This window comes from Armigeres subalbatus, chromosome 1 (genome assembly GCF_024139115.2).
Source record: "Armigeres subalbatus isolate Guangzhou_Male chromosome 1, GZ_Asu_2, whole genome shotgun sequence".
NCBI lineage: Eukaryota > Metazoa > Arthropoda > Insecta > Diptera > Culicidae > Armigeres > Armigeres subalbatus.
In genome coordinates, this window is record NC_085139.1 from 233,676,958 (window position 1) to 233,821,136 (window position 144,179).

General features: G+C 41.5%; 4 protein-coding genes across 31 annotated transcripts in view; 2 read left to right on the plus strand and 2 right to left on the minus strand.

Annotated features, from left to right (window-relative positions):
* Positions 1-235: 235 nt before the first annotated feature.
* LOC134205888 (inositol hexakisphosphate and diphosphoinositol-pentakisphosphate kinase 2) lies at positions 236-96,169 on the plus strand. 28 transcript variants are annotated; one of them, XM_062681573.1, is made up of 16 exons: positions 237-784; positions 1,052-1,296; positions 60,390-60,719; positions 60,815-60,905; positions 60,970-61,124; positions 61,187-61,950; positions 63,800-63,900; positions 64,120-65,426; positions 65,491-65,586; positions 65,651-65,897; positions 66,601-66,648; positions 77,322-78,665; positions 79,326-79,544; positions 90,638-90,776; positions 90,846-91,119; positions 94,989-96,169. In XM_062681573.1, exons 2-16 carry the CDS (start codon positions 1,120-1,122, stop codon positions 96,045-96,047), a joined length of 6,351 nt encoding a protein of 2,116 aa, XP_062537557.1. In that variant the 5' UTR covers positions 237-784; positions 1,052-1,119; the 3' UTR covers positions 96,048-96,169. The 28 variants fall into 28 exon arrangements, with proteins under 28 accessions (XP_062537560.1, XP_062537557.1, XP_062537558.1 ...); XM_062681574.1 differs by having other exon boundaries at positions 237-697; XM_062681554.1 differs by lacking the exons at positions 237-784; positions 1,052-1,296 and adding exons at positions 22,686-23,079; positions 35,220-35,690.
* A 20,186-nt stretch (positions 96,170-116,355) lies between these two features.
* Positions 116,356-119,714, minus strand: LOC134205887 (polymerase delta-interacting protein 3-like). The gene is made up of 4 exons (XM_062681553.1): positions 119,019-119,714; positions 118,362-118,954; positions 117,234-117,439; positions 116,356-117,114 (listed from the first exon to the last, which is right to left on the minus strand). Exons 1-4 carry the CDS (start codon positions 119,440-119,442, stop codon positions 116,997-116,999), a joined length of 1,341 nt encoding a protein of 446 aa, XP_062537537.1. The 5' UTR covers positions 119,443-119,714; the 3' UTR covers positions 116,356-116,996.
* A 15,502-nt stretch (positions 119,715-135,216) lies between these two features.
* LOC134205894 (chaoptin) overlaps positions 135,217-144,179 on the minus strand; it is a 554,999-nt gene continuing 546,036 nt past the window's right edge. Inside the window, exons 3-9 of the mRNA XM_062681584.1 lie at positions 143,946-144,179; positions 138,231-138,305; positions 137,157-137,816; positions 136,743-137,101; positions 136,569-136,683; positions 135,959-136,506; positions 135,217-135,898 (exon numbers count right to left, since the gene is read on the minus strand). The exon at positions 143,946-144,179 is cut by the window's right edge and continues 568 nt beyond it. Of these exons, the coding sequence (XP_062537568.1) occupies positions 135,595-135,898; positions 135,959-136,506; positions 136,569-136,683; positions 136,743-137,101; positions 137,157-137,816; positions 138,231-138,305; positions 143,946-144,179 (2,295 nt within the window). The 3' untranslated portion in view covers positions 135,217-135,594. The remainder of the gene's footprint in view (positions 135,899-135,958; positions 136,507-136,568; positions 136,684-136,742; positions 137,102-137,156; positions 137,817-138,230; positions 138,306-143,945) is intronic.
* Positions 142,464-143,681, plus strand: LOC134205895 (probable rRNA-processing protein EBP2 homolog). The gene is made up of 2 exons (XM_062681585.1): positions 142,464-142,682; positions 142,741-143,681. The coding sequence occupies exons 1-2, from the start codon at positions 142,614-142,616 to the stop codon at positions 143,626-143,628; spliced, it is 957 nt and encodes a 318-aa protein (XP_062537569.1). The 5' UTR covers positions 142,464-142,613; the 3' UTR covers positions 143,629-143,681.

The window sequence follows — 144,179 nt, forward strand, 5'->3', positions numbered from 1 at the left end:
TTCCTCTTACGGACATGTTTCAGAAAAAACTTCTTGAATATTTTTTTTTGAATCGATCGATGAACATAAATATTCAAATAGATCATCACAGTTACGTCTTTTTGAGACTAAAGGCGAAAAATGCGTTACAACCCTGAAATCATGCGATGTTTTTCGTTTTATTTATGCCTCCTATTTCGCGTGGTTTTTCCTCTCTGGCCATCAACGGAGCCGGCTTGTTTGTTTCGTCTTTTATTTTTAACTTGCTTCGCCACCCACGCATCGGCAGAGGTGTCCTTTTTTGTTGTTTCTCGGTGGTTCTCGCGGGTCGCGGAAGAGCGCACTCAACACTGTGAAACGTTTGAGATTTTTTTTGTTTATCGGCGCATTCGCGACGCGATTGTATCTATTTATTTACGTTTACGGTGTGTTTTGTTGTTTGAGGTTGTTTGGTTTCATTGACAGCCATCTTCGTTGTCAAGCTGTCATTAATCGGCTTGCGCCGACCCGGTGACAAGCGCGGTGTCATCATCATCAATAGACATAGACCGCTGTCATCATTGAAACGCAGTATGAAAAAAAATATAGCCCAGGACATCCTGGCTACGATCTGGCGATGGGCTAAACAATAGGATGTGCGCCGAAAGAGGAGTGCGGAAGCAAAAAAACCTCTGATGGAACGAATGTCATCCTTCCTGATGGGAATCGCAAGGAAAAGGTAAACGACGACGACGACAGAGTGGAGTGTAAAACAAAGATGTCGGAATTTTTCTTCGAAGATTTTGACGAACTGTTGTTGATTTATGTAAGTGAAAAATGTGCCGTCGATTTGTAGCTTAAAAGTCGAATTAATTTGAATGCGTGAATGTTTGCTCTAATAATTGATGTAAAAATTGGTGCTGTACAGTTGCGATTTGATGGGGAAATCAGTGTTTTGTGAAAGTAAAGAAATCGGTCGCGTTGTCAAGTGTGGGTCGTAGTATCATAATTTTTAATACCTGGCTTTCATTGGGCGATGATAATGATTACTAAAATCCCATTTAATGGCATGTGTCTTGCTCAATTCCATTAGAAGTAATAGTTGTGAATGCAGACTCAATTTCCTAGTAATAATTGCAAAAAGTTGAGTGTGACTGAATAATGTCCTACACGGAGCTGGAGTCGGGTTATCAGGGCCTGAAGCAGGACATAAACAGCAGTTGCGGATTGGGCGGTAGTAGCAATGGCAGCGAGGGCAACGGTAGTGCCAATCAGACCCCATCCGGACGGCCCGGATTCTACGTTGGGGATGATGGTGCCATTATAACCATCGGAAGGGTAAGTATTGAAGCAATAAGCCTTTTGAACTGAGTCATTCATTAGTATAGGTATCTGATATCGATTATGAAGAGGTAGGCTTCAGCAAGTCAAGCGGAAGTTACATAACACAAGGGGAAGGATTCAGTGTGCTGCATGTAGGTCTCCATGGTGGGCCGCTAGGGTTTCTATCTGTTTGTGATAATTTTGCGTGGGTAAGGACCGTTGTAATAGTTTTACTTCATACCTTCATTATTGATGGGTTGTTGAGCATTGGATTTGCATGAAGGCATCAAGCAGCGACGAATAGATTGATATCAGGGATGCCATGTGATTTTTGTATATTGTATTATTGTGCACCACTATTCCGATTACTAACTTACTATACCTAGGGTTTGGTTTAAATGACCTTTCCAAATCGGCTGCACATTGCAGTTAAATGACCTAATTTAAAACTATTCAATTATTTTAAAATAAGTGTGAAAGCAATGAATACCAGTCATTATACTGTGTGCTTTGGTAAATTTGTTCTTATATCTCATATCATATCATATCTGGCATCACCGGCTGCTATAAATAAATTCGGTACAGATCTTGAACCAGATGTGCGGCTCCTGCTGCTCAAAGTAAAATGCATACTCATTCAGTTTTGCGAATAAGGTTATTAGGTCAAGGACTTCGGTGCAAGCGCATCCAATTAGGAAGGACACATTTCTCCTGGGATGAATAAGTTTTGAATCCTTCATACACAACCAAAAAATCATCGCTTGGATTCATCTTTTTGGAACAATGTACGCAAATAACAATATCATTACAATATACTGCCGTGAATCGCATATTTGCCCCATATGAATAGGAAACCCAGCAAAGATGGGACAGATATGCGATTCACGGCAGTATATCACTTGCAAATCAAAGATAGATAGCAACCATTCCCCACAATAATATATACTTCTTAGTCTTCTTCTTCTTCACTGGCATTACATCCCCCACTGGGACATTGCCGCCTCGCTGCTTAGTGTTCATTAAGCACTTCCACAGTTATTCTGCAAGGTTTCTAAGCCAAGGTACCATTTTTACATTCGCATATCATAAGGCTAACACGATGATACTTTAATGCCCAGGGAAATCGAGACAATTTCCAATCCAAAAATTGCCTAGACCGACACCTGGAATCGAACACAGCCACCTTCAGCATGGTCTTGTTTTGTAGCCGTGCATCTTACCGCAAGGCTAAGGAGGGTCCCTTAGTTTAAAGAAATATATCGATACCCATAATTCATCCCAGAAAAACATTCCCTAAAATGTATCATTACTGCCGTCATGCGCATATTTGTCCCATGTTTGCTGAGATTCTCATGTATATGGGACAGTTATGAGTATAACAGCAGTATAGACATTCATTTGTTTTCTTATGAAACATCATTGCCAGACCCTGGGGCATACAATTGTAGGGGTGGTGGGGGTAAATCTGACACCCTAAGAACGATTCTATAACATTTCCCAGAATGCATTTTTTTTATACCTTTAAAAAGATTCCTGCAGTGAAGAAATAAGATTTAGGCAACTTAAAAATTGGAATAAAAAGAACGGCTCGGGAAAAAAACTACAAAGAAGTACAGTTCAATCTGATATAATATATTATGGTTATACAAAGAGATGCCCTTAGTTAGATAATGGATATTAGCATATTAGGGTCTCGCAAAGATATTTTAGTTACTAGATAAAGATTGTCGCTTCGGTTCCCTTTGTTCTGCTGTCCGAAACATGTGTGGTATCAAACTGTCAAATCGTATGTATTTTTTCTTCATTGACATTTAGATCCCACGCTTAATATGTTCGACCGTGTACTTTTCCCATGGTCAAAACCGAATGAGTGAATTTCTTCTTTTTTTTAACCGTTGTGTGGCCGGAAAAAACACCCTTAACAGGCCGGCAGGGTACCCACAAAACTAAACTGCTTATATCGCAGGCAATTTTCAATCTTCAAACTTCTTCTATCAAGTTGTTATAGGGATGGACCGATCCGGCCACTCTGATGTCCGGAGAATCTGATTTCCAGGGACAAGGCTTACTTAGATGATATTGGTCGTTGATTTCGGTAGGTAATCCGCAATCTGAGTATCAAACTTCTTGGAATTTTATCAGCAGATTGATCTTTATTGTTTTTGGTCCATCAGAAGTGCAAACCTTCGATTGGCGATTCCAGAACAGGTTCCTCGAGGGGTCATAGGTGGCCTAAAACATTTTTCAATGGAACATTATCAATATAGATATCAAACTTCTTGAAATTCCCTCCCCTCGGATATGTTATCTTGCCACGATGGGTGGGCTTACGTCATTAGCACTGATATGGCAATCAGAGACATATCCTGTCGTGGTGATATCACATGTTGACTATTTTTTGTTTAATGCCGCGTCACATATAATCCGGCATTGATGCACTGATTTTACGCATGTGCATGTGATTCAACGGACATCGTATCTTGGAGCCTTGAATGGTGGTGCAGACAGGTAGAGGTCCTTTTCATCAGTGATAATGATCTCTGCTATGCGGCAATACTTTTCTGAGGCGTTCCCTGATGATGATGAGTCGTAGCCACGCTTAAACATAGCTAGGTAGGAATTAACCAGTAGAAAATATCATCAAGACATTAATAGGGAATTGACTCTTGGATTCACTGAGTAGAAGTTTTATCAAAACTAGGAACGTGGCACCTTTTTATTTTGTTATGTCTTACTTTAAAGAGCCATAATTAAAAATACCACAAATTATAACGATGGTATGCAAACAATCTTTGTTTTACATTGTTTTCATTCTCGATATTTTTTGACGTAAACTACGTCTAAGGGGAAGACTCGGATACAGGAATGAAAATTTCCAAATTCGAGACCGTCACGAAATCATGTAAGATTTCAAACGTTAATAGCTCCTTTATTTCTTAATGGATTTTCGAGATTTTATTATCAATCGAATCGGAAACTCTCCAGCATTTTTTTAAGTCCATTGGAAATATTGATTATAAATGTAAAAACATTGAAAATTTCAATTCTTTACCAACCCAGTAAAATTTCAGAGTTTCGTTACGACCGCCGTCTGGTGCCGTTGGTTCTTGCGCTCTACTTTTGTGCGGTGATTCGCACAAAAAGTGCAACAATAGAACCAGAGCAATGACCGCGGTCGGAGCAAAAAAGGAGTGTTTATGAAATAAAGTGCTACAGATGCTGGACATGTTGATGTAAGCATTAAAATTGATTATCAACTATAAACAAATTTGGACTACTATTCAGGCAGCACCCCTTTATAATAACACTTCAAAAGTCACACAACAGTCGGAGAAAGTAAAGGCATCATCACCACTGCGGAATAATAAATTTGGGGTTTTTAAATTAAAATTTTAAATTGTCATATCCAACCATTTTCATATATTGAGTTACGCTAATTTTGTTCGTAACACAAATGAATTGGTGTGAGATCGAAGATGATTTGCGGAAAACTACACATTACACGTGGCAAAACGTTTACCAAAACGAACCTCGCCACCTCCCGGCCCCGACCCCATATATCTAATATCCCAATGGTTACTCGTGGAAGTGCAGATGACTCGTCGGCCTCTATTAATAAAAGTATCACGTCAAATATCATGTTGGTTCTCTTTGTATAGAAAAATATATTAAGCTCTTATTAGTGGAATGTATTAAACCGTCTAAGACGAATTAAGTACTGTCCATTTAATTCCACCAGTTAATTAACTGGTGGAATTAAATGGACAGTACTTAATTCGTCTTAGACGGTTCTCTTTGTAATTACATCTGGCCTGGCAGAAACAGAGTAACAACCGTGGAAGTCAATCATGCTCATAAGAGTGGTTCAAATTTTGACTTTTTCGCTCCCCTATGCTTAAACGGTGGCATCAGTTGTCTTTCTAGAACTTCCCTAATTTTTAGCAGAATTGGTTGTTATTTGACTTAGCACGCGCGATTTGAAGTTTGAGAATTACTATGAAAACAGTAACTTTTTTGGAAAACCGTTTTGCAATGTTGCTCATTAATATATAAAAATTTATGAGTACGTTGGCAACATAGGAAATTTAGCGAGCGAATAAATCGTTTTTGTTGCGAAACAATTTGCTGCTTGCAAGATTTTTTTTAAGGAAATACTAAATCGTGGGAAATTCAATTGAGCACGTAAAAGAATAACATATCAATAATGAGCATTTTTGCTTTCATTATAACTTTGCTTACGAAATCGATCGGTTCGCAACAACAACCGTCTTACAGATTAGGAAATATTCTTCGAAGTCTTCGGGTCAGTGACGGGAAATGTCATATCGATGTCATGGGACTAATTTGTTAATAACTTTTTTCTCAAGTAATTTACAATCGTATGTTTTATATAAACATAAAGCACTCAAAGGATGCTTAAAATTTGTCTAATAGGTCATTGCTCTAAAACTAAAATTTGCGGCGTGAGAGCCGCATTAGTGTCAAATGACATTAATGTCATGACATTCCGTGACATTTTTTTAAATTCGTTATCATGCCTCACACTGTATATTTAGAACAATGACCTGTTTGGCAAAGTTGTAGGATCCTTTAAGCATTACATGTTAATAAAAAATCCGAATTGTAAACAACTTTTGAAAAAAGTTATTAGCAAATTAGTAATAGCAACCCCATGACATTTTTTGACATTTCCCATCACTGCTTCGGGTTGATTATATTTAGGGAGAGATCCTCCAGTGCCGGACACATAATTCATTTGACAAAAAAAACTCTAACTATCCAAATTGTGTTTCCTTTTAAACCTTATACATAAAATATGGCCACTGATGATTCATACAAGCTATATTTGACAATTTGAACACGTTTTACGACGATGAATTTTGGAGAAAAATTTCACGGTTCAGAAAAATGTCTCCTTGTACCGGACACTATTGCATCAAATGTTCAAATATTGTTCAAATGTGACTAAGTTCCTGTTACATGAGTAAAGACATCATTCAGTATAATCATATTTGTCACGTGCTTCAAGCTGTAAATATTAAAAATTGTTAGTAGAGCTTATTTGACTCTTAAGCTAAATTTTTTTACATCTTCCAAATTCTCACCTTTTTGAATGTCCTCTTCAATTTTTGTTGTTGCTAATTTCTGTGGCTTCCTCAGGAAGAAGAAACAATTGAATTGAAATAAGTGTAGCAAAACAGGTGTAAAAATGGCTATGAAAAATCTCATTGTCCGAACACCACAATTACATGGTACATCTAACAAATCGTCATCATTATTTAAAATATGGCTAATATAGACCATCTTCACATAATCACCACATAATCACATTTAGATTGATTTTAATATTGTTGGTTCAAACCTTCTAAAATAAAGCGAAACATGAAAATTTTAAGCATTTTTATTCAATTTCAAATTTTGTACAAAGCTTACCACATGAAGATCTGATACCCATGCCGTTGGAAATTTAGGAGGTTCATCGAAACAGCAAATGTTATCATTCAAGCATAGGGGAGTCAAACTTTCAATCACTCTAAGCTCTAAGCAAATTAATTATTATCTTATGATTTACTTTACGTAGTTTACGTCGGGCGGTCGTATCTTGCATATAACCCTTCTGATTTTCTCGGAAAAAGTCACTATTTTCAACTATTTAGTTTAGACTAGATTTCGCTAAGAGTATCGTCGCCGAATGAAAAAAAAAGTTATGAAAAATTTTAACATTCATGTTGGACATGGAATGACGGATTTAGAAAAAATGACAACTTAGTACTTTTTGGCCCGAAAGCTGTTAGCTTCCTAGTGACTTCAAATTCACTCTGAATCTCGGTGTTCTTATTATGTCGTTTTCGGTTTTAAACCTGGGTCAGGTCCGACCCCGACTCTATGTCGTTTTCGGTTATTGCTGGGTCGAACCTAGTTCTGCCCCGGATCCGCTCTAACAGCTGTCAAAACGTTCGGTTATTCGTTCAGGTTGGATCGTGATCCGCACCAGATCCGACCCAAAACGAACGAGGTTCGCTCTGCCGATTTATCGAGATCGAACCTAGGTTCACCAATACATTCGAACACAAACTGTCAAACAGGTGTTTATGTTTACGCTAAAGGAAAATGAAAACATGAAAGACACGGAAGGGTGCGGATGGGTATTTGACTTTTAATCGTTTTTGTTTCTTTTGTTGAATTTATCAATTTTGTTGCTATCTTGCACGTAAAAATGGATTATTTTAATTGTGTGTTGTCTTCAAGTTTCTCTGATGGTGAAATGGGTTCAGATACCGACATATTTTTTGCAGATTACTTCAGACGGTAGCTCCGTTATAAACAAAATGATGGTTAAAAATTTTGATGATTTTTATTCACTATTACGTTGTGTATTCGATTATATGCTTTAGGTATAATTGTTCTCTCAATGGGAAAATAGCGTACCGGAGTATCGGATTATTATTTATACCAAAATGTTCATACCATTATTTTATTCGTTATTGCAGCTCTGTGAATAATTGGTTTAAGGTTAAGGATTTGAAGAATATAAACATAATGTATTAACCCTTTATATGGCAGTGATAACTATATTGCCATCAACTAATGATACGTTTTTCTGATTATTTACAATAGTTTTATTAATTATTCGCCTTGCAGAGGGTATATTTGCTACCTAGTAACACTCCAGATGATACTTGGCCAGAAAATAAATTCAAATATAAATTTAGGAACAGTTTTATATGAATTGAGCATAATTTGAGTGAGGAAGGAGGATTTTTAGATGTGATTCGTAAAAGAACCGACAAAAACATATTTTACCCGGTTGATGTTTATTATGTTGAATCTTCGTTATGTAGTGGAAAATTATGTAGAGAAAAATTATTTGCCTTTCTTGTATATTTGGTTTTTGCAGTTTTGGCGAAATCGCGGTTTATCCCAAAGGATCCCCTCTTGGGAGGAAAATACAAAAATGTTAGTCAACTCTTGTGCGATTTGATTCTTTGTTTTAAAATAAAAGGCCCCAAATCTCAATAAATTGTCTATTGAATTTTTTACAAAGTGTTTCCATATTTTCTTGTTCTATTACATTTGAATGGCATAATTGATAATTCAAATGTAACACAATCACTGTTATCCAGAACGCCACTTAGAACCAGTATAACAGTTTATCGGGAAACACGGATTGGCATAATTACCGGAAATGTTCCAGAGCGCCAAAATTCCTTCACGGCAATCTACATTGCCGTCGCAATTCATCACAAGCTTCTAATCACATAAATTTATTGATGGATTAACTGTCATTGTTAAAATAAACAATTAACAGAAGAAAAATCTGACTTCCCCATTCAATTTATATAATAAGAAACAAAATAACACTAATAACAAAATTCAAAAGATAAAATCTGTATAAAATCTGATAAAATATTTATATTTCTGCCTATCAGCTGGCAGTGCGAATTGAAAAGAAAACAGATGATAGGGCTTAGGATCTCACTAACACCATCATAGTGACTCGATCCCGATTCGTTTTTCGTTCGGTTATTCAGAGTCTGGGTCGGACCTGACCCAGGTCTAAAACCGAAAACGACATGAATAACCGAACGAAAAACGAATCGGGATCGAGTCAGTATGATGGTATTAGTGATAACTCAAGCCCTATCATCTGTTTTGTTTTAAATTCGCAGTTTTATCAACTGGCAGAAACAGACATATTTTATCTATTGAATTTTGTTATTAGTGTTATTTTTTTCTTGTTTTATGAATTATGGGGGAAATCAGACGTTTCTTCTGTTAATTGTTTAATGACTAAAATTACTATTAATCCATCAATAAATTAATGTGATTAGGAGCTTGTGATGAATGACGACGGCAATGTGGATTGCCGTGAAAGAGTTTATGCCAATCCGTGTTTCCCGATAAATTATTATGCTGATTCAATATGGCTTTTTGGGTAGTGATTGTGTTACAATAGATTTGAATTATCAATTATGTCATTGAAATGGAACAGAACAAGAAAATATGCAATACAAAATTTATTTAGATTTGGTGCCTTTTATTTTAAAACAAAGAATCAAATCGTACAAGAGTTGAACAGCATTCTTTTTTGCTATTTGCATTCTTTCTGCTATTTTTCTCCCCAGAGGGGACCCTTTGGGATAAATTGCGATTTCGTCAGAACTGCAAAAACCAAATATACAAAAGAGGCAAATAATTTTTCACTACAAAATCTAAACAGGAGATTCAACATAATAAATATCAATGGGAATAAATATATCTTTGTCGGTTTAATTACAATTAAAAACCTTTATTCCACTCAAAAATTATACACAATTCGTATGAAAACTGTTCCTAAATTTGTTGAAGGCAACATAAATGCTAAAGCCTTATAAATGGTTAATGCCAGGATTAATACATTATGTGTATATTATTCAAATCCGTAACCTTAAACAAATTATGCACAGAACTGCAATAATGAATAAAATAATGGTAAGAACATTTTAGTATAAAAAACTTTATAGCGGCAGATACTCTGGTACGCTATTTTCCCATTGATAGAGCAATTATATCTAAAGTATATGTACGAATACACAACGTAATAGTGAATAAATAGCAGCTACCTTCTCGTCACTGCATTTTATAAATCACATTTTCAACAAAATGTTCAACCCTCATTTTGTTTATAATGGAGCTACCATCTGAGGTAATCAGTCGATATCTGAATCCGATTCACCATCAGAGAAACTTCAAGACAGCACAACATTAAAATAATAAATTTTTGCGTGGAAGACAGCAACAAAATTGATAAATTTAACAAATGAAACAAACAAAATCAAATACCTACCCATCCGTGTCTTTTACGTTTTCATTTTCCTTTAGCGTAAACATAAACACCAGCTTGACAGTTTGTGTTCGAATGTATTGGTGAATCTAGGATCTCGATAAATCGGCAGAGCAAACCTCATTCATTTTTGGTCGGATCTAGTGCGGATCGCGATCCAACCTGAACGAATAACCGAACATTTTGACAGCTGTTAGAGCGGATGCTGTGCAGAACTAGGTTCGACCCAGCAATAACCGAAAACGACATTACAAGCATAATTTTTCATAACGTATGTAACAATTATGAGGATTCGAGAAATCCTTTGCAGAAAGTTGGCAAAACTTTTTCTAAAACTGTTTTAAAACTAAATCTTTTTTCAATACTTTTTTCCGCTGGCATGCGTCATTACATGACACGTAATAAGCGTGCTTCACATCAAATCTCAGTTCATTCAAATTCACTTTGAAAAACGATAAAATTATACATACACCGGTATGCTGCACGCACGTCGGTGTACATTGGTCGGTTTTCCATAGTGCACGATTGACGCAACTGCAGTTTTGTTTTGTTTTGCTTTTTTTGGTACATAGGTCGCTCTTAGTTCCCATATGTTAAAGCGACGTATGTAACAGTGACACTTCAAAAATTGATTTTTGACATACGTCGATTCGTAAAAAGATTGAATTAAAGAATTTGAAGATCTGAAATCAGTAAAATCGATGTGAACCCTTCTTCAAAAGCAGGTGCTTGCTGGGATTAAGGCAACGGTGGTTTGAACCCTTCTTTAAAAATAAGCGATTGTCAGGATTAAAACAATGGTGGATATGATCCCTTCTTCAAAAGAAAGCGCTTTTCGGGGTAAGGGTAATTGTGCATGTAATTCATTCTTTAAAAGAAGGCGCTTGCTCGGATTAAGGCAATGGTGGATGTGGTCCCTTCTTTAAAAGTAGGCGTTTGCCACAAATGAAGCAATGGTGGATGTGATTCCTTCTTTAGAAGTAGGCGTTTGTCCGAATTAAGGCAAAGGTGGATGTGTTTCCTCTTTGCAAATAGGCGTTTGTCAGAAATGAAGCAATGGTGGATATGATCTCTTTTTCAAAAGAAGGCGCTTGTCCGAATAAAGGCAATGGTGAATGTGATACCTTCTTTGAAATTAGGCGCTTGCCCGGATTAAGGCAATGGTCGATGTGAACCCTTCTTTAAAAATAGGTGTTTGCCAGGATGAAGGCAATGGTCGATATGATCCCTTCTTCAAAAGAAGGCGCTTTTCGGGGTAAGGATAATTGTGCATGTAATTCATTCTTTAAACGAAGGCGCTTGCTCGGATTAAGGCAATGGTGGATGTGGTCCCTTCTTTGAAAGTAGGCGTTTGCCACAAATGAAGCAATGGTGGATGTGATTCCTTCTTTAGAAGTAGGCGCTTGTCCGAATTAAGGCAAAGGTGGATGTGATCCCTTCTTTGCAAATAGGCGTTTGTCAGAAATGAAGCAATGGTTGATATGATACATTTCTTAAGAAAAAAGGTGCTTGCTCCGATTAAGGCAAGGATAGATGTTATCCCGGTGTCCTCCTTAGCCTATCGGTAAGATGCGTGGCTTTAAAGCAAGACCATGCTGAGGGTGACTGGGTTCGATTCCCGGTGCCGGTCTAGGCAATTTTCGGTTTGGAAATTGTCTTGACTTCTCTGGGCATAACAGTATCATCGTGTTAGCCTCATGATATACGATATTTTTGATAAATAGTATCCACCTTTCTGAAAATTGTCTAATATGTTGAATAATCCCTTTTATGAAAATAATTATACCGCAAATCCCTTTGTTACTAAATAATGCCAAATCCACGTTATGCAAAATTACCTTCTTTATATATTCTTTAGCCATCAGTAATAATTGGAATTTCCAGTTTTACTATTTCTGGGGAATGGTATATTCGGGCAAATTACATTCTGGCAAATGGCTTTCTGGCATATGGTCCATTCTGGCAAATGGGTTTCTGGCAAAAACCATTCTGGCAAATTGATTCTGGCAAATGGTTTTCTGGCAAATGTCATACAATCAACTATCTATCTATCTCTATATAAAACTCAATGTTTGTATGTTGGTATATATGTTTGTTTGTATGTTCCAGCATAACTTCTGAACGCATTGACCGATTTTAACCAAATTTGGAACATACATTCTTTATCTTAAGGAGACGACGATAGGGGGGCTATGAATGCTGTTTGGAAAAGGGGGAGGGTGTGGGGAGAGGGGTATTGCTTAGTTATCCATCAACTCAGTGTACTTTCTGAACATCTTGGCCGGTCTCAACCAAATTTGGGACACACATTCTTTATCTTAAGGAGACGACGGTAGGGGGGTTATGGATGCTGTTCGGTAAAGGGGGAGGGTGTGGGGGGAGGGGTATTGCTTAGTCATCGATCAACTCAGTGTACCTTCTGAACCCCTTGGCCGATCTCAATCAAATTTGGGACACACATTCTTTATCTTAAGGAGACGACGATAGGGGGGTTATGCATGCTGTTTGGAAAAGGGGGAGGGTATGGGGGGAGGGTATTGCTGGGTCATCCATCAACTCAGTATACTTTCTGAATCCCTTGGCCGATCTCAACCAAATTTGGGACACACATTCTTTATTTTAAGAAGACGACGATAGGGGGGTTACGGATGCTGTTTGGGAAAGGGGGAGGGTGTGGGGGGAAGGGTATTGCTTAGTCATCGATCAACTCAGTTTACCTTCTGAACCCCTTGGCCGATGTCAACCAAATTAGGAACACACATTATTTATATTAAGGATACGACGATAGGGGGTTATAGATGCTGTTTTGAAAAGAGGGAGAGTGTGGGGGAGGGGTATTGCTTAGCCATCGATCAACTCAGTGTACCTTCTGAATCCCTTGGCCGATATCAACCAAATTTGGAACACACATTCTTTATCTTAAGGAGACGACGATAGGGGTGTTATGGATGCTGTTCGGAAAAGGGGGAGGGTGTGGAGGGAGGGGTATTGCTTAGTCGTCGATCAACTCAGTGTACCTTCTGAACCCCTTGGCCGATCTCAACCAAATTTGGAACAAACATTCTTTATCTCAAGGAGACGACGATATGGAGGTTAAGCATGCTCTTTGGAAATAAGAGATGATATGTGGGGAGGGGTATTGTTCAGCAATCGATCAACTCAATGTAAGTCTTGAGCTTCATGAACGATTTGAACCAAATTTGTATCAAATATTGTCTGTCGTAAGGAAACGATTTTAGTGGATATTGGTAGGTCCTTTTAAAATGGGGAGGTTATGAGAGAGGGGTATTGTTTATTCAATTCAGCATAACTTCTGAACCCATTTACCGATATCCACCAAATTTGGAACCCATATTCTCTGTCTAGGACTGTCATAGCTGAACGAGAGCGGGTATATTTGTTAAACGAACATTTTAGTATACCTTTTTATCGCATGGGTGAATTCAAACCAAATATATGAACATGTATTGTTAACCCAAGGGAAACTATTTTAGGGAGGCTGGGAGGAGTTTTTGAAATGCGGGAGGATGTTGTGGTTGGGTATTGTTTAGATAACGACTTAATTTAAAATCCCTCTTATTTAGTTCATCCGAGGTTTTTTTGACATTGTACAATGATCCGAAAACAATTCCTCAAAAATAGCAAATCCTCGACAATAACATTTCCCTGAAAATGACATATCCCTGAATGAAGCAGGCCATTAACATAACACTGTTTGGCCTAAGGTCATTCAACATGAAGTGAATTTGGGATAATACTGAACAGAATCAGAAAAATCTTTCATAGAAAGCATGCATTTGCTTGGTATAAAGCAATGATAATTGTTACCCTTCATCGGAATCATAGTTTGCCCAGTGAAAAGCAATGAATAATGTGTTTCCTTCTGGATGGTGGATGTGATTGCTCCTTTAAAAGTAGGCATTTTCCCGGAATAAGGCAATGGTGGGTGTGATCCCTTCTTTAAAAATATGCGTTTGCCCGGAATAAGACATCGGTGGATGTTTTCCCTTCTTTAGAAATAGACGTTTGCCCGGAATAAGGCTATTCAAACCCACAATCCCTTCTTCAAAATCAGTCAATATTTCCAAAAGCCTTCATCAAATGATGAAGTATCAACAAGTAAACACAATTACACTGTTAACCAATTGGTTTTATGATTTTCCGATTATGAAAAAAAAACTGCGAACCAAACTGGCAACTCCGAGCAAGGCCGGGTACATAAAGCTAGTAAACTATAAAAACTCTACACCTTATCAATTGAACTGTTGAGTATTCTGATTCAACTTTTCAATAAAATTCTGATGTTGCCACTTCAATCCTACACAATTTTAGATACATTTCCTGTTGTTTCGAGGAAATCATTAGTGAGCGATTTATTAATCTAGTGATCATTAGTTCATAGCCAAAACTAACAAGCTTTTCATTTTTTTTTACAACAAATATGTTTTACTCACAAACATGTACATATATTTTGAAACATAAGAGTTTTTTTTAAATCAAAATGAAAAAAAAAAAAAATAATCATTGCTTGATACTGCACAGCACTTTGGGAGTAGAACATTTATTACGTAAGGGATCCCTCATAGAAAGATTAATTCATATTTTGTTTCGTAAGGAGCAAAATTACTGGTGTCTCGACATCTGCTCCGATAAATACTTAAAAAAATTCCAAAATATATTCTGATGACAATTTAGACATTCGAGATTGCATAAACTTTGGATATTCCATAAAGAAAATTCGTGAATTTTTAATTTTTTTCATTTTATGACTTTCCTGAATGTGTTTTTCCAGCGGTGAAAGGGGCGGAAAATGCAAAATAAATATATAGAAGAAGGAAATAAAGCAAACTCATCAGATTTCACTTGTCATAAAACGAACTATTCCATCACTTTGTAAACATTGATCAGTGTTTCATACTAGACTCGACTTGAGAGACTAAAGACGTCAGTACCGTCATTACTGTTGAGGTCAAAATACGTATACTTGTAAAGAATGTAAAGTAATGGAATCAAATAAATCATTACAAGTGAAGACATTCCACTAAATAAGCACACAATTTTCTTTCATCGGATTTGTTGAATAATGTTTTGGCAATTCATAATTCTTGCAGAATTTATTGCCCCTTCAAATTGGATTTTTTGGCCAAAAGATATAGGGGTCGTTCAATGATCACGTCACATGATTTAGGGGGGTCTAAGGACATTTACTAGATATACAGAAAAGCGTGTTCTAGAAATCTCAAAAAGTAGGGGACGTCATATTTGAATCGCCCAATAAGAAGGAGACATAATTTTTTTTTATTATTTGTATGGGCCTTATTAACTTTATATAAAAGTCAATATTTGTCACTGCAAATGAAATTCAAAGTCACTATTTTATCACTTTGTCTGGAGCTGAAAGTCACTATTTGGTTTGGTTCCTTTTTTCGCCAGTGTTGGTCACTAAAGTCATTATTTTAAACAGCATTGGCCAGCCCTGGGATGTTCCGGAGTTCCTGGACAACCACTTAGTGGCTTTGGCTTTCACGTTACTAGAGTAAATGATGTAAGTCACAGCAGTCGAGGACGATTACCGATTTGGTCACTACTCCTGGTGCTCCGGAACTTCCATAGTACCACTTGGTGTCCATTCGGGTTCAATTTGTTGTCCTTGCAATGATATTGCTCTCACAATGCTACAATAAGGGATCTCTAAGGTCATGGTTTTCTAGGACGGAATTCCAGAATTGTTCACCTCTTTGGATGTGTGCTGAAACTTCCAGAGGGCCACTTATTGGCCAAATCGCAGCTTCAAACGACGAAATTGTTCAACTGATCATTTCTCCGGATGTTTCTAAATTTTTGAAGAATCCATCCAAAATGTATGAGTCATTGTATTGATTTTGCACGCTCATGGCTACAACACTAAATTTTGAGAAAAGTCGCAGCTTTGTAACACAAATTATTGGAATCGGCTTTGGATGATTCGGAACTTCCGGAGGACCACTTGCTGGTGTTACTGGTCTACTTGAACATTATTTTGCCCTCATATTGCTATTTAAAAAAATGAACACTGCTCCGGATGTTCCGGATGTCCTCCTGGAGGACCTGTTAGTGGCCTCCTGGAGTTAATGACTGAGTGATTAGCAATAGTCGCATCTTACTGGGGAAAATGGGAAGAATCGACCATTTCTCCGGGTGTTCCAGAACTTCTTCCACTGGGGTCACAGAGATCAATGAGAGGTAAGATAGATAAAAAAAATGAAATGAGAAACCAGGCCTTTAGATTATTCAAAGAAGATTGATACCCATATTGTTGGGGTTTCATTGAAAAATGCTTATGACCTCTCCCGACCCCTCTGGGAACCTATTCTGAAAAGGCCACTCGAATGTTCACACGTCTGATGGGCCCGAGATAATCATAACATCAACCTGCTGCGGAAATTGATCCAAGGTCAGTGTTACCAAATCAGGACATGTCCCTGGAAATCTCGATTTCCTGGACATCAGCGTGACTGGGCTGATCCAACCCAACAACATCACAATGAAGAAGAAAATTCAGAATCAAATGACCCCAAAACTGTTGGAATCGGTTGAAAATGTTGGAATCGGTTGAAAATTGCATAAGATACAAGAATTTCAGTTTCGTGGGTACCCGTGTACCCTGGTGGCCATTTAAAGGGTAAATAACAGTCGTTACCCTTTCCTCCACCCCTCCTAGATCAAAACTTCCGTTAACCCATACAATCGATTTTAATCGTCATTATTGCGGATCTGACAGAGTTTCAACGTCCTGCTATGAAAATCATTCAGATATCGTGAACATAAGGGTTAAGCACGCCTTGATTGAGGAAAAATAGCACCCACTACGACCCACGCATTTGCCCGGAATAAGGCAAATAGGTTGATGATTCCTCCTTTTAAAAGCGCATTTTCAGGGCGGTCACAACAGTCGCGGGTTTCGCGTTTTTCACGAATTTCGCGGATTTGTCTCGGAATGTGTCTTCCAGTAGCGAAAATCGCGGTTCCTTGAAAAATTGCAATTTTAGAATTGTCTGTAATTAATTAGATAAATTTAAAATGCTTCCCAGTTTGGTTCCACCAATACTTCGGAGTCGCTAACTGTTCTTATCATACTAGAATCAAAATGAATTTGAAAGTCAGTTCTGCTTAAACGTATAATAGCCTAATCACGAGTTTTATCATATGATAAAGTAATGTATCTTGATATGAATCGACATGTATTTTATTTTCAGTGAAATTCAAATTTTCAAAGTTTGGCATCGAAGCACTATTTAACCCTTTTCTTCCATGATAGCTGTAGAGCTCCTTCATATTCTGCACCTTCCAACTTTCATCGAATTGTTTCAAAAACAACAAAAAGCAATATTTGGCACATGTTTATAGTTTCATTAGACTACTTTTATATTCAATTTTGTGTAAAAATTGTGAAACTATTGAAAACAATCAAGTAACTATTGATTTTTTTTAGTTTTCCATCATTTTTTTTAGTTTTCCATTATTTTTTGTCATGCCAAATAACTTTTGTTCTAGCATTTTTCTCAAAGGTGATTCCTTCCTATTGAAATCTTTCAAAAAAAGTCGTAGGAAGGAAAGGGTTAACAAGCGATATAGCCTGGAGTTTGATTAGGCTATTAGTAATGCAAGGATTCATTCATTTATAATCCATAAAATTATTTCTGCTATATACCATTCAAAACATTATACGGCATAAATTCTTTCATTTTCTCTATTGATCAAAGTTTAGATAGATCAAAAGCAAACGAATTGAAATTTTGCATTGAAATATGTTTCTATGTTATTTTTGTTTGTCGCGGTTTTGATTTTGCAGTCGCGGATTTCATTTCATTTCGGATTTCGCGAATTGGAATTTAATTAGTTTGTAACAGCCCTAAATGGACACAAGATCATGCTTGCATAGCACGATCATGCTTACATGCTTACGTCGAACTGAATAAATGTCTGTCAGTCCGTCTGTATATGTGTGTGTGGGCCTATGTGTGTGCGTGTGCACACGAAAACCGAAAAACTTTAGTCACTTTTTCATACAGTAATTTTTAACCAACAAGTTGCATTCGACGGGGGATGAACCCTAGTCTATCACTATTGAATATAATAACGATCGGTCATTGCGTTCAAAAGTTTTGATGAAAATGGTGTGTTGAACCACATAAGCTTGGTTGGCTTGCAGAGATCCACTGCTACGTTGTCTCGATCCCTCGGCGGTCGTGCCGCAAACTTCCTCACTCGAATTCTCCTGACTTCCCCCGGCGTCGAGGGATCCGGTGAAGGAAACTTCCGCACTGATGGTGCCCCGACTACCGGCGGTTATCGCAGGGAACGCATTCGCGCATTGCGCCGACAGCTCCGGTGGTCGATGACGTCCGCACTGGCGGTGCCCTACACTTCCTTCTTCTTTCTTCAGCAGGTTGACTGATCGAGTGCCGAGGTCGATCCGATGATTCCGGTTGTCAGAAGACTTCCGGTTCACCGGCGCCCCGACGACCCGAGGCCAAACACTGCTCACTATGCTGGATTTTCCTCCGAGCCGACGCTTATTTGCTGGTCCCTTCTCCATCTACGCTGCAGCTCTGACACTATTTGCCTCACGACTCTGCTTACCGCATTCCACGTATCTTCATCGTGACACATTCGCTCTGCGATGTTGTCCACGCTTAGGGCAGGCATTCCTCTACGTTCTTCCGCAAACCTCGGACAATCGAATAACACGTGCTCTGGAGTCTCCTCTACGTTGATACACGCCGGGCAGAATGGCGATGACGCGTGGCCACATCGGTGCAGATATTGGCGGAAACAACCGTGTCCGGATAGGAACTAAGTGAGGTGAAAGTTCACCTCTCCATGCTCCCTGTTCACCCACGTCGACACATTAAGGATGAGCCGGTGGGTCCACCTTCCACTGTCTGCATTGCCCACTCCTGCTGCTACTTCACCATAGAGTCCAATCTCACTGTCTCCCTCACATTTCTGGTACCTCTCCGTTGGTAGCACAAGATATCCTCTGCTAGGGTTATGCAGATTGGAAACATCCCTGCGATAACGCAAACTGCCTGTGACGAAATGGTTCGGTACGCACTCGCCAGTTGAATGGCCATTAGACGAAACACGCTGTTCAAGTTCCTGCGATTACGTTTCGTCTTGAGCGCAGCTCCCCAGGCTGGAACGCCGTACCTAAGTATTGAGGATGATACGGTCGCCAGAAGACGCCTACAGCTGCCTCTCGGTCCGCCAACGTTCGGCATGATTTTTGCAAGCGCAGTGACTATCTTAGCCGCCTTCTCGCAGGAATAGTCAATATGGGTGTTGAAATTCAAACGGTTGTCGATCATCACTCCTAGATGTCTCAAAGCCCGCACGGACGGTATGTCGTGCTCTCCGACGATAATCTGCATTCGCTGTATGATTCGGCAGTTGCTGACCAGCATCACTTCTGTTTTGTGGTGAGCAAGCTGCAGCTTGACTCCATTCATCCAGTTTTCAACTGCCTCGGTCGTCTCCGCCACCAGCATATCTACCTCTTCCAGCGACTCTCCGGTTATCGTTAAAACGACATCATCCGCGAATCCGAAGATCTGCACCCCTTTGGGCAACTTCAGCTTTAGCACTCCGTTGTACATAACGTTCCACAGCATTGGGCCAAGTATGGAGCCTTGGGGAACACCCGCCGTAACCTTAATCGACTTCTGCCCCGAATTCGTATCGTAGACCAGAATCCGGTTTTGGAAGTAGCTCTTAAGGGTTCTACACAAATAGCCAGGAACCCGCATTCCATGCAGCGCTCCGGCGATGGCCTCCCAGCTGGCACTGTTAAATGAGTTTTTGACGTCAATCGTTACTGCGGCGCAGCACCGATTGCCGCACCTCTTTTCTTGGATGCTTTCTCTGCAACTTCAACGACCGCCTTAATTGCATCCACCGTCGATCTGCCTTTTTGGAATCCAAACTGCTTCTCCGACAAGCCGATCTCGCCCTCCGTGAACTGCGTCAGCCTATTAAGGATAATCCTTTCCAGAAGCTTCCCCAGTGTATCCAGCAGGCATATGGGCCTATACGAAGCTGAACTCCCCAACGGTTTTCCTGGTTTCGGCAGTAACACCAGTATCTGAATCTTCCACTTATTCGGACAGTAGCCATCTGGATCTGCTAGGTATTTCTGCAGCACCATCCTGAACAAATCTGGAAACGCCAGTATCGCAGTTTTTAAAGCCACGTTTGGAATTCCATCCGGACCCGGAGCTTTCTTCTTCTTCAGACCTTTCGCCACTGATGACAGCTCGTCGTTGGAGACTTGCATACCTGCAATGGTGACTCGGTCTTCATCTTCGTACGGTGCAGGCGGCCACATCGTAGAATCATGCTGCGGGAAAAGACCGTCCACGATGATCTTCAGCTTGTCCGGACACATCTCCGCTGGCGTCGCTGGACCCTTGATTTTCGTTATTGCCACCCGATAAGCATTGCCCCAAGGATCAGCGTCAGCTTCTTGGCACAACTGCTTGAAGCAGTTGGACTTGCTGACTTTGATCTCCCGTTTGAAAGCCGCTCTAGCTTCCCGGAAAACTATCTTACGCTCTTTTCTTACCGTTTCAGACCTTGCCCTCTGAAAACGTCTCCTGGCCCTGAGACAGGCATCACGAAGATTGGCAAGCGACTCATTCAACCAATAATTTGGGCGTCGGCTGTCCAATGGCTCCAGTTTCCTTGGCATCGACGCATCGCAAGCCCTCGCTAACGTTTCTGTCAGTTCATCTGCTTCCAGATTTGTTGCGCCGCTGTCAACTCGAAGTGCTTCGATGAAAAGCTCCTTGTCAAAGTCCTTCGTTTTCCATCTTCGCCCGGTAGTCCTTATCCCTCTCCGCGTAGTCGGTAGCCGTGTTCCAACACTATACCGGATAGCTTGGTGATCACTATTAGTGTAGTACTCACAAACTCTCCAGTTCATATTTCTCACCAGCGACGGGCTGCAAAACGTCACGTCAATGATGGACTCCCTGCTGTCTCTGCGAAATGTACTAACGGTACCTTCGTTGCACAGTCTGACTTCCAGCTTTGCAAGCGCCTCCAGCAAACTGTAACCTCTGGCGTTGGTCAGCCTGCTTCACCAATCCACTGCCCAAGCATTGAAGTCGCCTCCGATGATTGCGGGTTTAAGGCCGATCAGCTTCTCCGTGAGTGCATCCAGCATCCGATTATACTGCTCTAAAGTCCAAATTTTGGCGACAACAAAACTTTCGTTAGAGCTGTCTACCACCTCTTGGATAGGGAATCTGCCCATCACTTGGATAACCGCAATCCTCGTAGCATCCGCCACCCAGTTGCCGTTGTTAGAAGGGATCCGGTACGGCTCAGCAATAATTGCCACGTCGCACATTGCTTCTGTTGTCGACTGCCACAACAGTTGCTGTGCGGTGTCGCAATGATTGAGATTCAACTGGATGATCTCCATTAATCCCGCCCCACCATCGCCTTCTTGTATGCAGGGCATTGGAAGCCACCCGTCGTATGGGGTTCCTCCGGTTTGCAGAGCAGGCATCTCGGTTGTATGTATGTGTGTGCACAAAAGCTATAAAAAACATTAGACAACTTTTCGTATAGTAATACTTAACCGATTTTCTCGCAACAAGTTTCATTCGACAGGGGACAAAGCCTTGTTGATTACTATTGAATTTTATAACGATCGGTCTTTGCGTTTAAAAGTTATGAAGAAAATGGTACATCGGACCATATAAACCCCATATAAGGTTGGTGTCTCAACTAAATGCTAGAAAGGCACCACCAACGCTAGGTGGATTAATCTGTTTTTTTTTTTTATATATTATAGTATTTAGTATTTAGTTTTAATACGAATTGCAGTCTATCAAGTTGTACTTACTGTTATCATTTTTTATATCTAGCGCCTTCACCGGCGCCTCCGAATATAAATAGGTCTGCTACTAATTCATAAATGGTCATCAATAATTTGTTCACATCTGCATTATGCTATATCTGATAAGAGTTTCCGCATAGGAGGAAATTGAAAACAGACCTGTCGACTTTCCGACGCCATCAATGCCGCTATTTTTGTCTATGAACTTGCATCCGTCCGTACCCTTATAACCCCACCATTTTCACACCAAACTAGACCAGTGTAGGTCTCCAGAATTCCAGCCTGCAAAATCAATAAGTGTAATAAAGCACGTTTCGCACATTTTCCAACGGCATCGCGTCGCGTCGTAGAAATCACTTATAGCGGGCTCGAGAGTGGCGACCGGCCGCGAATGATGATGATGATATGCGCGTTCGTATTCGGTTGGGTGTCTTCTGCCCTCGCTGTGATGATTTAGAAAGAGAAAAGTAGTCAATAATTGGATATTGCATTTATCTAAATAGGAAATATTGACAAGAAAATTTCTTTCTTCCTATTGAATATTGAATTGAATGCTCCCTAAAAAGAGGTCAGTAGTATCGATGTTTTTGTTTTAATGTGTCAAGTGTTCCAGTTTGAACCACTCTCCCCTATATTTCGCCAGTAGTAGCTGAAAGTCTCTTAGACTCGAAGTAGTATGTTAACGGCCGCCGCGTCGGTAAGACGACATCTCGATCTAGCTCGATGCGATTGAACGTTTGGACCTTTTTTTTAGTGCCTGATGAAATCATCCGTTTGTTGTTGACTAAGATGATTTGGTCGCGAGCAATGAAGCAAAGATCGGAACGCGTTTGGCGATAAGGAAATCCAAAATAAGCGCAGGGATTCGTGGTTCTCCAGTGAGGTGTCGTGCGCCGTAGTACTTCCGTGAAATTGTGAATTTCGGTTTACTGTGCTTGAATTGGGTTGCCCAAATTGAAACCATTGAATGTCACGTGAGAGTGGGCACGAACCCATGTGTTGATTTTTTTTCGCCGTTCAAAATTGCAAGAAGATTGTTAACACGTTCGAAGGAATGTCTCATAAGTGATGGTGCTGATATACATATGTTCGTGTCAACAAACCGAAACGATTATTATTGACTTCGCAGTGGATTTGAATGAGATGTCGTGACAGAGAACTTTTGGAATTTCGGATCACCTTGACGGGTTGACTTCATGGTCACCGTCACATCCAGATCGATTACCGCGATGTGCTCAATTGATTGAACCAATTTGCAAATTGCCTTCGAAAGCCGTCACGAAGTTCATTATTTCGCCCCGTTATCAATAGAAATGTCCATCTGTTCCTTATCAAACGTCGTTTGTATAACGAAGATAAACGGATGACGCTCGGACGGACTTGACTTCTATCATCACGTTGTTGATTTCGGTTCCCTGTTGTCTTACTCTCATTGCAAGATGGCTTTATTAGACGGTAATATATACTGCCGTCCTGTGCCGTTGACTCAGTCGGTAGCGGGCGGTAATTTGTTACTATCAACGCCTCGGAACCAGTGATTTCCAACCGATTCCAGCTCACGATCAAGTTTGTGTGTTTGAGTTCATGGAGTATTATTGTACCGGCATATGTATAATGAAAAGTTGAGACCTTCAATTCTAAGGTTTCATTGCGGATCCGATAAAGCCGATAAAATTCCAAAAGTATTTTATCTATCGTTTTGAATGATTCCATTACCTAATTAATTTTTCAAAGTGTGTCGTTATTATTTCATTCCGGTGTTTATGCCCATTCGTAAAGTATAACTACGTAACTCAGTACAAGAAGGAATTTGTTGTCTTTGAAAACTTGTTCAATTCAGCAAAACATATAAGAAAAGTACAATATTGGAGATTCATGCGTTAAGATTACTGCGCAAATCATAAAAAAAGAACGGTCAAGCAAGATTTGCTTCAGTTACTAATTTTGAAAGCTGTTGAATTGTCTGTTTCTCTATTTTTTTGCTTAGTACTTTCAAGTGTCATGGCAAAAAAGTAAATTATGTTTCAATTGACCCAAATTATTTGCTCATTTATCTAATGAGCAACATTACAATCATATCTCGTCTTTTTATTTAATGAGTGTTTTCAAATTTCACATAGAAAATGCAATTTTCAAATCAGTAAATTCAACGGCTTTAATCTCAGTATTCATTCATTTATTTAGCTTTATTCTAAATGGATAACACTGAATCAACAATTTGACTTTCCATCCTCGAATGCGCCACACGCTCGCCATGTCGTTCTGTACCTGGTCAGCCCACCTTGCTCGCACTGCTCCACGCCTTCTTGTACCTGCCGGATTGGAAACGAACACCATCTTTTCAAGATTGCTCTCCGGCATTCTTGCAACATACCCTGCCCATCGTACTCTTCCAGCTTTTGCCACCTTCTGAATACTGAGTGGCACGTCCAAAATAAAACTCGAAAAAACTTGCACTAATTGTTTCATTTTCATAATAATTTACTCGCCCGCATAGCAAAACCGGACATTTCGTTAAACGCGCGATCGTTCTGCGTCCAATAAAAGCACGAAAAAACATGCGCTGCAATGTATTCTTGCCAAGATAATTATACCACAAAAAATTTAAAGCTTTCTATGGATAATAAACATCATTGCTAATATTTGCGTAGTATAATACAACCTAAGACTACATTCGGGATGACTACAGTTAGCTGCAACGGCATATTATAGCGTTGTAAAGCATTCATGCAAATTCAACTATGTGTTTTGTAGCATGTTAGTCTTAAGATCCCGTATCACGGTAGATAACTTCATAATCCAGAAGCAATATAGCAAGAAGCAAGACAAGGATGTGGCTAGGGCTCCGTTGCATGGCCAAAACAGTATTACTGTTCTATTTTCTCAAGAAAGGATTGATTTCCTATTGATAAGGGGCGCGCCTTCAATGGAATTGCTCTCTGTGAAGGGTCTAAATAGTGGGACCTTGTCATGGTGCTCTTGAGAAAGCAAAACAACAACTGTATCGAAACCGATACTGCATTGCTTCTCAATAGTAATGGAGTAATTCGACATGCACTTAAACACCAATGATACGGGTAACGCTACAATAGATCTAATAACTGATCGCAGTAGCACACCCGAACAGGGGAAAAAATGCTTACACAATACTCTGAAATGAGTTAATGAAACATTATTAGTAATAAAATGAAATATCATCTGCATATTACCCCTGCATACGATGGCGCATTAGAGGGGAGGTTCAGAAAGTTTCGTTGTAATTCCGAGATATTTGTCAGTGTCTGATTGATTATTTCTTTTACGATGAATCTTCACTTCTGAACACTTCTCAAAACGACACTTGCAAAGGTACCTTCATCCACCATCTAATGTAGTGCAATAAAAGTTTAGGCTATTGAAAAGTTTTCTACCTGCATGGAATATCAGATCCTCGTGTTGTGAACTTTGTACAAAATTTGAAATTGAACAAAAATACAAAAAAATCATTTTTCGCCTAGCTTTAGACGGTTTAAATCAACAATATTAAAATCAATGCATTCTGATTATGACGTGATGGTTGATATTAGCTATATTCCAAATAACGATACTGATTTGTTAAATATATAATGCAACTGTGGTGGAAAATCAATTTCTGTATCCGTTTGCTGTCCCCCGGGTCCGGACAGTGAGATTTTTCGAGTGATCAAATAGCCATTCTTTACACCAGTTTTGTTAAACTTACTTTAATTCAATTGTTTGTTCATATTATGGCATCAGAAAGCCACAGAACTAAGAAGAAACAAAAAATGAAGATGTCATTAAAAATGGTGGAAATTTGGAGTAGAATGTAAGAAATTTATCTAGAGAGTTAAATAAGCTCTACTTACACATTAAGGTACACTGGGGGAAGTAGAAAAGGAAAAATCGATAGTGCATGTTTGAATTAGTGTAAAACCGGTTTGAATGATTTAAATGCGTTCAATCAAAATGGGCTATCAAAAACAGTCAATTTTGCACCAACTGTGCGGTAATTCATACCATTTTGGTCGCTTTAAATTTATTGAAATAGATTTTAAAAATAGGAGTTGTTTTTCCACTTACCCTAGTGGGAGGGGGTAAGTGGAAAACCCATTATGCCTTGACCTTCAATAGTGATCAGTAGTTACGTATAACTAAAATCAATACGATTGTTCTGAGTATCTTTGGTGGAATAATTTCATTACCTTAACGGAATAGATCCTCAAGGAATTCTCGTAATAGCTAGGGGAGGGCTGGTTTTGCCTTCTCGAACGCTAAGTGTACGTAAAGTCTATATGTTCGCCCCAAAGATGAACTTTTTAAAGGAAAAATGGGACTTACAGGGTTATAAACTAATCAACTCAGTTTAACGAATTGAGATGATGTCTGTATGTGCGTATTTGTGTGTATGTGTGTGCGCAAAGCACGTACAAAATTATCAGCTATTCTTAAGCACTTGTCCTTAACCGTTCGCAAAAAAATTGTGAATTATACAATATATTTACCTATCAGTGCTATTTTTAACTTTCTTATATATATTTTTTCATATGTAAAACATGTGAAAGGCATCAGTACCGATAGGTGGATTAATCAGGAATTTTCTCATTTATATGAGTCCAATCACCACTGGAATCACAATGATAACAAAGAAGGAACATATTAGGATTCACAGCTATCGAAATAAACCCTGGAGGGAAGAAACAAATTGCGTAATAAGAACATTATCCACTTCCCCCGCAGTGTTTGATACCTGGGGTAAGTGTAAAATCTTTGAATTATTTGCTTTCTTGGTACAAACCACTACCAATTGAATGGGATTAGTTCAATTGTAATATAATGGTCTCCTGTGATATAAATTCACTTGAAAAAAGAACATTTGGTGCAAATAAGAATTAATTTTATGAATGCAAATATCAATTTTTCGCGAAACCTAAAATTACGGTTCAAGTGTTAACCGTGTTAGTGTATTTGTTATACAAATTTCAACATAGTATTAGTGTGAGCATCAAAGTATAACAATGCATAATGCTATGATGTGTTAAAAACTGTAAAGTATGTACAATTCCAATTTTTCGAGTCGATTTTTACACTTACCCCCTTTTTCCACTTCCCCCAGTGTACCTTACTGCCGCTGCATCGGTAAAATATTTTTAGCCTGTATTGATATATTGAACGATAAGTTATCCTTATTGGTTATGGTCTTAGCTATGTTGCACGTACGGCTTCACCCCAGTACCCCTAATCCCAGTACCCCGAATGCCATTACCCCGAAGGCCACTACCCCGAATGGGACAGTGCCCCGAAAGTCATTACCCCGAATGGGACACTACCCCGAAAGGCAATTACCCCGAAAACATTTAGAATCTATAGTATTCTATTATTATGTTTAACACCAACAGATATCGATGAATCGCAACAGTTTTTAACCAACCAGTTTAACCAACGGTTTTGATTTTTCTTCGAATTAGCTTTAACTGTCATTCCTGTCATTATGACCTGGAAAAGTACTATTCTACGAAATTGAGTAAGAGATCCTTTTTTCCAACAGAACGCGTTTTTCCGGTAAAAGGCGAACAGAGGAGATGATGCCTTGTTTTAATGAACGAGTTTGCCCGGTATAAGGCATAAAGGGTAAATATGATCTTTTTTTAATAAACGCGTTTGCCCGGTATAAGGCAGAAAGGGGACATGATGACTTCTATAAATGGACGGGTTTGCACGGTATAAGGTAGACAGAGGAGATGATACCACCTTTTAATGAACGTGCTTATACCTCGATAAGGGACACAGAGGAAATACTACCTTTTTAAAAGGAACGTCTGCACGATAGAAGGGGAACCGAGATGATGCCTTCTTTAAGTCAACGCAACTTCCCGAAGACAAACAAGATCTCCCTCTCTCTCACTCTCATACACAAACTCTCACTCACTCACTTCCTCTGTCTCACTAATTATTACTCATTCACCCACTGAAATTTGAATAAACTTTTAGTGAGTAAAATTTTTTTCATTGAAATGAAGTATTAACTTGAAATAATGATTAATTCGGGGTACTGGCTCATTCGGGGTAGTGTCCCATTAGGGGTAATGGCATTCGGGGTAGTGACTCATTCGGGGTTGTGGCGTTCGGGGTAGTGGCCTTCGGGGTAATGGCATTATGGGTAATGGCATTATGGGTAATGGAATTATGGGTAGTGTCGTAGAGTCTGCACGTACTTATATTAGGTCGTATGAGGTTGTATTGTTGAACGGCGTGTCATTTTACGAAAAAAGTCGGGGTGGTCCGAAACCGGCCAACAAGCAGTGGTCCGAAACCGACCCCCCATTTTATTGCACTCTACTTTTTACTGCATGATTTGAAAGGGAGAAAGAGAGTGGACGAAATTCTAAATGATTTCGTGATATATTAGGGAACACCCACAAATTACGTAACGTTTAGAGGGGGGAGGGGGTTCCGTGTGATATCCCATACAAAATTTTCAAATGTTTTATACAAAAAGTGTGACTAGAAGGGATGGGGTGTTGAAAATTATCGATTTTTACGTTACGTAGCTCATGGATCTTCCCTTATTTGCTGAGATGAAACAAAACGGAGAAAGAAATGGTAAGACGGTATAACATGCCCCCCCCCTAAGGCAATACTTAAATGACTTATTACTTTTCAACACAATTTCATATTGTGTTTATTTCATATAGGGGAACTGTTCCGATTTCCATCTCACTGAACATATATTCATCTCATCGTCAAACAAAGAAATACGGCACCAATTTCATCGCTTCTTTTGATAAACATGCGTGCTAACTGCTGAATAAAATCACAAAAATGAGAATTAAATCAAGTACCTTTTCATTGCTTTGTTTTTGATGGGATGCACATCGGAGCCATGAGATGAAATCCAGGAGAAGTTCCCTGCCTATTTTGTGGGCTTCGTGGTCGTGCGGTTAGCGACGTCAGTCATCTAGATGCATGTGCTGTGGAGCGTGGGTTCGACTTTTCGTAAAGCGAAAAGTTCTCCACTGGTCCACTGGGTGTTGTGTAAATGTCCTGTCCGTTGTCTCATGCTAGATGCGACCTCTGGTCGAAGACGGTGACCCTGTCTTTTTTATATCATATTCACCACTCAGGAAAATTCCTTTGTTGCTCAACTGAGCACTTCAGTGCAAGTTTAGCAGACAGTATACAAGCGTCGCTTAATAATATTGTCAAACAAACATTGAAAGTTATATCAAATTTGTAACTTTTTGAATTTTGCAATTATTTTCATCATGTACCTAACTGAAAAATACTTCCACATTCACGTAGTATGATGGTCTTACAAATATTTAAAGGTACCAACTGATTTTAGACTTTAATAAGTTCTAGTTTTCTAGAAATCTTACAGGGGCGTCTTGGCCAGGAGGCATCGTCAATTATACCGTCTTACCCTACATCACCTCTGCGAACGTAATCGTCATACGTGCAAATCACTCTTGAGTAGGGGATAATGCTGGTCCCATGCACTAACCCCACAGTTATGGAATGCTTAACGACTTTCTCAACATTCAATTACTTCTAACACGCCACAAAACAACCAGTAGTAGATATTAATACATGAAAACCAACGTTAGAATCTAAGCTTTCGGTCAGCTATGTGATATTCAATATAAAATAGATTTTTTAGAACAAAATTACTGAACTTCCAATCGATTGCAAATAACTCTATTATGGAACACTTCGTGTCCAAGATGGCGGCGAATGTAAACAATGCCGTTTTAATGCAAATATTAGCCACAAATTCGTTCATATCGCAAATGTGATTGCTACAATGTAACAGTAACCTACAATTATTGATTTTGAGGGTGGATGTCGGCACAATAAATTATTATGAAGCGATTTATACAGGAAACACTAAACTGTTCGTTGTCACAATATTATGGAACACTGATCAATTTAATTTATCTTGAATAAATCAAATTTAAAGCTATTTAAGCATTTGAAGCAGTCAAAATTATGATGGGTTGCTAGTTAGATATCTAATATTGCTGATAGAAATTCATTTTCAATTGAAAATAGTGAATTTGATTGTGGAATTATTATTTTTTGGCAAAAGTGCTCCATAATTGTGAGGGGAGTGTTCCGATTCTCTAGTGTTTCTCGCAGATGGCGCTGTTGGCTGATATGTCTGCACTCTCGTTTTTCGTTATTCAAAATATTTGGATCGGCGGTTTCGGACCACAATTTTTGAGAATGGAGAAAACGTATACTTCCACTTTACCCTCTGTATCTCCTAACTTTCCACTTCTGCACCCACAATAAAGCATCAGAAATACAGAATAATGTCCCCGCTACAATATAGTCTAAACTTGGCCAAAAAATCATTTTTCGCAATTTCATGGCCTCTGCCATTTAGGGGGTCGGTTTGGGAACATTCTCCCCTACTATTCTAAACGATGTCTTTACTCATATTCCAGGAACTTGGTCATATTTGAACATGATGCAATAGTGTTCGGTACTTGAAGACAACTTTTCTGAACCGTCAAATTTTTCATCAAAAATCATCATCTAAATACATCGTCGAAAAACGTGTTCGAAAGATGAAATAAAGTTTGTATGAATTATCAATGATTATATTTTGTGTATGTGGTATGCAAGTAAACATATTCCGGATAATTAGAGAGTTTTTCGTGATATGGCTTATGTGTCCGGCACTGGGTGATCTCCCCCTATAACATATCAGTTTTCAGAAGTCTTATCACAACAATTGAAAACACAGAAATGTTCTTTTATTTGATGCAGATGCCTCATTTTAAAAAGGGCTTCCGCAGAGAGTTGTTCAAAAATTAGAAGATAATTCTCTAAAGTTATTTCAGGAGGTGTTTTGATTCTTTCTTTGGAAGAGTCTATAATTTCACTTTGCATGCGTTACGCAGGCGTGTTACGTATTAAGCTATCAATAAATCTCTTAAATTATGAAATAAAATACTTGGTAGAAACAATTGATCTTAATTGAGGAACAAATAGAAGCATGTACCAAAAAATTCTCAGAAAAGCAAAATCGTAAAAATTTAAAGGGATTTCAAAAATTACATCAGTGGAAGCTAGAGAGCAAATATGAGCATGTTTTGAGACACTAATAGACCACTTATATGCATGTATATGTGCGTATGTGTGCAAATTCTGAAATTTAATACCACATAAATCTCACTCATTTTTAAGGTATTAAACAAGATTAGTTTTACTAAATTAGGCATCCATAAGACAAAATACATGTTATTATTAAACGCTATTAAGTTTCGTTCAGATAAATGACTGATTTAGTTATTTCTAGATTAATTAAAATCTAGGTCTTTGGAAATTACGAGTATACACATGATACCAGCGTTACGATAGTTACTAGCCATGTTACAATAGTTATTCAATCCGACGAGCGCCTGATAGATAGGCAGCTTGACGTACAGTGCGTTATCATTCGTTTTGTTGTAACTCAACCCATGAAATCCGCCTTTCGGTAGGCAATAATTTGGACATTTTACTTGTTCAATCGCCGTGGGAAGTTGAGTAGTTTTATCTCGTTTAAAATACTGGTGTCTGAAAATATTTCCTTATAATTAAGGAAGGGTCAAAATCTCACTGTAGGTGGATTAATCTGGGTTTTTGTGATATTTTTGGATAACACCGATGATATAATATGTATATAATATATACAGAAAACAAAGATACCTCCTAGAGTAATTTTCACGAGGATCCTACGAGGATTCTTTTTATGAATTCCTTAAAAAATAAATTCCAAAGCCTAAAGAGGATTTGTGCAGCATTTAAAATCCGTGCAGCAATTTTTTGGAGTGGTGACTGCAGGAACGACTGTTAAGAATCCGCCAGAATTCCGCCTTGAATTTTCAAAAGCATTTTTGGAAGGTTATCCGATTATAGCGATGATCATAGGAATTTCTGTAAAAAGTTCTCAAAATTGCACCGGGAGTTTTTCCGCCAATTCCGAAGTCGCCAATCAATTTCTACAATAATTTCTAAAGCGTTGAAACGATTTCTTTAAGAAGGCTCTGAAGATTTTCCGCAAGTTGTTTTTGAAGAATTTACTTGAACTTACGACAAAATTTCCAAATGAATTTCCGCAAAATTTCACAGGGGAACTTTTGAAAGAATACCCGGAGAAATAACGGACTAATTTTTGCTAAAGTTGACGCAAACTATTCTGCCAAATTCTTAAAGAAATTTTTGTCGAAATTTCTGAAAACATCCTCTGGAATTTTCGAAGGATTCTGACTGGCAAATCAACGGAGCTTGAGCAATTATGTTAGATTTTGTATTATTTATTTTTTGACACAAATTCAAATAATTGTTTTACAGAAGTTTTGTCTGAAACTCGATTTGTGCAATTGCACAACATGTGAACGGGGATTGCAGAAATCGCTCTCAAAAGATAAAGAACAACGCTAAAAGAAAGGCAAAAACTGTTCCGAATCATAACAAGCCATGATAACAAATTTATCAAACTTGAATACAAGGGCGAAAATAACAGAATTGGATAGGCAGCCTTTGATTGTACAGAAGTTTTGAAGACCGCACAGCTGTCTAGAACGAGTTGAAATGCATCATCAGAACCAGGGTTCCCAGCGTTTGGAGCTTTTTAAAAGAAATTTATCATGGGGTATAGGCCTCTGAATCAGTGCTTTATCATGACAGCTGGCGAAAAAAGTCTATCACTGTATGCTACATATCGTATATGTATACGGAGATGATAGGTGAGAGATTTTTCCATTCTCTTTTGAATTCAATCCCTGCATGTGAAAGATTTAGTTTGAAAAATGTATTGGAGGGTAATCACTTCCTTCGATGGGGTTTGATCCCACGAAACCAGTACGCTAGACAGGTACTTTGAAGGCTACTGATGGCATCAAATTTCCAACACCAGCACGACGGAGGTCCTTCGTAGCTTAGTAGGGAAAGCACCTGTCTAGAGTACTAGTACTGGAGACCCCACGATCCACGATCCTCTTAGTTTTGAACATTCCCCTAACATTCTTGAAATAAAAATGTACTCCTATTGAACGCCATTTATCGACAGGTTGGTGGAGAACTGCTGATTCTACTAGTAGATACCAGTTATAGTTGTTTTGTGCTGGAACACTCATCACTTACCGATGCGGTGTCACCAAGAGAGGCTCAATTAGCCCTCGTTTGCACGAAAGAACGACCGACCGATGCTTTCTATTTGTCATTGTCGTTTGGTTCGTTAGCGCCCTTGACATCTACGGGTAACCTTCCCGCTCCGGTGATGGGACGCTATCTGTGCCATCTGTACCGATAACACGCAAGTGCAACATACAAATTTGTTTATGACCCCCCTTATTTGCTACTGAGCTATTAGTAACTCAATGTCGCTCTAAAGCAATTGAACGACACCACCAGTGTAAACAAAATATGTACAACTTTTTATTTTGGTCCATTAACCGCCAATTGTGACTTACAAAATATCCATAACTGTGAGTCTTAAGCATCCGAACCGATATTTGCTGACGTCCAAAACTGATCGACGGCGTATTTATGGAAAAACAGTTTCAAGCGAACGGCTAGAAGAGGGTGTTGTCACTGGCTTGTCAATCACACATGTTTACTGCTACCCGTCGTCCGTCCGTCACCGTTTGGATTGGCACGGTCGTTGGCGGAGAAGCATCCGCCTCCCGGGTGACTTTGTCACGCGATGGCGCATCTGTGTGGTCTGTCACGGTTCCGACCGAAGGCGGCATTGCGACTCAGGCAGCGGCGCTGTAATTGGACTGGAAGTTTGAGCTATATTTAGCCACTCATAACAATTAGTTGATAATCGTGTAATTATGAATTTTAGCTCGATTTGGGATTTACAAAATGAAGAAGAGAATCAAATTGAAAATAATTTTGGAAATCTAAATTGAGCTCGCAATATGATCCGAATGCAGACGAATCGATTGCTTCCTGTACTACAACATTCCGCTCAATCTATGTACGGTATTTTTTTTCGAGCACAAATTGTTACTTATTTCCTTAAAATCTGAGAATTCCATATTTTTTCCTCATTTTTTAATTTTCAATGAAGTGAACTTAAGAGGAAGGATATTTATTATCTACACCTATCTTGGCAGATCCATGAACAGAGAAACTCAGGCGAAATCCACGGTATAAAAATTAAATCGCCCACCTTATTACCGTAACATCATCATAACAAAGCTGATAGTTTCACATATTTACGGTTTCACTTTTTATATCCAATAACTTTCGACCGTGTGTCCTTGTGAAATGATAAATGCGAAAAATGAGACCTATCCAGATCCGTAGCGTGGTCCCTAGCGCTTTTGGCAAAATTTTTGTTGGGCGGTCCTATTTCACTAAGAAAAATAAAATAAATTAATTAAATTTATAAAACAATTCGAATCTTACCTAGCAAAGAAACTCGTTGAAAACAATTCAGAACGGGCTGAAAGCTCGTTAAAATTGTTGAAAATTCTTTACGGTCGTCTGTAAAGTACATCATTGAGGGAAGGGGTTTGAGAGCGTGACAAATCATTTAAAAAACTCTGATATTCATACCAAAAAGTATTACTAGGGAAAAGGGGTTCAAGATCATGATTTTTGCGTGATGCATCATAGTAATATTTCCTTTATGATTTCTATGAACATTATTATTGCAGTAAGAATTGCTAAATGCCCAAAAACGTTTTACCAAACTCCTTTTCTGGAAAAAGAAAACGATTCTCTGGAAGATGCTTAAAAACTTTTTACCAAGCTTTTACCAACAAACTGAAATACTTCGGAGGAGGCTTTATCCCAAAGATAATAAAAATAATATTCTCAGGCTCAGCATGCATTTATGGATTGTAAATGCGATTTAAAAAATTTCAAGTATCACTTCAACGTGATTCACTCGGTGAACGTGTAGACTGTAGTCCGTCCGACCGAACACCACTGGTTAGAACCGGATGTGTGTGTATGTCCCCTAATTAATTTGCATGCGTTCACATTGGTCAATATTGACCTAAAAATATTATAAACCAGTTTCACGACCGACGCGGCTAGCGATATGCTACCCGACACAGTGCAAGATACTTGATAAGTAATAATCGATGTAATAAGATGCTTATAGTTAGCACCGTCTCCGAAAATTCTCCAACTTCACCGGCATGTGCATCTCATTCATTTCCACTGACAACCGACACCGGCGGCAATCTCAAGTGATGACGTCAAATCAATTAACTATAGTGTGGGACGAGAAAATCAACAAAGGAATCGATCCTAATGAAAGTGTGCTCATCTAAGATGTCTCCACTACTGTGATTAATTATTGTTCGTTCGTGTGTCACGTGACTCAATCAGCTGTGAAGAACAAAGTGGTTAAAGTGACTCAATAGATCCGGTTTTAATTAAAGAAGAAAACAAAACAGCAAACTCAAATAAAAGAAGATGGAATGGTCGTGGCTGAGAGATTGGTGGCGATTGAAACGGCCTAGACGTAAACATCATCGCAGCAGGCCACTCACCGGATGTAACGGTGAAATGGGTGAGGGTGGACGGGAAGGATCTCCCGGCGAAGATTATCGTGGCGACCAGAATACGGATGCCGATTTAGAATTTTCCCATGGTCACGGGGAAAATGGGGGAGCCGAAGGCCACTACTACGGCGAAGGAGACGACGATGAGGACTACATCTGCTACTGTGACGAATGTATGAATGTACGGCTATTTATGGTGGTATACTTTGAATTATATTTTAGTTAAGTAATTGCTTTCATCGACCGGTTATATAGGATTATTGGACAATAGTGCATAGAAAGAATACTTCGTAGTTGAGCAAATATATGTGGGGCTACGGAGCAGATGACTAGGTTCGAATCCCCGTTCGATCCAGGAATGTTGCAGATGGGAAATTTTCTCATTTTTTCAGTTATTTTTTTAACAATGTGCATGCGTTCCGTGTGAAAGAGTTTTCATTTTAAAATTCTAGAATCTCTGTAAAAATTGTTTATGATTTTCCACCGAATTATGCAAAATAAGGATAATAAGTAAGAAATTGTAAGGATTTTTTGTCTCAAATATCGTATTACGGAGAATTTGATAGCTTCGTGGAAATAACGCGCACGAAATATCCGTATTTCCGCAATTTTGGAGATCAATTCTTGGAGAAATTCCAAAAGAAATACAAGAAGTTGAAGTGATTTCAAATGGAGTTTATGAGAAATTAAAAAAATCTTTTTGTGTTCCCAGATTATATTAATTGAAGTTTTTGATAAGATTCTGAAATAATTTCAGACTAAATCACCAAAGACACCAATTAGACCGATAAGACACCTCTCAAAAATAACTCAATGCCTGTCAAAAGTAATCTAGCTGTGTAAGCAGCGTTATTCGGAAATTATTCAACTAGGGGGAATGACGGCTTTGGCAGGTTTTGTTCTATTATTTGTTCTATTTTATGTCTGACTATGCTCAAATTTGGCCTAAACATTCTTTGAATATCAAAGAACATTGCGGCCAAATTTCATAAAATTTGGTCGACAAAAACCCCCCTGCCAATAATAGAACAAAACCTGCCAAAGCCGTCTTTCCCCCTATCACTTTTAAATTCAGGGTTGAATGGCGCAAGATGAGTCACCTAAGGCGAACATTGAATGCCGCAAAACAGAAACATTTTATATAATTCAACTTTTCAACGTGGATCTACAAAAATAGCTCATAATATGTAAGCCCAAAAAATCCACTTTTTATTTCATTTTGAATCATTAAAGTAGAAGTCTGTTTTTCTGTGAATCAAAAAAATGTCGGGGTAAGATGGGTCAAACAGCGGGGCAAGATGGGTCACCTAAGGTGACTCACCTTTCAATTCTGAAATTTATTGAATAAAATAGGATTTTGGATGTGGATAGCTTTGGATGCAGAAATAGCTCTGTTGGCGCGGAGCACTTTTTTTTTAAGTTATTTATTTATAAGGCTCATTTGTTTAATCAAAAACTTCACAGAGCCGCAGATCTCTAGAAATATTATAGTCTAATATTCAATTACAAATCAAAAATTCAATTTACGTCGAATTTTCTTCTTAGGACGGGAACTCGAAATGCCGCCGGAAGACGCAAACTGGGCTCTTCGTTGGTTCGCCTGTGGCTCCCTCATCACTTGAAAGTCGGCATCTGTCACATCTTCATAATTTTCCGAGTCAGTCAAGTAACCGACAGATGGCATCCGCTTTGCTTTATCCTCCACTTCATTCGTTTCTTCTTCCAGTGTGCCTTCGTTCTCAAGATCTTCTCTTCTGATCGGGTCCATTTGTTCCACTTCCACCAGATCTTCAATGATTTCATCCGCGCATTCTGAGTCTTGATCAGCAACAGCAATACCACATACAAGTCCAGCATATGTACTCGGATGGGATTGGTCTTTGAGCTTATCTTTCCTACGATTTCCAGGGGGTCGTTCTGGGCAAGAATCCTTCCGATGACCCGCAGCCCGACAAAGAAAACACACATCCTGAAGACCGTCGTAATATATTCGTCCTTTACGGGCTCCGAAATTTAGCGATAGTGGTATTTCTTCTTTCAGGTCGATATATACACCACGCACACCAGTGTACAAACATTCCACTTTCCCATATCGTTCGAGTGCCATCGATAAGCTTTTATTACTTGTCTCTGGCGGTGAGTCGAAGATACGGATGTATTTCATATTGCTACCTGCGATCCGTACCTCTACCGATTTTCCGCTAGAGTAATGAAATTTGTTTGGCTCCGCATTCTTCTTAAGCGACTGCTTCCAGAGAAATGAATTTAATAAAAACCGAACGTTCTTGTGCCGTTCTGTAGGCCGCTTCCATGTCCGTCAAGTTGATGTCCAACTGTTTTAGAAAATTCATAATCTCCGTCGATGACGGACGCTGACTAGTCGTTGGGAAATGGAATCGAACAGTATTCACAACGTTTTCATCCATAATATTTCCCATTCCTATTAAACGCACAAATCGTCACAATAGTATCACCGTCGTACGACTGAAACCGAACAACAATGCGCGCACTCGACTATGGCGCGGAGCACTTTGGCGGTTTCAGAGTTCGTAACACACTTCAACGCGGCGGGATTGGTAGAATAATGAACACTTTTATTATCGATTAATTTCGTTTAATTCGATACTCTTCTTGCTATTGCGATAGATGATGGTACGATCGACGTGTATGGATTGGTAGTTTTATTCTAACTAACTTGAACTGGTTCGTGTATGGCAATATATGAGAATTCAGAGTGAGTATCAAACTCAACCTCAACCATTGTGCGGCCGCCCAGCAGTTGCTGTGGCAGTCGGTAGCAGAAGCGAGCACAGACGTAGCTATCCTGGCGGACCCATACCGCATCCCCGCGGATAACGGGAACTGGGTAGCGGATGGATCCAGATCAGCGGCGATTTGTACGACGGGAAGATACCCGATCCAGGAAGTGCTGAATACAAGAGCAGAGGGCACAGTTATAGCAAAAATAAATGGAGTGTATTACTGCAGCTGCTATGCCCCACCTAGGTGGCCGATAGAACAATTCACCCAGATGGTCGATCGGCTGACATCAGACCTAGTGGGTAACAAGCCAGTAGTAATTGCAGGAGACTTCAATGCGTGGGCGACAGAGTGGGGAAGTCGCTTTACTAACCGGAGAGGGCAAACGCTGCTAGAGGCTTTAGCCAAGCTGGATGTCGTGCTGTGCAACGAAGGTTCGAGAAGTACCTTCCAGCGAAACGGAGTGGAATCGATAATAGACGTAACATTCTGCAGTCCAAGCTTGGTCGGTGATCTGCAGTGGAGGGTTGACGACGGTTACCCACATAGTGACCATTTGGCTATCCGGTACAGGATAAGCAACGAGGCAAGGAGAGACAGCCGGAGATCTACTCCTACAACCCGGGTGTGGAATGTCGCCCACTTCGACGATGGGACATTCCGTGAAGCTATGGGTCTGGAAGAAAATACAGGATGTTTGAGCGGCGATGAACTGGTTGCGGCCATAACACGAGCGTGTGACGCTACCATGCCGAGGAAGGCGCGACCACGGAACTGCAGGCCACAGGTATACTGGTGGAGCGAGCAAATTGCAGATCTTCGAGCAACCTGTCTCAGGGCTAGAAGAAGACTACAAAGGTCACGCTCGGCGGAAGTGAGGGAAGAACGCATCGAGATTTTCAAAGCGGCGAGGCTGGCCCTAAACAAGGCCATCAAAGAGAGCAAGAAAGACTGCTTCGACAGACTGTGCCAGAGCGCCAACTCGAACCCATGGGGAGACGCCTATCGGGTGGTGATGGCCAAAACAAGAGGAGCACTGGCTCCTCCCGAGCGATGTCCAACGAGACTGAAGATGATAATCGAAGTACTATTCCCGCACCACGGCCCAACCCATTGGCCGCCAGCAGCGAGGGTAGGAGCAGATGACGATGAGGTGGCGAGGGTGACGGTAGAGGAGCTAATGACGGTGGCAAAGTCCCTCGACCCAAGTAAAGCACCTGGTCCGGACGGGATCCCGAATATGGCGTTGAAGGCAGCCATAATGACCAATCCGGAAATGTTCAGGTTAGCCATGCAGAGGTGCCTGGACGAGCGGACATTCCCGGATATATGGAAGAGACAGCGCTTGGTCCTGCTACCGAAACCTGGCAAGCCACCAGGAGACCCCTCAGCGTACAGACCAATCTGTCTAATAGACACGGTAGGGAAGCTACTGGAGAAGTTGATCCTGAACAGGCTGTCACCGTACGTGGAGGAGGCTGGAGGATTATCGAGCGAACAATTTGGCTTTCGGAGAGGACGGTCTACTCTGGTGCCATTAAATCGGTGGTCAACACTGCAGAGGTCGCCATCGAATGTAAGCGGCGCGGTATACGCTACTGCGCAGTAATAACACTCGACGTGCGGAATGCATTCAACAGTGCGTGCTGGATGGAGATCGCGAACTCGTTGCTTCGGCTGAGAGTACCGGTAGGGCTGTACAAGATTCTGGGAAGCTACTTTCAGAATCGAGTATTGATCTACGAGACAGAAGAAGGTTGGCTAGCGCCCCCATCACGACAGGCGTCCCACAGTGATCAATTCTGAGTCCATTGCTGTGGAACGTGATGTATGATGGCGTACTGACGTTGAAGCTCCCGCCAGGAGTCAAGTTAGTGGGATTCGCCGATGACGTAACCATGACCGTGTACGGAGAATCCATCGAGGAGGTCGAATTGACTGCAGCCTATTCAATAAGTCTAGTGGAGGATTGGTTGCGCAGCAAGAAGCTACAGCTAGCGTATCATAAAACGGAGATGATAGTCGTTAACAACCGGAAGTCGGTGCAGGAGGCGACAATTAGAGTAGGCGGTTGCAACATCACCTCCAAGAGATCTCTGAAACAATTGGGGGTGATGCTCGACGATAAGTTAAGCTTTAAAAGTCATGTCGACTACATCTGCAAGCGTGCGGCGACGGCGATAGCGGCACTATCGAGGATGATGGCGAACAGCTCTAGAGTGTGCTCCAGCAAGCGCAGGCTGCTGGCAAGCGTGGCGGTTTCAATACTGCGATATGGAGGTCCAGTCTGGGTGTCGGCGCTGAGCGTAAACTGCAACGTGCGAAAGCTGGAGAGTACTCATAGGATAATGTGCTTGAGAGTCATCAGCGCATATCGCACCGTATCTCGCGAGGCGGCATGTGTACTCGCGGACATGATGCCTATCTATCTGGTGGTGGAGGAAGACGAGGAGTGCTACGCCCTCAGGGGCACACGTAATGCTCGAAGAAATATCAAGGAAGCAACGGTAGCCAAATGGCAGAGGGAATGGGACAACTCGGCTAAGGGAAGGTGGACCCATCGCCTAGTCCCAAGTGTGTCTGCATGGATTAGCAGACCTAATGGAGAGCTAAACTTTGGCTTGACCCAGTTCTTAACAGGCCACGGATGCAGGTGGTACCTGCACAGGTTCGGACATGCGGCTTCTCCCGCCTGCCCGCAATGCCCAGACGTGACAGAAACGGCTGAACACATCCTGTTTACGTGTCCCCGGTTCGAAACGGAGATGAGTGTGATATTGGAGGCATGTGGAATGGACACTACCACCGATAACATAGTCAGAAGAATGTGCTAGAACCCAGAACAGTGGAGAGCGGTCGCAAGGGTGACGTCCAGGATAGCCGACATACTACAACGAAGTTGGCAGATGGAGCAGCAGCAGGTCGCCATCGCGGAAAGCGGACCATGAGTACTCCGCCGCGGAAGTCGTGAACATATATATGTCAATGTTGAATGGGAACGTGGGAACTCTCCGCTGGAGTAGGATTGATCCACCGCCGGGGACTATCCGAGTAGTTCGCGGTTAAGGCGGGAGCTGAATGGCTCAACGGTTACGCAAAAAAAAAAGCTGAATAGCTCAGTGCATGGGAAATCGATGATTCGGAGTAGGCTAGGTCCATCGCCGGGGACCAGTTGAGTAGATCGTGGTGCGCGAATGCACCGAACCTGGGTCATCGGGGCACCAATGAACCGGAAGCTATCTCCACCCGGAATCTTTGGTCTGACCTCGGCACTCGTCCGGTCACCCGTTGACACTTCAGAAAGTGAGCAGAACTGATGCGGGTCGTCGATATCTGGGTAGCTTCTACCGCCGGTGGACTCCCCGTCGGAGTAGGATAGATCCGTCGCCGGGGACTATCTGAGTAGGTTGCGAGTACGTGGAGAGCTAAATGGCTCAGAAAATAATAATAAAAAAAAAGATGTGCTGAATGGCACAAGGAAAAGAGTGCTTTAAGGCTCAAAGCTATTGTGTGCTTACTGGCACAAACAAGGGAGCCAAAGGGCTCAGAAGTGTCGTTTTGGGAGGAGTACGTTTAGTACTGCCTATCCTCCAGAAGTAGTACAGGCGACTTTCCTCTTTGTTTGATTTGAGTCTTCTTCTAAACGTCAACGTCATCGTTAAGGCTCGAGTCAGGTCGCCAGGCTTGGTTGTGGGTTTGGCGGCTGCTGATAGGGTCATCCTTCCTCGTATGCTCAACCGGTGGAACACCAGTGGGACGTCGGGGTTGGGCGCACTCGAACCGGGATAGAGTCGCCGTCGATGGATTCAGGATACATGCCGGAGTACAAAACATTCCTTAATTTTTTGAAATTTCAATGAAAAACAATACTTACAGGGCTCGGAGGCCCGAAGGCCTCCGGTCGTTGCGCAGTATGACAATACCGCGATGGTAGACGTCAGTGTTAGAGGGCCTCTGAAACCTCCATGGTATGTGCAGGGCGCACCGGAAGCACCCAAATTTTTGATATGGCCCGTCGTTGATATGTTGCCGTCAGCTCCACGAATGACTTGGGTGACTCTTCCATATCGCCACTTTAGCGGAGGAAGATTGTTATCCTTGAGGAGCACCATTGTGTCCACTTCGACGTTATTCCGGACCTGAGTCCAGTTGGTGCGTGGATGGAGGCCAGAAAAATAATCCGTAGACCAGCGTTTCCATACTCGTCGAAGGATCTCCTGGTCCTCTTGCCAACGATCGAGGCGATTCCGAGGCCAGGCTCAGGGAAGGACGTCAAGGGTCGATGAATTTAAAAGTGATCCGGAGTCAAAACGTCCAGGTCGTTTGGGTCGGCGGAGATCGGCGTAAGTGGTCTGGAGTTCAGACAGGCTTCAATACGAACCAACAACGTGACGAACTCATCTTGCGACAGAACGGAATTGCCAACGGAAATGCTGCTTAAACGACTTTACCGCCGCCTCCCACAGCCCTCCGAAGTTCGGACTGCAAGGCGGAATGAATTTGAAGCGAATTCCGTCGTTGGCGGTTTGGTTCACAACCGCATTCTGGTGTTGTTGGGAGTGGAATTGTTTGGCTAGTTCTGCTAGTTCTCGAGCAGCTCCTCTAAAGTTTCGAGCATTGTCGCAGTGGATTTCCTCGGGTTTTCCTCTGCGACCGATGAATCACTAAAGTCACTATTTTTGTATTGCCTGTTGTAAAAAAGCACAAAAAAAAATCATTTGTACCTACGCATTATGATCAACCAAATCAAATGTGTTAACGGGCTTGGCGGTCAAGGTATGGCTACCACTTCTGCCTCTTACGCAAAAGGTCGTTAGTTCAATCCCAGGCCCTTTCTATTTCTATCTTCTACGTTACATCTTGACTAGTTCTGGCGGTTCGATATCTGAGCGACAAAGCTCGTTTCTTGCGTCCAATTTACATATACCACCTTTCCATCATTACCACATTAGCAACAACCCGTTAACCAAGGCGAACCTATGCCATGAAAACCCCTAGATTTCAATAAAATTCCGCATGAACTCGTGGCGAGTCCAGAGGCGTTCTCGGTTTACAGTGGGCGAGTGACTGCATCATCAATCCCTTCCCATCCTCGATAGACCGTGAGGACGAGACCAGCGCCGTTATCGACCATTTAAAATACAAGAGCTTTCGGACTGCGTACATTGAAGTTGGAGAGCAAATCCCATGCTTCCATCCATTGGTTCCCTGTGCAATTACGATTGTTCATCAATCAAATCAAATGTGGATCTGGTAGCAATATATTAAATTAAAGAAAAGTGTGTTGTTGAAATCGTGAGGTTATTTCCGATTCATGTCAACTATGATCTTTTTTTCACGAATTTTGTTAAAATGCGAAATGCGAACCTCAAGTATAGAATTATAGAATTTAGGAGTTTTGGTACCAGAACCATGTAGTCTGCGTAGAATAATGAGCAATACGGGCGTCGATGTTAAATGGTTGTTAAATCCGTTTATGATTGTTAAATCCGCCTTGCGATCCTTCGAGATAAGTCTCAAAAAAAAAATTGTAGAAGTGATTCTATTTAATAACAATTAAGAGTATCTTTTCTTCAAAAAACTAGTGTGGAGATGAATGAATTGGTCAGAGTTTTTAAATCTAAAACAAAACCAAAAAACTAATTAGATTTAAAAGATTTTTTAACTCGAGATTTTTTGGCCACATATTTTTAATTAACTTTAATACTAAACTCTGCCATTTAGAAATCAAGGTTATTAGAATTTTTGGATTGGTTTTATTGGATTCTCAAAATTTTCCTCAGAATGCCACGGTAAAAACTTCATTTAAATTTGTTATTAAACCATAGTTCAATAACAGGTAAAATCGTATTTTAAAAATTTCTTCATTATTTTAATTACTTTCAAACAAATGATCATACCAATTATTTATAAACTTTGTGAGTCCAAATAGTCTAGGAATCTATAAGATAAATTTATATAATTCTTTAGCTGTAACTTCGAGCTCATACTAAACAACAAATGTTGTTGTAATCATCCACATAATTTTGTGATACTCATGAGAGTGTCGCAGACGCTGGCCTCCTGCTTTCCTCCTCTCCCTTCTTACGATGAATATTGGCGTGGCCAGTAGCAGTAATCATCATGCTTTTGTTGTTTTTGCCTTTTCTTGATTTCTGATAGCATTCTACATAAGGATATCAAAAATAACACACTAGTTTGCAATCTACGAATTATACAGTCACTATGTGGTCACTTTTTCTGCAATTGGAAAGTTACTATTTGGTCACTTTTTTGTCATCGTTGTCATCGTCACTATTTTGAACGGCATTCATCGCTACCAGCTCTGCAAGGCAGATGAAGATGGCGATATAGCACTTAGTAGAAACTGCTTTGCGATTCTTCCGATAATTGAATGGTCCACATAGGTCAACGCCGGTGTTGAGGAAAGACAAAGAAGGCATTACACTTTCTGGGGGCAAATCTCCCATGAGTGGCAGTAGTAGGCTTACATCGAAAACAATTGATGCATGAATGAACCACACTCCGTGCCAAGTTACGAATGCGTAGCGGCCAGAACATTTCCAGGACACTTCGCCACACGCAATGGTGGTCCGGCGAGTAGATATATGCGATGATAGTACCCCATAGAAATTTCAGTTAGCGGGTGACGAGCCGGAAGGATCATTGGATGCTTTCTGTCTTCCGAAATCAACGCATTTTTAAGGCGCCCACCAACACGTAGAATGCCATCCATCAGAACAGGTGCAAGATTCTTCAAAGGAAAAGTCGACTTCACTCGTCCATCGGAAGCTACTGATGCGATCTCGTTTGGAAACACTTCTGTTTGTGCTAAACGCACCAATGATGAAATGGCTTGATTTAGTTCAGTGGTTTGTAGAAATCCTAATCTGCGACGAAAGTGGTTTTCTGGCTTGATATTGTAGACGAAACGTTGGATCAGGGCAATTAGACGAACTAGTGATGCAAAGGACGAACGTAGGTGAAATAACTGATTCGGTTCCTGGGTGCGAATCGGTAGCAACACGGATCGTTCTTCTAATGCTTCAGCTGGAAGCTCCTGTAATTCCGCTTGTAGGAGCGGAGGCCAGAAGCGTGATGGCTGCTTCAACCATGGCGGTCCTGTCCACCAAACCGTGGACTCCTTCAGCTGATTAGGTTCCATCCCGCGTGATATAATGTCCGCAGGGTTGTCCATGCCCGATACATGAGTCCATATATCATTCGCTGTTAGGTGTTGGACTTCTGAAACCCGATTCGTCACAAAAGTTCTCCACCTGGAGATAACCGAATTGAGCCAGTGAAGCGTTATCGTTGAGTCCGACCAGAAGAAGGATCGGGTGTTCAGAGCGATGCTGGAGTTGACCTTATGGTACAAATGACTCAGTAGTAGAGCCGCAGATAGCTCCAGCCTGGGTAGACTGACCCTTTTCTGCCTTTTCGAGTCTCCGAGTGGGACCACTTTGAATTTGGCAGTCATAAGACGCACGGAAATGCTACCGTCTTTAGAGAAGCCGACATTTACTGGAGCGTTGTCAAAGGCTACCCAACGTGGAACGGAAATTGATGGTATGGCATCCAGACTGTTGTGGAAAGCAAGCCGATACTGTTGTTGGTGTTCATCGAGAGGATCATCCCAAGAATGTGAGCTTCGCCAGAGGGTTTGAACGAATATTTTAGCCATCACTATCACCAGACCGACCAACACTAGAGGGTCAAACAGTTTTGCAGTATCCGATAATACCGTTCTTCTAGTAATATAGTTCGTGAGTGACCATTTAGGAATGGTATAGTGGAGGAGATCGGTTGCCGGTTTCCATATCAACCCCAGAGTTTTTATGGTAGACTGTGTGTCCAGAGCAAGCATCGAGCTCTCGTCGCGTAGTTCAGATGGTATGGCTGACAGTATGGCATTGGATTTGGATGCCCTTTTACGTAGGCTAAACCCAGCTGACTTCAGTAGGTTCCGAAGCTGGATACATAGTTGTGCTCCATCGTCCTCGTCTTCGACTCCGGTGAGCATGTCGCCTATATAGAAATCTTTGGCTAATATTCCCGTGCTTGAGGGAAATCGTTGGATCCTTGTTTAGACAAATCTAGAAGGCACCTGGTGGACAAATACGGCGCCGAAGCCGTACCATAGGTGACGGTGGTAAGTTCGAACGTTTTCAGTTGCTCCCGACTAGAACTCCGCCAACGGATACGTTGAAGAGGGAAGTCAGTTGGATGTACACGGATCTAACGATACAGTTTTTCAGCATCTGCGACAATGGCATACTGACGCATCCGAAAGCGAAGCGAAATTGTGTACAAGTCATGATGTGGAAAGAATTATCGTTGACGTCGTTGATTTCTCGCATGTGGTTGAGTTGCAAGTACTCCGTTATGAACGCAGATTTGGGTTGGCATCCAGTCGACGTTCCAGTGCATGGAATCTGTTAACCGCAATATTATTGGAGCGCCCGAGCTGGAACAGAACATCGGTGCGCTTGGGTAGTGTTACCACGAATGGTGATGAAATCCCACCTTTCCGGCTGCAACCCAGCCGAAAACGGTGTTTTGTAGAACAGGCTGCTCAGGGCCAAGCTTCCTAAAATCATCCAACAACAGGAATTCATAATAAAGCTCCATTCAAAACAGCAGATCTATCGGGCCTGGTTCATGGAACTTCGGATCGGCGAGGGTCCATCGAGAGGAATCAACTGCATTCGCTGGAAGCTCACAGGTGCTCTTCTTCAGGATGTGTCAGGGTTCAACGGCAGTATAATCCGAACAATGCGAGCCCATTCGTACGTCCACAGCTTGGTTGGAAACGATCAGGCTGTTTCCTACTCCACCAATTTCTTGACGACAGGGATAGCGATTAAGTTTCAGCTTCTGTTCCCGGTTATCAACGAAAGTTGCGATGCTAGATCCAACAGTGCTCTGGCCCACTGTGTGCTTCCGTCTGGACTGAAAATCTAGATGATGGCAGTTTGTAGCAGAACTGTAGCTGGGATATTTCGACTGTGACCAACGAGAGAGGTGGAAACGAGACTTGAGGCTTGGGTGGCGGCAGAGGGTGGATGTGCTTCTGAAGAAGAGGTTGATCGAGATGGCGAGGATACTGCTTCGAGGAGTATGATTGGTTTGAACCGGAACCAGCAACAAACGGTGTGCTTGGTTTGCGCTGGGAGGACGAGTGATTGCTAGGAGGTTGGTGTAGCATAGTATGGTGCTTCTGGTTGCAGACACGATATCCGCTGGACGGTGGTGAGGAAGAGAGACAATTGATGCAGAGATTCTTCCTTTTCACTTGCTCGAAGCGTTGGGATACGGCCATCTTCAGGAACACTTCGCATTTGAATGGTGAGTAATGGTTCTTCGAACAGAACAGACAGAAACCCGGCGTCGAATTAGTAATGGTGTGGACTGTATTGAGTTTCGATTATTTCAACGGCCGGTATGATTCCGATTTGGGATATTCAGATAAACGAGACCTCGCAGATACCAACGACTGTAGAACCATGAGATGCGTACGCAGGAATTCCATCAGATCATTGTATTGAGGAACTTCAGTAGACCTATGATGGGCTTCCCATTGCCTGAGGGTGAAGGGATCGAGGCGGCTGCAAACCATATGAGCTAGAAGCACGCTTCAGTCATCCGTTTGAATGCCCATTTTTTTAATTAGGCATAAGTTGCGCTCGAAATCGTCAATGAGACGCATTAGGGACTCATAGCATTCACTTTTTATTGGTTCAATGGAGAATAGTGAATCAAGATAGCTTTTGACCACCAACTTCTTGTTGTCGAACCTTTTCTCCAATAACTGCCACGCAACAGCATAATTTGCTTCAGTGAGTTCAATTGACTCAATAACCTTTCTAGCGTCCTTGACAAGTGATGCTACGAGATACGAAAATTTATCTATCGCCGATAATACTATGGGCAGACATACCGTTGTAAATGCGTTGTACGCCTCAAATTGTATGTCTGTCACCATTTACAACGCTAGAATCACGGAAGCAACGCGATACCTGCGTGGTTTCTGTACCATCATCGTACAGCGTTGTATGTCTCTCTCCATCCACAACGATGAAATCGAATAGGAATCATGCGCTACAACCGTTGTACCCGTACCAACCTCGATGTGCGTTGTAACAGCGTTGTTCTGATTGAATCTCGCATTTTCAGAAGAAAAAAAGGCTTTCTTTCTCATTTGATTACTGTTCGTTAGATTACAGATACAAATTTGTTTTATTGGATTTTAAAATATACAAGTTTCGTGGGCAGCAGGGACTATGTCCAAGGGCTTGACGATCCCTCCCCAGGCCATCTGCGAGTTGTGGTGCTTGCCTAGGATGTGGTGGGGTTTGACAGTGGGCCCTGTTAAACCTCTATAAAAAGCTGCATGTATCCGCAAGTAGGCCCCACCAAAGCGACCGTGTGCCGCTCAAAGCGCACAAGCCCAAGTCCTGGTGTTAGGTGGGACGCTAAACAGCCCTGACACGACGGCCCTCCGACGAGACAGGAGGTTTGCGCAGGCCCAATAAGCCGCCTAGAAAACCAATCATTACGAACAATATAAGAGATAATGCGACTCGATATAATCGGCAAAGACCTAGGCGACGAATACAGGATCACGATTGGAAGCTTGGAACATGGAATTGCAAGTCGCTAGGTTTCGCAGGTTGCGACAGGATGATCTACGATGAATTACATCCCCGCAACTTCGACGTCGTGGCGCTGCAGGAGATTTGCTGGACAGGACAGAAAGTGTGGAAAAGCGGGCATCGAGCGGCTACCTTCTACCAAAGCTGTGGCACCACCAACGAGCTGGGAACCGGCTTCATAGTGCTGGGTAAGATGCGCCAACGCGTGATTGGGTGGCAGCCAATCAACGCAAGGATGTGCAAGCTGAGGATTAAAGGCCGTTTCTTCAACTATAGCATCATCAACGTGCACTGCCCACACGAAGGGAGACCCGACGACGAGAAAGAAGCGTTCTACGCACAGCTGGAGCAGACATACGATGGATGCCCACTGCGGGACGTTAAAATCGTCATCGGTGACATGAACGCACAGGTAGGAAGGGAGGAAATGTATAGACCGGTCATCGGACCGAATAGTCTGCACACCGTATCGAATGACAACGGCCAACGATGCATAAACTTCGCAGCCTCCCGCGGAATGGTAGTCCGAAGCACCTTCTTTCCCCGCAAAAATATCCACAAGGCCACATGGAGATCACCTAACCAAGAAACGGAAAACCAAATCGATCACGTTCTAATCGACGGTAAATTCTTCTCCGACATCACGAATGTCCGCACTTACCGCAGTGCGAATATTGAATCCGACCACTACCTCGTTGCAGTATGCCTGCGCTCAAAACTCTCGACGGTGTACAACACGCGTCGAAGTCGGACGCCGCGGCTTAACATTGGGCGGCTACAAGACGGTAGACTAGCCCAAGAATACGCGCAGCAGCTGGAAGTGGCACTTCCAACGGAAGAGCAGCTAGGCGCAGCGTCTCTTGAAGATGGCTGGAGAGATATTCGATCCGCCATTGGTAGCACCGCAACCGCTGCACTAGGCACGGTGCCCCGGATCAGAGAAACGACTGGTATGACGGCGAATGTGAGCAGTTAGTGGAAGAGAAGAATGCAGCATGGGCGAGATTGCTGCAACACCGCACGAGGGCGAACGAGGCACGATATAAACAGGCGCGGAACAGACAAAACTCGATTTTCCGGAGGAAAAAGCGCCAGCAGGAAGATCGAGACCGTGAAGAAACGGAGCAACTGTACCGCGCTAATAACACACGAAAGTTCTATGAGAAGTTGAACCGTTCACGTAAGGGCCACGTGCCACAGCCTGATATGTGTAAGGACATAAACGGGAACCTTCTCACGAACGAGCGTGAGGTGATCCAAAGGTGGCGGCAGCACTACGAAGAACACCTGAATGGCGATGTGGCAGACGAAGATGGCGGCATGGTGATGGACCTGGGAGAACGCGCGCAGGACATAATTCTACCGGCTCCGGATCTCCAGGAAATCCAGGAGGAGATTGGCCGGCTCAAGAACAACAAAGCCCCTGGGGTTGACCAACTACCAGGAGAGCTATTTAAACACGGTGGTGAGGCACTGGCTAGAGCGCTGCACTGGGTCATTACCAAGATTTGGGAGGAGGAAGTTTTGCCGCAGGAGTGGATGGAAGGTGTCGTGTGTCCCATCTACAAAAAGGGCGATAAGCTGGATTGTAGCAACTACCGCGCAATCACATTGCTGAACGCCGCCTACAAGGTACTCTCCCAAATTTTATGCCGTCGACTAGCACCAACTGCAAGGGAGTTCGTGGGGCAGTACCAGGCGGGTTTTATGGGCGAACGCTCCACCACGGACCAGGTGTTCGCCATTCGCCAAGTACTGCAAAAATGCCGCGAATACAACGTGCCCACACATCATCTATTCATCGACTTCAAAGCCGCATATGATACAATCGATCGGGACCAGCTATGGCAGCTAATGCACGAACACGGTTTTCCGGATAAACTGACACGGTTGATCAAAGCGACGATGGATCGAGTGATGTGCGTAGTTCGAGTTTGGCATTCTCGAGTCCCTTCGAAACCCGCAGAGGGTTACGGCAAGGTGATGGTCTTTCGTGTTTGCTATTCAACATCGCTTTGGAAGGGGTAATACGAAGAGCAGGGATTAACACGAGTGGTACAATTTTCAATAAGTCCGTCCAGCTATTTGGTTTCGCCGACGACATAGATATTATGGCACGTAACTTTGAGAAGATGGCGGAAGCCTACATCAGACTGAAGAGGGAAGCTAAGCGGATCGGACTAGTCATCAACACGTCGAAGACGAAGTACATGATAGGCAGAGGTTCAAGAGAAGACAATGTGAGCCACCCACCGCGAGTTTGCATCGGTGGTGACGAAATCGAGGTGGTAGAAGAATTTGTGTACTTGGGCTCACTGGTGACTGCCGAAAATGACACCAGCAGAGAAATTCGGAGACGCATAGTGGCTGGAAATCGTACGTACTTTGACTCCGCAAGACGCTCCGATCGAATAGAGCTCGCCGCCGTACCAAACTGACAATCTACAAAACGCTAATTAGACCGGTAGTCCTCTACGGACACGAGACCTGGACGATGCTCGTGGAGGACCAACGCGCACTTGGAGTTTTCGAAAGGAAAGTGCTGCGTACCATCTATGGTGGGGTGCAGATGGCGGACGGTACGTGGAGGAGGTGAATGAACCACGAATTGCATCAGCTGTTGGGAGAACCATCCATCGTTCACACCGCGAAAATCGGACGACTGCGATGGGCCGGGCACGTAGCCAGAATGTCGGACAGTAACCCGGTGAAAATGGTTCTCGACAACGATCCGACGGGCATAAGAAGGCGAGGTGCGCAGCGGGCAAGGTGGATCGATCAGGTGGAAGATGACTTGCGGACCCTCCGTAGACTGCGTGGTTGGCGACGTGTAGCCATGGACCGAGCCGAATGGAGAAGACTCTTATATACCGCACAGGCCACTTCGGCCTTAGTCTGAATAAATAATAATAATAAGTTTATTTTGAAAATGTTCGATTCGCGTATATATTTATTTATATTTCAAACAAACTGGCATATATGTATTCATACACATATGTGCTAATGAGGAGTTTTGCACTCGTTTCAAAGATGAGCATGAGCATGAGCATGAGCATGATTGACCGCCCACGGTTGCTGCTCCATTATTGCCAGGTCGGCAGTAATTACACAGAGAACCAACAGATGATGTTTGGGACTAACATCATCCTCAATGTGTAAGAACTGGTGACCCAAATATTAAGCAATACCAGCGCCGGCCGTGTCCGAATGCAGGTCAATTAAGGAATGGGTAGGAGAATGTTGACGTGATACTCGCTTTGATGGAAGCCGACGAGTCATCTGCACTTCCACGAGAAATCACTGGGATGTTGGATACATGGGGTAGGTATTGAAGCAGGGTTCGTTTTGGTAAACTATATGCCGTGTATAGCGTGTAGTTTGATCAATTCAAAACATAATCGAACGAACACTAATTATTTTAATTACCGACCGCACTAAGCAGAACAAAATTGTCGATGACCAGCCGATCTCTCTGCTAACCGCACAAAGCAGAACAACATTTTCGATGACCAGCCGATCGTTCTGCTTACTGACGCGAACTGAATCTTCACTTTCTAATTATTTTACTCTCCCGCACAAAGCAGAACAACATTTCGATGATCGGGCGATCGTTCTGCTAACCGCACAAAGCAAAACAAATTATGTGATGACCGGCCGATCATTCTGCCTACTGAATAAATCACGACTGTACGTGACCTCTAAATGCTGAACATTTGTCTTTCAAGTAACAAACAAACATGATCTACTTTTTTTCACTCAATTCTGATAGAAAATTTGATACTCCTAAATAAACGTCTCTGAGGCATGTTTCAAGATTGCGATTAATTAAATCTATTCACATATCGACCGCACAAGCAGATCAAAAGCTTCTGATTCTCGCGAACAATCTGCATATCTAATAATACATGAAAGGCAAAAACGCACTCTGATCTTTTTTCTTTTACTTTTTTCCGCCATTACTTGCCTTCTGGAAAAAAATGAATGAATAAAGCGATGAAAAACAAGCGAAATCAGACCATCAAAATACACCATATTAGATACTTACTTTCACTGCTTCATATTTGTCTTACCTGCATTCGTTATCTAGATTAAACCCGTCAAAAATTATGAAAATCATGAAATATTATGAACATTCTTGTAACACGTACATTAACTACAACTTAAAGGGTTCATTCATGTTCGACCGTTTCAAGATTTGGACCTATCCACAAATAAAATCTTGTACAGCTAAAATATAATGGTACTGCGGCCGTGCACAAACTGGGGCAAACTCACAAAAAACTTTGCAGGAGCAAATTCAATCAATTCTACGCACTAATCTGCAATTAGGGATAGTGATTGACCACTATGTCAACGGCTATGGGCGTTCAGATCCGGAACCGTTTAAATGATCCGGATCTTTGAAGTGAGTGAATAATTCGAAGCTCACTTTTTGGAAGATCCGGTTCACCAGATCAGCAAATTATCTAACAAATTGTAAGGAAATGACAATATTATAAGTTTATTGTAGATTTTATATAAAAGTGTTGTACGTTTGAGAGCAAAAGAGGGTTGAAATTATTGTCTGTACGAGTCAAAAGTGTGGTTTTGAATGACAACATTTTATATTAAATTTCTTTCGACCTTCGTTCACCTTTCAGTAATTTAGTGGACTTGAGTAGAAAGAGCTTGCCTCAAAAGCAAAGGCATGTTTAGTTAGTAAATGCATTGATGCATGCACTTAGGAAACATCCATACATCACACTACGGGACGAGGAAAGATTAGAGGTGATGGGAAAAGTGACGATGCAATGAAAAAAAATTTAAATAAAAGAGCTTAATGGAGTTTCCCTTACTTCTGAATTAATAAGCGTATAGAAACCTCTATTTGAAGAAGACAATAAGAAAGACCTATCTAGCTATCCAGCTATCCTAAAGGTATTTGGGTTGATCTCACCAAAATCGAATTCCTCCCTCGACCAGCCATTCATCCTGATGATGTCCAATCTTCAATCTTTACGAGCGCGGCACACATAACAAAGCAAATCAGTTTGTCCTTTTAAACACCATGCTGATTTAAAGGTTTTTTAGATAGTCCTCTAATTCAAAATTAAAATTTTCTGTCATTTTGAAATGAAACAGAATAAATGACGGAAGCTGCAACGCAGAAAAAAAAACACGTTCACTCGCGACCACGGCACACTACGATCTCCTCGAGTTTTGCACTCGTTTCAAAGATAAACAAAAACTAGAAAACGTATATACCATATAATAAGTGGAAGATTTTTTATCTAAAATCCAAATTAATGACTATGTATATTCAAGCAGAGAAAAAGAAAAACACAAGAAATATGAACGATTTAAATACCCTGAGTTTTTCTGACTTTCCAGACCATTCCTAAGAAAGTTCCATGCATGAAAATATGATGAATCCAAAATATAGAAAGTATCATTGCTTACAGAAATATATTTCCAAATTTACATTTTCTTTTTGTAAAGCGGTCATAGAATCGAGACATATTTTTAACTCAAGCATGACTATAAGTACTCATGAACACTATTGGAACTCATGAAATTCCTGAATTTTCAAAATAATTCTTTGCATAATGGAAAATGAAATGTTTAAATAACTGGAACGAGACATAAACAAGATCCCAGTTAATACTCTCAAGCGTCCACAATGTAAGTTGGACTGAAAGTCAATAAAGATTTTGTATAGCCTAATATAACGATCCTTGCAAGTTTGAATCCTCGAAGTTATCCTGAGTTAAGGTAAGCTATATAGCAAGAAGAATTTGTAGAATGCCGGAAGTAATTCTGGACTTCCCTTGAAGGTTAATGTACATTAATCACATCCAATAATAAACACGATGATAAAGTTAAAAAAAATCATATGTTTAAACATTGTCTTCCTATACTGTTATGGACTTTTTAGAATTATTATCAATATTGGAATTTGAGAAACAGGAATATAAACATTTTTCAAAGAAATTCATGGAATTTCGTAAACAATATACTAGACAAATTCATAGAGAACTCCTGCAAAAAAAAACTATCGAGAGAGCACTCGTAAAGTTTTATGGGATCGTTGAAGACATTGAATAAGAAACTTTTGAATAAACTCCACAAACATTCCGTGAAGATTGTGTAAAAATCATTAAGGTGAAAAATTGTAAATTGAAATAAATTCTGCCAACACCTGCTCTATGATATAACAAATATTTTGTAGACTCTCTCTCCAGTACTTGGATATCTCGACCTAGAATACGTATAATTATAATATGACAAGCGCAATGCTTTAAAAAGAAAAAAATAATACATTGGACCAAACTCTGCGTCTTGGTGATTGATCCGTTGCAGGAATTCGTAAACTAAATTTTCTCCACATTTTTCTTAAAATTAAGATAGGTTTCTATACTTCCTGCTCCGCTTGATCAAAAATTGTTTTTTTTATGTTACTCTGAATTGCATTCGGCATTATTAAACCTTTCTTCGAACATTCACTAAAATAATTACCCATGTTCTTGTTTACGTACGCACGTGCTTTCGAACGAAAGTTGAAGCGCATTCTCGTTTACGCCAGCAAAATCAAATGGAGAAACCGTTCGAATGAATCACATTCGTTCGAAAGTATCGTTCGTCCGTAAACAAAAATAAGGGTGAATAATAGAACATCAAACCGAAATCAAATATCTTTTGAATTACTTGGAGGGGCTATACACGTATTACGTAAGCGATTTTTTGAGCTTTCTACTCGAGACGAGCCAACCCAGGGCTGAAAGTCTCGCTAATAAAGACAAAAAAAAGCTTTCTACAGTATTCCCTTTGGAAAAAATCATGTGTTCTATTTCATTTGGATCGTTGGAAAATGTTAGCTCTGACGTGGTTATTTTTGCGTAAAGTACTTTATAAACCTTCCCAAACACAATTGAGATTATTCAGCCCAGTGCTTAGAAATATCATTTCAGTGTCATAGGATTGGATTGGGATGGCATTCCAAAGGAATTTCAGGAGGAATTTCTTGAAAATTTGTTGAAACATTCTAGAGAAAATTCTTAAGGGTTTCATTAAGAAGGTATTTCTGAATGTATTGCTGGAGGAATTTTCCAAAGGAATTCTTGAAGGATATCCGGATAAACTCCTGGATTAGTTTTGGAAGAAGTCTCGGAGTTATTAACGGAAGAATTTCTGGAGATTTTTTGGAAGAAGTCCATAAACAAATTTACTAATTAATTACTTGACCAATTATCCCGAGAATATATTTATCAAATATTCTTTATATTAAATTCTTTTACAAAATACATTGCTTTGAGATTTAACTTCATCATAAATCAGAGACGGTTCATGAATGTATTAATATCGTTATCTCAATTAGTTGTAGATCGTATATCGTAACGTATATCAACGATTCATGGTGATTCATATCATTATTTTTTTTCAGAAATGATTTAGTGTAATTGAATATCGACTAAATTATTTCCTTTTGCATAAATAACTTTGATAGAGTTTGACGATGATTGGTAAATAATAATAAATAATAAGCTATAGGCCATTTTAGGAAGCAAATTCGGTTAGCTGATCAAAATTGTATTATTAACTGATAGGACGCCTAAATCTTTTGTTTCGCATTTTCTCAACTGTCTCTCATTTGACAAATAGAAAGTAATTTTGGTTTTACAAAAAAGGATTATATTCCATCAATGATCAGCTGATCAAAATGCGAACCAATTTTTTTCTTCGCTGCCCCTATCGAAGTACGGCACAGCCATAATTTATACCATGCTTTGATTTTTTTTAACAGTGAATTATATTTGCGGTACTTGAATGAAATTTACCCAGCATTTTTTATAACTTTCTTATATATAATTTTCACATCATTTGCAAAATCTTGATTTTCAGAACAGTATTTTCAGTATGCGTACTTCCCACAGCGATATATGGTTCACTCTTTTTGTGTATTTCTCTCTATTTTGTGTGGCCGAAATGAGAGCATGGTGGTGTTTGACAGTTTCTAATTGAATAGCGGGAGAGTTTCCAATCAGAAACAAAACCTATGTGAGCATAAGGATAGCAATGAAAAAACAACACAAATGAATGCCAACAACCATACTCGCATCAGCCGAAATCTACCCGTTCTGAAGGTTGTTCTCTCTTCGCTTTTCTTCCTATTCTCTCAGGTAAGAACAAAATGTATGTCTGTCACCATGCTCTGTACACTTACAGCGCTGTACGCTTACAGCGGGATCAGTACACAAGGCCGAATCACAAAAGGCCGAAAATGTTATAGCATACCACAAAAGGCCGAAAACCCAGAAGGCCGAACCACGAAAGGCCGAATGATACAAAAGGCCGAATAACACAAAAGGCCGAATCATTACAAAAGTTTCAATCTTCCAACCAAGATAACTTGGAATACTCAAAAATTAACGTTTACTTTTATTATGCTGCCAAATAGAGAAAAACTTGTCCACGTGTTTTGCAGCTACTAGCAGCGATGTAATTAATCTTATTCAGTTAAGGTATTTAACGTCAGTTCAACGTCGAAGTTCAATCTTTCAACTGAAATAAGTGGCGGTGTTTATAGAGTCAATTTGAATCCTTATATATTGCATAATAAATCAATCTTTATTGCAGTAATAAAAGGATGAACATAACTGAACACTGTATACATATAAATATTAGCACTTTAAAGTGCTGATGCAGTAAACTTATCATCATCAGTAGTATTGGGAAAAGTCAAATTCCCAAATCTAATGCAAGAGCCCGAGTTAAAATCCACCGGATTCAAGGCTCACAGAACCACATAATCGAATCTCCGATTTACATAAATGTAGGAGTTGTGCGCATCATGAAGCTACTCACGATCTAATTGCGACATCAGAAGCTAAACAAAATCAACTTTTCCAAATATAACATTTTTAACTAAAAGCTGTATAACTCACTGTAACTCACTGTTCTCAATTGTATTTCATTTTTTCCTAATTTAAGAGAAACTGACTTTTGGCAAGAAATCACAAAATAATCCGAATAATCTATATTAAGTAATTAAGTAATTAATATTAAGAAATTAGCCGTTCAACATTTGGCGCGCGCTTGCTCCGGTCCACTTTGTTGGTCTGCCGAGTTTATTCGGCCTTTCGTGATTCGGCCTTATGTGGTTTCGGCCTTTTGTGATTTGGCCTTTTGTGCATTTGACCTTTTTCGGTTTCGGCCTTTTGTGCATTCGGCCTTTTTTGCTTTCGGCCTTTTGTAATTCGGCCATTCGTGATTCGGCCTTTTGTGATTCGGCCTTTCGTAGTAGACCCCTTACAGCGCATTTACAACGGTATGTCTGCCCCTAGTATAACTGAGTGTTCGAATCGATCAGAGATTTGTAGGTGTCTGTGAAAGTGATCCATTCAGAAATGGATCCATCAAAAGTGGGAAGTTTCACTTCGGGGAGTTTGATGCGAGATTAAGGAACATTGCGCATTAACTACCGCTCGAGACTCAAACGGTTTGTCTGGAACTCTTTATATACCATTTCGATCCTTTGCTTCCATCCTTCGAGTTGGTGCCCATTGCGAACAGGGTCAAAACCTTCCATCAGCTCCCTTAGCTTAGACATCTTCTAACAATCAAACAACAAAAAACAGCGATACAAAGCAGTTGACCAACCTGAACAACCAGAGCACACTATGCACCTCAACTGGACAATCTTCCGAGATCAGTTGTAATTAAGGACCTTTTGCGCACTTATAGTTTTATAGTTTTTCACCCACTGCAGCTTTGGCTCACATGCTCTTATAAATTTGCAGCACTGTAGTCGCTAACTCGCGCCGATTGCGATGCACTTTCTTTCAAACTCCCCGAAATGCGTCGATCCACAGGCAGCTGTTCAATAGCAGCACTGTGAGCACTTTGGCGGTTGAACAACAGCCTTATACGTTCTACATGTAGCAGTACCTACTTGTTTTAAACATTAAAAAAAATCCATGATAATAACGGAGCAAATATTTACAAAACAATAAAAAAAATGATCACTGTTCCCCGGATTACGGTACTACACCCATGACTCCGGTACTAAACCTTTCAAGGTAGTATGACGCAGCCTCGACAATATGGAGGAGCAGGACCCAGGGTGGTGTTGTTTTCTTAACCTTTTAAATCTGAGTGGAGTTGGAAGCCATACACTGGTTCTTCCAATCTTGACTAACGATTCTGTTAATCCAAAATCTGAGATCAAAATGAAGTCAGTCAGGGGGAGAGAAGTGGTAAAAATCCGGCTTTAGTGACCGGGAAGGGATTGGAATGTTATAGCCATTGAAGAAGAAGAAATAAAAGAAGAAGCAGAAGTAGAAGAAGAAGAAATGGAAAATAAGCAGAAGTAGAAGAAGGTCCGTTTATCAGTTAGTGGTATTGATTGAAAATCGAATGCGGGCTTGGTAGTCATATGGCTACTGCTTCTGCCTCATACGCAGGAGGTCGTGGGTTCAATCCTAGGTCCGTTCCATTCTCCTACTCTGTATCTTTCTCTTTATTTCTCATGTTCTAGCAATCGCTAGAACTGGAAATGGACTTCCATACCGTTTCCATTACTATTCCTATACCTTTAACTTGAGTATTCTATCAGTAACCTGATAGAATTGGAAATGAACTATAGAGCTCGTTTCCTACATCCAATTAGAATTTCCATCAGTTACCTTCTCCTATCTATCACATTGGCAGCTCGTTAACCAAGACGGACCTCTGCCTCTCCAACCTAACCCAGAAATTCCACCAAATTCCGCATGAACTCGTGGCAAGTGCAGAGGTATATTCGGCTTGCAGTGGGCGAGTGATTGCATCATCATTTCCTCCCCCTTCCCTATATTGACTTGCATTCTGACGTGGCAGGCGCCAGTATGACCTAACAAATGAGATCACCAGTACTTGTACATTGAAGATGTGTGCTAGTCCCAAGCAAACATCTGTTGGTTCCCTGTGCAAGAACAGCTGATCTGGTCATAATGGAGTAGCAACTACGAGCAGTCAATCAAGCTCAAGCTCAAGCTCAAGCTAGTTGTGTTGATTGAAAATCGAAGTGTTGTTCTCATTAATTTGAACAATTTTTCGATCTATTCATATAAAAATGAACAACTGTCGGTCCTTCCCGTATCAATTATTTGTGACTATCATTATTATTATAATGTATCAATTATATGCGACCAATCATTAATCTATATCAATCTTTTTTCAAAAAATATGGTGAACTGATGATGAAAAGAATAGAAAATCCGTAAAATACAATATACGTTTACAAATTGCCTTGAATGTTTGATCAAAGTCAGATCAATATTATTCGAATACTTGTTAACTTTTGTAACGTCCATATATAAATAAAAATGTATAATATGTATTGTATATCCTTCATGTATCCTATTCAGTTTTATTAGACTAATTATTTCTCCTAAAATTGTGACCTGCTAATCATAGCATTCGTCGTTCTCGTTCTCCTCCCCTTACAGGGTGACCTTGAATCCACCGATGGGCTCGACTCGGATGACTCGTCCACCACGTACAAACAGGTGGTCGTGGCCGTTTGTGCCATGGCCAAAAAGTCCCAGTCCAAACCGATGAAGGAAATCCTTACCCGGCTGCAGGAGTTCGAGTACATCCGCATGATTGTGTTCAGCGAGGAGATCATTCTGAAAGAACCCGTCGACAAATGGCCCCTGTGCGACTGTCTGATTTCGTTCCACTCGAAGGGTTTCCCCCTGGAGAAGGCCATCCAGTACGCCCAGCTGCGGCAACCGTACGTGATCAACAACTTGCACATGCAGTTTGATATACAGGTAGTAAGGATCGGTTTAGTTTCGTTTTGTTCTGGGCAGAGGTATTGTTTGAAAGAGGAAATATTTTTGTGCTTGTGGTTTCTGGATTTCATTTACAGGATCGAAGACGGGTGTATTCCATTCTGGAGAAGGAGGGCATTGAAATACCGCGGTACGCGGTGTTGGATAGAGATTCACCAGATCCAAAACGTGAGATTAGTTTTAGATTAGTGGAGGGAAAATGTCTGCTCTAATGGTTGTACATTGTTTGCAGAGCACGAGCTCGTAGAATCAGAAGATCATGTTGAGGTGAATGGAATCATTTTCAACAAACCTTTTGTGGAGAAACCCGTATCGGCTGAGGACCACAATATTTACATATACTATCCGACGTCGGCAGGTGGTGGTAGCCAACGACTGTTCCGAAAGGTTGATGTCTTATTTAAGGCATGTGTAACAAAGTAGATCATTGAAAACTTGATTCGTTGTAGATCGGTAGTCGGAGTAGTGTGTATTCGCCGGAATCGCGGGTTCGTAAGACCGGATCTTTCATCTACGAAGACTTTATGCCAACGGATGGAACAGACGTCAAAGTGTACACGGTGGGACCTGATTATGCCCACGCCGAAGCGCGCAAGAGTCCGGCTCTCGATGGGAAGGTGGAACGGGATAGCGACGGCAAGGAAGTCCGCTATCCGGTCATCTTGAGCAACGCAGAAAAGTTGATTTCGCGCAAGGTTTGCCTGGCGTTCAAGCAAACCGTGTGCGGATTCGATCTGCTGCGTGCCAACGGAAAATCGTTCGTCTGTGATGTGAACGGGTTTAGCTTTGTGAAAAACTCGAACAAGTACTACGACGATAGTGCGAAGATACTGGGGAATATGATTCTTCGAGAGTTGGCTCCGACTTTGCACATACCGTGGTCGGTTCCGTTCCAGCTGGACGATCCGCCCATCGTGCCGACCACGTTCGGGAAGATGATGGAGTTGCGTTGCGTTACGGCCATCATCCGGCACGGTGATCGAACGCCCAAGCAGAAGATGAAGGTCGAGGTGAGGCATCAGAAGTTTTTCGAAATATTCGAAAAGTACGACGGCTACAAGTACGGACATATCAAGCTGAAGAGGCCCAAACAGCTGCAGGAGATTTTGGATATAGCAAGGTCGTTGCTAGCGGAGATTCAAACCAAAGCGGCTGACTCAGAGATTGAGGAGAAGCAGAGCAAGCTGGAACAGCTGAAGAGTGTACTGGAGATGTAAGTTTGGCTGGTGTGGGGTTATCCAGGAGTCACGCGATTGTTATGTATATACTTGTCTTTGATTGAAACAAGTTATTCTAAATGTTTTTCAACACGGCGCATTCTGTAAATAAATCATTCATTTTTGTTAATTGAAACTTAGTGATCAATCATTCATTAGAGGTGTGTACCGTCGGATCAAGCTGTCGACTGTTTTTTTTGCATCACGTCCGCCGACATGTTCGCATCGAGGTGCCACCGTTTTATGTCCGAGTGATCTATTCGGCCAAACGGCTTTTTTGGTCAAATAACCTGTTCGGCTAAACGATATTTTAGGACAAACGGTTTTTTCGGCCAAATGACCAGTTCGGCTGTATATTCTTTTTGGGCCGTATGTCGCTTTCAGCAACATATTTTTTTGGCGAAACCATTTTAGTCCGTTTCGATCGAATTGAATTTGAGCTAGATGACTTTCGGCTTACCGTGTCATTTGGTCAAGTGGCTTTCGAACAAATGGCTTTCTGCCGAAAGGATTTCGGTCAATTGACGGGAAGGATCGAAAACCATTTGTCTGAATTTATTTTGGCCGAACAAACCATTAGACCGAAACCCATATGTCTGAAATGGTCGTTTGACTAAAAAAAACTATTTGACCGAAATGACAAGCAGAGCCCCTAAGCCGAGAGCCCGAACAAAACATTAGACTGAATCTCATATGGCCGAAAATGTCATTTGCCCGAAATGGAAAACTGGTAATTTGGGCGAAGGTCCTTATGGTCAAAAGTTATCGAACGGGTCGATAAAAACTTAAAAAATGTAGGTAAAATAGTTTGTTGATATATTGCAAGTCTTTGTGTTCAGTTTTGCGGAAAAAAATTATAAAATAATTACGATTGCACTATTCCAACATTTATTGAAGCCTTTTTCATCAAACCACAAATCAACATAGAATTGCTAATTTGTTCTTTGTTTGGGTTTCTTCCTTTTCCCGGTAGATTAGTAAACGTGTAGTGTTTCCCGAGCTTGTTGATCATAGATTTTATAGTCAAAATACCGCTTGTCCAAATTATTCGTCGTGATACTTTCAAACTAATTTTTTATTCAGTCCTTATTACTATAGACACTATAGGTTCCATAGACGAGCTGAGGTGAAGGCGAGTGTAGCCAAACGAACTGCCAGTTAGTGTAGCCAAACGAGCGTGACGTCACTATTACAACCCAAGCAACGCAGCGTGTGACGTCAAATTTGCGTGGTACACTGTGAAAAAGTGAAAAAACACACTTAATCGAAATAACCCAACCGTGCCTGCGCTCGTCTATGGAACCTATAGTGTCTATACTTATTACCCGTTTTGCCAAATGACATTTTTAGCAAAATAGCCCTTTAGGTTAAACGACCATTTCGACCGAACGACTATTTCGGCTGGGCAAACAGCTTTTGGCCAAAGTACCACCGCCATATGTCGCTTTCGATCATATATCTAAATTTCGGTCAGATGGAATTTGGCAAGATGACTTTCAGCCAAATGCATTTCCGTCGAATGACTTTCGACCTAACGACTCTTCCCCGTTCAAACTTGCGTTGATTTTTTTTAAGATTTTTTTTGGACAATGCAAAGAGCTTCTCATAGACAGTACAGTTTTCCGTGAAATTCACAAGTTTCACGTAGAAATTCTGAATAATTTCAATGGAAATCTCTATCACTCTACAGGAATTAACATTAGTCCGCAATGGTAAGATAACTTTTTTACAAAAACGATTTAAACAAGTCACATGGGTATAACACAAAAGGAAGCTACACCAATCGCGTGATTCGTGGGACACCTGAATAAATGAAGGGAAAACTAATGCTTATCGATATTTAAGGTACGGCCACTTTTCCGGAATCAATCGTAAGGTGCAGATGAAATATCAACCAAAGGGACGGCCCCGTGGATCAAGTTCTGACGATGGTAAACATCATTCTAGTACGTTGTAATTTGCGTTTTGTTCATGTAGTACCTTAAATACCCTCTGTGTATGTCTGTCCCGTTTGGATTTACTCAAAATTGCGAAACGCGCCTTCTCTTCTTTCGCTTGTCGCTTGTCGATTCTTTGTGTTTCCCGCTCACCCGCTCGTCTCGAATAACTCTAAACCCTTTTTCTTCGGTTTTTCTTCTCATGCTTGTTCAACTCATGTGCAACAGTAGATGCCCCGAAGGAACCGTCTCTGGTTCTGATACTGAAATGGGGTGGAGAGCTTACCCCGGCCGGCCGAATCCAGGCTGAGGAACTGGGAAGGATTTTTCGCTGCATGTATCCCGGTGGGCAGAGTCGAGATGGCAAAGAAGCTCCCGGTGCGCAGGGTTTGGGTTTACTGCGATTACATTCCACTTTTCGTCACGATCTAAAAATCTACGCATCCGATGAAGGTCGTGTTCAGATGACGGCAGCCGCCTTTGCGAAAGGTTTGCTAGCCCTGGAAGGTGAACTGACACCGATTTTGGTGCAGATGGTGAAGAGCGCCAACACCAATGGGTTGTTGGATAACGACTGTGATTCAAGTAAATACCAGAATATGGCCAAGTCACGGCTGCATGAACTAATGCAAATCGATCGCGAGTTTACAATTGAGGATAGGGCTGCGATCAATCCGGGCAATGCAATCAGCATCAATTTGGCTATGGACTTTGTAAAGAACCCGGTGAAGTGTTGCGCACATGTTCATTCGTTGATCCAGTCGCTACTCGGGGTAGTCGCCGTTAAGCGGGACGATTTGAAAACGAGAGATGCAGTACTGTATCATGGAGAAACCTGGGAATTGATGGGTAGGCGATGGGGTAAAATCGAGAAGGACTTCTGCACGAAAAACAAAAATTTTGATATTTCCAAAATTCCGGACATTTACGATTGTATCAAGTACGATCTGCAGCATAATCAACATACGTTACAGTTCGATTTGGCAGAGGAGCTGTACATTTACGCCAAGTACTTGGCCGATATTGTAATACCACAAGAGTACGGTTTAACCGTACACGAGAAACTGACAATTGGACAAGGTATCTGTACGCCACTGTTGAAGAAGATTCGTGCAGATTTGCAACGAAACATTGAAGAAGCGGGTGATGAGAGCGTCAATCGACTGAATCCACGCTACAGTCACGGAGTATCTAGCCCGGGAAGACACGTCCGCACTCGTTTGTACTTCACTAGCGAAAGTCACGTGCACTCCCTTTTGACAGTTCTGCGCAACGGTGGACTGTTGAACATCCTGACCGACGAACAGTGGCGCCGAGCCATGGAGTACGTATCGATGGTATCCGAACTAAACTACATGTCGCAGATTGTGATAATGCTGTACGAAGATCCGACCAAAGATCCGTTCTCGGAAGAACGGTTCCACGTCGAATTGCATTTCAGTCCAGGGGTAAATTGTTGTGTACAGAAGAATCTGCCGCCGGGGCCTGGCTTTAGGCCGCACAGTCGTAACGATTCCGTCACTTCGAAGAATGCGGTGAGTGTTGATGACTGCGTCGTTTGTAATGTGTGCCTTCATGGTGTCTCCTGGTTTGTTTCAGAGTGGTGACGAGGAGAGTACATCTCGTATTGACGAAGAGAATGATACTGAGGAAGAAAGTTCCCTCAGTTCCAGTCAAACTATTTCCAAAGATATTGTAAGTGCTATGGTATTTGGTGCCCGATTTGTTCTCTCTCCTGTAACGGATTTTTTTTCAACAGTCTATTACAGACAATTTCTCTAAAAGTACTAAGGAACATACGAAAAAGATCCGAAAAATTAAGACATCGGAACCGATTCCAATCGGGTCGTGCCACACCGTATCCGGCCACGAGGCTATGGACTTAGCTAAGCGCTTAAGTGAGGAACTCGCCGCGCAACAGCAGGCTGGTAGTCAACGGCCAATCAGTCCAGATGAGCCTCGAACTTCGCGATCATTTGAACATGGCAAACACAGCCGAATCAAAGGTTAGTATCGGTTAGGATAGGGTATGGGATTAAAAAAAACCGTTAGGTTTGCTACGTGCTTGATACATACAAGAGGTGACTTAATGCTTCTTCGTGCTGAAGAATTGTTAAGTTGTATTCTCTGCTATGTCGAGGCGCTTCACAACACTACACGCTCGATGCCCTTTTTCAGCGAACTAGGTGGCACTGTCTCTTTTTTTCCTCGCGTGAAATAACTATCAACTTTTGTTTGAACACGTCTACCTTCTCATTTGTTGTGCGAGAAGCTGTTTGTTTCCACTGTCTTCTTTCGATTTCTAAATTTCAATAAATTAGAGCGTGCATCATTTAGTACCGATTCAAAATTCTACATCTACTTATACTCCTCTGTATAATATTTCCAAATTCTCGTTCCATATCATACCTGCTCTATTCACCGATTAATTGGTTGCCGTGGCTCCGCCCCTTCACCCGTCATCACGTACCGAAACGAAACATCGTCGCACAATCAACAAAAAAAAAACCAACACAAAAAATCGTACAACACTGACCATTGTCATCCATTGTGTTTGTATCTTCGTCACATGTGTGTGCGTGCGTGCGTGTGCGTTTGTGTCTGTGCACGTGGGCGTATGCGCTTGACGCGTTCTGGCACCGTTTCCCTGTGCAATCGTTTTCTCGACGACGGCGGCATTGATGGTCCTGACTGGGGGCGTCGGCATAGTAGATCATGCACGTTACTATCATAGCCAGCAGGCGGTTTACAATCAAGGTAATGTTGTTTTGTGTTTTTATATTAGATTATTTTTAGTGTAGAATATCAATTTTCTCTCTGTTTAATTGGTTAGTTGATCCCCTCAACCCTTTGTATAGTTTAGTTGGATCTAACTCATGCCGAATAATTGCTGTTGACCTTCTTTTGTGATATATTGAAAATAGTTGCATAGTTTCTTTGTTATTAGTTCACTTTTTCCCGGAGGGAGGTTTCCCGAGAATCTACACGTTTAATTTTATCATTTCCTTATTTCTGTATATTTCGTTTATTTTGGATTAGGCATATGTCAGTTACTTTTGTTAATAAAAATGTATAACATGATTAATATATATCGCAAAATCCCTTTGAAAGTACATTTCTCCTTCAGAAATTCAAGAAACTCCAGAGAATTTTAAAGAGACATTTGAATAAAATAAATATTCACACTCACTCTCATTTCGGGTTGATCGATTTTTGTTACTGAAACTTACCCAATTATAACCCATTACTTGTTAGTCACATGTAAGCGTGTACACTAAATCGATTCCCGCCATGATTTGACGTCTATTTGTTTTCAGATTGAGAACTCACACACAAACATTATACACGGAAAATCAAACTTTTATGAGTGTATTGAGTGTGAGAAAAAGATGACTGTGAGAAAAAAAATCTCGCAAAACTCTTATAAAGTGCAAAAAGCGCAATAAAAGCTTTGTTATTTTTCATAAGCAATAAATTACAATAAACAGAAATATTATGTTACTGCTACTTGCTGGTTAGAGCCATCCAATGGATTTTTCCTATAAACTTTGTAATATTCTGGGTAAGACAAACCATTCTGGAAATTATGTATTACAAGATACAATCGTAACTGACGTACCGCACGAACCATGTGTTGATATATTTGTAAATATGATCCTTAGCTCTTTTGTTGTCCGTGATGCAATTGATTCTAGAACTTTGTTCCTCGACGTTTCCTTTTTAGTATTAGGTAGTTGTAGTGATAACGAAAAGTAAAAATAAATTTTAGAAGAATAGCAATTTATCTGTTATATTTTACAAAATTCCCACGAAAGTAAGTAAGCAATGTTCCACCGAGACCGGATTTAGGGCGCCCTTAGAACACCCAATGTGGCCAGGTTTAGTCAAACCAATTCCTGGATGTAATTTTTCAACTCCTAATCGCAAAATAATGACAAATGATGTGTCACAAGCCATATATGATAAAACAAAAACTTACTCCAGTACAACCTGGAATTACTCCGTGCCCATTTTTTTTAAATCAAATTTTCTGCATATGTACTGTATTTATGGACATTGATTGTTTAAAACATTGCTTCTCCTTGTTCCGATTGAGCCCTTTGGCTTCTATTCGTGGATCACTTCTTGATCCACTTGACCGCTCACTTTGGGTTGTTCTACTCTGTTGAGCTATTCAGCTCCCGGCTCGATCGTGACTACTCGGACTAGCGGTGGATCAATCCTACTCCGAGAGGGACCCACCTCAATGGGTGACCGGACGAATGCCGAGGTGAATTAAAATAATCCGGGCGGAGAGAGCTTCGGATTAAATGGTGCCCCGACAACCCGGTGCCGGTGCGTTTTCATGCCACGATCTATCGATCGATCGCTTTGATCGTGGACTACTCCGATAGTCCCCAGCGGTGGATCCGACGGGGAGTTCCTACGACCTCAATGCGTCACCGGTTGAGTGACAAAGTCGATCCAGATACGAGTGGAGATAGCGTTCGGTTCAGTGATGCTCCGACGGGCAAAAACCGGTAAGTTCACGCACGACGAACTTCCCGGACTTGTCTACTTGATATTCTCCGATAACCGATTTTCAGTGCCCTGAGCCATTTAGCTCCAAACTTACTCCATGAGTCGTTGTAGGATGTCTACTACTATGTGTTCTGTTAAATTCTTCCGAGGGTGTTATCACTGTTACTGTCCATTCCGTACGCCTCCAACATCGCACTCATCTCCGATTCGAATCAGGAGCGTGTTAACAGAATGTGCTCAGCCGTTTCTGTCACGTCTGGATCGCGAACCGGTGGATGAAGCCCCCCGAACCTGTGCAGGTTAGGAACTGGTTCACATCAAAGTTTAGCTCTCAATGAGGTCTGTTAATCCACAGTGACACACTTGGGACTAGGTGGTGGATCTACCTGCCCTTAGTCAAATTGTCCTACTTCTTCGCCATTTTGTTGCCGGTGTTGCTTTGATATTCCGATGAGCATTACCGATGCCCCTGAGGGCGTAACACTTCTCATCTTCCTCAACCACCAGTTTTATGGGCATTATAACTCCGCTGATCAGCTTATGAGTACTCTCCAGCGTCGCGGCGTAGCAGTTTGCACTCAAGGCCAACATCCAGACTGGACCTCCGTACCGCAGTATTGATAAGGTCACGCTTGCCATTAGCCTGCGCTTGCTGGAGTACACCCTCGAAGGTGCTGTTATCGTCGAGCATCAACCCAATTGTTTGAAAGTTCCATCAATTAAAATTGGCGCCTCCTGAATTGATTTTCGGTTGTTAACGACTATTATCTCCGGTGTATGATGCGCCAGATGCAGCTTCTTGCTGCGCAACAATTCTTCGACAAGACTGATCAAATGGGTTGCAGATAACTCGACATCCTCGATGAACTCTCCATAGCATGCCATCGTACATCAGGTTCCTTTCCGTCGTACGAATCGCTGTTGATTTGGATCCTTCAGCTACCCTGTTCCCGTTATCAACGAAGATGCGATACGGGTCCAGTCCAGTTACTTGCACAGTTTCCTCGTATTTTTATTTATTTACTAGCAGACCCGACGAACTTCGTTTCGCTTAGATCTCGAGTTCGAAGAAATTTGTGTTTCATTTGTATGGGAGCCCCCTTTCCAAAACGGGGAAGGGTCTCAAATCATCTTAAGAACCTTCCCCAGCCCCGAAAACCTCTGCACACAAATTTTCACGCCGATTGGTTTAGTAATTTCTGAGTCTATAAGGTTCAGACAGACAGAAATTCATTTTTATGTATATAGATTTATTTATTCTCATTATACTTCATCTAAACACGTTGCTCCTGTCCGGCATTTTGTACTCCCCCCTTTTGTGTCTCGCTTCGAGGCAGCTGAAGCACTTGTTGACTATCGCTGGTTTATAGAGGCTGACTGAACATACAGACAAACCAACTTTCAGCGGTTTACATTGGAGGGTCACCTCATCGTGTAGAGTCCTTACTTCTACACCATTACCTAGGACTTCTTGGGCTAGCATTTCATATAAGGTATCGATGGACTGTTACCCCTCTTTACCGAGGTCCTTCAGCTTCTCAGCGCTGCGCATCGTTTTGAGATCTTCAGCGTAGCTCTATTTCCCCGTCTTCGCCAGCAGCGCTTCTTTCTTCGCCCCTTACCGCTATCGTTTGTCAGCGAGCGTACGACCGACTTGTTCTTTTGGTCGGGCTGGCGTTCCACCTCCCGTGGCCAACGTGCTTGTTTCGCCATTGTCTTTGCCTCTGTTCTACCGATCATCGCTCTTCCGAAGCCCAACAGAGACTTCCTGGAGCGCTTGTCTGTCCTCCTTGCTGTCTCTCTATCGCAGAATGAAAAATCCGCCGCCTCCTATCGTCCCACTTTCCGTCCCTGCTTTGCCGCAAGAACCAACTTGCAAAGTTTCGGTAGCTTCAAATCTCTCGCCATATAGTGCCGTCCATTGATGAAGTCGATAATACCGTCGAGTTGCACCATCACGACGGTCAACCTCGGAAAAACGCCGCTCAACCCTATCTCCATTGTATTATGCTCTTGCATGCCGGCGCACTGTTAGCGTTCTGTTCGACGATTGCTTCGCCTTTCCCTCGCACCCAACGCCTTGGGTGGAGAGCTCTCCAAAATCGGCCTAGTATACTCATTCGTGTTTGTTGGGAACCCCTACCCAACTGGAATAGTCGCCTTCTTGATTTCATGGTTATCTTCCATCCGTAGTGAGGCCATGAGAGGGTTAACACTTCGGTGTTCAGAGCCAGATCTGCGCAAGCCAGAATGGAATCAACTGGTTCTACTCCCGTCTGGGTGGAAAAGCCAGACGGCTGGATTGGGACAGCGTTCTCCAAGGCCTGATGGTTTTACGGGATGGAAGGCATGAGCCCACTCGCCATTTCAAGACGCTGTCACCAGGCTCTACTCAAGAAGTGAAATGACACAACTGTCATCTCTTGATTTATTGTGTACATCTCACCCCCCTGGCGTCCTATACTATCACAAGGGGTTTGACAATAGCCACCATGTCCACGGACGGTAGCTCATTACCGTCCGTTGTTATTGTACGAAAATAAACATCATGTGTTTTGTTTACTATTTGTTTTGGTTAAATCTAAAAATTGTTTTCAAAATAATTTGCAAGATTTACATCTTTGACCATGGGAATTATGTTATTTGATGATAAAATATAATAAACTTACGAATTGGAGGGAATCTACAGGTGAAATCAAGCGCTACACGAAATCATTTTTCGTAACTTGTTCTCCCGCTCCGAATCAAACAAAAGATATTATTATTGTTTATACTGTGTTGAGCATCACAGTTGAAATGGTCCCGGGATGCAAATCGAACAACATTCATTAGTGAAATTTAAATGAAATAAATGGTGTGCTGAAAGATGTTTTAGGATTATATTTTCATGCCCATAATAGCTGGTATTAATTTTGAACAAATTGAAAAAGTGTAGCCAACAATATTTTGGAAAAAATCCAGTTGCTTATAAATGCACGATTCGGGAGAAGTACTTTTCAAAATGTATGCTAGACATATTCATGAAGATGTTCGCTACGCTGAGAAGCATCTCTTGCCACGGGGCTGGTACATCTCGATTCCGTTGTTGAAGCTCATAGGTTAGGCTAGTATGCTTTATTAGGTTCAACAGAGCCCATTTTCAAGCCCCACCTTACCCTAGACAGGCCCCATGAGGTGGCTGGTTCCAATTTCCCGAAACGGTTGAGAAGATCCGTGCTGAAAATTTTCTCGACTTCTCTGGTATAAAATACCATTGTGATTACCAAACAAAAAAACATGCATTTGGTTGGCATCAATTGTGCAATCTTCTCCACTCAAGTTTTTTTTTCCTTTTTTCATTAGCATCTTAAAATCTCGATTTTGATGTCCGATCTCCAGACTGTGCGGCGCAGACTTAATCTCATTCCTTAAACCCATTACTATCCCCGATGGAAGCGTTGGTTCGGGCAATGGATTGCGAGTGCTTCTCATTCAGAAGTTGCTGAGATTTGCGCCTTGCGGGGACCAACAGAGATCCTTCGTAGCTCGTTTGGTTAAAGCACCAGTCGATCATACTGAGAGGTCGTGAGTTCCCTTCGAAGGATGAAGTGGTTACCTCTAATACATTTTTCGAACTTTATCTTTTACATACTGTGCGTATCCACATTCAGTTGTCAGATATGTACCCGAATAAAAAAGTCCAATAGACTTACAATAGAAATTATTGTAACAATACGATACATTTAATTGTAATTACAATAAACTCTTGTTGCTTACAATAGGATAACAATTAAGAATATTGTTTTCCACCATAAATCCTATTGTAAATGGCAATTTTACAATAGAAAATAGGGGTTGTTAGTTACCGTAACAATAAAAAAAATGTTTATTTCTCGAATACATTTTTTGCCAATACAATAGAATTTATTGTAATTCTATATTGTCAACATTTTTCTGTCAATAGATTTTATTGTACGTTTATTGGAATAACAATAAGGCAATTTAATTGGTACAATAGAAGAACAATAGAATTCATTGTTCATCAATAAAATGTATTGTAATTTTATGATATTTTAATGTAATGCTATTGTATTTTCTATTCGGGTATTGTAATGCTTACGTTGTATCTTTTATGGGAAATAGTTTCATGAAATTTAATAAGTAAATTGCTATTATTATAAAATTTATTCTTACTCCATGTTGTCACTACAACCATGTTTCAGAACCTTCAATCTTTCAGTTTGCACATACATTAAATATTTTTCTGTTCTCACATAGAAATGTTTATGTCTCGTATGAAAACTGTCTGTCCTTCTTTTTCTATTGTTTCTACTCTGTTCTGTCTATTGTGTGTTCGAGCTCAGTTCACTTTTCCAAAATTCCAAATTCCCCAACACAAATACACCGGTAGTGCCGTTTCAATTCCTTGTGTTTATAAAATGTATTTCGATAAACATTCCAAAACTTCACCGGTATCTCTTATATTTTCCAAGAGTAACAAATAATCCATATTTTTTGATTATTATATTTTCTGTCGTATAAGCAACAAAACAAATAAACAAAAAAAAACACCAACCAACAACAATAACAATGAAGCCTCGTCTGGCCGGCAATTGTTCCGTGTTTTTGATAACTTTTTTGGTTGTGTCCCCCCTCCCCCCTTGGTCTAGTGAGATCCGGTGTACTCTCCTAGAGCCTGATTCGGCGTATCTTTGGCAGCATGAAGCCCTCGGCACTTCCAGAGACCGTAACGGGTGACTGTCGGGTCGAAAGACACACTGTTGTTACTGTTCACTAATTGAACATTCGAAGGTTTGTTTCATTTGCCTTTTATTGTAATTATAAGCGATGCGAATGAATCTTCGAATGGAAAGTTCTTTCCTCGATAGTCCTCGTCTGGTCTCAGGAAGGGTGTAACTTTGAGCAATTTTGGTATACAAGAACGATATTCTTTGTTTTAAATTACGAACAACAATTCAGGTTTAATAATGGGTCTCACAAGCATGATTTACACTCCCAGATTGACTCTTTTGTAGAAGTTGTATGATGCCATTATAATTCCTGAAATGTTTCGAAATAATTTATATTATTCAATATGTCTTATTGAAGCTCTGAATGTTTCATAGCTGGTAGAAGTCTGATCACATGTCACGATTTTATGGGAAGTTTTTCATATGTTTGATTACTTTACGCATTAGGGAATGCAACACGCATAATTTAAAATGTGTGAAAATCGAATCAAAAAATATCGATCGCTGCAACCGATGATCGAACAAGTTAATATTAAATATTAGTGCTTTAATAGTAAATAAAAAACGGGCTTGGTGGTCATATGGCTACCACTTCTGCCTTATACGCAGGAGGTCATGAGATAAATCCCAGGCCGGTTCCATTCTTCCTACTTTGTATCTTTTCATATATTTCTCACGTTCTAGCAATCGCTAAAACTGGGAATGGGATTTCGTACCGTTTCCATCTTCTATCCATATACCTACATCTTGATTAGTTCTAGCAAGTAACTGTTAGAATACGAATTAAGCAAAAAAGCTCGTTTCGACATCCAATTAGAATATACTTCACCCTTTCATTACCATCACATTGGCCACCCGTTAACCAAGACGAACCTCTGCCTTAAAACCTAACCCCAGATTCCAATAAAATTCCGCAGGAACTCGTGGCGAGTGCAGATGTGTTCTCGACTTGCAGTGGGCGAGTGACTGCATCATCAATTCCTTCCCATCCCCGATGACCGTGAGGACGTGGCCAGCGCCGTTATCGACCATCCAAAATACTAGAGCTCTCGGACTGTGCACATTGAGGTTGGAGAGCAAATCCCCTGCTTCCATCCATTGGTTCCCTGTGCAATTGCAATTGTTCCGGTCGATCACGGAGTAGCAACTACGAAATGCACGGTCATCATGCTCATGCTCAATATTAGTGCTTTAATAGTAAATAGTGCTTTGAGAATAGGTCGTATGTGCAACAGAGAGTTTCTCTTTGCTTCCCCTTTCTTTCGATTACTACAACACTATACTACTAAAGTTTTCTTCGGATTTCTTGGTAGGTAGATATTCAAAGACAATAGCTTCGACTAGCGTTCTGAAGTGAAAAAGTAGCAAACAATCGATATCTAGCCCATCTATTAACGAAAGAGAGCGTGAACAAAGAGAGCCTCTCTTTTGCACATACGACCAATTCTCAAAGCCTTCTCAAATTTAGATTTATGCTAATCGAAGCAGAAATTACTCTTCCAGACCATGCGATTCTCCTCATTGAACTGGCGTGCTAAGCGAAAAGACGATTCACAACGTAATTATTATACATTTTCTACCAAATAATTGAAGAAGAAAATATTTGGCATTTTAATTCTCATTTTCTATATCTTGCCATGTCAAATTTCCATGATTCTACTTTTTCCAGGTGACAGCACTGATGAAGGAATCGCCCCTATTCGGCGTTGCACAAACGCAATGAGCTAGACTTTACTAAGGTGGCGCAGATCAGCGCTGCGTGCCACTAGTTATCTCTTTCACTCTCCCGCTGTTCTTATGTGACGTCACTATTTGCGTTGTGGGAGAGTAAAAGAGAGAACTAATGGCACGCAGCGCTGATCTGCGCCACCTTAGTAAAGTCTAGCTCCTTGGCACAAACGGTCGGGGTTCTGCCAAACCGCCCCGAGCTCAAGCCCGAGCTTCTTTTCGACTGACTCGTACACTGAGGAAACGGGTCGTATGAACATCATAAGATACTCTTTTGAAATTGCGACATAAGAAAATGTGTTGATTTTCATAAGTTTTTCTTATGGAATGAATTTCATAAGACGAGCTTATGAAATATTTTGAGTATATGTAAATTATGTAACCCGGATTCGAAAAGTGGACGTCGAGATTGGGAGGCGCGTGATTACATCACACGCCTATCAACGCCTCAAGAAAATATTTCGCTGGATAGCCAACATAAATCCAGAATTTGTCAAAACAATGTCTTATGATTTTAATAATTCCATTCTTATGAAATGTTCTCATAAGATTGGTCTTATGAAAATTGTAAGAGCCATTTTCCTGAGTGTACAATAAAATACAGCTATTCATTAACTTTTAAGCATTATTGTCGATTTGGCGAATTGTAGTGCTTATGGGGCCCTCCTTAGCCGTGGGGCCCTCCTTAGCCGCGCGGGCCCTCCTTAGCCTCATGATATACAAATGCAAAAATGGTAACCTGGCTTAGCAACCTCGCAGTTAATAACTTTGGAAGTGCCTAATGAACACTAAGCTGCGAGGCGGCTCTGTCCCAGTGTGGGGATGTGATGCCAATAAGAAGAAGAAGGAAGTGCTTATTGGTTACTTGATTATAAGATATTATAAATAACATTTCACTTCAAACCGGTTCGAATAATGATAAAACTGCTCTTACAATTCTAAGAACAATTTCAATCATAGTTCTTCGTAAGCCTCTTTGAGTTTTTTGTTTATACGCTTCCTTTTCTTGCCACGTGAAATTATCGTCAATAAGCAATTGCTCGAAGCAAATGATTACTTGATGAATGAAATCTTTAAAGTTCAGTTTAAAGACAATCCTTATATTATTATTATTAAATGGCAAACAATCCTCACGGAATCCAAAACTAGATGTACTCGCGTTTTCACTCAATACGGAATACGGAAGCAACGCACAATTGTCATTTTTATTATTTCAGCTTTGTTGCGTCACAGCATGCCTGAGATAATTGTGACAGTTGTGCCATGGTTCCGTATTTGGTGGTGTGCCCTTAAAAACGCGAGTGCATTTAATTTTGGATTCCGTGAGGATTGTCCTTAACTTCGTGTTTTCGTTGCGTTGCGGCCGAACAAAAATTTTGAATTTTCTGTATTCACATTTCAAGTTTTTGGTTTTTCTGAAATATTTTTCCTTTTTTTTGTTTCGCTCACACATTTATTAGCAAAAATTGATTTGTGGATTTCACCTCAATTTTTGTCTTGGATCTTATTTCTTTATTCTTGAGATTTTTAATATCTTTTTAATGAACTTGAAAATAAATTCATAATTAGTTCTACATATAGAGGTTCCCAAAGGCTATTTTTGAAACTATTGAATTTTCAGAACTTTGAATTGATTCTTACTCCAGCATGTGATCTGACTTCTGTAGAGCTGTGATCTCTTTACCCCTGTAGTAGTCTCTATTAATACCAACACATTTGACGGAGTGACTAGTTTGGATTTATACGATACCCTTGTTGCATTCTACAAACTGGAACTACACAGTACTACTACCATCACACAAAACTCTTCCACGATTGGGTCTTGAATATAGTTAGCTATAGGTTTGATTGGTTCTCGTTTTTCTTGGTTTTCTGGTTTTGATTCAGAGTTTTCATATTTTTCCTTATTTAGATTCTCGGATATACTAACACGAACGTTCGCATTTATGGTGCATATTTGGGGGTGGCTTTTGAATCTCTTCCGATTGCTCGCCTCGCTAGCTAACACCCGCTCACTCACATCTGCGCAATTTTGCAGCTCTTTGTCGTTGAACAGCTATTGCCCCTAATGTTCAATATCAGCATCGCTCACACAATTGTAACACACGTGGGATTCCGGTGCCGGTCTCTGCCATTTGTTATCATTATATTTTCTATTTATTTTCTCTCTTTCCATTTTACATCCCGAATATGTTGTTTTGACTAATGGTTCTGTTTTGTGTTTCCGGAAAACTGTGTTTCCTCTTCTGATGGGTATTGTATAAAACCGATGTTATGATTTGAATTCAATCAAACTTAATCAATGGTAACCGTTAATTTCTATTTCGATTGATGTTCTAACGATTCGCTGTAACATATATTTTTATTCAAATTACTTTGTGTTAACTCTAACCCGTAAATGTACTTTCGTTGTATTTGTGTGTATTATAACAATAATTATTCAACGGTCAGGCATAGCGGCATCTGTCAAGTTCAACGCAGAACCGGCTTTTGAATCGGCAACTAACGAGCTTCCGCTCTATTCAATCGATTTTTCCCAAATTCCCAAAACGCCGGAAAATAATATTCTTACTTCGAGAGTGTTCAACACGAACTCGGTTGCCTCGATCTCCGATGATCGATCGCGAATTTCAATCGCAGCAACCAATGAGCGACCACTCTCCTGCACCACATTGTTCATGCATGAATCTTATTCGTGCGACTCTATCAGCGAGTTCACTCCGAACCTAGCTGATCAAGAATTATACGTTTCTTCCTTTTCCGACTCGGATTCAGAAACGTCACGATACTACAGTGCTTGTCACGATTTGGATCCGTTCCACTATAGATACCCGCTGAGTAGTCGGGCCTTATCGTATACCTTTTCAAACGATCCGGAACGTGACAATCTGCTAATGCCGTTCAACGGCTACAGCTACAAATCGATGCTCTACGCATCAACGCCTCTCGTTAGCAAGAGCTTCAACGATCTAGACTACTTGACAGATGTCGATACGCCGCGTATTCTCGAGAACGGTTCCACAACCACCTTACTCTTCCACGTGAAACACTCAAGCCCTAGTACAAGGTCTCAATCCCAAACTATTGCGCTCTCCGTTCCCCGTCGACCGAGAGTCATTTTCCACCCCGACAATCTAACCCGGGTAGCTAGCGATCCGGGGCTCCCCATCCGCTCCTCCGTAACGCCCACCATGGATCAATCTGATTCAGGACCCACAGATCCGACTAACACAGACAACACGCAGGACACTGTAACGTTTGTATCGTTGACCACGCCCCCACCCGACGAGAGCCTGTCTGATCTCTCGGCCCTAGATCGCGATTTCCAATCCCTGCTCGATAGGGTTTTCCCGGTTTCGAAAAATCTCGAGATGTGTGTCCCCGTGAGTAGTGATAGTGATCCCGTTACCACACTGACGTTCCCCTACACAACTAACCTGAACAGTAGTAACCTTGCACCTAACCGTAAAACTCATTGTTCGAAACTCGCCAAATCGTACACCACAGACAGCAGCACGAACCCGCCCGGAGGCGGCAGTGTTGCCTGCGGGGGTGGTGTCGTTGGTGGTCCCGGTCCGTCCTCTCATGGTTCGTCCAATTCGTCCACCGGCGGCGCAACCGTGAGACGTCAACGACACAGCATTGCCGGCCAGATGAGCTACTTCAAAATGTTAGGGGGCTTCGGGAAAAAGATGGCTACCAGCACCAACAGCTTGTTCAGCACCGCGGTCATCAGTGGCAGCTCGTCGGCGCCCAATCTCCGGGACATGATTCCCAATACGGCGTCGCCGTCAGGTAATTATTATCCAGTCATGGTGTTATTCTTTTTTCTTTGCTCTTTTTTAATGCTGTTAGGTGTATTGAGAAAGGTGTTGAATCGAATAGCAAACGCTGTATGGTGTTCAAGCTTAAAAGTGATAGTTCAGTGGAATTGGTATTGGAATCTCATTATTTTAAAGTATAAACCTTTTACCATTTCACTCACGCTATGTTTTCTGCAATGTACTCACATTCGCAGTAAGCACGCCAAATTCGCCCCCTTTTGAAAATATGTTTAATACCATGTTACTCTATATCCACTGATATTGCTCATAGTCTGAATACCCTCTGCGTTATTGTAAATTTCAGAAAATTTTATAACATCGGTGCTATTCGTTTCGACTTCTTTTCCGAGCATTATTTTTTTTTCGATTCAGCAATGAATATTTCTAATTTAACCATTATTGATGAAATTTTTGATTTCCTTTTTCGCTTCCATCTCCTAACTAAAAACCCTGGCTTCTGGATGTATCCCTGCCAAAACATGTCCCTTCCCATTCCTTCGTTTCATTTTTAAATTGCTGTGGAAAAATTAAACACGAAATTTGCTGTCTGTTGAATCGCCAAAAACTCACACACAAACACATCGCCATCGCCATCTCTCTCTCCAACCTGTTCTGTTGTGTTCGGTTCAAGCACTTGAAGGATTCGGTGGGGTGCCTCCGATCCGCCCGCTGGAGACCCTGCACAACGCGCTGTCGCTGCGACAGCTGGACAACTTCCTGGACAAGATGACCACCGGGCCGCTGTTCAAGACGCCGGCTTCGTCGCCGCCGAAGTATCCGTCTACGCCGCTGCCGACGCCCGTCCCCAGCCCGGCGACCGTCCCGGATGCGTCGACCCTGCCGCAGGCGAGTAAGTGAACCTTGAACTTTGGGATCTTTTTCCCGGTTTCAATGTCTATTGTTGTTAAGATTCTTTCAAAATGTTTACATCTGTTATCAGATGCATATTTTTTTTTTAAATCCTCAAAGGTTACTTAATTCTATTGAAATTGTTTATATTATATCGACGTCTTCATCGTGCATGTTCCTGTGTTTCAAGATCCTCATAGGGTAAACTTTCACTTACTTGCGACTGATGAATCTATAAGATTCTTTTTGCTGCTCAATATTCTGTTAGAATTATATTTAGGGATATATCTGTTTGTAACAACTGTAGCGTCGCAGTATGCATACATGCATGGTTTATTATGTTTTAGATGCTTTTGTGTTCTACTTTTTCATATTTGCCCAGAAGAGTCAATTATAATGAAGCATTACAGCAGTTTTTACTTTGGTTTATTTTTGTTAATGAATTTGAAGATCTTCCCTGAGCTATAACTAGTTTTAATATGTCTGTTCAATTATAATGTATTTTTTTTTTCATTTCTACATTTAGTGCATCTCGCGCTTTATTCTCCTCTGTCGTGCTTTAGGTTTGTTTTGTCTATCTACTTATGTAGTACTTCTTTCCATGTTGTTAATGCTGGCTAAGTGGTAACAGCCTTAATTCTGCTCAAAAGGACTAATTCAAGTATCTGGTAAAAGGGGGAATGCCACAAGAGAGGATTCTTTCCATCGACTTCCCCTCTTTTAAATAAAAGCGACAGGCGAAGGATTTCTTTATTATGTACATCAGAAGGCAAGTTTTCATTATTTTCTATCGTTATTGGGTGGCGAAGTGCTAGCAAGTCCTCTGGCAGTACCTTTTATAAAAGAGGAAAAGTTAGTTAAGAGAACTCTCTCTAGCGACATTAGCCCCTATTCCAGATATAGCTTTAATTTACTCCTTTTACTCCTACTTCTGTGCGAGGATTTCGTGGTTTTTGCAGATTTACATAGATATGTAAAGCTTTCGCACGGATTTGGTGCAAATTTAATTTAGGCTTAAATTTAATAAATAAAATGTCTATCTAAACACATGAATCATTGTTTCGATAGTTAATGATGTTAAAAATACAATTGATTCACCTTTGAAATCTATGTTAATTGCTTACACAATTTTTACGGCATTTCTAATTCCAATCCCTCATTGAATGGCATGCATTATACTTGAGCAATAATTAAAAGTGTTTTAAGAGGAGGACAGGTTCTACAATAGTCACTTGTTTTGTCACATCTTGCATGTGCATATGCGCACTACAGTAGACGTTCGATAACTGCAAGTCATTAAACTGCAATGCTTTTTAACTGGAATTCGATAGTTGCAAAAGTTTTGCAGTTATTGGACCGCTAAACTTCAAACTGACGTTAAACTCAATGACAGCTGCATTGCGCTGCACATTTAGATGCACTTTTATTGCATCTGACGTCGATTGACAACCGTTTGACGTCTAAAATGCGTTGCAGTTATCGAACGGCATTCGTTAACTGAAGAGTAAACATGTTGCAGTTATCGAACGGCTACTGTACATGTTTCCGAAATCCACGTGTCCTGGTACGACTTGAACCCTCAACCTCCTACTTTCTAGACAGGAGTACACAGAAAAAAACATTCAAACATGCGTTTAAATGACCTTTTAATCTTGTTAAGTAGGAGTTATTACGATTTAGCAATGACATTTTGCTCGCAGCCTACCTGGTTGAACAATTGAAATTTATTTCAGAACAATTTGGAGGACCGAGAATAACTGATGTTTAATGACCCTAGAACATTTGCGTTGGACTTATTTGAATAGTGAAGCATTCACAATAGCTCTAAGGACTTATATGGACACGCTGGGTTGCTATCGGTTTGATGCCAGGCGTAGTTGACCTGGTAAATCAATTGAACTCAACTCCCGGACAATTTGGAGAACCTAAAACATCTGCGTTGAACTTATTTGAATGGTTGAGCTCTTGCAAGGGCTCTAGGGACTTTCATGGATACTTTGGGTTGCTATCAATTTGATACCAGGCGTAGTTGACCTGGTAGATCAATTGAACTCAACTTCCGGATAATTTTTAGACTCTAGAACATCTGCGTTGGACTTATTTAAATGGTGAAGCATTCACAAGGGTTCTAAGGACTTATATGGACACGATGCGTTGCTATCAGTTTGATACCCGGCGTAGTTGACCTACTAGTTCAATTGAACTCAACTCACGGACAATTCAGAGAACCTAGAACATCTGCATTGGACTTATTTGAATAGTAAAGCATTCATAGGTACTCTAGAGACTTGGACGGACACGCTGGGTTGCTATTGGTTTGATGCCCGGCGTAGTTGACCTGGTAGATCAACAATTAATTGCATATTATTCGGCAACTCGGCCGTACGAGTATGCCGTACGATACTGGTAGATCAATTAAACTCAACTCCCGGACAATTTGAAGACCCCAGAACATCTGAGTTGGACTTATTTGAATGGTGAAAAATTCACTGGGGTTCTAGGAACTATTATGAACACGTTGCGTTGCTATCGGTTTGATGCCCGGCGTAGTTGACCTGGTAGACCAATTGAACTCAACTCCCAGACAATTTAGAGAACCTATAACATCTGCGTTGGGCTTATTTGAATATTAAAGCATTCATAGGGACTCTAGAGACTTGTGCGGAAACGATGGGTTGGTATCGGTTTGATGTTCGGCGTAGTTAACCTAGTAGATCAATTGAACTCAACTCTTGGACAATTTGGAGACCCTAGAACATCTGCATTGGACTTTTTTGAATGATGAAGCATTCATAAGGGCTCTAAGGCTCTTATATGGACACGCTAAGTTGCTATCGGTTTGATACCAGGCGTAGTTGACCAACTGAACTCAACTCCTGAACAATTTAGAGACCCTAGAACATCTGCGTTGGACTTATTTGAATGCTGAAGCATTCACAAGGGCTCTAGGGACTTATATGGCCGTGCTGGGTTGCTATCGGTTCGACGCCAGGCGTAGTTTACTTGGTAGATCAATTGAACTCAACTCCCGGACAATTTGGAGAACCTAAAACATCTGCGTTGGACTTATTTGAATGTTTGAGCTCTTGCTCTAGGGACTTTCATGGACTCACTGGGTTGCTATCAATTTTATACCAGCCGTAGTTTACCTGGGAGATCAATTAAACTCAACTCCCTAGACCCTAAACCGTTGGACTTATTTGAATGGTGAAGCACTCAAAATAGCTCTAAGGACTTATATGGACACCCTGGGTTGCTATCGGTTTAATGCCAGGCGTAGTTGAACTCAATTCCCGGACAATTTGGAGACCCTAGAACATCTGCGTTGGACTTATTTTAATGGTGAAGCATTCACAAGGGCTCTAGAGACTTATATGGACACGTTGGGTTGCTATCGGTTTGATGCCAGGCCTAGTTAACCTGGTAGACTAATTGAACTCAACTCCCAGACAATTTGGAGACCCTAGTATATCTGCGTTCAACTTATTTGAATGGTGAAGCTTTCGTAAGGGCTCTAGGGACTTATATGGACATGTTGGATTACTGTAGGTTCATATAACATTTTCATTTATTCAGAGCAACTTCACCACAATCGTCCAGAGGTATAGGAGGTCTTAACTCATACAATTTAATTATAGAAGACGAGCTCGGTGTTCTAGTGGCTACCGCTTCTGCCTTATAAGCAGGAGGTCGTGGGTTCAATTCCAGGCTCGTCCCTTTTCTACTTTGTATTTCTATCTTAGTTCTTTCTGTGTGTCACGTTCTACCAAAACGATTCCTACTGTTATAACCAGAGATGCACCTGAACACTAGAACGCGTGTTCGTGTTCAAAAAGTTCTGAACACTGCACACTGTTCAAGAGCACTGACCTAACTTAGCAACTTGTATCTTAGGAAAACAAACTCAAGCGACGGCATGCTACTCATTTTTCGGCTAGTAATGGAACACATAGGCATCTAACGGATAGAAATCAGGCATGCTCGTATGTGTTTGCATAGTTCCAAATCTAAGGAATCTTAGTTACCATGATCGTTTTGCTTGCGTACCAACCCAGTGCACACTGAACTGTGTTCAGAGTTCAAAATTTAGAACACCAAGGCGCGCTCTTGGCACTAGTTCTGTTCAGGATGCATCTCTGGTTATAACCAGGTTTCGGATTTCTCACTCACTTACGCGACAACAGATTGCTCCACCATCCATTTTATCCGGATTTATTACAATGCGATAAACTCCGACACAAGTGATGGTGCGAAAAATTGTTATTCCTCTTTCCATGTTTCGCGAAAATTTAATGCTGCTCTCCAAACTGATTGAATCTGACGATGCGCCACGATAAGTAAAGGTTTAATACAGCAGTTTTTCTTTCTATTTTCAATCAGTTCATGTGGTGGCGTGGTTATAGTGGGCCCTATAAATATTTCAAAATTGTTTTGGGTTCGATTCCCGGGCCTTAATTTTTGTAAATATACTTGTAAAATTTATCTGTAGAAGCGACGAGAAGGAAAAATTTGTGGATCAAAATAAATTATCCGGTGAGCTGGCGCTCTTAAGTATGTGTCCAACTAACCATCCTTCCCCTTCCTCAGCATTCGCAAGGACGTGGCCAGGACAGATCTCGACTATTGGAGAGTGCATTGCTTCCATCTAAGAGATAGTGATTAGTCCCAAACTGTCTTGTAAAATGTCATCTGCATGTCATTTGACTAATTTGTTGATAACTTTCTTCAGAAGCCAAATTTACTTCAGTGTAGTGCTATATTTTTGTGCAAGGGTACATTGCTCTAAATATAACATTTGAAGCTAGAGAGTGAAATCTCTGCAAAATGTCGCGTGTCATTTGACATAATGTCATTTGAATGACATTTTGCCTCCCACGCCCCAGATTACATATTTACAGCAGTTTCTTGTTAGACAAAGTTGTAGCCACATTTAAGCGCTATAAGTTCGTCATACTTGATAGTTGATAGTTAACTACTGAAAAAAGTTCTGGAAAAATTATTCAAACGAATGCAAATGACATTTTAAAACACTGGTCCCAAATCAATATCTGTGGTGACGGATCAAAGTGATGCTACTCTCATACAATAGTCTTGACTTGTACCACCTACGAATTTATGCGAAATGCTCAATGCTAATGCTAATGCTAACTCTCATACAATTTAATTATATTGAAGAGAGTTCCTGTTCATACGGGCCGATAAATCGTCAAATAAGACCAGTTCTATATATAGGGTAAAATGCCCAATAGTGGACCCCCTAGTCGCGGAATTTTGCTTTTCCTGGAATAAGGAGTAAAAATTTTCAACATTTTAAGTCTGCTTGATATCTAATAACAAGTTCTGCATTTCCTCTTCACGATACGTACATCTTCTTCTTATTGGCATTACATCCCCACACTGGGACAGAGCCGCCTCGCAGCTTAGTATTCATTAAGCACTTCCACAGTTATTAACTGCGAGGTTTCTAAACCAAGTTACCATTTCTGCATTCGTATATCATGAGGCTAACACGATGATACTTTTATGCCCAGGGAAGTCGAGACAATTTCCAATCCGAAAATTGCCTAGACCGGCACCGGGAATCGAACCCAGCCACCCTCAGCATGGTCTTGCTTTGTAGCCGCGCATCTTATCGCACGGCTAAGGATACGTACATAAAACACTGAAATACACGACGTTATTAGTTGAAATTAACGAAATTGCTTTCCTATAGTCGACACTTCATTTGATTTTCATGTTCCATTTCGTGACGTTCTTCTTCCCTATTATGGACCCCCCAAAATATTCCTATAATGGACACTCTCGTGTTTATTTTTTATAGAATTGTAAAAAAATCATTTAATTTTACTTTCCATAGCATTTGCAATGCATGTAATCAAATCATAGTTCACATAGTTCACATTGTGCTGTAATAATGCAAAAATGCCTGGAGGGTCCACTATTGGTTGGGGGTCCACTATTAGGCACTTTACCCTAATTGCCTAAATTTGCACTTTTGGGCCATCTAGTTTTTAGAACCATAAAAAGAGGGAGGATGGGGAGGGAGGGAGGGTGCATGTTCATAAAAGCACCTTGATTTTAGTGAACATTCCAAGGGATGATTCAACAATGACGTCCACTACTTTTTTAGATTTTAGATTTAGATTTAGAACCACCTTCCCCCCTCTGTCACGCTTTTTTGTATACCTAGCATATGTACTGTCACAAAATCTTAGACTCCCTCCCCCTAAAACCTGTGACATCATTATTAAACGACCCCCAAGCAAAAACCTCTAAAACCCCGCGAGATACATGGTTTTCAATATTAAAAGCTCGTCCTGGTCTTTTACGGGTTAACCTCGGCAATATCGAGCACCATCGTAGCTCAGTAAATTTTAAAACTGAATTTCGGCTATTAATGCTGATGTTCAGCAAAATATTTTCATAACCTTAGCAAATGAAACGCCTATGAAATAAATGTTTTCAATGGTTTAAGAATAGGGGAAGTGCACCGGTTTTGGCCAAGTTAGTGCCTAATTTGGCCAACCCTGGAAAATACATATTTTTCCAAAATAATCGATCAGACGAAAGCAGCGTTGAACCGTGAGGGATATATCTTTTGTTGGAACTAATGAAACCCTCGCGAATTGCTTTATTTTTGGAGTTATTCGCAAATTTGGCCAAATTAGGAACATGGCCAAAACCGGTACAGTTCCCCTAGCATGTCTACTTTATTCATTACCATGTGTCTAACTAAGCTCAATCTCAGTCGGCGTCGTTAGTATTTTCTAAGACGAAATATTTTAAGATCATAATTTCCTTCGGATGGTAACAACAATGAATCAAAGTCATGTACCGTAGGTTGTGGCTACTTTTTATCCAAGGATTTCCATGGTGTTATACATTAATTTCGTGAGGGTTTTCTAGGGGTTTTTCAATCTCTACTTTTTGTAGAAATAAAAGAAAATAATATACCCAACCTCTTACGCAATTAGTGTACAGCCTTTATAAATTTCAGGGTACTAAGGACCTTCTAAAAACCATCATTTATGTGACCAAATGTGCCAATGAATGAACGCTTTGAGCGTGCTTAGCGGCACACTATATGTAATGCCTTGGGTATTAATGTTTAGTTTCCTCGATTTTACATTATTGGTTTGTAAAAAGTTTCTGCTTTTGACAAAATAGGTATTTATTTATAGATATTTTATATATTTCTGGCGGTTAGTTTCGTGCTACTTGACAACAAATATGCTCAACAGAATAAATTGCTTCCATTCTATCTGGAAGTAACGGCAAATATTCAGTATAGTAAAGAGTAACGTCAAATATTCAGTATAGTAAAGAGTATTAGTCGTTTCAAACTTATTATTATCTTTATTTAAGAGGCTTTCAGCCCTTGGCTGGCTCACCTCTGGCGGTTTCAAACTTCAAGATCATATACAATAAAACGAATAAAAAAAATCCAAAAATTTAAATATAAAATCCTCTATTACACATTTTTGACTCAGGTATCCCCTAAGAACAGTGAAGATACCCCCAGGGGTACATGTACCAGGTTGAGAACCGCTGCTCTCAATTAATTTCACTCAACATTATTATTGAAAATCAGTTATAGTCGTTTGAAAGTAATGCAATTTGGTTCGTCCCCCCTTTATCTTGTTTTCCACGCTCGGTAATGGCGGCTTGTCAGTGTGTAAAAATCAATCGGTCACTGTACCTTTTGACACTAGCTGGAGGAAAACTCACTGGCGAAAAGGCCTTTTTGCCTACCCCTCACACATGAACGCCAGTGAGCTTTTCTCTATAGTATCAATGAGAATAGTATTTATTTTCATTGAGCTAGTATCAAAAAGTACAGTGATCGATTGATTTTTACATACCGACAAGCCGCCATTACCGAGCGTAGAAAGCTGGATATCTATGGTTTGGTTGGGCTCATTTGACCGAATGTTGTTTGGTTTGAATGCATTTTGGCCAATGCATTGAAATTTGTTTCCTTATTAGTGTGTGAAGTAAGAAATGAGAAGTTTGAAGTTTTAAGTGTGAATAGTGAGATGTTCGACGTGAGAAGTGTTAAGTGAGTATTGAGAAATGAAAAGTGAGATGTTAGAAGTGAGTAGTGAAAGCTAACATGTTTGAAGAAAGTAGTGAACAGTGAAGTAGTAAAAGAAGTAGAAGAGATGTGAGTGGTGAGAAGTAAAATGTGCGAGATGATAATTGGGAAGTGTGAAGCGTTTCTTGAGAAGTGCGTGATGTGAAGTAAGACAGCAAGAAGAAGAAGGGAGAAGGAAGAATCAAGCTGAAAGAAGAAAAAAGCTAAAGTAAAAAAACACAATGAGAAAGGAGGATGAAGGAAATACTACGAATCGTCCGCGAGTCGATGATCTAAGGCGTAAGGCGTGGCCGACCCAGCCCCATTTCCGACTCCGAATTTCAGTTGCTATCAACCTCAGGAGCAGGGATTGAACTTATCATTTCATTATCATTTAGTATTCAGCTAATAACTCATTCCAGAGACGGAATTCCAAAAAGTGTTGTATGGCGGACTTCTAGTGCTGATTCCCCTCTACAATTTTGTGTAAGGGTACATTGCTGTATGTCTAATATTAACAGCGTGAAACGCTAGGATCACTCAATATACTAAATGATAATAAGTGTTATTATCATTTAATATATCAAATGATACTAGCGTTTCCCGCGGTGAATATTAGACATAGAGCAATGTATTCTTAGACAAAGTTATAGAGGGGAATCAGCACTAGAAGTTCGCCATACAACACTTTTCGGAATTCCGCCTCTGGAATGAGTTATTGGCTGAATACTAAATGATAATGAAATGATAAGTTCAATCCCTGCTCAGGAGACAACGACGATGGAGCTCGTTGTTTGAGATCCAGTTGTGAGGCCACGAACTATGTACCGCAAGAATCTTAGCTTAGCTTTGACTGACTACGTATATCTACTACCATCTACTACCAGAATCCTTGGAATTGCACAAAGAATCAACTGAATGATTGACTGGAATTGTTAAAGCATTCTCGGTGTGCAAGTTTCAGTGACTCAAATGTTGAAAAAATGATCAATAACGGCGCCGGCTACGTCTTTGTAGTCAGTTAGGAAGAGGGAAGGAATATTAGTAGATGGTTTTTGCTATTTGAAGACCGTATTTACCTCTGCGTCACCACAAAAACCACAGGAAGGATTATCCGTTAGTTGGTAGGCATCGTTGGATCTGGATTCACTATGATAAGCAATACGACCGTGCCATACTTTACACATAATGATTTTACCTACCCATGATTCGGCCGCACAAAGCAGAACAAACTTACTATCGCAAACCGAGCACAACGATACCAGATCGTTTGACGTGTCTATGAACCGAGCATGAAAACTACCTACCATGCATGCCCGGTCTGCATATGCAAACTGTTGAGGATCGCGTTTTAGACGACCGAACAGACATGCAGTATTCTGTACTTACTTGCCCGAAAGTTTCTACAAACTATGGAAGATTGCACTTGTCTCGACCGGAGCAAAACGCAATACAAGCGCATGATCCACCGAATATCAAATAGGTATTTTTTTCATCCGTTCGCGTCGAATAACAGACGAAATGTACTTACTTTCCCAATGGCTACTGCAAGCTATAGAAGATCGCACTTGTCTCGGCCTTAGCTCTCCTTAGCTAAACGCAATACAAGCGCATGATCTACCGAATATCAAATAGTAATTTTTTTCATCCGCTCGCATCGAATAACACACGCACTGTACTTACTTTCCCAATGGCTACTCTGCTGATCAGAGCTTTAAATATTCTATTATTTTTTATGAAGCCCATCGGCCTTCTTTGTCACTTCACTTCTAAACATTTTCATATTCGGCTCTGCACCGTCAATTCAGAATGAATATGGGTCAGTGAGTATTAATCTGAATATCACAAATTACTAAATAATCGTAAAACTGAACACATTGGTCTCTTCAATCAGTTTTTAAGGATTTTCTGTTGTGTCGACGGCACATCAATATTGGGAAAAACTCACATTAACAAATCTCATCAAGAGAATCCTTCATGATTCAACTCATGATTTGGATCATTGCATCAATCGTTTCATGATTTGAATCATTTAGATTTTGATTACTCAGGTCAATGAGAGCAAAGCGATAACTAATTTTAATATTGTTTCCCGATAAAAAAAATTAGAGGTATACAGCAAAATGAGATCCAAATATGTAATCTATCATGAAGAAAACATTTGAAAACAATTTATAATTACAATTTGATTTCAATATCAAAATAATGTTCTCTATTTGATCGCATCATGATGCTAGAACTGATCGAGTAGGGTATCGTCATGTATTCCCGACAGGTAATTGCGTTTCGGCACAACCCTGTAAAGCAGCAAATGCGTCTCAAAGCTCAATTTCAACTAGCTGCATCGTAATTTTCGAGTGAGTACACACGATTACGGAGGAGTTTTGGCAAAATAATGTTTTTGTTTTAGGTTTTTGAGCATATGCTGGAAAAGAGACCCTGCCGGGAATATAATCCGTAACCTTATATATTATATTGTTTACAATGTTTAGAAATTAAAGAGCAGATTCCTTTCTGAAAATAGTGTAGGACAACTATGATGACGAATAGCACAAGCTTCGCTTTTAAAAAAATGCGTAAATGAGGTACTTCACAAAAAACATCATCATTTGATTCAACCACAGTATATTGGACCGCCAATGAAGATTCTGCAAGTTTCTTGTGCGGTATTGTATGCGGCCTGAAGTCCTGAGATATAAGAAAATTAGCATGCCATCCTTTTTTAGGTGAATTCTATTTAAAATCTGCTACGACAAGAGGTTTTAACATGTCAGGACAAAATGACAGAATTAATTATATTGATTTTTACTAGGTATAATATATTTAATATATTCAGTGCAATTGCACCTAAAAAATACTTATTATAAATCTATGTAAAACCCATAATAATATTTGCGATTATTTCTACTTCTTTTGAAATTTTGTGGTTGTCCATTTTGCTATTCTTGATTTTTTTCTTTACTGTAACCTAATTGCAAACTTCGTCCCCTTTTCGTCGATATGACCATTCGTGCACCAAGGCTGGAGTGGTCATTCCAGTATGACCAGCAGCATCAGTGCCATGTCCAGTGGCGGGCCATCGTCGCCCAACTACAGCGATATGTTCTCCAGGGGTTGTCCCAGTAGCGACATGTCGGCCAGTATAGCCAGCAACGATGGGTAAGGACTCCGAAAAAGTAACACATAAATTTTATGTTTCGATATTTCAACGTCTTTGTATATATTCAGAAGTATTGCGTTGGGTGCGGGAGGTTGTAACCGTGACGAGTTACCACAAATTTTCCCGATAATCGACAATGATTTGAATGTGCTGGGATCGCACTTCAACTACGATCAACTAGCAGCCAGTATCAATTTGGAGAGTCCTGCAAAGATTCCACCGATTAGTAAGGACGCCACACTGGATATCAGCGGAGATCTGACGCCCATAAGCACCTGCTCGGATTGGGAGTTCAACACGAACGATGCTACCAAAGGATCGACAAATACGAACAATGACTTGGTAAGTTGATTGCTTTCTTATTCGAATATAAACATCCACAGATCTTACTTGAGTAGTCTTCAATTCAAGATCAGTATCTAATCTACTTTACTTACCGCCCATATTCACCATTTTATATGAATATATTCGACGACATGCTTTAGAATTTAACGACATTATACTGTTTGTTATTGCGGAGTATTCTGTATTCTGCTGCGCAGTATGCTTCAACTATTAGTTACATGTCCAAAATTCTCTCCGTCGTTTGTGAGATTCGCATTTTGGTTGCTGCCCTGGAACGATTCAAACAATCTGTCACTATATGCCGAGCAATGCCATTTATAAGGCTACGAATTGTCAGGTAAACGACAGGACTCCTCTTTATTTATGATGTAACGCAGTACAATGCACAGTAACATGACACCAGTTACCAGGTCTTACACACCTGTATGCAGAAAAGTTTATGCAATAATTGTGCGGATAGTCTGGGGTCAGTTTTAAGCATATCTACTAGCCATGCGATCTGACAAAAGGGAGACTTGAGCTTCGTGCTTCGGAAGGCTGCTTCAACCGTCTGCCGTGATTGGAAGTGAGCTGGTAGATTTCCTGATCCAGGTGTTTTAAGGAATGAGAAATTCCACATAATTCCTTTAATTATATAATATTTTTGGAAGAATTTTGGTAATGAAATTCCCACATAAATCCTTGGAGGAACATTAGATACAATTTCTTGTGGTTGTCCTGAAGGAATTCCCGGAGGGAATTATATGAGGAATTCTTGAACAAGATCCTTATACTATGTTCGCACTAGGGCCTTGTAACATGTTATTCGGCTATCTTGATGAGCTTTCTTTTGTCGATTATTTGAATAACATGTTATTCAGGTTGTAGTGCAAATATAGTATTAGAGATTTTTTTGGGAGAGTTCTGCAGAATTCTTGGAACAATAAGAAGGTTTCAAAGATTTTCAAAAAAGTCCTTTAAAAATTCTGGAAGTATCTTCCGCGACTTTCGGCTCCAAAATGTCTAGAAGAATTTTTTTTAAATTCTCTAAGGAGCTTTCCAAACCCATGTATAATCACTGAAAACTTCAATGGGATTTTCTGGAACAATCAACTTAAAAACTGCTAGGAAATCATTTTGAAATAAATGGAGTTGGCTCCTTCTCCGCCACACACCATTCTCTTGTACATCGTCAAAAATGGTATGTGTGTGTCCATTCTAAACCCCGTTGGCTGGCAGTGATGTTATAGAAAAAAGCTGACTGTATTACAGTCAGATTTAGTCCGGGAGTTAAAAGGTGCTAGCTCTACTGCAGCTCAGACTGCCTGGTATTTCATGACTAGCCCGAGGTCACTTTTGCGTACAATAAGCCCCGCCTATTTATGCCCGCCTGCCACCCAGCGGAAATCGCTGCGGTCTTGGTGATTTGTCGGCCTTGGATAGCAGGAGAATATTGCTGTTCCAGTGTTCCTGTTTGACATATTGTGTGACAACGTAGATTATCCGATGCTTTTGAACAGCATAAATCGGAACGTCCTCGCCGGAACTACTCGCCAAAACCGATTTTCTTCGATTGCCTATTCATTGCACAGAACAGAGTAATCCGTTAGATGTGTATTGCCGTCGTTTCAATGAAGTGTCTTCTAGTTTCGATTATAATTTGTCCAAATGTATGTTTAGAAATTACTGTACGACTGTACGACTTATAAATCGAAGAGTGGCAAAATAAAGAAAACTCCCATGTGTTGGTACAAGTATCAGGTCCGCATGGTCCAAGTATCATGTCCGTAGGGACCACCAGTCTTATGAGCGTTTTTGTACATGACTCATTTAACGCGGGTGAATCCTTTTTATGTAAAAAGTAGAGTTTCTTTTGAGGCCCACTTTCACAAATGACGCACCTTCGTTGTTTCCGATTTACGTTATTGTCAGCTTTTCAGCAAGAGGTGTCAGAAAAGTTACCACAGGGATAACTGATCCTTCGATGTCGGCTCTTCCTATCATTGTGAAGCAAAATTCACAAAGCACAAGGATCCAATCGCCTTTCGTTCCAGGCGGGTGTACAGATCGGCCCAGTGCCGTAAAATCTCAATTAAAATTATTGAGCTTTTTGACCCGAATGTGAATTTTCCATTTTTTTACGAACACCAGTCATTCCATCTCTCAATTTCCAAGACGCACTGCTCAATTGAGACGGCATGGAAACGGTGAAAAATTGCTGACCAGATTTACTTTTCAGCGTTCAAATGAATTAAACAAAATTTATCAGCACTGGATCGGCTACCTTTTCTAATGTTCGACCGCCAAACAAATTGGCTCAATCTGTTGAAAATTGTGCCCCAGTTGCTACACCCGGTTCTCCCAAAGACACCTTCTACCGCAATATTAAACAGCAAGTACGAAACGAACTGGAGTATATGCCACATGGATCTTGTACATGAGGCATACGACCGCTTCTTTCCACTCTTCTGGATCCATCTTGATGAGTTCAGTTTTAATACCATCCCATTACTAGCTAATTTATCGATCTTGAGCTGTTGGATCCTGGTTGGCTACAGCGTTGATACACCTATTCCTGGCGTATTGTAGAGCTCCATAATCGTCGGTCTTGTACGACCAATCTATCGTGCGCTGGACAGGTCATATTTTCCGCCGTCCTGAACCTCACTGCCTATGTTCCAAGTGCCATTTAGGTGGTTTTCAAAGTGCTGAACGTTCGTCCATCAAGATGTTTCCATCCTTATCCCTACGCATCTCGGCTATCGACACAAAGCCTTTGAGGTATCCGTTGAGCTTCCGATTAAAAATGCACGTTTCTTGCTCCGACTTCGCTTCTTCAAGGCGGTGCGGCGTCTCTAAAAAAGCGTATCTGTTGTCTCCGCTTCGGACTATAACATTCCAAGTTCTGTTGGGTCCCTTGCTATAACGAACGCCCGCGCTGCGTTCTTCTCTTGAAGAATCGTCTGCATTTCTCGTCGAATCAATATGCTGCTACATACGGGATGTTGCTGTCAGGTGCGTCGTTAATAGTTGCTTTGACTACAAGACGGCTTCCGTTGAGCTCATCCTCTTCCGCCAACGGTCCCTTAACGTGATGTGTAAGTAGTGGCGACATCCGATTGCCTCGACCACTCTTGGTCGTTTCGAGGTGGTCTTCAATATCGAACATTGTTGAAGACGGATAGTTTTGGGCGCGCTTTGTCCATTATCAGGTAGACGCTGTGAAGAAGGCCCATATTCCCGGAGGCGGAAAAATCAGTCTGTCACAGACCATTTTTGGTCGTCAGCCAGTGAGTGCTTGTTGATTTTTTCAATAGTCTGTCTTCTAAACAATACTCCTGATTAACCTGTGAAGTTCAAATATGTTATGTTCATTTTGACGTCATGGCTTGAGCAGCTGTTGTACTCAAGTTTGAGCTGCGCGAATAATGCGTCCATATCATCACCAGAGGTTTCAGAGTGGGGACTGTGGGCGTTGATGATGCCTACGTTGAAGTACTTTTGAACCTCAATCTGCACATTCTCTCATTGAACGAATCCGATCACGCGCCTATGTGTTGCCGCAGCTCTGGTAGTTGGTGTGTGTTGCGACAGCTCTGATAGATGGCATGATTACCTACGTTTGGTACGTTCACATCATTGATCCCTTCGAACGCACCACCTGCTATACCACCATTCAAACATAGGCAAATATGCGTGTGCTCTAATGAAGTAGAGGGATTTGCATTCCTCACGGTTGCTAAATGCTAGTATAACGGCCGGTCCACGGGGAGGTAGGGATAGGAGTTGTAATCTAAAGATTTGGAATGTTGTTTTCGAAGACTTATTTTTTTACTAACTTACTTGTTAACAATTCTATTGTATTACGAATTTAATCATTTTTTCAGATTACCGAAGAAGACGACGAAGATGCCACGATTTCAACGGACACATGCCTGAGTACCGGTGATTTGGCGATTGTCGGTCCAGGTGACGAAACTATCTCTAGTCAGAACTTCAGTCTAGCACCAGGCGGCAGCGGTAACATAAGCAGCGTCAAACAACTTCAAAAAGACTTACTCCACGATTCGAAAAATGTTCACCACGAGGTTAGCAACTTGCGAACAGATCTACCAGCGCCGCCGGCTTCATCCGCACCGATCACGGCAGGAGCAACTCCCAAAATCGAAAATCGATTCCGCACCACTCGGATTCAGAAGCAGATCAGTCTGTACGAGAAGGACTCGCGGACCGAGGCGAAGAATCTGGCGCATGAAGTGGAAAAATTCAGAGGTGAACGATTGTCACTGGCTACTACGAGGCGAGCCACTTCCTGTAGTAGCGGCGATCCACCCGGTGTTCGTTTGCACATGTCGTTCGATGAACTCCAGAAGGACATTCCGAATATCGATAAAAATTTAACCAGCATGCTGGAGCACGAATATGAGAAATGCTCCAAAACGAGTAAGGCCATGTCGACACGATTAAATAATAATAATCCAACGCCGGGGGCGTTGGTAATACGAGAAGGATTTATAGAACCGCCCCGGATCACCCGAGTGACGAAAAGTTTCCACGGTAAAACAGATTACCATCAGGTACAGGTGAATGACATCGCACGACGAGCCAGTGATATTGCGAGACCTTCATCGTCGACTGCTACGGTGATTGCACCCGGAAGTGCAGCTGGTGGAACTCGGGATTCCGCCAATCGGTACAATAAGAATCAAATTAGGCAGAACATTAACAGCAACGCAATTGGTACCAGAATGGACGGTGGTAATCACCTAACAGGAGCGGCTGCTGGATCAGCTGGTGTAAGTAGTAGGTTTACGACATTAATTGTTTCGGAAGCGGATCGCAATGTTACCCAAGTTGATAGTGTTAATAGATCTTCGGTGTTAAATGCAAGAGAATCGACTGTTGGTGCTTTAGAATTTAAGGAAGAAAGTAAGCAAAAAGATTGATTGAAACAGTGATTTATGTGGTAGTAAAAACAGCGTTGTTCGAATCAATAGTGTGATCAATGAAGGACACTGGAGGGATAGCTATTTATTCTATTAAATGTTTCTGAGCTAGAAACTTAAAAGTTGTGACTTGTGTGAAATAGGAGTTGAGAAATTCCTGTGGAAATACTGTCTAGTGGAGCATAGATAAGCGCAGCGTGCGATTAAAAGTGAAATGGAGGATTCTTAGGAGTATGCAGCTTTTCAATTGGAGTTCACTACCCATAATCGCATATTTGTCGCACATGAAAACTAAAATCCAGCGACGATGCGTCTACAGACAATGCAGGTGAGTACAATTCATGATTCATGAATGTTTCTATACGCGGAGACAAATTGTAATGATTTGCGTTTTCCTTAATCAAAAGTTAAATATTTTGTTCTGAGCAGCTATACCTTCTTCTTCTTCTTCTTATTGGCATTACATCCCCACACTGGGACAGAGCCGCCTCGCAGCTTAGTGTTCATTAAGCACTTCCACAGTTATTAACTGCGAGGTTTCTAAGCCAGGTTACCATTTTTGCATTCGTATATCATGAGGCTAGCACGATGATACTTTTATGCCCAGGGAAGTCGAGACAATTTCCAATCCGAAAATTGCCTAGACCGGCACCGGGAGTCGAACCCACCCACCCTCAGCATGGTCTTGCTTTGTAGCCGCGCGTCTTACCGCACGGCTAGCTATACCTAGAGGTACGTAAGTTCAACGTAAAAGGTTTCAATTCTTGGCGGCTGCTAACATTAAGCTGACAATAACCTGAGTCTAGATGATTTTTGTTTGCTTTATTTACGTGATTTTTAATTTAAAAAAAAAGTTCACCACGAAACAGAGGCCAGCAGATCCAATTGACTTCCCTTATTTCCTTGTTGATATCTCTGCGTCTTAGACTTAGACCCATAAGTTTGTCTCTGCTGCGATGTCCTTCTGGGTTCCTATATCCAGCGCCTGCTTACAGATTTTGTATACAATTTTGATGGCATCACGACGAAAATTCGGGATCCAGTTGTGAGGCCACCAGGACCGAATAATAAATCTTATACATTGTTTAAAAAATATCTGCAGCTTCTGCAAACAGCAACTCAGAGTTTAAAATTCGAATTTTGATGCGTTTTATTTCTTTATACCTTACGGCTTCCACAAACTCGATTCAAGCACAAGCGATTCAAGCATTGGTTCGATACTAGAGATGCACCGAATAGTTGTATTCGGCGTTCGGCAAAATACCGAATAGGGGGAATGACGGCTTTGGCAGGTTTTGTTCTATTATTGGCAAGGGGTTTTTTATGGCTGATTAGGCTCAAATTTGGCCTAAACATTCTTTGCATATCAAAGAATATTGTGGCCAAATTTCATAAAATTCGGTCGACAAAAACCCCCCTGCCAATAATAGAACAAAACCTGCCAAAACCGTCTTTCCCCCTATTTCAATTTTTAGTTATTCGGTGAAACGAATATTCGGCCGAAAAATCTGCGTCTATTAGGTCGAAAAATCATCCATGCTCAATTAATACCAATTTCAGTAGATTTATTTTACAAGTAAACAAATATGTTTACCTCTTGTTAATTCAAAAGCAAGATTTCTTTGGATATATTACGAATTGTTTTCGACGATAAGAACGTCTTATTATTTTTCTTATTTTTAATTATTTCCTTTGAGGCAACATAGCTCACAAATGGATGGACCGAATTGCAAGATTTTGTCTCTAATCGATTCTGATGGAAGACAATGGGACCCCCTCACAAAGACTCTATTTTACTCCATTCTACGGCAGGCTACTGACTGATAATTCTGCCAGCAGTTGCAGCTCCTTCATTCAACATACTTAACATTCTCCGTCATCAATTTTGCACGGGAATTTAAAACTATCTTGCGTTAAGGACATTCCCATAAATTGAGTTTGAGATTGCCTCCACAATTTGCACAGTTAAACTTCTTTGAATCTTCTCTCGCAGGACAGGCGTCCTTGGTGTGAGAAGAGCTGGGTACCACAAGTCATGCCTTAGCATCCATATGGCATTTTTTGGTTCCATGGCCCCATTTTTGGCATTTACGGCACTGAGTGGGATTTTGAAAATTTCCCTCAGGCCTGCGGAAATGTTCCCAATGAACCATATAACATGGATATAATACAGGTCTTTTCCAAATTTTTCATGTTATTGAGGATTGATGTATCCAAGTAATTGTTCGATCTCAATTTTGATCTCATTCAATTGATTTATCATCACTTTTTAAGACGACTATGAACAGAAGTTCATGACGCTACTTAGTCAAATACTGAAGAAGACGTTTGCTAAGAAGCCCGTAAAAACGCGACAGTCAACTGAAATGAAAAGTTGAACCTCCGAAGATACTTATTTTTTTTCCGAAAATCAGATAACTCAGCGACAGATACCACAATTGGAAGAACCCTTTGTCCTTGACGAATTACCGCCGATTGTCGGAATTTAACTCCCGCGAACGGGTCCAACGTATAACGAAGGCACTGGTCCAAGCAAAGATCGTAACGGGATTAATAGGTACAAATAACACCGAGATCATCGAGTTCCTCAGTGCGTTTGAGGAAGTGATGCTGATCAAACGAAATATCGATTCGTGGGTTACGATTGATGGCCAGCAAGCGTGTATCCACTACAAGGGTCAGATTGCCTCTTGCGAACACTGTCAAGAACAGGCTCACACTGCCATTTCTTGTAAACAATTGGTTTGTAAATTTAATCATCTCCTTGGTAATAACGAGTTTCCCCTGAATTTTCTACTGAGTATTTGGTTAAAATTCCACCACATTCTTTCTACTTTTACTAATTTCTTCTGGATGGTGCTTAATGAAGAAATTTCCCGAGGAATTCTTGTTGGAACATCCAAAGGACTTACTGAATCAACTTCCGCAGAAATTGGAGGATTTTTAGGAGGAACTTGAAAAGGAATTCATGTAGAAAGTTCAGGATGAATTTCAGAGTTTTTTTTTGGACTTTATTGGAGTGCTTTTTCTTAATTGTTTGAGTCCATCACTGAAAAATTAAATTTCGGAGGGATTTTCTAGAGGAATTACTGAAGAATTTTCATAATGAATTTCTGAAGGATATTATTGAAAGAATTTCCGGTGGTATTCCCGAAGAAACTTCCGGAAGAATTTATGGAGGTAGTTCTGGATGAATTCTTGGAGGAGCTTCTTGAGGTGAGTATACTTCCGGAGGCATTCTTGGATAATCTTTCGGCAACATTCTTGGAGAATCTTCCAAAGGAATTCCTGGAGAAACTTCCGAAGGAATTCATGGAGGAACTTCCAGAGGGATCCATGGAGGAGCTTCCGCAGGAATTCCTGGGGAACTTTCGGAAGAATTTCTGGAAGACATGCTGGAGGAATTCGTGAAGGAACTACCGGAGGAGTTCTAGAGGATTTTCCGAAGGAATTCTTGGACGTACTTTCGCAGGAATTTTTGGACAATCTTAAGGAGGAGCTCCTAGAGGAAACTACAAAGGAACACCTGAAGGATTTTTCGGAGAAATCCCTGAAACTTTCGGACAAATTCCTGGAGGAACTACAGAAGGAATTCCAGAAAGAATAGAAGAACGATTTTTTGGAGAAATTCATAGAGGAATTCTCTGAGAAAATACTGGAAGAATGTTTATTTCTAGAAGAATTGCCATGGAATTCGAGGAAGAATTTGACGAAAGAGTGAAACAAGTTTCCTATGAATTTTCTACTGAGTCTTTTATTAAAATTCCACCGAATTTTGACGTAAACTCGGATACAGGGTGTAAAATGAAAATTTTAAAATTGTGGACCGTCACGAAATCATGTTAGATTTGTAACATCAATAAGTCCTTTATCTTTCAATGGATTTTTAGGATTTATATATCAATCGATTCGCAAACTCTCCACCAATTTGCCAGTAGTATTAAACCTTCTGAATATCAACGCTAAACTATTGAAAATTTTAGTTCTTTTATGCATCATGCATTTCCTATGCAGCGCGTTCCAATCCTTGGTAATTGCCTACTTTTAGGGTATTATCAATTGAACTGGGGTGTATGAATGGGGTGGGTGGCCCAGATGCTAGACAGTGGGGTCCCTACTGCCTCACAGAGTGGGTGATGCTGCTAAAGCAGGGTAGTTGAGTCGATGGGATAGTTTATTCTCTTCTATATAGAGAGGAATAATTGGTTCAGTGTACTATATTTGGTTTTACGTAGTTTACATCGAGCGGTCGTGTTTTATATACAACCCCATTTTTGTGTGGAATTTCTCTGAATTTCTTTTAAGAAGATTTTCCTGTCGAAATTTACCATGGAAATTCTGAGAAATATCCATTTAATAGATATTTCTATGAGTTTTCCATGGAAATTTATTGGGACAAATTTTCTGTGGAAACAAAAAGAGATTTATTGTGGGAGTCCAGAAGAACTTGTGGAAATTAGAAAGAACTTCCCGTTTAAATTTATAAAGATTTACTTTATTTTTATTTTTACTGAAAATTCTTTTACAAATCCACGGAAAATTCGAAGAGTTTCCCGACGGACATTCGGAGGAATGTCACATGGAAATGCCGAAAAGATCAGATGAATTCAGAAGGAATTTAGACAAAAAATGGTTGAATAGATTAAAGCAAGTCATAGAAGAATTCAGTCTATTTGCCGTAAATTAGATCGGTCAATGCGTTCCGATATAATGATAAAAATACCTTTTTACGGACACGTCGAAAACGCAGCCGCCGCTAAAGAAAATTCAAACGAATGCTGCTATCGGGAGTTTTTTAAGTGCGTATGAAGTCTAAAATGCGTTGCAGCTATCAATCGGCTAGTGTGAATGAATTTTTATAAGATTTTTTATTATTTTATTATTTATTCAGACTAAGGCCGAAGTGGCCTGTGCGGTATATAAGAGTCTTCTCCATTCGGCTCGGTCCATGGCTACACGTCGCCAACCACGCAGTCTACGGAGGGTCCGCAAGTCATCTTCCACCTGATCGATCCACCTTGCCCGCTGCGCACCTCGCCTTCTTGTGCCCGTCGGATCGTTGTCGAGGACCATTTTCACCGGGTTACTGTCCGACATTCTGGCTACGTGCCCGGCCCATCGCAGTCGTCCGATTTTCGCGGTGTGAACGATGGATGGTTCTCCCAACAGCTGATGCAATTCGTGGTTCATTCGCCTCCTCCACGTACCGTCCGCCATCTGCACCCCACCATAGATGGTACGCAGCACTTTCCTTTCGAAAACTACAAGTGCGCGTTGGTCCTCCACGAGCATCGTCCAGGTCTCGTGTCCGTAGAGGACTACCGGTCTAATTAGCGTTTTGTAGATTGTCAGTTTGGTACGGCGGCGAACTCTATTCGATCGGAGCGTCTTGCGGAGTCCAAAGTACGTACGATTTCCAGCCAATATGCGTCTCCGAATTTCTCTGCTGGTGTCATTTTCGGCAGTCACCAGTGAGCCCAAGTACACAAATTCTTCTACCACCTCGATTTCGTCACCACCGATGCAAACTCGTGGTGGGTGGCTCACATTGTCTTCTCTTGAACCTCTTCCTATCATGTACTTCGTCTTCGACGTGTTGATGACTAGTCCGATTCGCTTAGCTTCCCTCTTCAGTCTGATGTAGGCTTCCTCCATCTTCTCAAAGTTACGTGCCATAATATCTATGTCGTCGGCGAAACCAAATAGCTGGACGGACTTATTGAAAATTGTACCACTCGTGTTAATCCCTGCTCTTCGTATTACAGCTTCCAAAGCGATGTTGAATAGCAAACACGAAAGACCATCACCTTGCCGTAACCCTCTGCGGGTTTCGAAGGGACTCGAGAATGCCCCTGAAACTCGAACTACGCACATCACCCGATCCATCGTCGCTTTGATCAACCGTGTCAGTTTATCCGGAAAACCGTGTTCGTGCATTAGCTGCCATAGCTGGTCCCGATCGATTGTATCATATGCGGCTTGGAAGTCGATGAATAGATGATGTGTGGGCACGTTGTATTCGCGGCATTTCTGCAGTACTTGGCGAATGGCAAACACCTGGTCCGTGGTTGAGCGTTCGCCCATAAAACCCGCCTGGTACTGCCCCACGAACTCCCTTGCAGTTGGTGCTAGTCGACGGCATAAAATTTGGGAGAGTACCTTGTAGGCGGCGTTCAGTAATGTGATTGCGCGGTAGTTGCTACAATCCAGCTTATCGCCCTTTTTGTAGATGGGACACACGACACCTTCCATCCACTCCTGCGGCAAAACTTCCTCCTCCCAGATCTTGGTAATGACCCAGTGCAGCGCTCTAGCCAGTGCCTCACCACCGTGTTTAAATAGCTCTCCTGGTAGTTGGTCAACCCCAGGGGCTTTGTTGTTCTTGAGCCGGCCAATCTCCTCCTGGATTTCCTGGAGATCCGGAGCCGGTAGAATTATGTCCTGCGCGCGTTCTCCCAGGTCCATCACCATACCGCCATCTTCGTCTGCCACATCGCCATTCAGGTGTTCTTCGTAGTGCTGCCGCCACCTTTGGATCACCTCACGCTCGTTCGTAAGAAGGTTCCCGTTTATGTCCTTACACATATCGGGCTGTGGCACGTGGCCCTTACGTGAACGGTTTAACTTCTCATAGAACTTTCGTGTGTTATTAGCGCGGTACAGTTGCTCCGTTCCTTCACGATCTCGATCTTCCTGCGGGCGCTTTTTCCTCCGGAAAATCGAGTTTTGTCTGTTCCGCGCCTGTTTATATCGTGCCTCGTTCGCCCTCGTGCGGTGTTGCAGCAACCTCGCCCATGCTGCATTCTTCTCTTCCACTAACTGCTCACATTCGCCGTCATACCAGTCGTTTCTCTGATCCGGGGGCACCGTGCCAAGTGCAGCGGTTGCGGTGCTACCAATGGCGGATCGAATATCTCTCCAGCCATCTTCAAGAGACGCTGCGCCTAGTTGCTCTTCCGTTGGGAGTGCCACTTCCAGCTGCTGCGCGTATTCTTGGGCTAGTCTACCGTCTTGTAGCCGCCCAATGTTAAGCCGCGGCGTCCGACTTCGACGCGTGTTGTACACCGTCGAGAGTTTTGAGCGCAGGCATACTGCAACGAGGTAGTGGTCGGATTCAATATTCGCATTGCGGTAAGTGCGGACGTTCGTGATGTCGGAGAAGAATTTACCGTCGATTAGAACGTGGTCGATTTGGTTTTCCGTTTCTTGGTTAGGTGATCTCCATGTGGCCTTGTGGATATTTTTGCGGGGAAAGAAGGTGCTTCGGACTACCATTCCGCGGGAGGCTGCGAAGTTTATGCATCGTTGGCCGTTGTCATTCGATACGGTGTGCAGACTATCCGGTCCGATGACCGGTCTATACATTTCCTCCCTTCCTACCTGTGCGTTCATGTCACCGATGACGATTTTAACAGTGGGCATCCATCGTATGTCTGCTCCAGCTGTGCGTAGAACGCTTCTTTCTCGTCGTCGGGTCTCCCTTCGTGTGGGCAGTGCACGTTGATGATGCTATAGTTGAAGAAACGGCCTTTAATCCTCAGCTTGCACATCCTTGCGTTGATTGGCTGCCACCAAATCACGCGTTGGCGCATCTTACCCAGCACTATGAAGCCGGTTCCCAGCTCGTTGGTGGTGCCACAGCTTTGGTAGAAGGTAGCCGCTCGATGCCCGCTTTTCCACACTTTCTGTCCTGTCCAGCAAATCTCCTGCAGCGCCACGACGTCGAAGTTGCGGGGATGTAATTCATCGTAGATCATCCTGTCGCAACCTGCGAAACCTAGCGACTTGCAATTCCATGTTCCAAGCTTCCAATCGTGATCCTGTATTCGTCGCCTAGGTCTTTGCCGATTATATCGAGTCGCATTATCTCTTATATTGTTATAATTCAACGCTCTTGAAAATCGTAATTTACTCTCCAGGACTGTTATAAAACCAGTATAAAACCAAAACGGGAAAGTTCTTCCTGATTTTTACGGGAAATGTTTCAGAATTTCCACTGGAAAATTCTCTGGATTTTCACAGGAAATTCTTGCAAATTTCCTCGATAAACCTTTCCGTATTACCAATGTAATATTTTTTACAAAATTTTCCCGATTTTAATTCAATATTCTTTTGAAATCCTACGGTAAATTATTCTAAACCAGCGGAAAATACCCAGCTTTGCCCGGGTGTTGCAAATGTCACAATAAACTTATTTGCAGCACCGCACTCTAGATCAAAGTCCGTGCGTTTGTTTTGTTTTTCTCAACAGCTGACCTAAAATTGTATTCTAATGATTTTTTACATTTCCTCGTTAAATTCACCAACTTTTTGTATATACAAACCTTGCGGATCCCAAAACGAATCGATTAGGGAAAAAATCTTGTAAATCGGTCAACCCGTTCGCGAGTTAAATCGTCAGGAAGGAAAACTCAACTCATTTTTATTATATAGAAGATAATAAATTTGTATTTTCTATTCGCTGGTTTACGCTGGTCTTCAAGTATCTTCAAATAAGAAGATAAGTCTTCAAATAAGAAGATAAGTCTTCAAATATTTTGAAAAGTCTTCAAAATGTCTTCACGAAATAAATGTCTTCACAGAGATTCAAATGTCTTCAAATGGAAGACATGTCTTCAAATCTGGCATCTCTGCTGCTACAAAACCACACGAGGAGAGGCACCGCTATTGCAGTGAAGGAGCATATCCAGGTCACTCACGTCAAGAAAAGCCTGGACTGGTCAGCCAGCTGCTCGTGTTGAGGGTGCACGACACGACAATTTGCAATACTCACACTCCCTCCGGCACTGCACAGCGCGCTGCTAGAGAAGAGTTTTTCAATGGCACCCTGTTGCTTCATAAGATCATAAAGCGCTGACGGTACGACTCTGTCTAACCCCACTGATACACGAACCCGGGTGCGGTTTTCGGGCTCTCCGTCCGCATCTACTAAAAGGCTGTCCATATACCACGTGGACAGGTTTTGATCAGTTTTAGATACCCCCTCCGCCAGCGTGGACAATTTGATCACACAAATTTAAAAAAATGTATGAACCGTGGACATTCGCCATACCCCCCTAAACTGTCCACGTGTTATATAGACAGCGCCTAACCGAAGAAAACGTAGCCGGCAAGTGGCAAGTGGCAATATTAAACTCGGCAACGTAGGAGCTACGGATCGTGGATGGAATGGTCGCTGTCGTACGCTAAGCCCAAAATCAAAACGTTTTTCAAATGGAATTCTCGAGCCGTTTTCGAGGAAATTTGCGATGCGCAACTACGGCTAGCGTACGACGGATATTATCATTATGTTTATTATGTATATAAATGACATGCGACGGGTTTTACGTTTTTGTGATATAAACTTATTTGCAGACGATACTGTGTTATTCATTGCAGCTAGAGACTTAGAAGATGCGATTGAACGCTTGAATGAAGATTTGCATTCTTTAAGTAGATGGTTGAAGTACAAACAGTTGAAATTGAATATTAGTAAAACAAAGTACATGATTATTTCGCGAAATCGTTCAATTGATAATGTCTCTGTGAAAATTGATGACGAGACACTTGATCGCGTACGGGAAATTAAATATCTTGGCGTGATTATTGATGATAAATTGAAATTTGACCAACATATTGACAATGTCATCAAGAAAATAGCCAAGAAGTATGGAATCCTCTGTCGACTCGAATTAAATATTGCTAGCAAAATACAGTTGTACAAATCAATCATCTCTCCTCACTTGGACTTTTGTCCTTCCATTTTGTTTTTAGCAAATCAGACACAAATATCGAGATTGCAGCGTTTGCAGAATAAGATTATGCGTTTGATTTTGAGATGTAGCAGATTCACTTCCTCAACTTTTTTGTTGGATGCTTTGCAGTGGCTCTCGGTGAAGCAAAGAATTGTGTATTTGACAATGGTGTTCATTTTTAAAGTAATTAACGGATTGCTGCCTCGATATTTGTGTGATCGAATTGAAAGAGGAAGTGACATTCATAGATATAACACTAGAAACGCGGAAGATATAAGAACACCATACTTTTTGCATGGAGCTTCACAAAATTCTTTGTTTTTAAAGGTATCAATTATTTCAATTCGATGCCTACACATATCAAACGTGCAACGACATTATCACAGTTTAAGAGACTTTGTGTTTCACACGTAAAAGCTGCTTTTAAGCAGCTACTTAGTTGACTTTTTATAATTCAATAAATTTTGTATCTTGACGAAGTTTGACCTACGGATTGTTTGTTTGGACAATTGTATTTTTTATTTATTGAGGCACTGATAAACTGTTTTGTTCGCCTCGATGATGATGATGGATTTTAAATATATTGACGTAATTGTAATTTGACCTTTTTTTGTGTAGTCTACAAAAGTTTGAGTCTCGCGCGCGCAAAGCAGATATGGATGATTTTTAAAATTTATGTACAGACTTGCGCATTTTCAACTGTTTGAATGATTCTTCGGATTAGTAATGGGCTATCTGGTAGAGTTTTGTTTCCGTGGTTGATACCGAAACTTTTGATATCGACGGAGCGGTAACACAAGTTTTAGTTTTGTTGACGACTTAGATTATTAATTTTATTGATGCTTACGAGTGATAAACGTTAAGTGATCTTGTATAAACATGAAACGCGATTCTTGGTGGAACTTTTGAAATCTGTGCGAGAGGTATCACAAGTTTTGCATTTTAGTATAAACTCGAAGTATCACTACCGATGCTTATGAGAATCTGTAGATGAAAACAACAGTTTTTTTTTCTTAATTTACCTTTTTTGCTGGATAGTAATTAAAAGTTATGTAATTCATATCTGTGATGGTAATCAGATCGTTTTTGTTTTTTGCAAATCTGATTAAATTGTTATTACATCATTCAATTAATTATCTTAAAGATAAATCGTCTAGCTCAAACCTTTGTAGGGGTATGTGGCGGGACCATCATCATCATCATCATCATCAACATCCCGAAATGTTGACTACCATAAACCGTCTTGAAAGGTGAAATGTTGGCGCTACAAAGGATTTTTACCCACGCGTTCAGGCGTATCAACAAAACGTGCCTGACGAGAGAGTCTATGTCCATCTTCCAGTTTTGGGAAAGACGCCTTCGATCGGGTGCGTCATTTATTTATTTTCGACACCATGCGGTCGCTCGGGTGCAACGAGGAACTCATCGCTCTGCTCGCGCGCATCGCCACTCACTCGGTCAACATCCCGGCTACTCGTCAATAGGCGGCTCTCAATGAAAATAAATACTAAGGTATGGAAATTCATATATTGTGTGCGTGCCTTTCGTGTATGGCGAAAAAGCTTTCACTACTACATTCAAACGAGCTCCCATAAGAAGCCGTGCAAATATGTACGTCACCATTTGCTGTTTACATTTTTCATCATCCACTAATACGCTTGCATTTGGTCTTCTTCCTCACCTTCTATCTATTCTCATTGGGCGGCTCTCTCGTTCATTCGAGATTGCTCGTTCGTTGCGACAAGGGGACCCATTAGGGTGGGACAAAATTTTATTTTCACTTCCTGCATAGTTTTTGTACGCCTCTTGGGTCCTATAATGCTTGTGCAAATTTTCAGATCAATCGGTGAAACCATATTTTAGCGCCGGCGATTTTAATTTTCCTTAGGATTTACTATGGGGAAATTTACCTTTACAATAGAAAAAATCCCCAAGGTGTCCCATTATTCTCTAACGATAAATCGATCCAACTACATCATTGGAAATTTTACCAGTAAACTTTCATTGGAAGACCGCAAAGTGATCCGACGCTCGTGAAAAATGTTATTCACATAAAACTAATTGCTGTATGCCCTCAAGGCTCATTGCACTTTTTGTTCCAGCATTACTGCCGTCTGCTGCTTGCTGTTGTTTGCACGAGGCACCACTTTGTGTGGAAGATTCGCTTAGTATGAATGAATAGCGGGTTACTAGGGATACGTTTATTGGCCTTGCTGTTCAAGTCTTCGTCCTTCTAGGTAGAAGAAATTCAACCAAATTTCAATGAAGGTGTGATTAACAAAAAGAGGCATGTAACGCACACTTTCCACACACAATGCAACGATGCAATAATAGATGCGATGAATTAGTTGGGGCCTCTGAATCGCGACGTCAATAGTTCGAAGCTAATCTGAAGGGGATTTTTTTGGTACTGGTAATCCTTTTGAAATTCTTTATATTACCAAATTCTAAATTTCGAGTAGATTTCCAGTTTTTACTAAAATATTTAGATGAGATACACAGATAAAAATATGTTATGATTTTAAATGTATTCTCATGCACATATTTGGAGCTTGCAAATAAACGCAATATTCAATCGATCTTATTGTTTCTTTAAAACAAATTAAATTCAAACTGTGCCTGCTTGTAAAACTCAGTCAAATTGAATTGAATATCAAATGTTAATTCGTTTGATGGCATTAGATGCAATTTTACATGTCGTTGAGTTTTCAAAACTATTTGCTATGTACTTGTGATACTGATTTCAGAACAGAATAATTTAATGAACTTGTTCTGCTGCGTTGATTAGAGACACTTTTTGCAAAGTTGTATATTTTCTAAATTGTGAAATAGTTTAGGAGATTCCTAGATTTGTTTTGCCTCGAGTTCGAAATCTCCGTGTGTAGGGACCCATGTGTTGCAGGTTGCGAGTCAAAATAAAAAACCGTCTGGTTTGTTTCAATGACTATGGTCTAATGACATTTTAAACATTATTGCTTTGATAAACATCATATATTACAGGCTGCTTTGTTGCACGTGACATGGATCAACGTACAGCACACTCTCCTCCTTAACGATGTAACCGGTTAACGGTCGGTGGCTTACGCTCACGCTCCAATGGCTTAGTCATCAGATCGGCTTCCATCTTTTCGGTCATATGTAGTGTACATCGATAGTTCCTTGTTGCAGGAGATCCCGGGTGAAGGCATGTTCCCAAGTAACCAAAAGTAACTTGAAGAGTACGTTTTTCGCTTAATCAGCTTCACTGAGCTGCTTAAGCGAAAAACGTACTCTTAAAGAAACTTTTGGTTACTTGGGTTTGGTGTCGATGTGCTTGGACCTCTTCTGCAAGCGTTCGGATCCGACCATCTTGATGCTGATTTGTTCGTCAAGTTCTCCCAGAAGCTTGCGCATCCACAGCAGTTCCTTGCATCCCTCGGCCTGGACCACAAACTTGGCCTTTGTGGAAGATAGCGCAACGCTACACCCAAAAAACAAATCTGACAATTATTGTATAAAATCTGGGCATATACAATTCTGTAAGCTTTTTATACAAATTCAATACAACAATTGTATTAAAATCTTCCGAAATTGTATATGCCCAATTATTATATAGTTTCTGTAAGCTTCTTATGCAGAACTGTATTAAAATCTGCTATCCGCTGGTTGGGTGTGGTTTGCCTGCGAGTGCCCCAACTTATCAACCAACTGCCGAACTTGATCAGAAATACGAAGTTGGATTTTCGGTCCCTTTCATCTCCGGCCCAATCTGCGTCGACAAAACATTCCAGATCTTCGTTTCCGGATCCCAGATGGAGGCACAAGTCCTTTGTCGATTTGAGGTACCCGCTTTGCCTCGGTCCAGTCCCGGTTGGTTGGCCTCGATACCTTTCTGCCGAGCAATGATGTGCTTTTTTTTTATATATATATATAGAAGGTAACGGAAATCTGCTATCAGACACCTGGGGAGGCGAACCCAGGTAGTGTGGGGTTGGGATCACTACTTCCGACCCACTAAAACCAACTCCTTCTTCTCCAGTCACACCCCGGCCCGCAATTAAGCAATACATCAGGGGTGCGACTATTTGAGCATTGCGCTCTCTCCTTGACGCCTCAACTCTCCTTAACGTCCCATGCACAACGACACACTGGCACCAAATGTGCCCCAACACTCACCTGCCTGTGCTACGGGAATAACAGCAAGGAAATTGCAGATACCTTCCAGGAGGCACCTCTTGATGATGGCCCACAGCACAGACAGTCCTCATTCAGGGTGGTATCCACTCCGTCCTGCAACAGGGTGGTACCACCTGTCTGCCAAACCGGAGGCGACCCTAGGGCAGTGAATCCTATGCCAGTCTTACCTCGGCTACGAGGCAGACCAATCACCCATCAACCCAGGCAGCGATACCTCGGCTCCAGTCAGGAGGTAAAGTTATCTTACAGGAGATACCCCAGTCCGGTGCCTCGCTGTCCAGGATGACCTCACTCAATGTAGTGGTTCTCTAGTCCTGCACTAGAGAACCCTACTTGTCCACCCATCCAGAGAGGATGTGTACATGGCTGGTACCCTGGTTGCTTAGCACCTTACCATGACAACAATCCCCCCGGCGTGGGTAGACCACTCATTCTACTGCCGAAGCAGTCCGCTCACTTCCCTGTTAAGCAGGGACCCTCACTGCGGGTGTGTGGGTACCACCCACTGCCACCCTACTGCCTAAGCAGCCACTCGATCAACCATCCTTACCGTGTGAGACTTACTTGTGTGCTCACCCTTACATTCGAGAACTCACTCCGTGAGGATATTACCCCCATTCTCCTTGAAAGTAATACCCTCATCTCCCTTGCACTTGCACCACTTGGGGGTGTGCGGGTACCACCCGCTGCCACCCACTTACCGCACGGAAACAAATCGATTACTGCTTTCATGATTTTGAAATCATGAATTCATGAACCATCTTATTTTATGAAATCATGATTATGACTCACGATTTCATGAACGAATCGACTAAAATCATGAGCCATAATAACCCAAAACATGACCGTAATTCAAGTTTGCGACTAGCGTTACTTGTATCTGTCAGATTGTGTTCTTAAATTTTCTGCGTCCATAAAGTTTGTCTGGCTTTCAAAGAAATTCGAAATATCTTTTGTAAGAGATAAAATGTTTCATTGTATAAAAATAATGATGTTTTATTGTGAATTTAGTGCGTGGTTTTCTGTTTTTATTAGCAATTTATATGAGATGAAACACGCCACCATTTGATGTTTCCAGTTGTTCAAAGTGATCAAATATTTATTTAAATCTTGTATTCGCGGCTCACATAAGATTTTTTGTTTTAGATCTTTCATAACTGGATTTGAACAAAAACGTACATCAAAAGATAAATGCATGGTTTCTTGACCGTAAACGCATGCTCTTTGGAGTAAATTGGTGAACTATTCATGACAGCTCTTGAAGTAGGACATAGAGAGCATCTTTTATCTCTGGAACTACGGGAATTGATGCCTTGGAAAGTTTAGAAAAATGCGTTCGAGACCATATGAATATAATTTGTAGCCATGTATGTTTGTGAGAATGAGTTGTTAAGGCCAGTACTGGAATAAGTCATGATCGTCATAAGACATAGAGCAAAGCGCTTTTTTCTATTTCAGGCGACCAAATGAAAGAATCGTGGGTTCTTTGATCAATTTCGCATGAAAGGCAGTCATGAAAGGATGTTGTGCTTTATTTTAAAATTAAAATTTCTAATTTATTTATGCATATATGCAAAGAATAGTGACTAGTCGATAAATTAATCATATTCCTTTAGTTCACCAAGCTGAAAGTGGTAATAAACACAAAAATAAAGCAGATATTGCACACTTTCATGCTCTGTCACGGGACAAATATTTTTTGAGATTTTTGTAGCATGCCATTCATCCTTCGCATTTCTATAGATATTGAAAGGGGCAGATATGTAAACATCGCGTGACATCTCTCATTGAAAATGAGAAATTCCAGTACTGGTTAAGGCACAAATAGGTGCCGGTACGGGTCTACTACGAAAGGCCGAATCACAAAAGGCCGAATCACGAATGGCCGAATTACAAAAGGCCGAAAGCAAAAAAGGCCGAATGCACAAAAGGCTGAAACCACAAAAGGCCGAAATCACATAAGGCCGAATCACAAAAGGCCGAAACCACAAAAGGCCGAATCACAAAAGGCCGAATAAAATCGGCAGACCAACAAAGTGGACCGGAGCGCGCGCGCTCCGGTCCACTTTGTTGGTCTGCCGATTTTATTCAGACTTTTTTAATTCAAATACTTAATATAATTTAGAATATTCGAATTATTTTGTGATTTCTCAGTGAAGGCTTGTGAAGTAAGTTTCTCTTAAATTGGGAGAAAATGATATGCATTAAGGAACATGCATTTTGGTCAAAAGCATAATAATTGAAAAAGTCTATTTTGTTTAGCTTCTGATGTCGCAATTAGATCATGAGTAGTGCGCATCATTAGCACAATGCACAACCATGCATCATGAAGCGCACAACTCCTACATTGATGCAAATCGGCAATTCGATTCTGTGAGCCATGAATCTAGTAGAATTTAACTCGGGCTCTTGCATTTGATTTGGGAATTTAACTTTTCCCAATACTACTGATAATGATTACTACGTCAGCAAAGGAAGAAAAAAGAGAGCTCTTGGATTACTCCGTTACTTTAAAGTGATAATATTTATACGTATGTTCATGCTTTCATTACTGCAATGAAGATTGATCTATTATGCAATATATAAGGAATCAAATTGATTCTGTAAACACCGTCATACAACTTCTTTCAATTGAAAGATTGAGCTTCGACGTTGAACTGATGTTAAATACCTCAACTGAATAAGATTGATTAGATCGCTGCTATTAGTTGCAAAACACGTGGACAAGTTTTTCTTAATGGGGCAGCATAATTAAAGGAAACGTAAATTTGTGAATATTCCAAGTTCTCTTAATTGAAAGATTGAAACTTTTGTAATGATTCGGCCTTTTGAGATTCGGCCTTTTGTATCCTTCGGCCTTTCGTGGTTCGGCCTTCTGGGTTTTCGGCCTTTTGTGGTATGCTAGAACATTTTCGGCCTTTTGTGATTCGGCCTTCTGTGGTTCGGCCTTTTGTGATTCGGCCTTTTGTACTGATCCCGCTTCAATGAACATTATATAATATTATACAGTAGACGTTCGATAACTGCAAGTCATTTAACTGCAATGCTTTTTAACTGCGATTCGATAGTTGCAACAGTTTTGCAGTTATCGGACCGCTAAACTTCAAACTGGTGTCAAACTCAGTGATAGCTGCATTGCGCTGCACATTTAGATGCATTTTTATCAGGGGGTGAAGGCGGAGCACTGAATCCCTACCCCAACATGTGCGACATCTGGATTTGGTTCTAAACTGTAAACAACAGTGTTAATTCTCTACCACCTTTTTGTTATGGCGAGGAAATTTTTATGCACACTTTTGTTTTCGATATTTTATCAAAATTAAACACTCAATCATGCAGCAATATAACGATGTTATAGGGGAAAATACCTATTCTTGGCAGTCTAAGACATTCGCGAAATTGAATGATAAAAATAATGAATAATTACACTAAAACACAGGTACAGTTTAACTGGTATACATTTGTATGCTATTTCTTTGATGATTGGTGTTCACTAAATATAACAACTATTACCACAAACTCAGTAAATTTAATATAAAGTAACAGATCAACGTTTCTTCTATTGGCATAGCAATTTCTATTATATGCAATGAGTTTGCTCCCTTTAGCAACTAGACATTGAAGTAGAAAACTGGTAATGTATTGGTGGCAAATGCTGGTTGTTTATATCCTCCAGTAGTAAAATTCATTCATATTAATCGGCCGCACGCTCATCTCGCTTCACTCAATTTTGGAACAAATTTTATTGTCTATCAAAACTGGCTTAAAACAAAACATGAATTTTTAGCCTTGGCATCAATTTTATGTCATGTAGAAAGATAGGCAAAAGCATTTAAACATATTGTGAAACAAATTTAACCCTTATGCGGCCAACAAGAAACAGACGTGAATACCAGATAGGGTACCCGTGTACCCAGATATTGACATTTTCATAACTTTTACCATTTTCAACCTATTTGAATAATGTTGGCCACTTTGGCCACGTCTTTTGTGTTTTATAATGCTTTAGATTCGTAAGCAATAGTCTATCAACCAGTTTCAAATATACAACTTGCTCTTTGCGGTCCTTACATGATAAGTCCACATATGTCTGTTTCATTAAAAACAAAATCATGGTGATTGTGTACAAGATACGACCGCTCGACGTAAACTACGTAAAACCAAATCTATACACATAAGAATGAATTTTTGTTTGTCTGCCCTTATAGACTAGAAAACGGAATAAACAGGGCCGGATTTAGCCGGACGGGGGCCCCGGGGCCAACAGGTTGTGGGGGGCCCAAAATGTATAAAAAAGGTTGGATTTGGTACATAAGATTTGTGGGGACCCGGGCCACGCCCCCCCCCTAAATACGGCCCTGGGAATAAACATTTGTATGTAGAGGTGAAGATTTTTATGATGGTATTAGACCGCTCCTATTCTGGAAGGGGGACTCCCATACAAATGAAGTACAAATTTCTGCTTTAATCGAAAATTAATCTAAAAAAAATTGCAAATTTCGAATACTTAACCTCTTTTAAATAATGTAAAAAATATATAATTAATCAATTTTAGGTGAAACGAAGCTCGAAGATGGCAAAACGTTGTATGTGGAACAACGATCCATTATCGTTCACTACATTTGATTGGTATATTTATTCAAACATTTTCAATGATTTCTTCATCTTTTGAAAGAATTTCATTCATGATCACCGGGTATTGAAATTTCCCTGATTATGTCAGGAATTCCCTGATAATTCCAGGTATTTTCCAGGTAGTAGACACCCTGAATATATTCCACCTCGTGAGTCTTCATATGTTGAATAAGGGACAGCACTGTCCTATCCAGCCGCTGGAGCCAACCCATTCTTACACTACGTTTCACAGTTGAATGATACCCTAAAAGTAGGCAATTATTTATGGTTGAAATGCGCTATGTAGGAACGGAAATGGTTATGATTTTTTTGATGAGCTTGGAAAGTATTGAAGTTGCAAAAGGAAAACGGTCCTGTCAGCCACATAAGGGTTAAAATACTACGGTGTTGCTATCATTTTTGATATAATTCATGGTCTGCGTAAAAATTTGAATAGAAGCATTTGTATTTGAACACTTTTTTTAATAAATGCCATCGCCGGATATTTTGTTCGTATTTTTGCTAAAATCGAATCACATAGAATTGTGCGAGGTATCTTTTAAGCGTGTGTTTGATATGCTTACAAACACATTCTCTCGCTCTATTCCGAAGTGTGCTACTGTCAAAGAAAACGAACAGTCCCGATTTTATTTAGTGAAACATACAGCACATATTGCATAAATTTGCTCTTTGTGGTGATAATCTAGTGGTTATAAAGTGTAAAAAGTAGTTTACGTACTTAATTTGTCGTGTCATACTCAATAAAGAGGAGAAACAGGTGATCCAAAAAAGTAAGTAACAGTTTGCTTTTCGTGTGCTGCTTTCTTTGGCAATGCAATAATGGCAAGGATTTCATAGGTGCAAATTTGTTCCGGTGATTAACAAATCAAATCTTGATACTTTTACACAAACAACTTATTCAAATGAAAGCTTAGACCTGAAGTTGTGTGATTGAAATAAAATTATGTTCAAAAATAGTGTATGTTTGCTGGAAAATGCAAATATTGAGGGTGCCAACAACTGTCGCACCCTGCCAATGCCGTATTCTACCCTATGCTTGAGATACCTGCTTGATTATAGGGACTCGAAAAAGAATTTATTTGCAGTAACTAACCGAATATAAAAATGTTCACATTAACGATTGCGCCCTAACACCGGTTCTAAGCTTCGATGCAGAGTACACGAGCTTTGTTCGCCAGTGACGTGACAGGCGTATGAGGCCCTTGATTTTTATTGCATCTGACGTCGATTGACAACCGTTTGACGTCTAGAATGCGTTGCAGTTATAAAATGGCATTCGTTAACTGAAAAGTAAACATTTTGCAGTTATCGAACGGCTACTGTAGGTTGCTTTGTTGCACGTGACATGGATCAACGTACAACACCATGCACATGCACCTCTTCGTCTTATATCTCCATCCGCTGGTATGCCGGCTCGAGCCAGTGGGTTGGGGGAGAATTGGGTGGCTAACCTATGCCTACGACACCATCGTGATAGTAACGTCACCGTGGTAGATCGAGGCGATGAGGGAAGTTTTCCGTCGTTTTGGTCTTGCCGCCGCCGCCGGTGCGCAATTGAATTTGGTTTCCCCATCCGTGGCTTGGTTTACGGTTTACGGTCTTGGTTTGCCCATCCGTGGCTATATGCTATCAAGATATTGAAGACTTATATTCCTTTATGATAACATGTGATTAAGCACACCATCTGAACAAGCATAAAATAATCAATCTGACAGAGACAGGCTGTGACCTATTATTTAACTATTGCCAAATGAAACACGCGATTCATATTACACTTTTTCAAATTCAAATAATTTTATTCATTGTTGTTGTTTTTGCATAGTATTAGTTATTAGGTATTTGTTTCCATCGTTTACCGATACTGTTAGGGTCTTATCATTAATAGCGTACTGAAGTCTCTTTCAAACGATACACATCATTTTTGCCTTACCCATATTAGAAGACCGTTACAATTTATTTAAATGTACTGTCACGCATGTGCCATTGAGCGGAGGATTCTTCGTCTAATTCGGGAGAGAGAGAGAGGGCTTGAAAGAACCGAAACCTTCCAACTAAAACGTATGTGAAATTCTCAGTCATTGAACGGTATTTTTTCTAGCTTGTGTATTTGAATAACAAAAATAAAACAGCTCAAATTAAAACGTATAGCGTTGTGACAGACAAACAGGCGTAACGAACGACACTTGTCAATCTATTCAGTAACGGATAACACATCCAGTGGTTGGCTCTTCACTTATACAATATTCTAGTAGATACGTCTGTTTGTCTATGGTGGCTTTGATTGTAACCAACGAAAATCATTGAAAAAATCTGTGTCTGTGCGTGTGTATGCAAAATGAGTGTGTTGGTAAATGTAGATCAGTGCGGTTATGTCTGGGGAAGAGAGGGCATGAAAGGGAACCGTCTAGTGATCTCTTCTGAACAGAACCGTATGCAGTGCGTCGATGTCTATTTCGACGTGCGATTTCTTGGCTCCGGACGAGGACGACGAGAGTGAGGAGGACTTGAGGGATCTTGATGAGCTGTTGAGAGTAGAGAGAAAGAGAAAAATCGAACATGGGTGTCATTTTATTCGCCTTCGATCGGAATCAGGACATCGGGATGAGATATAGTTTAGTTAGACATCGAGTTGTGCATTCACCTCGAGTAGCTGATGGCTGGGGCGGTTGGCTTGTTAGAGGCTCGCGGTTTAACCAGCAAGCACTTCATCGGTTGACCGTCCAGCTGGCGGTTGTGATAAGTATCGACGGCTTCCTCGGCGTCTTTGAGGGTACGGTAGATTACTTCGGCGACTCCCGGGCGGACCAGACGCGACTCCAGCAGATCTCCGATATCTTCAAACAGTTCCTGGAAATAAAGTTGAAGATTGTAGAGCTGAAAGTTTTCTAATGCTAACTATTTTTAATTCTTATTAGAAACTAGTAGACCCGACGAACTTCGTTTCGCCTAATATTGATTTATTCTCTGGTTAGTTCTCGAGTTATGGAGAAATTTATGTTTCATTAGTATGGAAGCCCCTTTTCCAAAGAGGGGAGGGGTCTCGAACCATCTTAAGAACCTTCCCCGGCCCCAAAAACCTCTACATACAAATTTTTACGCCAATCGGTTCAGTAGTTTCGTCACTCAAACTGTTCCTAACTGGAATTTAAGGCGTAATCGATAATGAGCTTGTTTATAAGTCTACTTCTGTATAAAATCATGCATATAAATGTCTGCTGCGTGTATGTACTCTTTAAGCTATGAAAGGATCATCAACCATCTTTTCAAACTGAACAATATAATTCCGATTCACATCTGGTAATTTATACTTGTTTGTTACAAGTATGGAAGACAAAACAGTTGAAATTCTAAAAACATTCTGGGTAATTTTTGTCCGAGAGAATGGCAGAGTAGTTGAACGAACCGTCCTGCGTTCGGATTAATTTCTTCATATAAAGCTAATAGTGGTCCTACCTAACCAACCAAAAGCGAGATAGGAGCATTCAATAGATGTGAAGACATCTACCCAAAACTTAGTGGTAAAACATATCACAATCAACCCGTCGTGAGTTCGAATTTTTATATTAAGTGGAAATTTTATCTTCGATCTTCGAAAAGCGTTGCCCATTTTCAATTTCAAGTTCGAAGTCAACACGGAATCATCACAAAATGTAATGTGTTCTGAATTTTATAAATAGTAATGTCATAGAGTAGAATAATTGTGCAATCTATACGTTCCGTTTGCATGAAGATAAAACTACTCAACTACGTAGAATCACCGTAAACCTACCTTGATGTCATTTTGCGTCACACTGCCGTGTAAATTGCTGACCACAATCCTGTACCCGGTGATCGGTGGCGACGGGGACGGTGACAGCGGCTGCGAATGGTGGTGGTGGTGATGATGGTGATGACTCCGGCTGCTGCTGCTGCTCATATGGTGATCCTCCGGTGGCATTTTGGCGAAGATTCCCATCGATTCGTTGGGATTTGGTGCCCGTTCCAGCCGGGCCCGCATTGTAGACGAAAGATGGGGTCGGTCCTCGGCATACATCGGGTGCGGAGGCGGAGACCGAACCCGCGTTGTTCCACGTCTTGGCGGAATGTCATCGTACCGTGGAACAGGGGCCGGAGGGGGCGGCGCTTTCGACGACAAGGTCGGACGGCTTGTGTGCACTTCGTAGCAATCGAACGGATCGCTGTTCCACGATGAGGATGATGTCGGAGGCGGCGAATTGCGAACATTACGGCTGAATGTTGGCAATGGTGGCATCGTACTGGGTACTGTAAACATTTCATTTCGAACGGTTCGCTTCAGTGGTCTCATAGGGCGACGCATATCCATTTCGTAATCCACTTCCATTTCATCATCATACTCTTTTCCTAAAACAATTCAAACATTTTCGGTTAAAATTATAAATGAATATCAACTACTACAGAAACTCACCCCTGGAATGCTCGCTGCTGGTTCTCTTCTTCAGAATGCCATTCCCCGGCGGAACCTTTCCCTTGCGTTTGAGCAACCGCAACCGGGCATCGCCACTATTTCTCGCAATCTCCACCAATTTATCTCGGGCGTCGCGGATTTGCGCTCGCTTCTTTTGAATGATTTTCATCCGCGCATCAACAACCACCGGAACTCTTGCGGGTTTTGCGATTCCTCCGGATCGGGGTTTTCCTGCTACTGCCGGCTTACGACGCCCGTTCGGACTGGCCAGGGGCTTTTTACCGATTCGTCCACTGACGGCACCATTACGACCCACTTTGGTTGGAGTTTTCTTTCCACCGACTGCACCACCAGTTGGTTTCGGCCGCTTTCCGATGGCTTTCTTTTTGATAATGTCATCAAGGCTCAGGCTCATCGCATCCATCTTGTTTGGGTATGTTCCAATATTGGGCACTTACAGATGATGCCGTTGCACTGTTTTTACCGAAGGACAACGCCAACTACAGCTTCCGTGCGGATGGGCTTCTGTTTGAGATGATGGTCGTCGGTGTTCCGCAGTAAACTCGCCAGTCCAAAACGAAACAATTGAATGAAGTTTCGATTTTCTGCGGTTTTATTTTAACCAAATTTCACTGCTCCGCTGCTACCGACTGCGATTTACTGATGATGATGGTTGCTGCTGCTGGCCGTTTTGATGGAAGTCGTTTGACAGTTTTAGTTTATACCCAGTCCCCCGGATTTATACCCAGTTTGGGTACATATCAGCAGAATCCATCTCCGCACGGTAAGAAAAAAATGCTCAAATTATTATTAATTTAACCAAAATTCACAATAAAAAAAATCTGCACGTGTCCAATTACTCTTGGAATTCGTTGACCTGCTAAATAAGCCTAAAATAAGAAGAAGACACACGACGGTGTTAACTTTGACAGATCCTACAGCTCAGCATAGGGAGATCATTTTAAAATGCTTATAATAAATTCTAGACAAAATGTAATTAAAATCTGATTGATGTATGATACGGAAAAAGTTCCGAACTGTATGATAGATACATTTTTGGAAAATATTCAAAAAATTGAGATAAGCTTTGAGATATGTAATTCAGAACTTTTTCCGTACCGCACATCAATCAGATTTTAATTACATTTTGTCTAGAATTTATTATAAGCATTTTAAAATGATCTCCCTATGCTGAGCTGTAGGATCTGTCAAAGTTAACACCGTCGTGTGTCTTCTTATTTTTACTTGGATTCGTCTATATGGTCCACACAGAATCTTTCGGCATGGAATCCGGCCTGCTGCCGCCGGAGAGTCGGGGCTTTATTCGATTTCAATATATGTACACAGCAAAAAAGATTGTAATATGCATCGACGTAATCGAACAAACGTACTCAAAATCCGATGTAGAAACGATTTTCAGATGCATATTTGTATGTATTCCTATTTAATCTTACATCGCTTTGAAATTACACAGGTTTAGATTTTCCATATCCTAGCACGTTGATTTGATGTAATTTTCGAATGAAAAAGTAGTGAATATTACATCAAAACAGATGCAACCAGTCAATGATGGTCAGATGTGTGAAATTACACAGTTTGAATGCAATTTCACATTTATTTCAGTTGCAATATTAAATATTGGCAACACTGTCCAGAATCGGTTTCGAACGATCGCCATGTTTGTTTTTGCTGTTCTGTTTCGAGTCGAGGTGAATTTGAACAAAAGTTAAATTTGATGAATTTGTTTTTAGAAATTATTATATTTATAACTATGCCTACTTTAAACGGGTAAGTGATAATTTTATCTGTACCTTCCTGAACACAATATTCCATATGTGATAGAATGACAATCAATTTTATTTCTGTTGCTTCCAGCCGGATGATTGCCGCACATATGACTCCTCAAGATTTCCCTTTCGGAAAAAATGCGTACCCGATCCGCGCTAGCTGGCTGGGTAGACCGTATAGTGGACCCTAATAAAGCATCGAGCATCGACTACTGGGCGTCCGGTGGTATGGTGGTATTCCTTCTGAAGATTAATTGGGCCATCCCGAAGAGGAATCGGCGTCAGTGTTATACACGGCCGCCAATCTTATCCAGATTCAATACAACTGCTTATGTGGTCTGGATATGCAACGTTATTGCGGAATCAAGAATAGAACTTATCTGGCCATTTGAAACTGAAGAGATATAAAACAACTAGACACAGAAGCAGAACGGAAAATATTTATTAGAAACATGCTGGTACAAATGCAAAGGTAAGTGAAATGGATTGGGAAGGGAATCGTTTCGGGATTCTGACGAGAATCCTTTCTGGTTTCCGGTGGGAGTCGTATCAGGTTTTCGACAGAAATTCTTTTAAGGAATCTTTTTAGAATACCGATGAGAATCCATCCGGGATTTTTTCGGGATCCCAAAAGAAACCTTTCGCAATTCCGAGGGGAATCATTTCGGGATTACAAAGGAATTCCTACAAAATTCCGACGGGATTTTATTAAAAATCCTTCCGGGTCTTCAAAGGGAACATTTTTGAAATTGCGACGCGATATTCCGACGGGAATCCTTCCAGAACTTTAACGGGATTCCAATGCAAATTCTTTTGAGTTTACGACGAGATTCTTTTTGATATCCCCATGGCAATCCTTTCGAGATGTCGATGGGAATCCTTGCGGAATAACGACAGGAGTCTTTTCCAAAATTTGACGCGTCTCCAACAAAAATCATTCCAGGAAATAAATGGGATTCATTTCGATTTTCCGACGGGAATTCGTTTGAGATTCCGACATGTATACTTTCGAGATTCCGAACAGCATCCTTTTGGATTTCCGACTGGGACCCCGTCCCGGCGGAAATCCTTTCAAAATTCAGACAAAAATCTTTTCGCGGTTTCGACGAGGTTCCGACGGGAGTCCTTTCGGGATTCTAATGGGATTCGGATGGGAATCCTTTTGGGATTCCGACGGGAATCCTTTCGGGATTCCGACGGGAATCCTTTCGGGATTCCGACGGGAATCCTTTCGGGATTTCGACGAGAATCCTTTCGGGATACCGACAGGAATCCTTTCGGGATTCCGACGGGAATCCTTCCGGGATTCCGACGGGAATCCTTCCGGGATTCCGACGGGAATCCTTTCGGGATTCCGACGGGAATCCTTTCGGGATTCCGACGGGAATCCTTTCGGGATTCCGACGGGAATCCTTTCGGGATTCCGACGAGTATCCTTTCGGGATTCCGACGGGAATCCTTTCGGGATTCCGCGGGAATTCTTTCTGGATTCCGAGGGGAATCATTTCATTTTTGAAATTGCGACACGATGTTCCGACGGGAATCCTTCCAGAACTTTAACGGGATTCCAATGCAACAATGGAATTCCAATTCCAATTTGAGTTTACGACGAGATTCTTTTTTATATTCCCATGGCAATCCTTTCGAGCTGTCGACGGGAATCCTTGCGGAATAACGACAGGAGTCTTTTCAAAAATTCGACGCGTCTCCAACAAAAATCATTCCAGGAATTAAATGGATTAAATTCATTTCGATTTTCCGACGGGAATTCGTTTGAGATTCCGACATGGATACTTTCGAGATTCCGAACAGAATCCTTTTGGATTTCCGACTGGGACCCCGTCCGACGGGAATCCTTTCGGGATTCCGACGAGTATCCTTTCGGGATTCCGACGGGAATCCTTTCGGGATTCCGACGGGAATCATTTCATTTTTGAAATTGCGACGCGATATCGGGGTTTCGACGAGGTTCCGACGGGAGTCCTTTCGGGATTCTAATGGGATTCCGATGGGAATCCCTTTGGGATTCCGACGGGAATCTTTTTGGGATTCTGACGGGAATCCTTTTGGGATTCCGACGGGAATCCTTTCGGGATTCCGACGGGAATCCTTTCGGGATTCCGACGGGAATCCTTTCGGGACTCCGACGGGAATCCTTTCGGGATTCCGACGGGAATCTATTTGGGATTCTGACGGGAATCCTTTTGGGATTCCGACGCGGGAAAATTCAGACAAAAATCTTTTTGAGGGTTTCGACGAGGTTCCGACGGGAGTCCTTTCGGGATTCCAATGGGAATCCTTTTGGGATTCCGACGGGAATCCTTTTGGGATTCCGACGGGAATCCTTTTGGGATTCTGACGGGAATCCTTTTGGGATTCCGACGGGAATCCTTTTGGGATTCCGACGGGAATCCTTTTGGGATTCCGACGGGAATCCTTTTGGGATTCCGACGGGAATCTTTCGGGATTCCGACGGGAATCCTTCCGGAATTCCGACGGGAATCCTTCCGGGATTCTGACGGGAATCCTTCCGGGATTCCGACGGGAATCCTTTCGGGATTCCGACGGGAATCATTCCGGAATTCCGACGGGAATCCTTTCGGGATTCCGACGGGAATCCTTTCGGGATTCCGACGGGAATTCTTTCTGGATTCCGACGGGAATCCTTTTGGGATTCTGACGGGAATCCTTTTGGGATTCCGACGGGAATCCTTTCGGGATTCCGACGGAAATCCTTTCGGGATTCCGACGGGAATCCTTTCGGGATTCCGACGAGAATCCTTTCGGGATACCGACAGGAATCCTTTCGGGATTCCGACGGGAATCCTTCCGGGATTCCGACGGGAATCCTTTCGGGATTCCGACGAGTATCCTTTCGGGATTCCGACGGGAATCCTTTCGGGATTCCGCGGGAATTCTTTCTGGATTCCGAGGGGAATCATTTCATTTTTGAAATTGCGACACGATATTCCGACGGGAATCCTTCCAGAACTTTAACGGGATTCCAATGCAACAATGGAATTCCAATTCCAATTTGAGTTTACGACGAGATTCTTTTTTATATTCCCATGGCAATCCTTTCGAGATGTCGACGGGAATCCTTGCGGAATAACGACAGGAGTCTTTTCCAAAATTTGACACGTCTCCAACAAAAATCATTCCATGAATTAAATGGGATTCATTTCGATTTTCCGATGGGAATTCGTTTGAGATTCCGACATGGATACTTTCGAGATTCCGAACAGAATCCTTTTGGATTTCCGACTGGGACCCCGTCGGACGGGAATCCTTTCAGGATTCCGACGAGTATCCTTTCGGGATTCCGACGGGAATCCTTTCGGGATTCCGACGGGAATCATTTCATTTTTGAAATTGCGACGCGATATCGGGGTTGCGACGAGGTTCCGACGGGAGTCCTTTCGGGATTCTAATGGGATTCCGATGGGAATCCCTTTGGGATTCCTACGGGAATCTTTTTGGGATTCTGACGGGAATCCTTTTGGGATTCCGACGGGAATCCTTTCGGGATTCCGACGCGGGAAAATTCAGACAAAAATCTTTTTGGGGGTTTCGACGAGGTTCCGACGGGAGTCCTTTCGGGATTCTAATGGGATTCCAATGGGAATCCTTTTGGGATTCCGACGGGAATCCTTTTGGGATTCCGACGGGAATCCTTTTGGGATTCCGACGGGAATCCTTTTGGGATTCCGACGGGAATCCTTTTGGGATTCCGACGGGAATCCTTTTGGGATTCCGACGGGAATCCTTTTGGGATTCCGACGGGAATCCTTTTGGGATTCCGACGGGAATCCTTTTGGGATTCTGACGGGAATCCTTTTGGGATTCCGACGGGAATCCTTTTGGGATTCCGACGGGAATCCTTTTGGGATTCCGACGGGAATCCTTTCGGGATTCTGACGGGAATCTTTCGGGATTCCGACGGGAATCCTTCCGGAATTCCGACGGGAATCCTTCCGGGATTCAGACGGGAATCCTTTTGGGATTCCGACGGGAATCCTTTCGGGATTCCGACGGGAATCCTTCCGGGATTCCGACGAGTATCCGTTCGGGATTCCGACGGGAATTCTTTCTGGATTCCGAGGGGAATCCTTTCGGGATTCTGACGGGAATCTTGGCGGGACTCCGACGGGAATCCTAGCGGTATTCCAACGGGAATCCTTGCGGGATTCTGACGGGAATTTTTCGGGACATCAACGGGAATTCTTCGGGATATCGACGGGAATCTTTTCGAGATTCCGACGAGAATCCTTTCATGATTTCGACGGGAATACTTTCATGCTCTCGAGAGGGATTTCTTTCGAGATTCCGACGAGAATTTTTTCGGGATATCGACGAGGATCCTTTCGGGATATCGACGAGAATCCTTTCGGGATTCCGACGATAATTCTTTCGGGACTCCGACGAGAATCGTTTCGGGACTCATATGAGAATCCTTCTACGATTTCAACGGGAATCCTTTGGGGATTCCAACGGGAATTATTTCGGAATTCTGACGAGAATTCTTTCATGACTTTGACAGGAATCTTTTCGAGATTCCGACACGAATCATTTCAGGATTCCGACGTGAATCCTTTCGGGATTCCGACAAGAATTTTTCGGGATTCTGACGCAAATCCTTTCGGGATTTGAACGAGAACCCTTTCGGGATTTCGAAGAGAATCTTATCATGATTTTGACGGAAATAATTCTTCCGGAGGAACTTCCTGAAAAATTCCTGGAGGAACTTCCGGAGGAATTCCTGGAGGAACTTCCGGAGGAATTCCTGGAGGAACTTCCGGAGGAATTCCTGGAGGAACTTCCGGAGGAATTCCTGGAGGAACTTCCGGAGGAATTCCTGGAGGAACTTCCGGGGGAATTCCTGGAGGAACTTCCGGGGGAATTCCTGGAGGATCTTCCGGAGGAATTCCTGGAGGAACTTCCGGAGGAATTCCTGGAGGAACTTCCGGAAGAATTCCTGGAGGAACTTCCGGAGGAATTCCTGGAGGAACTTACGGAGGAATTCCTGGAGGAACTTACGGAGGAATTCCTGGAGGAACTTCCGGAGGAATTCCTGGAGGAACTTCCGGAGGAATTCCTGGAGGAACTTCCGGAGGAATTCCTGGAGGAACTTCCGGAGGAATTCCTGGAGGAACTTCCGGAGGAATTCCTGGAGGAACTTCCGGAGGAATTCCTGGAGGAACTTCCGGAGGAATTCCTGGAGGAACTTCCGGAGGAATTCCTGGAGGAACTTCCGGAGGAATTCCTGGAGGAACTTCCGGAGGAATTCCTGGAGGAACTTCCGGAGGAATTCCTGGAGGAACTTCCGGGGAATTCCTGGAGGAACTTCCGGGGAATTCCTGGAGGAACTTCCGGAGGAATTCCTGGAGGAACTTCCGGAGGAATTCCTGGAGGAACTTCCGGAGGAATTCCTGGAGGAACTTCCGGAGGAATTCCTGGAGGAACTTCCGGAGGAATTCCTGGAGGAACTTCCGGAGGAATTCCTGGAGGAACTTCCGAGGGAATTCCTGGAGGAACTTCCGGAGGAATTCCTGGAGGAACTTCCGGAGGAATTCCTGAAGGAAGGGGAAATTTTTGGAAGAACTTCCGGGGAAATTTCTGGAGAAACTTCCGGAGGAATTCTTGGAGGAACTTCCGGAGGATTTCTTGGAGGAGCTTCCGGAGGAATGCCTGGAGCCGGAGGAATTCCTGGAGGAACTTCCGGAGGAATTCCTGGAGGAACTTCCGGAGGAATTCCTGGAGGAACTTCCGGAGGAATTCCTGGAGGAACTTCCGGAGGAATTCCTGGAGGAACTTCCGGAGGAATTCCTGGAGGAACTTCCGGAGGAATTCCTGGAGGAACTTCCGGAAGAATTCCTGGAGGAACTTCCGGAGGAATTCCTGGAGGAACTTCCGGAGGAATTCCTGGAGGAACTTCCGGAGGAATTCCTGGAGGAACTTCCGGAGGAATTCCTGGAGGAACTTCCGGAGGAATTCCTGGAGGAACTTCCGGAGGAATTCCTGGAGGAACTTCCGGAGGAATTCCTGGAGGAACTTCCGGAGGAATTCCTGGAGGAACTTCCGGAGGAATTCCTGGAGGAACTTCCGGAGGAATTCCTGGAGGAACTTCCGGAGGAATTCCTGGAGGAACTTCCGGAGGAATTCCTGGAGGAACTTCCGGAGGAATTCCTGGAGGAACTTCCGGAGGAATTCCTGGAGGAACTTCCGGAGGAATTCCTGGAGGAACTTCCGGAGGAATTCCTGGAGGAACTTCCGGAGGAATTCCTGGAGGAACTTCCGGAGGAATTCCTGGAGGAACTTCCGGAGGAATTCCTGGAGGAACTTCCGGAGGAATTCCTGGAGGAACTTCCGGAGGAATTCCTGGAGGAACTTCCGGAGGAATTCCTGGAGGAACTTCCGGAGGAATTCCTGGAGGAACTTCCGGAGGAATTCCTGGAGGAACTTCCGGAGGAATTCCTGGAGGAACTTCCGGAGGAATTCATGGAGGAACTTCCGGAGGAATTCCTGGAGGAACTTCCGGAGGAACTTCCGGAGGAATTCCTGGAGGAACTTCCGGAGGAATTCCTGGAGGAACTTCCGGAGGAATTCCTGGAGGAACTTCCGGAGGAATTCCTGGAGGAACTTCCGGAGGAATTCCTGGAGGAACTTCCGGAGGAATTCCTGGAGGAACTTCCGGAGGAATTCCTGGAGGAACTTCCGGAGGAATTCCTGGAGGAACTTCCGGAGGAATTCCTGGAGGAACTTCCGGAGGAATTCCTGGAGGAACTTCCGGAGGAATTCCTGGAGGAACTTCCGGAGGAGTTCCTGGAGGAACTTCCGGAGGAATTCCTGGAGGAACTTTCGGAGGAATTCCTGGAGGAACTTTCAGAGGAATTCCTGGAGGAACTTTCGGAGGAATTCCTGGAGGAACTTTCGGAGGAATTCCTGGAGGAACTTCCGGAGGAACTTCCGGAGGAATTCCTGGAGGAACTTCCGGAGGAATTCCTGGAGGAACTTCCGGAGGAATTCCTGGAGGAACTTCCGGAGGAATTCATGGAGGAACTTCCGGAGGAATTTCTAGAGGAACTTCCGGAGGAATTTCTAGAGGAACTTCCGGAGGAATTTCTAGAGGAACTTCCGGAGGAATTTCTAGAGGAACTTCCGGAGGAATTTCTAGAGGAACTTCCGGAGGAATTTCTAGAGGAACTTCCGGAAGAATTCCTGGAGGAATTTTCGGAGGACCTTCTGGATGAACTTCCGGAGGACCTTCTGGATGAACTTCCGGAGGACCTTCTGGATGAACTTCCGGAGGACCTTCTGGATGAACTTCCGGAGGACCTTCTGGATGAACTTCCGGAGGAATTTCTGGCGCAATTGCCGGAGAAATTTCTGGCGCAACTGCCGGAGGAGTTTCTGGCACAACTACCGGAGGAATTTCTAGAGGATTTTGCTGTGTAACTCCTTAAGGAGCTTTCGGAGTAATTCCTGAAGGAGCTTCCGGAGTAATTCCTGAAGGAGCCTCCGTAGTTATTCCTGAAAGAGCCTCTGGAGGCATTGCTAGAGGAACTTCTGTAGGAATTCCTAACGGACCCAAACCGCCGCCGATTGCCATGGCGTGACGCCGCTCCCGTTGGTTGAAGATGATCTATCTTGCCGCCGCCGATGAAATCGTCGAACAGGACTATTTCTGACAGAATGTTTCTGAGATGTCGTATAGTATCCTAATTAGATTCAGAACCGAATCCTTCTGCTAATCTGAACGGAACCGTTCTGGGAAACGTTCCAAACGAAATCTTGCTGCTACTCAAAACGGAAAGCAATCTCTCTGCGATTCCGAAATGATTCTTCCTGCGAACACCGAATAGTATTGGGATGCCTTCAGTGATCAGACCAGAATGTTGATTATGTTTCTGTTTATGCGTCGAACAAGTTCCTTTTGAGATCGTTTCATTCGATATTATTGTTGGATAGTATGTAAATAGGACAGAATGTACCTGTATCGAACAGGGATTTACAATTAAATTTGTAGGACATCAAATATTTTCTTATTCTATTTGATAGTTGCAATAGATAATATTACTTCATTTGTTTTCTTTTTTAGGGTTGCTGCATCTCCTGTCTATACTGCATCTCCTGATATACATATCCGGCAATTCCTCAGTACCGCCAAGTAAACAGTCATCACCCGATGGCACGGTGGTCGAACAATTTCGTTTCGATGGGATGGGAACATCTTTTCGCAGCCCCGGTGTCGGTGGTTCAGCGTTGGCAGCACCCACCATCGGATGGCTGGCGGCATCAACGGAAGAGCATCGCACTCCAGCCCAAAAAAGAACGACAATAAGGCAAATTGAAAGTAAAATGCAAATGACTTCTTTTACTTCAATCGATTGATTTTAACTTATAATTGATTTTAAAATAATGAAAAATAAATAATATAAAGAAATAAATATTTGTTGCAAGAAAAAAAAAACAAACTAACTCGTTCATATCGCATGTACAATGCCAGGTACAATGAATACATATTACATCACTTCATTTTACATCGCTTTAGTTACATCGGTTAAATTAGTGCGTCGAAATAAAATTACATCGTTATCATTCATTACGCAGAATGTTCTCGAGTACATCGTGCGATGTAATATTCAACAACCGATGGATTCAGTTGGTTGCAGCTGTTTCGATGTAATATTCAACAACATTTTTTGCTGTGTATACCTTTGATTTTAAGCGACACTTCACTTCATCATCAAATACAAGATTATTGATCCCACTCAAATGACATCAATTCCGAGCAGAATCGGAGTATTTCCTGTTCTTTTATTTGAATATAGCTTATTTGCATTCCAAAACTTTCCAAGTCAAACCTTCAGCGTGCAAAATTCTGCAGATTCTGGAGCCACTTATCTTAGTCTGAAAACGTCGGTAGAAGATGTCTCGGCATTCATCATGGTGAAGTACTTGCACGAAACAGATATACATCATAGAACAAATTGCAAATTCCAAAGTATGTAGGCTTTTTGTGTATACATATTAACAATCGATGAATGGTATTCCCGTATATCAAAGTCGAAAGAAAGAGAAAGCAAAGCAAGTTGAAATTTAGGAAAGTTGACCTTAAATAAGCCAAAGAATCGACTGAGGGTCTGTCTCATTTGGAGAATTAAACTGAAATTAAACTTAAAAGTGACATTTCAATAATTATCAAATAACCCTGCTCGCAGAGCAAGATTACTTTTGACAGATATCGAATCATTTTGCATCGATGTCTTATCGGAATTGCTGGGTAGCACCAGCCATTTTTATGACTGGGTTATTTGCTAATTTTCGAACTGTCACTTTTAAGTTTAATTCTCCAAATGAGACAGAGCCTGAGACAATAAAACGAGATACAATTTTTGACGGGAAAGGCCAATTTGAAATTTCTCTTTCAGCAGTATAAATACTTTTTCGGAAATAGTTTTTGATAAAAAATATTAATGAATTAGAGCAAATTACTATACTTCAGACAATCAAACAACAACTTGAGTTTTGACAATTCTTTTGTCGAATTGCATGTGTGACAGTTTTGATCACACTTCTCATCCGTCCCACTTTCAAACTGTGCAGTTCGATTTAGGCTCTGTCTCATTTGGAGAATTAAACTTAAAAGTGACAGTTCGAAAATTAGCAAATAACCCAGTCATAAGAATGGTTGGTGCTACCCAGCAATTCCAATAGGACATCGATGGAAAATGATTCGATATCTGTCAAAAGTAATCTTGCTCTGCGAGCAGGGTTATTTGATAATTATTGAAATGTCACTTTTAAGTTTAATTTCAGTTTAATTATCCAATTGAGACAGACCCTTAGTGTGAACAGCGAAATATTTCGTGAGGAAAACTAGTAGAAATGCAATTACAGTATCCCCCCGCTTATCCGGACCTCGCTAGTCCGACGACTCGTTAGTCCGGATTTCGCTAAAGGCTGCCTTACACCTCGGGAAAATTTTCCGCCGGATTTGGGACCTCGTGCATTTTAAATGGGGCCGGGATTTTGATTTTCCGTGCTCAAATCCCGAAAACATCGCATATGTAAAAATGCATGGGGAAAAATTCCGCGAACCAAATTCCCGAGGTGTGAGGCTACCTTAATTCGGAATTTTCCGGATTAAAAAGTATCAACACCCATTTAAACACATTATGCTGTCAGTTTTCAAATTTGTGCTGTGATTTTGTTTTGGTTCATTTGTATGGATTTGACAGTCGGATTAACGAGAGACACCTCGATAGTCCGGCCATACATTTGTCGGATCAGCGGGGGTATACTGTAATAAGCACTCGTTACGAAATTTCACGAGATTCAACGGCTGATTGGTGCAGGAATGTATTGTCGGTCCACCAAACCGGACCGCGCGATTGAGCACTCGCGCTGCGACGCGAGTCGCGACAATTTGAAATATTTCATTAGTAGCGCGCATCATGCACGAATGGATGTACTATCATGCGCACTAATCAGAAATGAGTTGCGACGTCTGATAACTGCAGATATTTCATTTTATTGAAAACAAATTTTCGATTTTCTACTATACACGGAATATGTAAACCCGAGTGTAAACCATCGTAAAGTCATGTCTCGTACGTTCGTGCGCCCTTGTGGATCATGGAAAGAGACATTCGAGGAACAAAAAATGTAATGAGTGTAATAAAAAAATGTTATGTAAAATGTAATAAGTAATAAGTGCAAAATAATTTTGCTCATGGGAGTAATTTTAACATATTCCTCTACTGGCTTGAGAGCAGAGAAGTGGCTCTATCCGCAGCACACAGGTAGCCACTATGGGCAAAGCGTTTTCAGACTACAAACCGATTATTGTCCAGTACCGTTATCATTATGTCAATGACATCCGCGAAACAAATAAATTGACTGGATCTGTTGAAAATCGTACCCCGGCTGTTACACCCGGCTATCCGCATGACACCTTCTAGCGCAATGTTGAACAACAGGCACGAAAGTCCATCATTTTGTCTTAGTCCCCGGTACGATTCGATCAAACTGGAGTGTTTGCCCGAAATCTTTACATAGCTTTGCACACCATCCACCGTAGCTTTGATCAGTCTGGTAAGCTACCCAGGGAAGCTGTTCTCGTCCATAATTTTCCATAGCTCTACGCGGTCTATATACTGCCGTATGCCGCCTTGAAAACAATGAACAGATGATGCATTGGGACCTGATATTCACGGCATTTTTGAAGGATTTGCCGTACAGTAAACATCTGGTCCGTTGTCGAGCGGCCGCCAACGAAGCCGGCTTGATAACTTCCCACGAACTCATTCACTAGTGGTGACAGACGTCGGAAGATTATCTGGGATATCACTTTGTAGGCGGCATTAAGGATGGTGATCGCTCGAAAGTTCTCACACTCCAGCTTGTCGCCTTTCTAGTAGATGGGGCATATAATCCCTTCCTTCCACTCCTCCGGTAGCTGTTCAGTTTCCCAGATTCTGACTATCAGTTTATGCAGGGAAGTGGCCAGCTTTTCCGGGCCCATCTTGATGAGCTCTGCTCCGATACCATCCTTACCAGCTGCTTTATTGGTCTTTAGCTGTTGGATGGCATCATTAACTTTCCTTAAGGTGGGGGCTGATTGGCTTCCATCGCCCGTTGAACAGAGGTAGTCATCTCCTCCGCTGCCTTGACTTTCACTGCTTGTACTGTTAGTGCCATTCAAATGTTCCTCGTAGTGCTGCTTCCACCTTTCGATTACCACACGATCGTCCGTCAAGATGCTCTCATCCTTATCCTTGGACATTTCGGCTCGCGGCACGAAGCATTTGCGGGATGCGTTGAGCTTCTGATAGAACTTGCGTGTTTCTTTAGAACGGCACAGTTGTTTCATCTCCACGCACTCCGCTTCTTCCAGGCGGCGTTTCTTCTCCTGAAAAAGGCGGGTCTGCCGTCTCCGCTTCCGTTTGTAACGTTCCACGTTCTGCCGGGTACCTTGCTGCAGCGCGACCGCCCGCGCTGCGTCCTTCTCCTCCAGAATCTGTCTGCACTCTTCGTCGAACCAATCGTTCCGTCGACTTCGTTCCATATACCCGACGTTGTTCTCCGCTGCGTCGTTAATAGCTGCTTTGACTGTATTCCAGCAGTTCTCAAGAGGGGCCCCATCGAGCTTACCCCCCCTTCGGCAACGCTGTCTTGAGATGCTGCCATCGCGAAGAGCTGAGTATTTGAGAAGAGCGCGATAATACCTCTATTGTTTTTCATTGTGCGGGAAGTTGTTGCTAAAATTCCATCTGCATATTAAGCGAATAAAAATGGAATCAGGAACGACTCACAACTCCGAATTTTTTCTCGGATTATTTCGCCTTTGTATGCAGATATTTACCTATACACAATGCCACTACAAAGAGAGAAAATGCCGTTTCGCTGGAAGTGGAATACATCATGTCTTCCAAAATTGCTTCCGGGCGCATTGAATGGGGCAAACTCGGAAGCAGAAGCCTTGGCGGCAGGCTTCATGAATCCGGATGAACCGGCGTGGTTCACTTGAGCCAGTGATCCCAACCCTTGGGTGCTTCCGATATCATAGCAGATCAGGAATAAAAAGTTGGATACTATTGATCCAATGGTACATTTTTATCCGGGCGAGTTCAACATCGTCAACGCAAACTCGTCAATAATCCGCACATATTTATCGGCGAAAATCCATTAATTTTAATTTTACGATTTATATGTACGCCCATAACTATCCACTACCCCAGGACGCACTCAAAACAAATTAGTGTACAGTCGCGATTCGCTGTTTGGGCCACAACCTCGACCCAACGAATGCGGGTTTTAGTTGGGTCAACTGACAGCCATTTGAACACGTGTATTTCGACTTGAACATCGAAAATGATGTCCAGTGAAGTATAATAATATGTATCATGAGCAGCCGCACATATTGTGAGAAGATAGAAAAATTCGAACGAGGGTCCGACGGTCGACCGTCGGAAAGTTGTTCCGCAGACGTCAAATCACTTGATGCACGGAAAATAATGTTTGTTGATTTATTCGGTGTGAATGTTGATTATTGAAATCAAAGAAAATATGTAACTTTAAACAAGTGTTACATGCCGGTATATATTTTAAATAAGTTTTATGGTTCTTTTAAGGCATTTCGTTACGTATTTATGCGATTTTGAAACATTTTAGATTCCTCGAATATTCTTGATATCAAGGAATATCAACACTTTTCGCACAGTGCATGTCATTTGAAGTTTCGACACTCAGTCTTCTTCTTCTTTGCTCCGCAAAATTAGCAGTTTTCTCTGTTCTCGCAATATATTTCGTCAGCACAAAACGATTTTTATCACAAATTCGAAGTTAGCTGATAGGGCTATTCACAATCTATTAGTGTGCACATATATGTATTACGTGCAGATTATTCTGTGTGTGTTCGGAGTTCTGCCAAACACACCAAGCGCCTTTTTGATTAACTTACGATATTTTGTTCGTAAATGGAAAACGGAACTCATTTCATATTTACATTTGTTGTAGGATATTCCCCAGATCTACGCTAACTGAACATCTTCGGGTCCGAGGAAAGCAGCCAAAGCCTATTAGGGAAGTGTTGGCTGGTCTTGATCTCGAATACATGTCCCTTGTCCACCAATTTTTGAAAGTTGCTGATGTTAGATGTTAGATTATAATCGTCGTCCATCTATCCCTTTGCTGTCGTAATCCCTTAAGAATGTCTTCCTCTTGTTGTACATCTCAATATCTGTCGTTAATCCCTGTCACTAACAATTTTTGAAATCTTTATAAAATGTGTATAATTTACTTAAATGTAATAATTTCATTGCTAATGAAACAATAAATTTTTATCTTTCCAGCCATAACGCCTCCACTTCATAGTTTTTAATTTTTGGATTTTTAGGCTGCCGACAACCGACCACCTTTTTCGAAACGGCATAAAATCAACGCTCAACAAAATTGGAAATAAAATTTTGCCAATAGATGAAATAAAGCAAATGCCTATATGCTTCCCTTGGTATGCAAAGGTCACCACATTGTGTAATTGGACGAAAGTTATGGACCAAAAACAAAAGGGTGCCGACAACCGACCACCTTCCCCTATATGTGCAAGACTAGAGAAATGTCAGAAAAACTCGCGGTAAAGTTTAAAAAACAAGAATGGCATTTGTTTAGTTGTCGTTTTTCATAGTAACGAGCATTTTTCGATCTAGTATCCATTTCAATGCTTCTTCCATTCTTCGATATCTCCCTATTTCAATGGTCCCTCCGGTATCAAGCTTTAGGGATTCGACTTTTTGTTCTAGAAGGCCTTATAAACCTACCATCAAATTTATTAAATTACATTCCTACCAACAAAGCATCAGCGTTATGAAGATTTACCATCGTTCGGATAGAAATAATGAAGATTAGTATAATTTTATTCGACTTACTATTTCTTTAATTTATCTATAAACATCAAGAATCTTGGCACACTGAATTCACTCCTAGAATCTCTCTGTAATATAAAACTAAAAATATTTCATCAAAATATCGTATAAGCTACAAATAACTTAAAAATGCATCATATGTTATGAATTTGAATAAATAAAAAAAATATAAACTTGCAAAACCTAAACACCGGAATTGGCTTACAGTTCATCCAACTCCAGATCATACTCGCTTCCATAGTCACACGTGTCGTCCACATAGGACACGGCTGCGGCCGAACCGTTCATCACTCCCCGGTCACTGTATAGTTGCTCCAAGTAGTCGTAGAACTCGCTGTACATTTTGAACAGATACCGAATGAGTCAGATTAGCAGAACCACAAACACCGATACGAAAGCTATCGCAGGCACGATGCCTAGCTTGGGTGCTGCGCTGCCCCATCCACATTCCAGATCCCGCTTCAGAACTTCCAGCAGGCTTTCGTCTTTTTTGTTGCTGCACGTGGCCTCTCGCAGGTTGTTGGCGGAGTCTTCGCAGTCATCGCTGGTGTGCGATACCTGTGAGCTCACCTGGTGCCTGTGGTAGCTGTTGAAACTGCTATTTTCGGTCCACGGTTGAGCGGGACACATGTACTGACGGCGTTTTCGTTGCCAAAATTCAATCCAGCTGAAAAGATTTGTTCGAATAGTGCGTATTTGAAATTACTAACCAATGAGCTAAACTTACCCAATTTCACAGTCACATGACAGGGAATTGCCGGAAATGTGAAGGCTGGTAAGAAATAAGTGTTCAGGCAGGTGCAAGTAATGAGCCGAGTTCGGATTAGGCAGTGCTTTCAGTTGATCATTGCTGTACTCCAAATCCAAAGAAATGTTTCTTACACTTTTACCGATGTTCTTGAAGAAGTCATTGGGCAGATCCGCGATGGACGTGTTGTACAACGAAACATGTAAACTGACGGATTGGATCCCTCTGAGCACGGTCTCGCCGAGCCGATTGAAACCAGAACCACTGAATGTTATACTTTTCAGTTTTCGAGGCAAGTTTCCTTCCATTTCTCGTCGCATATCGCTACTTGTAACAGATACGGGCTTGGGTATTTTTGGTGCTGATCCCGATGATTCGAACCGAGATGGTGGTTTAGGAGCTTCGATCCAGAGCTCTCGAAGACTGTGGGTGTTCTCCAGAACACGAGGGATGTTGAATTGTTGAATATTTGGATAAGTTGATATCTTTAGAGTTCTTAGGAAGTTTAACTTACTGAGAACACCATTCTATGAAGGATTTACAATTGTGAGAGTTAATGATATTTACAGGAAAAGTAATTCTTGAATACCTCAAAGCTATTTAGGTCCAGATTAGCAATATCAAGATGTTCTAATGTATCAGCGGTCCCCAGAAGACTCGTGTTTGTCATGGTTGTAATAGGATTACCCGCTAAAGATAGAGATCTACAATTGAAATATTTTGTAATGAAATCGTGGTTTTCCATTAAAATTTACGCTCATACTTCAGATTATGCAATGAATGTGTTATTAAAGGAACATGCATCAGGTCGTTTTCGGAAAGATCTAATACCCGTAAGGATGACATATTGTTTGCCAACTCTGGTGGTATGAATGGTAGACGATTGTGCGATAGCTTCAGAACACGTAGTGACGGGTTGGAAATTTCCGGAACTGCAGTCAGTGATATATTTTCTAGCCGCAACTCAATGAGACTATTCTCCAACCCCACGAATGCTTTGCCCATTAGCTCCAGTTCATAATTGTGCGATAGATCAAGCAGCGACAGACGAGGAAGGGTGGCAAAGGCAGCATCTTCCAGCCGAACCAATCGATTATCGGACAAGTCCAGAACTGATAGTGACTATAACAAGAAAATAGTTTTTATCGAAACAATAGAATGTATTGTGAAAATTTACCCTGAATTTGTTTGACAAATCAACACTGTGAATTGCTCCGATGTGGTTATGGCTTAGATCCAGATCACATAGAGCCAATGCGGCCAAATTAGACAGCGATGTTGCTGGAATTTTTGTGAACTGGTTATGAGACAAATCCAGTCGTTCCAAACCATCCTGCAGTAATAGATTGTCGGGCAAGTACTTTAAGTTGTTGTGAGCCATTTCTAATATGCGGAGTCCTCGAACATTTCGGAATAGTTCAGCTGGTATGTCCGTGAGCATATTATTGGACAGCTTCAAAACCTGCAGATTCTTGGTGTTGTAAAATGTATCGAAATCGACAACACTGATAACGTTATTCTCCAAATTTAGCCACTGTAGTAGCGGTAGATGACCAAACACTTCCCGACTGATGTTGCTGATTTGATTAACGGCCAGTGAAAGTTTCACCAGTGATAGTTCCAGCGGTTTGAAATAGCCAACATCGATACTGCTTATATTATTGCTGGACATGTCCAACTTCTTTATGTTGCTAAGGGAAGCCACGTGCTCTCGAGCGGTGGAGGCATGCGCCAGCTGCACTAGGGAGGATTCGTTCGAAGTCGGGACGATTATTTCACCGAGCGCCATAATGCGATTATGGCTGACGTCTACTTCCAACGAAGTCAGTGAACCGACCTGGAATGTTTCAGTAGAATATGCGTACGTCAGCATAAGATGGTTATCCATTGACTTCTCCCGTCGTCGATTTGATCTCATTTTATTCTTGACTTATTTAACGACATTTTTTTCCACGAAATCAATATTTCTTGACTAATGAACTATGATTGATTTGGTATGATTTTGTTTTAAGGAGCAAGAATATCATTCCAATTTTAAATTGCAGGAATTTTTTAATGTTTTCTTTTTATTAATCTATTATTTTTTTTTCTTAATTTTTTATTAGTTTTTAAATTTATTGGCGGTTTCAAAACATATGGATTGCTTGGAAAACCTAATTGCCCTTAGATAAATCAAAGAATCGACTCGACAATAAAACGAGATAAAACATTTCACGGAAAATTTAAATGGAAATGAAAAATTAAAAGTTACCTGATCGAAATAGTCAAAGTCGAAGGATGTTAAGGCATTGTAGGCGAGATCAACTTTTTCCAGCTCAGGAAGGTTCTGTGAAAATAAAAGTAATAGGTTAGTGGGAATTTTTCATAGATAATACAGATTCAATTTATGCTAAGCAAAATGCTAATAACTTCACATGGAAAACTCTTATCTTCTTGCGGTTTTGAGCATAGCATTTTGTAATTAATTCTGCAGGAATTGAATTAGTATCATAGTTTTTCATCGTAAATGGTGCTATCTATAGCTACAGATTACTGTTTTTTGATGTTTCTCTATACAGTTTTCCATATAAACTTTTCTTCGTATAAGTTTAGTCCGCTCAAACGTTGACCGATTTGGCTGAAAACTTGTCCAGAGCATCAGGGATTCAAATAAAACGGTCTTCCAAAATATATACAGTATCCCCCCGCTGATCCGACAAATGTATGGCCGGACTATCGAGGTTTCTCCCGTTAATCCGACTGTCAAATCCATACAAATGAACCAAAACAAAATCACAGCACAAATTTGAAAACTGACAGCATAATGTGTTTAAATGGGTGTTGATACTTTTTAATCCGGAAAATTCCGAATTAGCGAGATCCGGACTAACGAGTCATCGGACTAGCGAGGTCCGAATGAGCGGGGGGATACTGTAATTTATTAAATAATAATTTATTGTTAATAAACATTTGATCTTGCAGCATTAATGATGCAGATGTAATGCTAGATGAGAACTTCAATGCATTTGCATGTTATAAAGATTTGAAGCACCTTTAATGCTATTTAAAACCCTAAAACTAATGCTTACGGTTGGGGATTGCAGTGTTTTCAAAAAAATGGCTCGAGATGATCGATAGAAAGCTTTCCATAGTCACTATTTTTGTCGATCGAAGAGTTTCCCGCCGTACCAAACTGACTATCTACAAAAGGCTTATTAGACAGGTAGTTGAAAAACGCGGCGTGGTTACTGTCGCGGTGGTAGTGAATGCACTCAATGAATGACTGTAACTGTTGCTCGCTCGTTAGATGTCAGTCGCTCTGACAGATTGTGTCAGACGATGAGCCCACCGTCAAATAGATGGTGCGTTTCAGGGTCAGAGACCGCATGAATCCAAAAGTCTACTGAGCGGGATTTGAGTACACTTGTTTTGCGCTGTTGATGCTAGTTGTTCTGATTCATACCGTTTCTTCATTTAATTGCAGTGTGACCTAATAAGGTTCCGCTTTTCTGGTAGCCACACGTTGTAGATGACTCGACCAATCCGTTCTAGTACTTGACCGGGTTCCCATGACCAGGTATTGTTTCGATGTACTTTCGTCCAAACCAGCTCTTCTGCATCGTAGTTTCTTGCTTTTGTGCCATGCTTACGGTTGAACTGGCTTTCTTGCTTTGATTCGGCTTGCTTGTAGAACGAGCTGATGGTTTCAGTAGATCTAATGATGTCCTTAGTTTTCTACCCAGTAACAGTTCTGATGGTGGGAAGTCACCATCAGGTGTGCTACGACAAGGAGTGAAGCGGTAGCACAGAAGAAAAGTGTCAATAGCATCGCGGAGTGTTTCTTCCCCCGATGTGATTTTACGAAGTCCTCGCTTGAATGTGTCGACGAATCTCTCGGCGAGTCCGTTTGACTGTTGATGATACGGCGGCGTCTTCAAATGTAGGACGTCACTGTTACTGAAAAAGGCTTCAAAATCTTCACTGGTGAACTGTGTACCGTTGTCTGTAACCAAAGTTTCCGGCATTCCATTTCTGGAAAAGATCTCACGGAACATGGCCACTGTAGCGGACGTTGTAATACGTTTGATAGAGATGACTTCTGGCCACTTACTGAATGCGTGTCGACAACAATCGAATAGTAATTACCGTTATAACAGTTGTGAGGCGAGTGTAGCGGAAAAGTCCCTTGTGGGTGTTGACTGTTAGCAGATGCTGATCACGGGGATTCACTTGTAGATAGGCGTCTGACAGGTCGATGTGACTGAAAAACTTGCATCTGGCCAACTTGGTGAAAATGTCTTCTGGCAAAGGAAACGGACACTGATTCGACTCCAAAACATTGTTGAGACCCGTTGAAAAATCAGTACAAATGCGAACCGTACTGTTTGGTTTCCGCACTACGACGATCGGTGCTGCCCAATCTGAATGATTGATTGGTTCGAGGATTCCCAAATTCTGCAATCGATGAAGTTTATCTTCTACCGCACCTTGTACACTGTATGAAACAGGACGTTTTGGACGGTGAATTGGTTTTGGTTCTCCTTTTAGGGTCAATCGCACTTTTGTTTTCGTGCAAAGCCCCAAAGTTTGCAAAGTTTGAATAACTGACTTTGTTACAGAACTGTATCTGACCTTGTTACAGAACGAACTGATAGGCACATCCCATAATCCGAAAAGCTCAATCCAGTCAGAGCCAAGAATGTTTAACTCCAGATTGGGTGAAGCAACACGACACAAACATCTCTTCGTTTTGTCACTGATGTTTACATTATACAAAAATTCCCGTGCGAGATCAAGTGATACTCCTGAAGCAGATTTGGCGTTGCATGACGGTAGAATTCCTTGAGGTTGTCCGATTTGTCGCCACAATTTATCGGAGATGATTGATATGTCCGACGCTGAATCAAACTGCAACCGAACGGGAACATAATTGATATGGATTTTCACGTACTTTCTTCGCTGACTGATGTTCTTTACTGACACAATATTCACTAGGGTGGTTCAAAAAATCGATTTTGCTCCACAGTGCTCATCTGATTCTTCACCATGTTCCGAGTGTCCTCTGAAAATTTGAGCTCATTTGGATTAAAACTGATTTAGCACAAGCCGTTTCAAGTTTGCATGCAAATTAGTATGGGGAAATTTATGTTTTCATTATACTGTTAATGACGCTTCCCCATCAAGCGCATGTTAAAAGAAAACCTACATAGCTAAAAGGAATACTCAACAGCTTTCACTCAGTGGATATATCACGTGGATTTCCCTATTAGACTCGACCGTTCGAAATAGTTGATCCTTGAACAGCCGTTAAAATCGCCGTTTCACCTTCACTCCCGTTTTCATAGTAAAATCTGTGAAAACTGACAAGTTTGCCACGTACTTTTTGCTGTTTCCCTTGAAATTATTCTTTTTCTTTTTAGGATGTTTTGACATCTGTTTTGAAAGACAAGGAGCAAAAAACAAGGTAATCTACCTAACATTTATTGAGTTTGACAAACCTTGCTGCAAAAGGGAATTCCGTTTAATTATTAATTTAACGTTTGAAATAGGCAAGTGAACCGACCTTCGAATCCATTTGGTCAAGTTAATCCACAATAGCATTTCCCTAAAATGGACATTTGAATTCGCATAGCATATATGTGAAAACACACATATACTCTTATTTGACTAATAAATTGTAAATATGTTGAATCTCAAATAGCGGGTGGTTATACTAAGGACACACATGAAAATTATTCCAAGACTATCTTTAATTAATACAATAATTCAAGCTCTATCTGGTAAAAGGGCAAGAGAGGATTCTCTTCGTCGACTTCCCCTCTTTTAAATAAAAGTGACAAGCAGGGGATTTCATGGCGGCTTATCAGCTCAGAAAGCAAGTTTTCATTGTTTTCTTTCGTTCTGAGAGGAGAAACCGCAAAGAAATCATCTGCTTGTCACTTTAATTTAAAAGAGGGGAAGTCGGCGAAGAGAATTCTCTCTTGCGACATTCGCCCTTATTCCAGATAGAGCTTGAATTTGTATGGTACTCATTTCAAGATTCTTGTACCATGGTACAATAGAGTTAATAAACTATAGAGGACGATTATCGCTTGTTTCCGTTTCCAAACATGTTGGGTACCTATCTGTCAAAACGTACTGATTTTTTCTTCGTTGACATTTAGTGCCCTATCTTCGCCAGCAAAAGATGTTTCGCCAGTGACGACAGTGACAATCTTCCTCTATATGTAGTTTATTACTTCTATTCATGGTACTTATATCACCAGTGTGTCATTATTATTATTAACGCACACATAAAAGTTATTTGTAAATTTCTTTAGATTTTTGCCAATTATTTTGAGCCCGATTTTGAGTTTATTCGTGGATATTTTGGGTAGATTTTCAGTTATGAATATTTGAGTTATTGTAACGAATTAAGCGTGTAAAAATGACACCCCATCTGCTGACCCCTCGTTGTGTTCGTGTGACAGCCGTTTTCGGATTTGATCGATCGGTCGGCCGGCGGCGGCTAATTTCATTTTCAAAACAAACGAGCTCCGAAGCACATGTGTTTACCGACTCTGCCAAACAGTGGTGTTCTCGTGTTTCTGCTGTGTTTTTCGTTCTAATTAATTTAACTTTTCCCACGTTTTACCTATCGAAATAAACACCCACAATGACGGATTTTGACGCCCGAAGTGAAGACTCTGATTCAAGTTATGTTTCCTACGACGAGGATGACGAGGTAAGAGTTTCATTATATCCTAGTTCGGATGGGTTTCCTATCAGTCTTGAATTTTCAGTTACGAGAAGCCTTGGCAAAGGGTGTCCTAAAGCCCGGCCTCAACGTAATAGCGAAGAAACGTGTGGACCCGGTTAACAATCCAATCAAACTGAAAGCTGCGTTGGAATCCATTATCCTCAAGGCCCCATGGGTGGAAAGACTGGACCTGGTGAATGAATTAGCCCCAATCACACCGGAGCTAGCCATCCAGATGGAAAAGCACGAACAGAAACGCGAAAACCAGTTCAAAGGCAACAAGAAAATACCCTACGTCGCCCCTGAACAGGATCCGGTGTTGAATGATTTCAAGCGGGAAATTCTTTTCCACCGGCAAGCGCAAGCAGCTGTTGTGGAAGGCATCAAGCGACTGCACGATATGGGAGTTCAAACTAAACGTCCGGACGATTATTTTGCCGAGATGGCCAAAACAGATGAGCATATGCAGCGCATCCGGAAAGTGCTGCTGGCCAAGCAGGAAGGTATCGCAAAGTCCGAGCGCACTCGACAACTTCGAGAACAGCGCCGCATTGGCAAGTTGATTCAACGGCAGACCACCGAGAAACGTGACGAGGAGCGAAGGAAGATGTTGGACGACATCAAGAAGTTCCGCAAGGGCAAGCTATCGAATCTGGACTTTTTGGATGACGACGAGGAAGGCGGCGGCAAGAAAAAGAAGAAGGGAACCGTGCGAGGTGCGGGCGGAAAGAAGCAGGTTAATTCGAAGAGAGCGGCCAAGAACGCCAAATTTGGGTACGGTGGCAAGAAGAAAGGATCGAAACGGAACGACAAAAAGTCCTCCATGGGTGACGGTCCGAAGAGGAAGGGCGGTGCTGGTGGTGGAGGTGCCGGTGGTAAGAAACGGTTGGGTAAGAGCAGACGGGCGCAAACAAAGAACAGGGGTAAGTGAGAGAAACTATTCATTAATTTGCCTAAATATATATATTTGTTCAGTAAGTTTAATTGCGATTTGAATGATTTTTTTTTAAAACCCCGAAACAATGTGTCCGAAATTACCGTTTTCAGGATTTTATTCATAGACACTCTAAGTTTTACTCATCGGAATTTAGAAAGATCTTTTGTGAAAACTATTGGGAGGGTGCATAATGGAACTTTATTTGGTGGTCTTCATCGAAGAAAATGTAGGTCTCATTAAGAACTTTAATCATATTATTTTAAACGTAAAATAAAAATCAAATGAAATTCGATTGGTATCAGAGAACCTACCTGGAACGATTCATCAGAAATTTTGCTCAGCTTGTTGCCTCTCAGGTTCAGCACCTTCAGGTTGTTCATGTTCACGAAGGCGCGCTTCTCTATGGTCTCAATTCGGTTGTCATCCAGGTACAGAGCATTCAGTTGCCCCAAGTCGGCAAACGAGTGCGTCGATAGTTGCTTGAGATTGTTATATCTGAGCGAGATCATCTTTAGCTTGCAGTGAATATCACCTTGGAAGGTCCC

Coding starts and splice junctions, on each gene's coding strand:
- LOC134205887 (XM_062681553.1), bottom strand. CDS start 119,442: ATGGATGCGATGAGCCTGAGCCTTGATGACATTATCAAAAAGAAAGCC. Junction 117,440..118,361: donor TGACGCAAAATGACATCAAG/GTAGGTTTACGG, acceptor CTTTATTTCCAG/GAACTGTTTGAAGATATCGG. Junction 117,115..117,233: donor CCAGCCATCAGCTACTCGAG/GTGAATGCACAA, acceptor TACTCTCAACAG/CTCATCAAGATCCCTCAAGT.
- LOC134205888 (XM_062681554.1), top strand. CDS start 35,421: ATGGAATGGTCGTGGCTGAGAGATTGGTGGCGATTGAAACGGCCTAGA. Junction 78,666..79,325: donor CAATACGGCGTCGCCGTCAG/GTAATTATTATC, acceptor GTTCGGTTCAAG/CACTTGAAGGATTCGGTGGG. Junction 79,545..90,637: donor GTCGACCCTGCCGCAGGCGA/GTAAGTGAACCT, acceptor TCGTGCACCAAG/GCTGGAGTGGTCATTCCAGT.
- LOC134205895 (XM_062681585.1), top strand. CDS start 142,614: ATGACGGATTTTGACGCCCGAAGTGAAGACTCTGATTCAAGTTATGTT. Junction 142,683..142,740: donor CCTACGACGAGGATGACGAG/GTAAGAGTTTCA, acceptor TTGAATTTTCAG/TTACGAGAAGCCTTGGCAAA.